Raw genomic sequence first — 119,342 nt, forward strand, 5'->3', positions numbered from 1 at the left:
TCACACCCGCTCCCTGCCCAGGGTCTCAGAGTCCCTTGCTATGTATTGAAGGCTGTGTGTGGCAGTACTATTTGTGCAGAAGAAACATCAAGCCATCAAACACATCCGCTCTTTCCTGCTGCTGTTGCTGCTTCTGCTGTTTGACTTTGGAAGTCAAAGAGTACTTTGGAAGTCTTCCTTGTTCCAGAGTACTTTGGAAGTCTTCCTTGTTCCAGAACATCCATTAACTTAGACAATGGCTGCTGTTGTACTGTCCTTGAAATTCTCCTCACCCTAACAATGCCTGCATTGCATCCCAAAGGAAATCATCAGCAAATCCGGCTGCCTGGCTGCTCACCTCTCATTCTAGGTAATTTACAGGCAGATTAAAAAGCACAGGTCCCAATCCCTGATCCGTTGGGGATGCCACTTTCTACATGGAAGACACTTTCTACATGGAAGACAGTCCATTCATTGCCACTCTCAGACTCCTGTTCCTTAAGCAGGGACTGGCAGAGGGACTGATGCAAAAGGCTTTCTCTTTTGCCCTGACATGTTTTCATAAGTGATGCCTTCTGGTGAGTAGGAGAGAAAACCAAGGCTTCAATATTTTGCACGATGTCCCTTTTGCTTTAACTTTGAAGGGGAATCACAGAATTGTAGAGTTGGAAGAGACCCCCAAGGGTCGTTCTTCCGGTGCGAGCGCCATTCCGAGCAGTCGGGAGCTGTCTCAGCTCCGAGACAGCTCCAGTGTCTTCGGGGATTGGAGCTACCGCAACCGCGCTGCGGGCTCCGTTAAACTGCGGGAAGAGCGTCCCGCAGGCTTGGGTTTCTAGCAGGTGCCAGAAGTCCCAACCCTGCTCTCAAGCAACCCTTGTAAAAGGGAGGCTTGAGCGAGCAGGGCTCCAGGACGGTGCTGAAGAAGCCATCTCTAACCGAAGGCACGAAGCAGCGGGAACTGCCAGATTTTGAGTGCTCCGCTTTTCCTCAATTTGGATCTAAAACAAGGACTCTGTAAGTACAGGGCTTAATTTGAATCTAAAAGGCTGAAATTTGGCTTACGGAGAGAGATTTAAAATGAGGAAGTCCGTCTCTCTCTGACAGCAGCAAGATCAAAGTAACGTCAATGAAGCTGGAGCCGCTTAAGACTTGCTTTAAAGTTTAACGCTGATTTTGTATACTTAAGAAAACCCTGTTTGGGGGTAAGATTGGGAGTTTGATTTATTTCTTCTTGTGGACTATAAATTAAAAGGAGAGATACCGCTAACCCTCTGGTTAAGGAGACTGGGTCAGGCAAGGAATGGCGGTTTTGGTTTGGATTGCGCAGCTGGAAAAATACTGAGACCTCATCTCTTCCTGCCCACTCAAATCCCACGGTGTCCTTGAAGTGTTAGACTCAACAATGACACCACTCCAGGAAAGAATATTGTTCGAACTGCAACTACTTCAACAGAATGTTTTAGACAAGTTTGTCCAGATTGGAGCTACTTTGCATAACTGTTCTATATACCCACTCGATGAAAAAGATGGAAATAATGCTGATCCAGAGGATTTTTCTGAAGGGGAGAATACACAAGGTGGAAAACAAGAAAGGCTTCCTGTTGTAATTTGTCCAGGGAAACGGGAACAACGGGCATGCTCCCTGCTGGCCCAAACACCCCCCCGGCCGAACTGCCGGCCGAACTTCAAAGCCCTGGAACAGCAGCAGAGACCAGAGACCTAGCTTCAGAAAGCCAGGCACTCTTTCTGTCGATACAGCAGCAGAAGATGCACCACAGAGGCTGGCATGAGCATTACAGTTAATCATTTATTAGGCGAACATGAGGACAAAAGAAAGCACACGTGCAGTCACGGAAAACGAAAGAGAAAGTACAGACTGAGGAACGGAAGTTCCCAGCAGCACACTGGAACACTATACAGACATGTGATAAGCTCCCATCCTCAGTCTGTTATTAAGGTGGAATGGGAATTACAACACTTCCTTGGCGTGAGAGGCGGGGAGCCCAAAGTTTGGACAGTACAGAGAACCCCTGGGGTGGCAGCCCAGAGGTTCGAGAACAACAATCATGGAAAATGCAATACGGAGCTGAGAGTGGAGGAAATATACTTTGTGATAAAGTGGCTGCAACTGTTCATCAGGAAGAATGCTACATTCTGGAGAAGTGGAAGCTACAATTGAAGGAAATAACAGAAGGGAAAGAAGTAAAACTGAACATGAAGGAAGAAGAAACTGGACTGGGGGAATGTTGGGGGGGGAGACCGGTGGGGGATGGGAAAGGTAAAGGAAAGGGTGATGATGGACAGGAGGGGGGTGGGGTAAAGTATGAATTAATGGAGATATTATAAGGACTGACCACAGCACTCCGACACCAGAGGGAAAACGGACTATGAGATGGAAGAAACACTTAGGTATTTGTCAATATGTGTTGATTTTTTATATATTTGAAATTGGAATCAGATGAAATATAGGCTACAGCACAACAAAGTTAAGTGAAGAGAGGATAAAAGAAGTGGCGAAGTAGAATTTGATGTTTTATTTGATAAGAATAAGATTTAGGATTTAAAATATGTGGATTATAATTGTAAGACTAAGAATAGATGTAAGAAAGTAGATTTACAATGTTACAAAGTTACTAAAGAAGATTAGAAATGAACGCAAAAGAGAGGATGTGAGGAAGTCCCAAGTTTAGGATTATAAAGAAGATAAGGATGAGTTAATAACTGTTTTGTTTGTGTGTATTTTGTGTGGTTTTGGTAGTGTATGTATTTGTGTTTTGTGTATTTTGGTTATTAAAATCCAATAAATTCTTTTGGGGGGGGAAAGGAAGAGACCCCCAAGGGTCATCTAGTCCAACCCCGCTGCAACGCAGGAGTCGCAGCTCTGTCCCTGGAGGCTCAGGTGGCCTCTGGGGCTAGAAGGGCCTTTGGTTCAACAGCTACGGCCATTCCTGGACTGGAAGAGCCTGGCCAGGCATTAATTGGCTGCAACTGCTGGATTACTGCAATGCGCTCTCTGTGGGGCTGCCTTCATGCATGAGCCAGAAGCTGCAGTCAATGCAGAATGCTGCAGCACAATTGCTGGTGGGAGTGAGGGCCATGCTAGCATTTAACACCTTCACTGCTCAGAGATCCGCCCTGGTTGGTGATCTGCTTACCAGACCAAGTTCAAGGTATTACTTGTAGTTATAACACTCTTAACAACTTGAGACCATTTACCTGTGAGATCACCTGGACCTCCCCCCCTGTCCCCGGCTGATCTAATCACCATTTATAACTAGGTCAGCGTTTGACATTTTAATGTATTTTTAAACTTTGTTGGAAGCTGCCCAGAGTGGCTGGGGTACAAATAAATTATGATTATGATTATGATTATGATTATGATTATTTTGCCAAAAACCTATGGATAGGTTTCCTGTGCTGTAAAAATCCCAGAGATTTATGAGGCCCAATTGTGAATCAGAGAGGAGCACTAAATCATCTGTGTTGTTGTTCAGTCGTTCAGTCGTGTCCGACTCTTCGTGACCCCATGGACCAGAGCACGCCAGGTACGCCTATCTTTCACTGCCTCCTGCAGTTTGGTCAGACTCATGTTGGTAGCTTCGAGAACACTGTCCCACCATCTCATCCTCTGTCGTCCCCTTCTCCTTGTGCCCTCAATCTTTCCCAGCATTAGGGTCTTTTCCACGGAGTCTTCTCTTCTCATGAGGTGGCCAAAGTATTGGAGCCTCAGCTTCAGGATCCGTCCTTCCAGTGAGCACTCAGGCCTGATTTCCTTAAGAATGGATAGGTTTGATCTTTTTGCAGACCATGGGACTCTCAAGAGTCTCCTCCAGCACCATAATTCAAAAGCATCCATTCTTCGGCGATCAGCCTTCTTTATGGTCCAGCTCTCACTTCCATATATCACTACTGGGAAAACCATAGCTTGATCTATACTATACAGACCTTTGTCGGCAAGTTGAGTCTCTGCTTTTTAAGATGCTGTCTAGGTTTGTCATTGCTTTCCTCCCAAGAAGCAGGCGTCTTTTAATTTTGTGCTGCTGCCACCATCTGCAGTCACCATGGAACCCAAGAAAGTAAAATCTCTCACTGCCATTTCTTCCCCTTCTATTTGCCAGGAGGTGATGGGATCATCTGTATATATATCATTAAGGAGATCTTTCTCCCTCACTAATTACCAGAGAGGGAGAGTTTGTGTTGACTAAATATGGCACCAAACCATTAATGTAAAAGTTAAAATGAGCAGGAGCCAGAATACAAACTAACTTCCCTCCTTGTGACATTTTGAAAGCATCAGTCGTCCCAACATTGAAACCTACTCTGACCCTCAGTTCTTGGATCAGTTGCAGAAGTCTGCAGTCAGGGTTGGCAATTTAACATTTCTTCCACAGCTTCAATAGATAGAGTCGAATGCAGGAGAAAGATCAACAAAGGCTACATAAAGATTATTCTTCATGTTCTCAGCATATTTCATTAAATTATGATTCGGAGTAAAACAATAAACAATGGTACTGCTTCCTCCTCTGAATTTCATGTGTTCTTCATAATTAATGTTTTTGTTTTGCAACCAGTCAGATAATTTTTGAAGGAGATATGCATATACAGGTAGCTTTGAGGAGATGTCTAACAAGCTGGTTGGCTGATAGTTTTGTGGATCTTTCCTTTCTTATAAATTGGAGAAATGACACTAGTTTTCCATGCAGAGGGCATTTGGCTTGTCTTGTTTATGGTGGTAAATAAGTCAGACAGGGGGTAAATAAACAGAATGAAACATGCACCACCATTTGTACATGTCTGGGCAGGTGGCAAAAAGAGTTCAGCGAAGCCCCCTGCCTGATGTCAAGAGGCAGGGAGTTCCAAAGAGTAGCTGCTGCACCCTTGAAGCACCAATTTCTTACAAATGTGGAAGGAGTATGATGTGGCGCCTGTAAAAGTGCGAGTTTTTTATTTTGGATCTGGTACTGGGGTCAGGTTGGTGGCAGGAGTGTGGTTCCCTGTGGAAGTTCAGTCTCCAAAAGTGGAAGTTCAGGCAAAGGGGAAACACCTTCCATATGGCGGTCTGTCTCCAAGAGGAGGGGGCAGCCTGCCTTTGTGAGAATCCACCTCACCCTGAACAAGTCAGGGGGGCTCGCATGGACTCCCTCTGCCATCTCAGTCTACGTGGGGAAAGGACTTAGGGGTCTTGGTGGACCACAAGCTGAACATGAGTCAACCGTGTGATGCAGCAGCAAAAAAGGTGAATGTTATTCTAGGCTGCCTCAACAGAAGTCTAGTCTCCAGAGCAAGGGGACTAATAGTAGCCCTCTCTTCTGCCTTGGTCAGACAAACACCTGGAATCCTGTGTCCAGTTCTGGGCGCCATAATTTAAGATGGATGTTGACAAGCTGGAAGGTGACCAAGATGTCCAAGGGTCTGGAAACTAAGCCTTATGAGGAGCAGTTGAAGGAGCTGGGTATGTCAAGCCTGGAAAAGAGGAGGCTGTGAGGAGATATGAGAGCCATCTTCCAATATCTTAAGGGATGTCACATGGAGGAGGGAGCGACACGAACCCATTGCAAGAGAGGAGATTCTGACGAAACATCAGGAAGAACTTTCTGACAGTAAGAGCTGTTGGGAAGTGGAGCAGATTCCCTTGGAAGATTGTGGACTCTCCTTCCCTGGAGATTTGAAAGCACAGGTTGGATGGGCACCTGCCAGGGATTGTTGAGTTGTGATTCTTGCTGCATTGCAGGGGGTTGGACTAGATGACCCTCTGATTCTATGACCCTATAATGACCCTCTGGTGTTCTTATTCCCTGGGGTCTGCCCTTTCCTAGGAGCCCCCTGAGGAAGGGGACCCTCCACCTTCCTGGGCAAGATCCAAACCATGGGAGAGAGGAGACCCAGCTGCCCAGAGAGGCAACCCTCTTGCTGCTGCCGCCGCTGTTGCTGCTGACCCACCTTCAGGGGGTGGGGGTGGGACTCTCCCTTTTCTCCTCGCCCCCCTTTCAGGTCCAAAACATTTTTCCAGGGTGGATGCTGAGCCATGGATCACAGGAGGCATTTAAAATAACTTTTGAGCAGCCTTTTGCCAGGCTTGTGTGTCCGCCCTGCACCCTGCCAGCTCCCCCCCCCTTCCAGGCACCTGCTACTCAGCCCCACCCACTGCCTAGCAGCAGCCAATCGCTGCCTTTCTCGGCCAGCCTTCCCCTCCCCTCCCTCCTTCTCCCAGGTATGATAGCTCAGGGCTGCCCGCAGGAGCATCCAGCCTCAGCAGCCCTGAGAGGAGAGCAGCGCCAAGGAGCTGGGCAGGTAAGGGGCACCTATAGGGAGGGGGCTCCAGGGATCGAAACTCAGAGCCAGGGCTGCACCCCATCTCCAGGGGTGCCTCCCTTAGGCACAGACCCCCCACCCTGGGCAGCACAGAGGGGCAAGAATGGTCAAGGCTCCAGGGAGGGTATTTGTCTGGTTTCCTCAGGAATGAGACCAGGGAACGAGGGCAGCCTGCGCTCCTGCCAAGTCCACGAGGCCCCACATGGCACGGGAGTTTATGGTTTTCTGTCCCAGAGGGGGCTCATTCCTGAGATGCAAGTACTGTAGAGGGGTTTTCTCTAATCTGCTAACGCCGCCCTCTTAACACTGGGATTTGCAGGCCCTTCCAAAACCCAGCTGGGCCTCCCCCTCTAATTTTTGTCCCTCTGCTGTCACCCCGCTTCTCTCCCCCCGCTGTTGCTCTGACCCTGTAGGCATTTGAGGGGGGGCATGGTCTGGGGTTCCCACTTCGGAGCCACGCTTTCTGGTTCAAAGACTTCCAGCTATTACTCAGTGCTGAGAAAAAGGCACTCTGCACATGCTGGGGGGGGGGGAATCCTTCCTGGATATATATATATATTTATTATTTCTATAGCACTTCAGAAAGTTCCTCGAAAAGCGAAGTCAGGCAGGCCCTCCAAAAATATCTCGTGGCCCGTTGCGAAGTGGCGATCCTGCAGTCAGAGCAGATTCTTGGCTGCCGCTCTACGAGGTTGGAAGAGTGAGAGGCGAGGCATTGCGTTGCCGGGGAGGGTGAGCTAGATGGCCCTTGGGGTCCCTTCTGACTTTATGATTCTCTGAGACCCTCCAGACCTCCTCTTCCCATTACGACCCTCCCCAAGAACTCCGTTTCACCCGCCATTAAAGTAAAGCAAGAAAACAAGGGAGATGTTGCAATATCTGAATTCAGATAAGTTGCCTAAAATATGAAAACAAAACCCTCGTTCTGCGCTTTACAGCAGATTGAAGTCCACAGACTTTTACCCCGGAGATTCCGGCAGCAGCGGCTCAGCTCTGATCAGGAAGCGCTGCCAAGCAGTTCAGATTCAGCAAAGCGCAGCAACCGGTCCGGGAGAGGAGGTCTTGCAAAGCCTTGCGCTCGGCTCCATCGGGGTGGGTTGTGGTTGCTAAAAGGGGCGGCCCAAAAGCCGAGCTTCCCTCTGTCAAGCAGAACGCCTGGCCGAACTGCTCAGCTCTTCTCCACGGTGCCACCAATGGGAGATTTTCTCCCACCGCAAGTAGCGGGGCTGGGGCTGATCCAGACTTGGGATGGCAGCATGCAAGGCAGGGAAGGGTTAAAGACTCTCTTCCCCTCCCTCTGTGGACGCTGCCCCCCCCCAAACCCATTCGTACAATAGCTACTTGTAGGGAGGTTTCCATGTCCAAACTGGATCGGAGCATTCACCGTTAATTAAAATCAGAGTTTTCTGCTAGCTCTTGACGACAGCTGCGTGGGACGGTGCACCTGCCTTCCATGCGGAAATAAGATCCCGGGCACCTCCAACTTGGGATGCGCAAGACCCCTTGCTTGATGCGGGGCAGGTTTTAATAGGTAGGAGACGATATACTAATTGCAATTTCTGCCTCCAGGCACCCACATTTGTGGGCTGAGTTGAGCATCCCACCCTCAGCAGCAGAACTGAAGAAGGTTGCGAAGCCTTCGATTAAGTAAGTTCGGCTATGAAGCGAGCTGGCTCTCCCTTTTCATTCATTTACCCGACTTAGCAAAGAAATCAGACAATGGACTGGAAGTAAGCTCAAAATATTATTCTCAGCAATAGCAGCAGCAAAACCTAAGCAGGTAAAATACTTGTATTCACAGTAAAAACAGTCTCAGGCACGTGCACAAGCACAGGGCAGGTCTGCCCTCATCGCTGTCGGAAGAGAAAGAGGGTGGGGGAGGAAAGAGGAAGGGGAAATGACATCACACAGAGCCCTCTCTACCAATTACATTTTCTATGGTCTGAGTCTCTGCCTATCAGCAATGCGACTCGGTGGTCCAGTTGGCACCTAAACTTGCTAACTAGCAAGAAGAACATCCTTGTGGGTCTTGACTGCCATCTCTCACACTTGAGACCCCGGAGAGCAGCTGCGGCTGCCAGTCAGTGTAGCCAACACTAAGGAAGAGTCAGGCTCAATATCAGGCATCTCCCCATCCCCATGTTGCCTTCCTTTCCGCCGCCCTTTCAAGATGCTGAAACTGCTCTGGAGAAAGACGGGGGACCAGGATCCCGCCCCTGAGTCGCAGGGCATTCATTCCCTGACCCCACTTTCTGATGCCTCCCTGTTTCTCCCGCAGGGCGAGATGTGGTCCTCTGCTTTGTCCGTCTTCGGCCTCCTGGCCTGGGCCGCCTCCGGCCTCCCCCCGCAGAGCCCCCAGGAGGTCTCCATCTTCTCCGACTTGACTCCGGCGGAGCTGCGGGCCGTGCGGGACTTTCTGATGGGCCGGCCAGAGCTGGGCCTCCAGGCCGATCCCGCCAAATCCCTGGCCAAGAACAGCCTCTTCTTGGTGGAGCTCTTGGTCCCGAAGAAAGGGCGCGCCTTGCAGTACCTGGAGTCCGGGGGGCGCCGCCCTCGACGCCAGGCTAGAGCCGTGGTCTTCTTCGGGGCCGAGGCGCAGCCCAACGTCACCGAGTACGTGGTGTGGCCCCTGCCTGCGCCCACCTCCTACCGCCCCTGGGGGAAGCCGGCTCCCTTCGCCGCCCGGCCGATGTCGCAGCTGGAGTTCGCGCTGCTCTCGCAGAGGCTGGAGGAGAGCCTGGCTCCGCTGCAGAAGTTCCTCCGGGACGCCTCGGGCTTCGGCTTCGGCGACTGCGGCGACCGGTGCCTGACCCTCACGGAGGTGGCCCCGCGTGGCCTGGCCTCGGGCGAGCGGCGCACGTGGCTGATCCTCCAGCGCTTCGTGGAGGGCTATTTCCTGCACCCGGTGGGCCTGGAGGTCCTCTTCGACCACCGGGCGCTCGAGCCGCGCCTCTGGCACGTGCAGAAGCTCTGGTACAACGGGCGCTACTTCAGCAGCGCCGAGGAGCTGGCCCAGCTGTACGCCTCGGGCGGCGTGCCCGTCGTGCCTCTGCCGCCGCACCCGGAGGAGAGCCTCTTCTCCACCTTCGTGCCGCGGGGGAGCTTCTCGGCGGGGCCCCCGACGGACGCGCACGGCGCCAAGGTGTGCGAGCCGCAGGGCCGCCGCTACTCGGTGCGCGGCAACCTGGTGGAGTACAGCGGCTGGAGCCTGGCTTTCCGCCTGCGCACGTCCACGGGGCTGCAGCTCTTCGACGTGCGCTTCAACGGGGAGCGCGTCGCCTACGAGGTGAGCGTGCAGGAAGCCATCGCCTTCTACGGGGGGAACACGCCGGCCGCCATGCAGACCAAGTACATCGACGTGGGCTGGGGCATGGGCTCCGTGACGCACGAGCTGGCGCCCGGAGTCGACTGCCCCGAGGGCGCCACGTTCCTGGACGCCCACCACCTGTACGACGCCGAGGGCCCCGTGCGCTTCCCGCGCGCAATCTGCATCTTCGAGCTACCCACGGGGGTCCCTCTGCGCCGCCACTTCGACAGCGACTTCCGCGGCGGCTCGCACTTCTACGCGGGCGTGGAGGGCACCGCGCTGGTCTTGCGCACCACGTCCACGGTCTACAACTACGACTACATCTGGGACTTCCTGCTCTACCCCAACGGGGTCCTGGAGACCAAGGTGCACGCCACGGGCTACGTGCACGCCACCTTCTACACGCCCGAGGGGCTCCGCTACGGGAACCGCCTGCAGGAACACGTGCTGGGTAACATCCACACGCACCTGGTGCACTACAAGGTCGACCTGGACGTCGCAGGTGGGGCCCTCGCTCGCTCCCAGAAAGGGGCGCGGGGGGGCGGGAGTCGGGGAGGCCCTAAGCCCAGTCCATCCTCAGTCGCAAGAGCCCCCCTTCCCCTTCCCCGCTACGGAACAGGCCGAGCTCCGAGGAATTGCTTCTGTTTGCAGCTATGGCTGCTTTTATAGCATCGTAGGGGTCGAAGGGACCCCGAGGGTCATGTAGTCCGACCCCTTGCAATGCAAGAATCACAGAACCCTAGGCAGGTGGTGACTCAACGCCCCCCCCCCCCCAAGGAGAGCCCACCGCCTCCCAAGGTTGTCCGTTCTGCTGTCCAGCAGCTCTTGCCATCAGGATGCACGTCCGAAGAAGAGCCAGCCCCGCCCCCCCACTATATTTAAGGGTCTGGTGACTTCCGTTTCAGTGTATCTGAAGAAGTGTGCATGCACACGAAAGCTCATACCAAGAACAAACTTAGTTGGTCTCTAAGGTGCTACTGGAAAGAATTTTTTTTATTTTGTTTTGGAGGGGCGGCTGTGATGTTTTCGCAAGCCGCTCTCCTCGCCCCACGCGCAGGTCCAGAGTCTCGGGGGCAAGAGGCGCCTCGTTCTATCCTCAGGCAACCCCGGGAGATAACGCTGGACTCTCGAAGGCCTAGCGGGGCGGGGCGGGGGCTCCTGTGGCAGAGGTGCTCGAAGGCAGGCAGGCAAGGGGGAGGTCCCAGTCCCTGCCTCCAAGCGCCAGAGGAGCTGCCCCCCCCCCGGCCTCCCAGTCACTCTGGACTAGAGGCTCCATCGCAAGGTCTGCAGAACAGAGGTGGCTCTCCCCACAATCTCTGCTTCTTGAATTTGTAGGGCAGCAGTTACCATTGGGGGGGGGGGGCGGGCGTCCCGCCCCGCCCCGCCCCGCCCCGCCCCGCCCCGCTTGGTTCCATCAACTTATCCCCCGTGCCCCCAACCCTACAAAAAGCATTATATTCAGAATATTGGTCTGTACAACCATCTCAGGAAGATAAGCATAGAATCGGGGAATGATAGAGTTGGAAGGGACCCCAACGGTCATCTAGTCCAACCCCCTGCAAGCCACAACGTAATAAAATTAAAACAGGGACAATTAATTGCACATTCAAGCAAACTCCGATAAATACTGATTAGTTTAACTAATTCAACAAAATTGATGCACTTCATTCAGCGACTGCAGTTTTTCAAAGCCTGGCATTTGCACCTGTAGCCCCCCCCTGCCCCGTAGCGCCCCCAGGGATTCCCCCTTCCCCCTTTGGGAACCCTTGTTGTGAGACGGGAACCTTTTACTGTTAAATTATTGGTCCGCCCTCCCTTCTGCTGGGGCTGCCGCTGCCGGCTCTCCTGGCCCCGCTGCAAGCTGCATGCCCCGCGGGGCAGAGGAGGAACTTTGGGGCTGGCCCCTTTTGCCGTGCCAGGCGCCCTCCTTGGCATTAGCGAGCCCCCACCCGGCCACCCCGCACCCTCAGGGCCCCCTGTCGGTTCTCCTGACCCCCGTCCCTCCTCCTCTCCCCCCTGCAGGCCTGGGGAACAGCTTCGAGACGCTGGACGTGGCTCTGGAGAACATCTCTCTGCCTTGGGAGCCGAGCCGGCCGCTGGTGCAGCCGCGCCTGGAGCCTCAGCCGCGGCTCCGCGAGCGCCAGGCCGCCTTCCCCTTCGGCAAGCCGCTGCCCCGCTACCTGCTCTTCGGCAACCCGGGGAAGCCGAACCGCTGGGGCCACCGGCGCAGCTACCGCCTGCAGCTCAGCTCGCACGCCGACCGCGTCCTGCCCCGCGGATGGCAGGAGGAGCGCGGCATCACCTGGAGCAGGTAGGGCGGGCGGGCGGGGGCGGGCAGATGAGCTGGGACGCCAAGCGGGAGGGCAGCCCCCACCCCACTTCCCAGCCAAAGGGAGCGGCGGGTTGCCCACGCGTGGACCAGACGGTTTCACTCCCGGCTGTTGGGCCAAGGGAGCGGCAGGTGGGACGGAGGCAGGAATTGCTCCCGAGGAGCAGCTGCTGGACAGCCACGTGGGGACGGTACTGCTCTGGCCCTGGGCCCCTGCTTCATAGAATGATGGAATTCTAGCGTTGGAAGGGACCCTGAGGGTCAACTAGTCCAACCTCCAGCAAGGCAGGAATATGCAGCTGTCCCATATCAGGATGGAACCTGCAACCTTGGAATTATCAGCCCCACTCTCTAACCAACGGAGCTATTCAGGCTTGAGCTTCATTAACCTGTAACCCCAAAATTTTGGATCTCCTCCAAACTGGTGCCAAAGTTTTGTGCCCGTTTGGACCGGAAATTCCACATTTTGCACTGCCCCTCAAACTGAGTAATTGACACAGCAAACTGGGGTTCCAGGTTAACACCCCAAAATCCAGCATGGTCTGATCCCCCCCCAAAAAATTCAGGGTTACATTTTATTGAAGCTTGCTGCTTGCCTGTGGGTTTAAGAACCTAAGGAGAGCCTGCTGGATGAGGCCAAGGGGGGCCCATCCGCTCCATCCTCCTGTTGTCACTGTGACCGGCCAGATACCCCAATGGGAAACCTGCAGAGAGCCTCTCTCCCCTCCTGTGGCTTCCAGAAACCGGCATTCAGAATCATCTCTGCCTCTGAGTGTGGAGGGCAGAGGACAGCCATCCTGGCTGGGAGCTGGCGCTAGATCTCTCCTCCATGAGCTCAAGAATCCCTGGTTAAATATCTGCTTAAAATTCTCCGAGGAAGGAGAGTCCCCCACTTTTGAGGGAGCCTGCCCCCCTGTGGAACAGATGGGGAGAAGGGAGCCTCCTTGATCCAGCGGGCAGGAGGTGTTGGGTGGCCTCTCTTTGATGGGGTGGGCTTAGGGGCACCCATGCCCTGGCCCCATGTCCGGGGACTGAGGGGACGTGTCCCTCCGGCAGGTACCCCTTAGCGGTGACCCAGCATCACGACAATGAGGACACCAGCAGCAGCCTCTACATCCAGAACGACCCCTGGAGCCCCACGGTCAGCTTTGAGAACTTCCTCCAGAACGACGAGAGCCTGGAGGACCAGGTGAGGGCAGCCTGGGGGTGGGGGGCAGGAAGAGGAGGAGCAGGGCGGCTCTCTTGGGGTTTTGGGGGAGCACACGTGGAGATCATGCTCAGCGATGCTTCTCCCTCCGGCAGGACCTGGTGGCCTGGGTGACGGTGGGCTTCCTCCACATCCCCCACTCGGAGGACATCCCCAACACGTCCACGCCAGGCAACGTGGTGGGCTTCTACCTGCGACCCTTCAACTTCTTTGACGAAGACCCCTCTGTGGCCTCGCAACGCACCATCATCGTGCGCCCCTCTGAGCCTGGGGACAGGTCTGGGGTGCATGTCCAGCGTTGGACCCCAGCCGACCCCATGCCCTGCGTCTCCGAGGAGCCCTTCAGCTACAATGGCACCTACTGGCAGGTGTAGCCCAGCCCCAGGCAGGATTTGTCCCATCTTCTTCCTCTCCACCCTTCAAACCCCAACCCAAAGTGGCGGCCAGGACATTGACCTCTCCCCCTTGGCACTCCTGGCTTGCACCAAAGCCCACCCCCCAGATCCAACCCCCCCCTACTTCAGGCTTCCTGTGCACCTCAGACACGGGCAGGGGGGCAGCTGGGTGAAAGGGGGCAGCTGCCCCTCCAACATGAGGGAACTGATTTCCTGGGGCACAAAATCAGTTGCATATTAGGAGTTTTTTTTTGGGGGGGGGGTTCATTCTCCCACACCACACACCTGTTTGAGAGTAGACTCAAGACAGCCAACAGGAAGGACTTCTCCAGGTGATAAGAATAGAGGAAGAGCATGTGCTGGATCAGGCCAGAGGCCCATCTAGCCAAGCACCTTCTCCTCACAGGGGCTGACCAGATGCATCCATGCCGTGGAATTTGCTGCCACGGGACGTGGAAAATACCATGTGTGTGTGTCAGTGGCTTGAGTAAATTCATAGAATCCTAGAGTTGGAAGAGACCACAAGGGCCATCCAGTCCAACCCCCTGCCAAGCAGGAAACACCATCAAAGCATTCCTGACAGATGGCTGTCAAGCCTCTGCTTAAAGACCTCCAAAGAAGGAGACTCCACCACACTCCTTGGCAGCAAATTCCACTGTCGAACAGCTCTCACTGTCAGGAAGTTCTTCCTAATGTTTATTGCTAGAGAGGAGGAGGAGGGCAGGTGTGCCAGCAGCTATTACTCACAGGAGCTAAGTAGAACCTCCATGTGCAGAGAGGGTCTACCACTGAGCATTGTCCTCTGGGGACACAGGGCAGGGAGGAGGGCCTGATGGCCACAGGCCTAGCTTGTGGGGCTCCCCAAAGCACTGGACGCTGGACTCAAGTGAGTTTTCCTGCTACAAATCTCCATTTAGTTATATGTAAAGGTCATAAAATAACTAAACAACTAAGAGCATGAGAAGAGCATCTGCTGGATGAGGCCAGTGGCCCATCTGGTCCTGCATCCTGTTCTCCCGGTGGCCAACCAGGTCAATAGGAAGCCCACTATCCGGTTTTGAACTCAAGACCCTCTCCCCTCTTGTGGCTTCCAGTGACTGCTGTTCAGAAGCATTGCTGCCTCTGAGTGTGGACGGCCCTCCGTGAATTTGTCTGACCCCCTTTTAAAGCCATACAGCCCTCACGGTCTCCTGCCGGAGGGAGTCCCACGGTTTAACTATGCATTGTGAGAAAAAGCACTTTATTGGATCCTTCCTGATAACTATTTAATTAAAACTCTTACGGTGACTCCAGTGGTTTTCTTCACCCAGCTTCACACATCTGGAAGAGGTGGAGCGAAATCCCTTTCCTGTCTCCTCCTCGTCCTGTTTGCCAAGTTCACAGAAGAGTCCACCTCGGAGTCTTTCCCAAGCAGAGGATGGATTCTAACTATCAGAAGAGAGTCTTGCAATCCACCTGGGCAGTCCCTACATCAGACACCAGGGGGCGCTCAATAATCTCCCAGAAGAATCCCTATGGGGCAGTGGCTGACCTACATCTGGGGGGCTCTGAAGCTTGAGCTGACTCCCAAACTCTCGGTTTGAGTTGTGTGACTCAAACTGGGTCTTCTTGAATCCAAATGGTCAAGAAACATGGACTCAAGTCACTTCTTGGGCCCTGAAGCTGAAGCTCCACTTGTTTCATAGTAGATTCGCCCCCGGTCTGGGCTCCCCCTTTTAAGGTCGGGGTTTCCTGATATTGCCAAACTATTTGGAGAGCAGCGCAAAACTAAGAGGGTCTGTGAGGAGCTGCCAAGGGACCTCTCCAAACCGATCGAATGGTCACCCAAAGGGCAAATGCAATTCTATGGGGTGTAGTGGTTAGAGTCATGCCAGGACCTGGGAGGACAAGGTTCAAATCCCCCCACTCTGCTATGACACTCAGTGGGGGGCACTGGGGGCCAGTCAGCACCTCTCAGCCTAACCTATTTCATGATGTTGCTGTGGGATAAGATGGGGAGGAGGAAAACTAGGAATGCTCCTTGGAGAAAAAGTGGGGTATAAATGCAACCCATCAATCAAAGAAGTGACAAGTAACGCAGTTTGGCCGCAAAGCCCCTTGGCCCCTTCAGGCGAAGCCTTCTGAGGGGGCTTCTGTCACGGCCTCTTGTGGGAGTGGAATTGTAGAGCTGAAAGGGACCCCAAGGGTCATCTGGCCCAACCCCCGGGAAAGCAGGAATCTCAGTTAAGGGAATCCAACCTCTGCTTAAAAACCCTCAAGGAAGGAGAGTCCACCCCCTGCCAAGGGAGACCATTCTTACTGTCAGAAAGCTCTTCCTGGTGTTGAGTCGGAATCTCCTTTCTTGTAACTTCAAGCCATGGGTTCGAGTCCTGCCCTCTGGAGCAGAAAACAAGCTTGTTCCATCTGCCATGTGGCAGCCCTTGAGATATTTGAAGATGGCTCTCATATCTCCTCACAGCCTCCTCTTCTCCAGGCTAAACATCCCCAGCTCCTTCAACCCTTCCTCATCAGGCTTGCTTTCCAGACCCTCGATCATCTTGGTCTCCCTCTGCCCACCTTCCAGCTTGTCAACATTCTTCTTAAATTGTGGCGCCCAGAACTGGATACAGGATTCCAGGTGTGGTCTGACCAGGGCAGAAGGGGGGGGGGGCTATGACCTCCCTTGACCCAGACACAAGACACAATTCTCCTTTTTCTTTTGTTTTTTGCAAATTTGATGAGCACCCCCTCAATTCCTTCATCCAAATCATTTATAAAGACGTTGAACAACAATGGATCCAGGACAGAACCTTTCACCCCACCCCCCAATTTGTCACTTTTTCCAGGATGGAGGGCAGAGCATTCGGCTAGTAGCCCTCCCTAGCCCCTTCCTCCACAAATTCTCTTTTAACCCTTTCCTAGCGTTCCTGCTTAGCATGAAACAAAAATGGTGTCAAGGGAGTTTGCATTGCATGGCTGGTCCTACCCACCCCCAATCCCATTGCCACTGGCAGAACCCTAGGGCTGCCTCCTCTTAAAGGTAAAGGGACCCCTGACCATTAGGTCCAGTCACGGATGACTCTGGGGTTGCGGCGCTCATCTCGCTTTACAGGCCAAGGGAGCCGGCGTACAGCTTCCGGGTCATGTGGCCAGCATGACTAAGCCACTTCTGGCGAACCAGAGCAGTGCACGGAAACGCCATTTACCTTCCCGCCGGAACGGTACCTATTTATCTACTTGCACTTTGAAATTTTTTCGAACTGTTAGGTTGGCAGGAGCAGGAACCGAGCAACGGGGTGCGTCGCAGGGATTCGAACCGCCGACCTTCTGATCGGCAAGCCCTAGGCTCTGTGGTTTAACCCACAGCGCCACCCAGAGGCTGCCAAATCCCAAGCCCCCCTGCCCCCCCATATGCAGGTGGATCAAACACACAGAAAGCGTGGCAGGGCAGGCATCCAACTGGAAGTTTATTGGGCATCAGTTGCTAATGCTGAGTACAGCATGCAGGTTGGGGGGGGAGATATGGGGGGTGTCACGTGCATGTAGACATAAGGGTCTAGGAGGGCAGGAGGGCGCAGGGCCCTTTGGAGCACCCGTGGCATTCAAGGAAATGGGAGGGGGCCCTCCAGAGCCCCCCGCCCACTGATGGAGAAAGAAATGCCTTTGCCCCCACTTTGGAAGAAAGTGTCTTGTTTGTTGGAAAGAGATGAACTCATCCTTCCACCCCTCGGAGTGGGGCAGGAGAAGCAGCCAGCACAACCTCCTTGCCCCAACTCCTACTTCCAGGGGGCTGTGGATCTTATTGGGGGGCAGAGAGAGAGGTAGGGGTCACTCAGATGGCCTGAGAGGCTGCCCTGAGAGGAAGATCAGGAAGTTTTCCCACAGAGGGGAGGGTGACGAAATCAGCCACGGGGTGGGGGGGTGCGGGGGGAGAAGCCCTTGCAGACAACCAAACCCAGGAATTGTGCACAAGCCTCCACTTGCCTTTAGAGAGGGGCTGCCCCACAGCTTAAGCTTCTCCTGTGGGGATCTCACCTCTGGCAAGGGCACAAGGGGGGACCCACATGGGGGGAGGACCACTCACTTTCCTTTGACTCCTGTCGGGTGGCGGGGGTCACTCTCTCTTCCAGGTACTCCCCCAGCCTCCCTGCTCAGTTTCTCCCTCTTTCCTGCCCCCCCCCCCCCCGTGCCTCATCTCCTTCCTAGCTCTGTGGGCCCCCAGGCAACCCCACACTCACAAAACTTGCCTGCTGTGGCACTCTTCCCCATCGCCCCCCCACAGAAGACATACCCACCGGGATGACTGGTGGGAAACCTGGAGAGACTGGGGTCAATGGGAAGGGCTGGTGTCTGAAATGGGACTTCATGGCCACCCCTGACTCCAGAGGGCTGGCTCTAGGTGTCGTTCCCCCCCCCACACACACACACCAAGGGTCAATAGCTATGAGTGGGCACCTACAGAGGCAGATGGGGGCTGGGAGTGGGGCAGACCCCCCATTGTTGCAAGGGGTTGGACTAGATGACCCTTGGGGATCCCTTCTGACCCTACCATTCTGTGATTCTAAGCTAAGAGAGACCCCAGAAGGACCCACCTGGGCCAGAGGGGGAGCCTCCCTCTTCTTGCACCCCAATGCAGCCCCGCCTTCTCCCTGGACCCCTTGGGTGCCCCCCGGCTTCTTCCCTTTCCCCTCTGGCCCCTTCTTGGACCCACGGGTGGCTCTGCATGTCCTGCTGGTCTGATATGTTTGGGGATCACAAGGGAGGGGATTCTAACCCTTATCAGTATTATTAATAATAGTTGTTATTAGTCATTATTACAACTGCTATTCCTGCAAGCAATCAGTCCGCTCGCTGCCATCCACACCAGCCAATCGTCTGGCGGTCACCATGGCGACTGGCCCACCCCTGTTAGGCCAGCTAACATCACAGCGGGTGGGGGGGGCTGCCCCTGCTCTGGACACGCCCCCTGGGCAGCCAATCACCACCATCCTTGGGGCTCATGGTGCGCCCCCCTCTCCGACCACGACGGGTGGGGGGGCCACTTCCAACTCCCAGAAAGGCCCTCCGATGGGGCCGCTTCCGCAAAGTCCATTAACTGCCGGGGTCCGAGCAGTGTCTGTGCAAGTCTGTGGAGACGTCTGGAGGGGCTGGAGGCCGAGGGGGGGCAGGCAGCTGCCCTGGGAGCGAAAGGCGCCGAGGGGGGGCGGGGGGCAGCGGGTCCACCAGCAGCACCACATCCTGGGGGTGGGCTGAGTCCATGCAGGGTCCCGGGAAATGGGAAACCTGAAAAGGGGGGGTGGGAGAGAGAGAGACAGAGGAGACAGAGTCAGTCCAGGAGGAGGAGGAGGAGGAGAAGGGACCCCCCAAGGGTGCGAGGATCCTCTCTCCCCCTCACCCAATAGCATGTGAGACCCCAGGAACCAAAGTCCCATTTAAGATGGGATCGTCCTGTACTTAATTCCATTTTTATCTCTATTCCCTTATTTTTAACCAGAGTTTATCCTAAAATCCTCCTCCCCCTTAACACATTCCGTGTGTTTTCGGACTCAAGAGCTGCACTGTAAATTTCTGGGAAGTGGGGAATCTAATGAATCCACTTAAAATGTCAGGAGCGCCTTCTGGATCCGGCCAGGGACCCACCTGGTCCAACATCTTGTTCTCCCCGTGGGAGATTAGCAGCCTAACTTAACAAATGCATATTCTTGCTAGTTACCACAAGAAGCGGCTAAGGGTGGATCTACACACAGGAAAACCCCCTGCTATAAATAACTCACAAATTAATTTGTTATAGCAAAAGAAAAAAACACTATGTGAAATTGCATAGAAAAGCTTTGTGCTCTACAGCGCCATCTGGTGTTGCATGTTTATAACGCATTAAAAACACTGGGTTTTTTTTTTTTTACTAATGTAGCTGAGTGAGAAGTCATTTGAGCTGTATTGCTTAGGCAGAGCCCAAGACCATAGAAATGCAATTGGTAGAGAGGGCTTCGCGTGACATCATTTCCCCTCTTTGACCAGCGTTGGAGGCAGACATGCCTCTGCTTGTTCCAGCTTTGGCCAAATCCCTGAAGCTGGTCAGGCTGCAAATACCAGTCTTTTGCCGGCATGGCTCCCTCCCGACCCTCACCTGAGCTGGGGTGTGGAGCGCCTGAGGCCGGGTGGGGCTGATGGGCAGGGGGGGCTCCCCTGGGGCCGGCACGGGGCCCGGGGCCGCTGGAGGCAGCGGAGAGGAGACGGCGCTGTAGGCAGGAGGCACCAACATGGCCTGGCGCTGGAGGAGCTGCAGGATGGCCGACACGTCCGCGGTTAGGCGACTCTCCAGCCTGGAGGGAGAAGAGAACCACAGAATTGTAGAGTTGGAAGGGACCCCCAAGGGTCATCTAGTCTAACCCCTTTGCAGTGTTGGAACCACAGCTGGCAGTGGCTCCTGGCTGGTTGCCCAGGAAAGTACAAAGACAAGGAAAATTTTATTACTGTCCTTTTTTTACTTCAATCTTTACAGAGAGAGGCTACAGAACCCAGCCTCTTGGGTAAAGGCATTGTCCCAAGTGAATCTCCACCCCCCCCCGTCTCTCCCACTTCCTCATTGTCATGATCATCACCTCCTTTATGGGTGCTGCTACGTGCCCTCTGCCTTTGAGCTCTTTGCTCTCCTACTTTTAAGGCCCGCCAGGTTCTGGTGACTGGGAGCAGCTGCCGAGACCACATAACACCGGTCCTGAAAGACCTACATTGGCTCCCAGTACATTTCCAAGCACCATTCAAAGTGTTACTGCTGACCTTTCAAGCCCCAAACCAGGGGCTGGGAAAGTTTTTGTGGCTTGGGCCGGTTCACGGTCCCGCAGATGCCGCTGTGGGCTGGATTGTGCGCGGAGGAGGCATGTACAGCTTCCCATTGGCTGCAGGAGCTTCACGCCGGTTTAGCACGGCACACAGGAGCCGACCGAGCAGGCGGCGGGGGTCCATGGGCCAGTTAAACAACCCCTATGGGCCGCTTGTGGCACATGGGCCTTAGGTTGCTGACCCCTGCCCTAAACGGCCTAAGCCCAGTATACCTGAAGGAATGTCTCCCCCATCATTCTGCCCGGACACTGAGGTCCAGCTCTGAGGGCCTTCTGGCGGTTCCCTCCCTGCGAGAAGTGAGGTTACTGGGAACCAGGCAGAGGGCCTTCTCGGTGGTGGCGCCCTCCCATCAGGCGTCAAGGAAATAAACAATTACCTGATTTTTAGAAGACATCTGAAGGCAGCCCTGTTTAGGGGAGATTTTTAATGTTTGAGCTGGGAGGGTACAGGGCCTCCCCTCGCCCCCCCCCTCCAATACCTGTTGAGCTGCTTCTGGAGCAGGTCCAAGCGAGCCTCCAGCTCACAGCGCTGCCTCCGGCCGAGGGGGACGGTGCTGCCCAGTGGGATGTTGAGGGCGGTGTGGGCAGGCGCAGCGCAGCGGGGCAGCTCTTGGTACTGGTGCTCACGGCTCTCCCCCCAGAAGCTGAAGATATTGGACATGCCTGAAAAGGCCCCTGCGTAGAGGAGGAGGGAGAGAAATCAGAGAGTGGTGGAGCTGGAAGGGACCCCAAAGAGCCATCTAGTCCAGCCCTCTGCAATGCAGAAGAATCCCTGGCAGGGGGCCACCCACAGCCTTCAAAACCGAAATGGCAATTATGTTTGCCGGCTTCCGGTTCCTGTCCTGCGTCACGGCGATGGCTCTCTCAACATCGGAGAAAGACACAGGTTGAAGAAAAGAGGATAGAAGGACCAGTGGTCAGGGATGATGGGAATTGTAGTCCCAAAACATCTGGAGGGCCACATTTGGCCACCACTGGGTTAAACCATCCCCTATAAACCAGCATGGATCAGCAGGGGACGGGTGGAGGCGCTGGGTGCACACACTTCATTTGATGCGAAACCCCCCAAATTGCCATTGGATGCAGAAGTTCTCCTTAGAATCGGGTTTTAATTGGCATTAAGAACAGGCACACAGAACAGAGGAGATGGACATTATAACTGCGAAGAATCTGCTGCAAGAAAGGGAGGTTTGCAGTTGGGAGAAGATTCTGTCTTGTGCTGGAGGCGGATGGAGGGGGGGGGCTCTCTGCTACATTTTATGGAAGTTTTCACATTTTTGATTCGGCAACCCTCTCCTAATATTGAGATTTAAGATATACAAGTGAGGATGGTTTGATGTACGATGTAGAAGAAATATTTAAAAGAAGATGCAGAGCTGCGTGCGGCTTGAAAGGAGTAAAGTGGGGGGGGGCCTGGTTGTTTCGTTTGGAAGAATGTCACTGGGAGTTGGAGCCTACCCCCCCCCCCACCCCCAAAAAAGAGATCATGGAGATGTTGAGATATAACCTATCTTTTTAAAGTTACAGGTAGGTAGCCGTGTTGGTCTGCCATAGTCAAAAAAAAAAAAAAATTCCTTCCATTAGCACCTTAGAGACCAAGGTGGCGCTGTGAGTTAAACCACAGAGCCTAGGGCTTGCTGATCAGAAGGTCGGCGGTTCGAATCCCTGCCACGGGTTGAGCTCCTGTTGCTTGGTCCCAGGTCCTGCCCACCTAGCAGTTTGAAAGCACGTCAAAGTGCAAGTAGATAAATAGGGACCGCTCCAGCGGGAAGGTAAACGGCATTTCCGTGCGCTGCTCTGGTTCGCCAGAAGCAGCTTTGTCATGCTGGCCACATGACCCAGAAGCTGTCTGCGGACAAACGCTGGCTCCCTCAACCTATAGAGTGAGATGAGTGCCGCAACCCCAGAGTCGTCCGTGACTGGACCTGATGGTCAGGGGTCCCTTTACCTTTACCTTTAACAAAATAGAAAATTCCTTCCAGTAGCACCTTAGAGACCAACTGAGTTTGTTCTTGGTATGAGCTTTCATGTGCATGCAAGGTATCTGGAGAAGTGTGCATGCACACGAAAGCTGATACCAAGAACAAACTTAGTTGGTCTCTAAGGTGCTACTAGAAGGAATTATTTTATTTTATATTATTTTGTTTTGACTTTTTGGGTGTTAGAAGAGGAATGGCGCTGCCTTTCCCCTCCCTTCCCAACCAGAGGAGGAAACTGTGAATCTCTGGAACTTGTTGACTTGCCAGTGGAAGGGAATTTGGAACTGCTTGAGTATTATGGGAAGGAGCCGAGCCACAGAAAAAAGAGGGTTCAACCTTGAAGTTGCAGCTCCGCCCCAAGCAGGCTGCAATACAAGAACAGTGGGACTAAGGAGAGGCTCACAACTGACTTTGGGATGTGGCGCATGCAGAATGAAAAGGACAAAGCTTTGGTTCCTCACTTGAAGCCTTTTTTTGGGAAGTCAAATAATATACTAACGCGAAATCACTAAGAGTGCAGCTGTTAACTATGTGCTAATTTTGAAAAATGGAATGTAATAGAAATAAATAAGAATATGTAATGCAGTAATATTAGATCATAAAGATCCATCCAGAATGGTGCACGGGAAGCCTAACAAAATTGTATTAATTTGGAACTAATTTGTGTAATTGGGTTTATACTGGAAAAAATAATTGACAATTATGTTTGCTAAACAGGCACGTGCAGGGGTCAAGACCCACAGAGTCCTTTAATCCCTAGAGGGGATTCTGTGAAGCGACATCCTTTGTTTGCCCAGGCAGGGAAAAGACAAGGGCTCTTAACCTTTTGTACTTCCACCTGAAGAACACTCTCTTTCTCGTCCTGCAGCCCCCAAGCAGAGGCGTCCTCTTTGATCTCAACCATGTATTTTCAGTAACTTAGAAGCAGTTTTGCTGGCTTGTATTCATTATTGCTCCCTGCCGAAGCCTGTGCAAGACTTTCATGTACCTGGTAACTAAACATTATATTTTTCATGCCTTATTTATGTCTATGTCTAGCTCTAGCTAAGATTAGACAGCCTTATTTCCTTAAAAAGGTAAAGGTAAAGGGACCCCTGACCGTTGGGTCCAGTCGTGTCCGACTCTGGGGTTGCGGCGCTCATCTCGCTTTACTGGCCGAGGGAGCCGGCGTACAGTTTCCGGGTCATGCAGGGACCGAGCAACGGGAGCTCACCCCATCGCGGGGATTTGTTTTTTTTTTTTAACAGAATTTATTAGCATTTTCATAATATAACACAAACCCAACCCCACACCTACAGATACAAAAACAAATACAAATACACATAATGTCAGGATTCTTCTTCTTATTTATATACCTTACAAAAAAAAAATTCTAGTTCTAAATCTTGACGTTTGACTTCCCCCGCCTATTCACCTTCGGTTTTAAATCAATATACTATTTCCTTAACAACTTTTCTCTATAAAAAAATTTAACTTTACTTAAAGAAAGAAAAGAAAACATACTTATCTTAATCTTTGCATTATAACCTAAATCATAACCAAATATTCTTATAGCTAAACTTATTTCTTCTATCCTTTATCATGCTGCTTTTAACTTAAGATTCAATATCTCCTTACTTATTTAAAATAAACTTGTAATTAACAGACTTCACACTCCAATTTCAGATACCATGGCAGACCATTTGGGTTATACATTTAGTACTTCAACCCACTCCCCCTCTGTCCATTGTCTTTTCCTGTCTTTCACCGGAACCAAATCTCCAATTATCTTCCTCTGAGTGTCCACAGGTCCAGGCAACATCCACAACAAACCCCGCATCAAGCCTCAGGGTCTTCATCACCTCCATGGGCTCCTCCGTTTCTTTTTCTTCTTCTTCTTGTAGAAATCTTAATTCGATGTCCCTTGCCCCCGAGCTGCCACCTCGGAGTCTGGATATTGTAAATTTTCCCGTTCCAGGGCTGCCACCCCCAGAAATCGGCTCCACCTCCTTTCGGAGTTGCCCAACCATTTCAAACCATCCTTCCAGCGCCCCTCCCAGCTCTTTGCCAAAGTTTGATTCCATTGTGTAAAACTTTTGAAAAGCCTCCTCTGTGGAAAGTAAGTCCTTTTTATTTATAATTCCACTCAAAACTTGTAGTTTTCGATTAAGCAGTTCCAGCTGCAAGACAGTGAGCATTTCCTCATCCTTTAAACCAGAGTTCAATACCAGTGCGAGCACAAAGTCCAGCATTTTAGGAGAGAGGGTGAGTATCAGATTTCAGTTTCTGTCTCTTCCTTCCTTTGTTTCAGTTTTTTCCCACGACAAACCAAGTCGTCGCCATTTCTCCGAAGCCGGAGTATAAAGACCAAAACTTCAAGTGGAGATATTTTTTCCCCAGTTAACCCCCCGAAGGGAAATCTCAACAGTCTCAGTTTTCAAATTCCAAATACTTTCTATTGATTGTTGTAGCAGCAGTCACTTAAAGAGTTAATTTCTTTCACCACCCGAAGGGAGGGAGGCGGGCTGCCTTTCTTCTTTCCCCCAGATCGTTCCAGGAATACAAAGAGTCAATCAATTACTCACAGCCTCTGGGTTCTTATCAGCTCCTTAAAGACAGGTAGAACTTAGACGCTCATCACAGGCTTTGTCGCCGCATTTACATCCCGGTTGGGGCATGTCCCCTATAGCCCGGCTCCGTCGTCCCTTCACCCCCACTCCCCCTTTACAGGGGGAGCGGGGGAAGGGTTCGGAGCCACAACGGGCACAGCCGGGGAGCCCAGGGTGCGGGACGCTCTTCCCGCACCCCAACCGGAGCCCCGCTATGCGGCTGCAGGGCTCCTAACCCCCAGGATGAACTGGGTGCTTCGCAGCCGAAGCATCCCACGACCACCCATAATGGCGTCAGCCGCCGGAAGTCCCCATCGTGGGGATTTGAACTGTTGACCTTCTGATCAGCAAGCCCTAGGCTCAGTGGTCTAGACCTCAGCACCACCCACATCCCTTACTTTCAGTTTAAATGCTGTGAAGGGTGCTATATTTTTAGCTCTGCAAAACCAATACTGTACTTTAAATTTCCTCTCCTACCGAATCAAATCCACGTCGAGGTGTGTGGCATTGCCAGCCTCAGGGTTTTAGGATACCTGTATCAATGCTACTGGGAATTTAGGATCAGAGCTGTGAGAGACCAGCGCCCTCCTCGGGGATCTGGGAGAGATTCAGGGAGCCTGGGCTGCCTTTACACTCAGAGTAACTCATAAGGAAACTGCCTGGGAAAGGTGGGCTGCATTGGTCTCAGAGTTCCTGGGATTAGGAAGTTTAGGGGGGGGGCTCTGCCAGGGAAACAAGCCAGCTGCTTTGATCTCAGGACTAGGATAAGGCAGGTGGGCTTTAGCCCTGCTGCCCCCCAAACTGGGTGCTGGTTGGACTGAGGGCACAGAGTCTCTTTAGAAGCAATTGCTCCCCTCCCACCTGGGCTGCCAGATTCAGTGGGAGGGGGTGGCACAGCGAAGAGTAAGGCTCATGGCCAAAACGGGAGGGGTCTTGTGTTGCAGCTGGACAAGGAAAGGTGTGGGAAAGGCTCTCTTGGGTGTCACCACCGACCAGCCTTCTCTGGCTTCCCAGAATTAGCCAGGTGCCGCTCTTGCATCTACAGGCCCCTTTCTCTGCAGCCGTGAGGGCTGCAAATTTCTTTTCTCAAAGGCACCAAGACTCTCACCATGTTATGTTGCACCATGATTCCCCTCCTCACCCGATGTAGGTGGGAATCGCAGCCTTTGGGCTGCTAATTTGGGGGTTGTGGCAACAGGACTTCCCCTGCCCCCCCCCGGCCTCATCAGGTCCAGGGCTGTGGCTAGGGGGTGGTGAGGTGGGGCCCTGCCAGGGGTTCAGGAAATGGGGGGGGAGTGCTAAATCGGCTAAAAATATGTCCATAAACATAAATATTGATTATTGCCTCATAAGAAAAGGTTTTTAATAGAGGGTGAGTTGAATGGGTGGGGTGGGGGTTGGAGGGGACGCAGAAAGAAGAGCTAATTTGTCCGTGGTTAGGGGGTGCAATCTGGACAGTTCTGCCAGGGGCTCGGATCCTGCCCTACCTGAGAGTGGGTTGCAGACGTCGCTGCGTTTGGGATCCGTGGCTTCAGGGGAGGGGGGCTGGCCGACGGGGTCTATGGGGTGGAAGGGCGACAGCTCTGGGGCACTGGAGACGGGGACGGGGATCTCCTCCTCATCACTGGAGGGCGGGCTGGACGCCACCGAGCTGCTGAGGCAGGGGTCCCATTTAGGGGGTCCGCGGGGAGCCCCCGGAGCTTGGCAGTTCTGGCCGACTTTTGGCTGGGCTTTTCCTTCCCCCGGAATCTCCTCATCTGTGGGGAGAAGGAGAAAAGGTTATTGGCCAGCCAGATCCAGTGAGTGGCAGTGCAGTGCAGTGGCTAGAGTGTTAGGGACTAGGACCTGGGGAAGGCCAGGGTACAAATCCACCTACTTGGCTCTGAAGCTCCCTGGGGGCCAGTCATGGCCTCCTCTCGGCCTAGCCTACCTCGCAGGGTCATTGTGGGGGTTAAATGAGGACAGGGAGAAAGCTCCTTCCAGCTATCCCAGCTGAGAGACCCAGAAGTAGCCGCTGCAGGAGCACCCATGGGAAAGGGAGCACAGTGGGTGTTGGGAGAGCCCTTGAGGTCATCCAATCCAACCCCCACCTCCTCACCTTTCTCGGTGCGGCGGCGGAAGGAGAGCTTGCGGCGCCGCAGGCGGTTGAAGCCGCCGTTCATCTCATCGCTGCTGGGCGACCCCGGGATCATGTTGGTCTGGAAGAGAAGGGGAGGCCATGAGAAGGGTGCCGGGGGTCTCCCAGGACTCCCACCTTCCTGACCCTGAGCTGGCCTGCCACAGAAGCCCACCCCCCCCCTTGGGTCTCCCGGGGGCGACAACTCACATCGCGCAAGTTGAAGGTGATCTCCAGGTTGGACCAGAAGTGGTCAGAGAACTCGGGGTACATGTCCAGCACCTCTAGCAGGTCCTCGCGGTGAATCTTGTGCAGGTCACAGTAGGTCAGGGCGCGCACGTCTGCGTTGGACTTGCCGGGCCGGGCGTACAGGTTGAGGGGCTCCCCAAAGATGTCGTTCTTCCCTGGGAAGGAGGAAGAGGAGGGGGAGAAACTGAGCCCTTGCACAGCAGGGAGAGGCGCCTAGAAGGCCCCGTAACGAGACTGCCCTCTTCGGCACCCTCTTGCACCCAGAGCTGGCTCTGCTGTTCCTCCAGAAACCCCACTCTGCCCCTTCTCCCTCTCGGGATGGGATCCCAGGCTCCTATGGATCTCAAGTATGAAGATCATGCCACACGGATGCAGCCCTGCCAGACGCTGAGCTGAAGCCTCAGTGGCCCGGAGTGCCTTCCATCATCTGCTGGTAGCCCAGCTATGCCCCTATCTGGACAGGGATAGCTTAACTACTAGAGAACCCCCGGGGGTCCCTTCCAACTCTGCAACACGGGGGCAGCTGCGTTTGGGCCTCTTCTCTGCCCATCACCTGCTCCCTGCAAGCTTTCTAGCTGCTAGCGCTGGTTGGTGCCACAGTCCCAGCCTTCCTGTGTCCTGGCGACCACGTGCCTCATGCACGAAAGGAGCCGTTTGGGGTTGGGGAGTTTGCCCAGCAAGTCACGAAATCATAGGACTGTACAGTTGGAAGGGACCCCAAGGGTCATCCAGTCCAACCCTCTGCAAAGTGACAGCTGATTGAGGACCAGAGCGTGTGTCTGGTGATCTCCAACATTCAGCAAGTTCCGAAGGCAGCAGGGACCTCCCTCCTGGCCATCGGGGGCATGCAAAGCTATTTGAAGACGCTGAGGGCCACAGGCAGTTTTGGGTGGTGATGATCTCAGGCAGGTGGGGGGGGGCAGGAACGGGAGGGGGGGAGAAATGGGCAGCTTTGAGCAACGCGGGTTCAGAGAGCTGAGAAGAGCTGCCTATAAATATCCTGGGATGCTCTGATTTGGTCCCAGGTGAGGGAGCTGCGTCTCAGAAGGAACAGCAGAGACTCATTAAGCGGGAGTCCGTCTCCCCAGGGCGAACAGGCGGCCCCAGATTTATTTGAGGATGGCTTCTTCCTCCTGGGCTCCGGCCACCTTGGAAGCTGGAGCCAGAGGAAGGAGAGGTTGCCGGGAGCCCTTGTTTCCTCTGGAAGGGCTGCTGGATCAGGCCAGGGGCCCATCTAGCCCAGCTTCCTGTTCTCACAGGAGCCGCCCAAGCAGGATCTGAGCACAAGAACAACTCTGCCCCCCCCCCCCGCCGTTTCCAGTATTTGGTGCCGCCAACTGTGGAGGCAGAACGCAGCCACCAAGAGCCCTCTCCTTCTTTTGAAGCCATCCAAGTTGGGGGCCAGCCCAGCCTCCTGTGGGAGGGAGTTCCACAGTTTAACTCTGTACTTTTATCCGTCCTGAATCTTCCAGCTTCCAGCTTCCTTGGATGCCCAGGAGTTCTAGTGTTACAAGAGGGGGAGAAAACAGTCTCTGTCCGCTTTCCCCACCCATGCCAGGCATCCTTCCATAAACTTCTATCATTGCAAACTTTCTTTAGGCAGAGGGCCTTCTCGGTGGTGGTGCCCGCCCTGTGGAATGCCCTCCCATCAGATGTCAAGGAGATAATTGAAGGCAACCCTGTTTAGGGGAGTTTTTAATGTCTGAGGTTTTATCGCTTTTATTATTATTATTATTATTATTATTATTATTATTATTATTATTATTATTATTATTATTTCTGTTGGGAGCTGCCCAGAGTGGCTGGGGAAACCCAGACAGATGGGCAGGGTAATAAATAATAACAATAACAATAACAATAACAATAATAAATCATCCATGGAGTTTTCTTGGCAGGGATACTGGAGTGGCTTGCCAGTTCCTCCTCCAGGTGTGCCTGGTGTGCTCTGGTCCATGGGGTCACGAAGAGTCGGACACGACTGAACGACTGAACAACAACAATAAAATAATCACCATCATCATCACCAGGGAGTTTTTAATGTCTGCTCTCTGGCCCCAGGGGAGACCCGTGGTCTCTTTCGCTGAGTGCGGGCTGCACTGACCGGCAGCCATGGCTCTCCAGGGATTCAGAGACGGCCGTCTCTCTGAGCCCTGCCTGGAGATGCCATTGGGAATCAGAGAACCAAAGAATTGCCAAATCACAGAATTGTAAAGAATTCTTCCGTGGAAAAATATTTCGGATGGGGAGAGTCGTTTGACAGTGGAACAGGTGACCTCAGAAGATGGTGGACTCTCCTTCCTTGGAGGTTTCAAGCTGGAGGCCAGGGGTTCCTTAGCTCTCATTCCTGCGTTGAAGGGGGTGGACCAGATGACCCTTGGGGGTCCCCTCCTCCCCTCTGATTCTATGAGCCCCTCACGTTCTGACTCAATGAGGGCCTGAAAAATCATGCTGGAAACATGAGGTGGGGGCATTCTGACTAAAGATAAGCCAAATAAAACACAGCAAAATTCAATGGGTCTTCTGCTCCTGGGGCCTTCCAATCTCTCCTGTCATGTTAAGTACAAGTGTTTAATTGAACATTGAAATGGAAAATAGCTCTGTATGTGTATTGCTAAAGGGAACATGGAAATTTCCATTTGCGCAAAGAAGGAGCTTGCATGGTGCCTAACAAGTTGATAATCAACTGTTGATGTATCTCTGCTAGCTCTTGCAGGAGGTGTTTAACTTCAGATCACCTGGGAGAGTTATTCAGTTACAAATCTCCACTTTGAGGGAGTTGTCATTGTTCTCAAGCCACCATAGAAGAAAGGGAAGCAAATGAGTCTTGCATAGAATCATAGAATTGTAGAGTTGGAAGGGACCCCAAGGGTCATCTAGTCCAACCCCCCTCCAAAGAGAAAGCAGCTCCAGGGGTGAGACAGACCTGCAACTCCTGGTCTGTCTGAAGTAATTTTATATTTGTAAGTTGAGCCTGTGCCTGGAGAAGCACATGCTTTTATGCAACTATTTGCTTGTAGCATCCGTTGTTTCTGTGTCTGTTTGAAGAAAGTTCCGTTAGCAAAGCTTTGGGACCATATTTTGGCCTGGACCATTTTTATTCCAAGCAGAGTTGGTTTTTATTCAAATTGTTGTGTGATATTAATATCTGCCATAGGACCCCCTCTGCCCCCCCTCACCTAGGATGGCCACGACCACGTCTCCCCGCAGAATCTCGATGGAGCCTCGGGAGATGAAGTAGAGGGCGGTGAGGACGTCTCCGGCGTGGACCAGCGTGTCTCCCGGGGGGGCGTGGGTGGTCTTGAACTTCATGGCCAGCGCCCGCAGGCACCCCTTGGTGGCTCCCTTGAAGGGGCGGCAGTTCTGCAGGAGGCTGCGGTTCAGGTGCAGGCAGATGTCCGCCTGCAGGCACTCGGGGAATCCTTTCAGCACCTGCGGGGTGGGGGAGAGAAGCGGGTTCGAATCAGCAGAGGAAGGAGCCTCTCTGTGGAAAACAGCCCTGCGCTCCAGGACGGTGGTGGAGAGGGAGGGACCTTTGCCAGCTGAGGGCCACATTTGCTCGTGGGAAGCAGTCCGGGAGCTCTGTGACTGTGGTGGGTGGGGCTAGAGGCAAAAAGAGGGGCCTATTGGACCTCTGTACCAGGCAAAAGACAAAGGTTTACGCCACACACATATGTCCAGGCCCGGCCCAGCCAGGGCAAAGCACCCGCTGTTCTGTTCCAACTTGGGTCCAGGGAACCTTAGGAACCGCCTGAACCCTTCTAATATCCCAGCTCCATCACTGAAGTCAGTGAGGCTCATTTGAAATGGAGCCTTCAGTACTGCGGGACTCCCTGCCACTGGAGATCCAGCAGGCGCTTCTGTGCCCATTTATAAACTCCTGCTGAAACTTTTTCTATTCTGCCAGACCTATGCAGGCAGTTAAGAAGGCATTCTTCCACAACAGCTGACCAATGCCTGTTTATAACTTTTTATTGTATGGTTAAAAAAAAAAAATTCATTGCAAACCACTTTGATATAATTTTAACGACACAGAGGTGTATAAACATTTTTCGAAATAAATAAGTGCTCGCCCCAAATACTTATTGTTTTACTTATTTAGTAAAACTGATACACCGCTTGATTGTAAAAATAAAATAAAAACCTCCACAAGGTGGTTTGCAAAAAAAAGGATAATAAAATCAAGAAAGCGGACAACAATAGTTTAAAACACACAAAAAGTTAAAAGACTAGGACAGGTTAAAACTCTCACCAGCTTTCTAAGCATCTGTACAGGTTTGTTGAAGCAAGAATGTTTTTAGCAAGTGCCAAAAAGAATACAGGGAAGGCGCCTACCTGATGTCAAGTGGCAGGGAGTTCCCAAGGGCAGGTGCTGCCACACTAAATGATCAAACGCTTACAAATGCAGAAAACAGGTGTTTTGTGGCACCTACAGTGGTGCCCACTCCACTGATGGAAGCGTTCAAGGGGGCACATGTGGGGCAAGGTGATCTGGCAGGTCACTTGTCCCGTAGGGAGGGAGCAGGGAAGCTTGGCTGCTCTGGCGATCCCTCTAAGCCGGTGCTGCGCATGGAGAGGCCCGGCCCACTCACCGCGTTCATGTCGATGCCGTTGGTGTAGGACCAGGCGTGCTGGAAGTATTCCTCCAGGCGCTGGCGAAGGGGGTTGGGGATCTGGTGGAAGCGGATGAACTCTCGCACCCGGAGCATCTGGGTGTGGTAGCGGGCCGTTCCCGAGTAGAGGCGCTGGATGATGGCTGACACGTTCCCAAAGATGCTGGCGTACATCAGGGCTGCGGGGAGGGAGGGACTCTGCATGAGGGTCTGTCTCTGCCCCAACTCTTCCCACATGCAAGGAGGAAATACCTGCTCAGCAATGCCTTCACCCCCTCCCAAAACATTATCTGCCCCTCCCTCAATACCTCAAGGACCACCTCTTCCCATATCAACCAACCCGGACCCTGAGATCATCTTCCGAGGCCCTCCTTCGTGTGCCTCCTCCTTGAGAAGTCTGGAGGGTGGCAACACGAAAACGGGGCCTTCTCTGCACTGGCTCCCCATCTGTGGAATGTTATCCTCAGGGAAGTTCATCTGGCGCCTTCATTATACACCTTTAGGCACCAGGAAACAAAAAGTTCCTTTTTAACCAGGCCTTGGGTTGACCTGATCAACATCAGATACCTTTTTTAAATGTGGCTTTTGGGGGGTGGTGGTATTGGGTTATTGCTTTTGGTTAGATTTTATATGTTGTGGTCATGTTGTGAACTGCCCTGAGACCTCCGGGTATAGGGTGGTGTATAAGTCAAAATAATAATAATAATAATAATAATAATAATAATAATAATAATAATAATAATAATCTCCTCCATCAAAGAGCTTCTCTCTGCTAAGTCCACCAGCCTTGTGTGTCTGATCAGAGGCTGCTTGCAGAGGTGCTTTCTGGCCCAGAATGTCAGGGAACCTCTGGAACTCTCTCCCACTGGACAATCCCAACGACTGGGCGTCTTTTAGTGCGTGTGCCGCGGGGGTCCATTGGGAAGAACTTTCTGATGGCGAGGCCCATTTGATGGTGGAACAGGATCCCTCCAAAGGGGATGGATTCTTGAGTTGAGATTCTATCTCCTTGATTCTGTGATCTGGAAAGGCGCCTGGTTGGGAGAGGCCGATCTCTGCAGGGGACGCTGGGTGTGCTTGGGTGGTGGAGAAGGGCCTTGCCCCCATAGCCTGCCCCCCCCGGCCCCCGCCCCACACTCACATCCGATGAGCATGACGCAGATGGAGAAGATCTTCTCGGGGTTGGTGTTGGGGGAGACGTTTCCGAAGCCCACGCTGGTGAGGCTGCTGAAGGTGAAGTAGAGGGCGGTGATGTACTTGTCCTTGATGGAGGGTCCCTGCTGGGGGGTGGTCTCGTTGTAGGGCTTCCCGATCTGGCTGCCCAGCGAGTGCAGCCAGCCGATGGTCTTGGACTCCATGTTGCCGATGGCGTACCAGATGCAGGCCAGCCAGTGCGCAATGAGGGCGAAGGTGCACATCAGCAGGAAGAGGACGGCCGCCCCGTACTCCGAGTAGCGGTCCAGCTTGCGCGCCACCCGCACCAGGCGCAGCAGGCGCGCCGTCTTCAGCAGCCCAATCAGGGTGGTGGTCTGCAGGGGAGGAGAGGGACTGTGAGGGCAGGAGCCCAGTGGGGAGACAGCACTAACCCTCCCCTCCAAATAGGGTTACTTGGCACAGAACCGTCAAACGATCTCACTGCGATTCCTGCACTGCAGGGGGTTGGAATAGATGGCCTTTGGGGGCCCCTTCCAACCCGACAGTTATGTGAGAAGGGACCCAAGGGGGACGATCTGCATCAAGATTTGGACCCCCTCCCCTGCAAAGAAAAAACCAAAACCCATACGTGGGCTTTGATTCCACCGCCTTCGAAATTTTGGTTTGCAGATTCCTTAATATTGTACTCTGTTGCACATGGGTTGCTCTCATACGCTGGTTTCTTGGGGGTCCAGAAAGCAATATACAAGGGAACCTTGGTTTTCAAACATAATCTGTTCCAGAGGTCCGTTCGACTTCCGAAACGTTCGAAAACCAAGGATCAAAGGGCTCTCAGCAAGTTCAATGGGGAAAAAGAGACACGCGCCTCGGAAGCTGTTCGACTTCTGAGGCACATTCAAAAACAGAAGCATTCACAACCCGGATTTTTGGCGTTTGGCCTCCAAAACATTCGGCAGCTGAGACGTGTGAAAACCAAGGTTTGACTGTATAAATAACTCCCATCCCCACCCCTCTTGTTATCCAAAGATGCCCAAGGGATCTTGCAAACTTCCCTTAGGAGACCTTGGGGCAAAAGAGGCTCCCCATCTCCTATCCATCCATCTCTTCCTCTTCACTTGCTCCTTCAGAGTCATGAGTTCCCATAAGAACCTCAGAAGAGCAGCAGCAGGATGAGGCCCAAGGGGGCCTGCCCAGTCCAGCATCCTGCCCCCCCCCCACAGTGGCCAGCCAAGGGGGAAGCCCAAGCGGGATGGGAGAGCGACAGCCGTCTCCCACTCTTGGTGGCTACTATCCTCAGGTAGACTGACTCTGTCCGTGGAGGCTCCATTTATCCCACTCCATTGGCCCACCTAGTCCAGCATCCCGTTCTCTCCGTGGCCAACAGGATACTCCACGGGGAATCATGTATGGTGATCCACGCTGGGTCCAAATGTGACCTAGCTCCGTTCGGAGGACTCACAGCCCAGGCTGCCCTGGGTCTTCCCACCCCCAGGAGTGGAAAGAGCGGACCACCCAGGTGCGCTTCTGGCTGAGTCTAGAGACCCCACCCATCTCTCAGCCTGCTCTCCGCAGCCAGGAGCAGACGCCCCCCCCACCCCGCTGAGGCTGCCGCATCTTGGCTGGCGCACCTGAGCCTCACAAATTCTCTTCCGCTTCCCCCCTCATGCACCTGGCGCACAGGATGGGGGGCTTCCCTCGGGGCCAGACCCAGTTTCCTCGCCAGCTCCTGCCTCTCCAGCTGCCCTGTGAACATGTGCAGGAGCTGTGGGGGTGGGCGAGAGATGTTCTTTGGGGTGCCAAGATTGCAGCCTCACATCCGAAGCAAAATCCCTCCCGGTCCTGGCTGATGGAGGCCGTGAACTCTCCACACAGACGGTGACGGGGTGGGTGGGGGTTGAGCTGAGAGGCAGGGGGTGAAAAGGACAGACACCCCCCCTCCAGCCACCCCTTCCTTAGGCTCCTGTGGCCGTCACTTCCCTGCCTCCTGGGTCTTCCACTTAGAAGCTGAGACAACTAAATGCCTAGCGGATCAGCTGATCACAGGGCAGCGCAGCAGCAAAAGAGCCGTTTCTTTTGGTGCCACGAGACCCCACAAGCCAGCTGACTGGCACGGCACGGCAGCAGCGCCAGCCAGCCAGGTGGAGATGTTCGTTGCCAAACCCGGTGACCAGACATCTCTCGCAAAAGGCTGGGACTGGCACCCAGTCAGTTTCAAACGCGGAACACCAGGACGGAAGGACATGTCTCAAAACTGCATCCTATCACACAGCCCATCCGGCTGCTCAGGGTCGCCTACACTGACCGGCAGCAATGCCTCTCCAGGGTTTAGGCAGGGGAGACCCCCCCCCCCCAGCCCTGGACGGAGATAATAAGAACCTGAGAAGAGCCTGCTGGATCCGGCCAGCTGCCCATCAGGTCCAGCACCCTGTTCTCACAGTGGTCAGCCAGAAACCCACAAGCAGGATCCGAGCCCCAGAGCCCTCTTCCCTCCGGTGGTTTTCAGCAACCACGATTCAGAAGCATTGCTGCCTGCCTCCAGCCACGATGGCTGGTAGCCAATGATGGCCCTCTCCTCCTCCTCCTCCATGAATTTGACCAATTCTCTTTTAAAGCCACCCACGTTGCTGGCCACCCCTGCCTCCAGTGGGAGAGAGTTCCATAGTTTACAGTGCATGAAGGACTTTCTTTCATCTGCCATGAATCTTGATGCCATTGGGGATGGAGCCTGGGATTTGTCCTTCTCTCCTTCTCCATCCACAGCTACCTGAAAGGGCTACCTGCCATCTGCCCCCCCACCCTCTGCAGCCCCCACTTCCAAACTTTCTATGTAGACAAAGAGTTCAGGACCTTTCCGTGACAGACACGAGATCTGACAGCTGGATGCTTCCTTCTCCTAGGATGTCTAGGGAAAGGCTGCACCTGTTGAATTCCTGCCTGTCATGCAGCCATTGAAGGCAGTGCTTCTGCTGGCAATGAAAGGAGTGCCCATCCTTTTCACAGAAACCAAACCCTCCGCTTTCTATTGCCCTCGCCTTCCCCCGGAGCAGGAAGAGTGTTTGGGGACATTCTGTGACCTCGCGGCAGCCCCAAGGGCCCTTGCAAACAGGAGCAGCGCCGAAACGGCGGGCTTTTTGTGACTCTACCTCCTCGGAGCCGGAGCCAAAGATGAGCAGGTCGAAGGGGATGGCGGCCACCATGTCGATGAGGAACCAGCCCTTGAAGTAGTGGATGGCGATCTTGGCCGGGTGGCTGACCACTTCCTCGTTGCAGTTGACGTAGGTGGTGCGGAAGTTGATGAGGATGTCGATGATGAACATGATGTCCACGATGAGGTCGACCACGTTGAGCGGGCTGCAGTAGTTGTTGCAGAAGCGGTGCGACTGCTCCTCGCGGTGGTCGTGCAGCAGGAAGGCGGCCGAGTAGGGCGTGAAGATGGCCGTGTAGATGACCAGCAGCAGGATCAGCCAATCCCAGACCGCCTTGAAGGGGCTGTAGTGAAGGATGGTCCACTTGTGGATGCGGGGGGCCTGCAGCTTGTACTCCGGGAGGACGTCAGCGCCCAGAGACAGGACCTGGGGTCAGAGGGAAGGGACACGGGGGCCATCAGCACCCAGAGAGAGAGAGAGAGGCAGAATCACCACCCAGTGACCCCCAACAGAGTCAGCTTCCATGCCCACCCGTCAGGAACGCTTCGGCTGCGATTCATGTGCCGCAGGGGGTTGGACTGGATGACCTTTGGGGACCCCTTCCAACCCTACAGTTCTGTGATTCAGTGAGCCTCTCCCACCAGGCCCTGCTCTCCCGATAAGATGTGACAGAGGCCGTGGCCTGCCTGCAGGGGAGGGACCGCAGTGGTGATGGATCCAGGAACCAGGAGGCCGGAGCAGGCCCCCCTCCTCTCCGCACTGAGTCACCAACTCAGTAAAGGGACCATGGCTTGGCTGGCTGGGCGGCCTCGTGCCAGGGATCCTTGCTCTGCACAGGGGTTGGGCTGGATGGCCCCTGGGGTTCCCTCAAAGCTCTACAGTTCTATGGAGGGCCTGTTTTGCCATCCCTTCTGCTCTGGCACCCCCTGCTCCTTCTCCTCACCCCGAGATGGCCTCTGTGGGAAAAGGAGGGGGATCCCCACGCCCCAAACACCCAGCACCCAGGATGTGCCCCCCAAGGAGCAAAGGACCCCCCCCCCCACCTCATGCCCAGTGCAGGGAATATGGAGCCACAACAGTTAATGATCCTGGACTAACAAGGGGAGAAACAGCATCACCTGCTGGAAGGTGAGGGGATGTAATTCCTTTGGTCACCTGGGGGGCATCAAGGGGCCCCATTTCCTCCTGCAGAAGGGGCTGGACCCTGAGCTGCCCTCGCACGCAGGACGGATCCAAGGAGTTAAAGGAAAGAGCTTCTTGCAGGGTTCCCAGTTTGCAGTGGACCCTGACCTTAGTACTGGCTATATAGGTCAGTTGGCTAGAACCTGGTGCTGGTAATGGCACGGTTGCAGGTTCGATCCCCATCTGGGACAACTGCATTGCAGTGGGTTAGAGAGGATGACCCTCAGGGTCCCTCCCAACCCTACAACTCTATGATCCTATAAGGATCTTCCTGCAGGATCAGGCCAATGGCCCACCTGACACAGCATCCTGTCTCCCCTGCAGCCGACCAGATGCCCGTTATAGGAAACCCAGAAGCATCGCCCTTCCTCGTTATTTGGCATTCAGAGGTAGACTGCCCTGGACATGGAGGTTCTGCTATCACATCAGACCTCCGTAAGGAGAGCCCTGCTTCTGGATCAGACCAACGGCCTCTTGTCCTCACAGGGACCAACCAGATGCCCATGAGAGGGAGTCTGTGGGTCCCCATTCAAGGAATGGCAGGGTTTGCCAGGGACCCCCAAGGCTCATCTAGTCCAACCCGGGAGCTGCAACCAAAGCATCGCTGACAGATTCAGTGCCTCTTTCCTACTCCTGCCCATCTTCCTGCCAGCTGTCTCAGGCTAAGGTGGGGAGACACACACCACAAATGGGGGGAGGGGAGAGAGCCAGCTGCTTGCCCCCCCACCCAGGGAGACCCTGAGCTATTTGTTCCCAGCATGCTTTGCTGTGCCCCTCTTCCCTGCTGCTGCTGCCTCCGATTCCCCAGCCGGCTGCCCCAGGAGCACCTTCTATTTATAACCTTCCTGGCCTCGCCATGCCAGGGTGCCCCCCAGATGGGCAGGACAGCTCATTCCTCCTGGCTCTGCAGGCGGGGGGGGGGGGATGTCAGCAGCTGGAGAGGGGGCAGCAGCTGCACAACCACCTCTGGCCCCTCTGCCAAATGTCCCAGGAATGGAGTGTCCTGAAAATGGGCCTCTTGCCTCCACCCCTCAAGCTGGCAATGGGATGAGGGCAGGGAAGAGCTTTTTTCTGCCACCCCGCCCCCCAGGGGCACATCCCCTGACCCTGGCAGACTCCGCCCAAATTGTGATCTGGGGGGGGGGGGGCTAGGTTGAATCTGGCTCTGGTCACAACATGGTGAGCAGGACAATGAAGCACTCTGCACATCCCCAGGGGAACATACAAATTCAGTATGGCTGCCTTCACATGGGTGGTTGTCCTACTCAGAGTAGACCCACTGGAAATAATGAGCAGGAGCCTCTGCCTTTGGGGTCGTTCTCCATGTGCCGCCCAAAATTCAAAGATGGATGCCAGCGCTGCATTCCCCCCACTCTCTTGAACTCTCACGAAATGGGCAGACCCCTTGCCTCCCAGTTCAAACTGGGTCACCGGCACGTGGAGACTGGCTGGGTTCTTGCCCGCAAGGAGCCCCTCCGCAATTTCTACTTTGGGGAGACCCCTTCCCTGTGTTGTTCTGTCACTTCAGATGAACCCAAGACACCCCAAAGACGCCATCATCCTTGCAATGCTCCCAAGTAAAGCCAGCGCAGTCAGAGCTGGAACATGTGACACGGTAAGAGTGCCTCTGAGCACATGCAGAGTGTTTTCCTCTTGTTGCAGTGCAACCCACCACACACAACAGCTAGGAGCAGGGAGACATCAAAGCAGCCCAGAAGCCCCCTAACCTCTCTGCTAAGACCCCAAGGGTCTCTTCAGCAGATCAGCCAGGGACCTCCGTGCTGCTGGGTGCGGATCTGTTGACCAGGCGAGAGGGTGCAGGGAAAAGGGTGGCACTGCCCCCTCTTCCTCCTCCACTGACTCCCCCTCCCACCTGCTCCCCAGCCACAAGGCAACACCTGCTAAAAATAACAAGAAACAGCAAGCAAGCGCCTCTGAGCACACACAGAGTGCCTTTCCCAGAAGACTTATGTAAGCTCAAAGCTGCCTGAAGGATGTGCAACCAAACAGCTTTGCCCCACCTGACCCTCTGCTCCACAAAGCGCCAGAGTGGGTGCCCCCCCAGGCCCCCTTCTGCCCCCCAACCACCAGGAATGAGGAAGGGCTGAAGGTGGGGGGAGGAATCGCTATGTTCCCTTTCATCCTCAGCCCCACGCCCAACCCGAGCATCCAGAAAGAGAGTCCACACAGCAGCCAAGAGTGCCTCTGAGCATATAAAGAGTGAGCATCCCTCTATACAGCCAGAAGAACTACAAAAGAGCCTGCTGGATCAGGCCGGGGGGGGCCATTTAGCCCAGCCAGCCTCTGCCCTCCCAGGGGCCCACCAGGTGCCCCAAGAGGAAATGAAGCCCAGAGCCCCCTCCCCTTCCAGCAACTGGGATGCCGACGCATTGCTGCCTCTGATGGCGGAGACAGAGCCATCCCGGCTAGATCCGTCCAACCCTCTAATCTGCCAGGGATGCTTTAGTTGAGATTCCTGCCTTGCAGGGGGGGTTGGACTAGAGGACCCTCGGGGGTCCCTTCCAACTCAACGGTTCCAAAGCCACCCTTGCCTCTTGTGGGAGGGAGTTCCACCGTTTAAATATTTGCTGCATGAAGAAGTCCTGCCCCATTCACCCCAGTTTAGTGATAACCCCAGCAACTATTACTTCCATAAATAAACCAGAGAGGGAACCGCCCCTCTCCCCCCTCCATGCCCCTTTCCCCCCCCTCCTGCTTCTACCCCACGGAGGGCAAATGGAGACCCTCCCCTCCTCCCACTCCCTGGGGAACAACACCTACCTTTTCTCCCTGCTCGCCATCCTGGGCCCTAGCTCTGGCGTGGGCACCGCCGCCGCTGTCCAGGCACAGGCAGGTGCCGCACAGGGAAGCGCCAGGCATGGGGGGCGCTCCAGGCTGGGGGGCGGCAGCGGCAGCAGGGGGGCCCGAGAAGTCCTGGAGCAGCTGCAGGAGGGAAGCCAGCATCCTCTCGCAAAAGCGCTGCTGCCTGCATGGCGCTCAGCCCCAGCTGCGTGCCCGGTGGGGGGCACCCAGAGGGCAGGGGGCAGGCGACCCTCTGGTGCCTGGGGCCCTGGGCATGCTGCTGGTCTGAGGCGGAGGGGGTGCAGGGGTCGGAGGGAGCGGGCAGAGCAGCCACCCAGAGCGGCTGCCAAGCTCAGATGTTGGGGAGGCGGGCAAGGCGGTGAGAGAGGCAGGCAGGCTGGAAAATTATTGGGGCGGAAATTTTACCCAGCCTGCCCTGCTCTCTGTCTCCCAGCGCCAGAAGGAGCCAGCCTGGTCAGCCTCCCCAACCGTTAACCCTTCGCCGGGGCGGATGCGTTGGTGGATGCCCGCCTGGCACTGCCAAGGCACCTTGGAGGGAGCGGAGAAGCCTTGTCCCCATGGGGGAGGGTGGCAGCCCTGGCAGCTGCGTGGGCATCCTCTCCCCCTTCCCCCCCCCAAAACAAGGCCCCCTTGGCAGGGCAAGAGAAAGCCCTCCCCATCAGGCAAGACATGCCAAGCCTCGCTCCCCACACACCTTCCATGTGTGTGTGCACAGTTATTTTGGTACCAGACAGGCTGGCGTGTGTGTGAAAGAGTTCTAATGCTAAGGTGGGGGGGGGGGACACAAAAAAGATTTTTGAGCAGGGCTTTCAGGAGCAGAGCAGGCCATAAAGAGCCCCCCCCCCCCGCAGAAATGTGATGCCGTTTGATCGCTCAAGCAAGTGAGTCAAGGTATATCCTGCAGGGGAAGGAATTTGCCTCCCCACCTGCACCTGGGCCACTTGGCCTGGGTGAAAAGTCCCTCCTAACTATAGAATCATAAGAGTTGTGGGAAGGGAACCTGGGGGTCATCTAGTCCAACCCCCTGAAGGGCAGGAATCGCAGCGGAAGAATCCCTGACCGGCGGGCAACTGACCTAATGAAGGAGACTCCACCACCTTCTGAAATGAGACACTGATCAAATGATATAACTGTTGACTCGAAAAGTACCCCCAGGGGCCATCTAGCCGCCCCCCCCCCGCCCATGATGCAAGAACTACAGCTAAAGAATCAGACAGACAGACAGACAATCTCCGCTTAATGGAGGAAACTCTCCTCCTTCCCAAGGGAGTCAAACTGCTCTTCCCATCAGAAATGGGACCTGCAGCTGGCCTACCTCGCAGGCTGGATGTACAGAGAAACCTCTCCACCCCAAAGGTACTTTGCACATGCTTGTTGCTGCTGGCATTCCGACTCAACCTCAGGAAGGACTTGCCGGCAGGAAGAGCTGCTCAATGGTGGGGTGGAAAGTGGGGGCTTCTCCTTCCTTGGAGGTTGGATGGTTGCCTGTCAGGGATGCTTTCGATGAGATTCCTGCATTGCGGGGGGTGGGGGTGGAATGGATGGCCACCAGGGGTCCCATCCAACTCTACGATTCTATGATCCATCTGCCTCGAGAGACAATGGAGTACGCTTCCAGGGGTGAAGCCAAACCACTGTGTGAGCAGCCTAGAGTGACCTCCCTGGGGTGCAAGGCTGGGCCGCATGCAAGGGGGTCCCGGGCTGCCCAGACGACAAGCCCCCCTTTCTCAGCCTCGCTGATGTGGCCCAAAGGAAAGCAGAGCCGGACGTAGGGCCCCCGCCTGGCTGCAGGAATTGCCGGAAGGAGGCGTCTTGGGGACTCTGGATTTCTGTAGGGTTTACTCGTGAGCCTTCGCTTCTCCCCCCAGGACAGTGGAGGTTTAGGACCAGAGTTTTCCTTCTCTGAGATGGGCTCCCTTCCCATCTGCTCCTGGTATTTTAACACTTGCGTTTATATGTAGTTAACAGTAGTTTAGTATTGTTACTTTATTCTGCAAAACACTTTGGAATCCTTGGACAGAAAGTGATCCATAAACGGTCTTAAGAAGCAAATAATAAATAGAAGATCTGATGGGTGGAATCCTCCCCCCCCCCCAAGGAACATCGTGGTTCCTGCTTCTGCATGCTCAGGTCAGCTTTCAGCACCAGGGAAACTGAGGCAGGAGGGGCGGCAGGTGCCAAGGAGGGGGATGTGGAAGGGGGGCCTTGTTGTTATTATTATTATTACCCTTTATACACCACCTTTGTCTTTGGAGGATCTCCAGGGGGTCACATGGCTCCCCTCCTCCCCAATTCACCCTCACAACAACCCTGTGAGGTAGGTGAGGCTAAGAGATGGTGACCGACTCCAAGGTCACCCAGTGGGGATTCGAACCCTGCTCTCCCAGGTCCTAGCCCAGCACTCTAACCATTAGGCCCCCCTGGCCTGTGGGCTTGGCCGAGGGGGGGGTCCTGTGGTTCTCAGCCCCCCCTGCCATGCCGCGGACCACGTGGGTTGCTTTCTATACCTATCATTTTTATTAAATCTCCAAAAAATATTCCCAAACATTGTCATGTGCAATTTTTCTTCTTCTTGACTTTCCAGGCCTCCTTTTCTGATGTTTGTTTTAAACTTCTTCTTATTAGCTGTCTTACAGCACATGTTTTTATCATCTAAACTTCACTGTCATTAGTTCTTTTGAAAATCCACTGCTGATATTCCAAATCAAATGGTATTGAGTTCAAATAGTCTTCTGTGGACGTGAACACTGCCCTGATATTTTTCCAAGAGGGCACTTTCAAAAGGCTCCCATGAATAAGTAAGTGTTCCTGAGTGTGCGAGGAATGGCTGACGGAGAAATGGTGAAAATGGCCCATCTGGTCCTGCATCCTCTGCTCATCTGGGCTGACCAGATGCCCATTACGAAGAAACCCACAAGCAGGATCCGAGCCCCAGAGCCACCCTCCCCTCATCCCTGCCCCTGAGAGGTCCTTCTACTTCAGGGAAGGTAAGACTAAGGAGAGCCCTGCTGGCTCAGGCTCATAGCTGGGCCCTTGGCTCAATGCAACAGGCTCTTATAGAATCGTAGAGTTGGGAAGGGACCCCCATGGGTCATCTAGCCCAACCCCCTGCAAGGCTGCTTAAAAACCTCAAGGAAGGAGCGCCCACCCCCGTCCATCCCGCAGTGGAACAGCTCTTGCGGCCTGAAACTTCTTCCCGAGGGTCTTAATGGCTCACCAAGCCCATCATCCTGTTCTCACAGCAGCCAACCAGATGCCCCGTCCGGGAAGCCAGAAAGCACAAGAACAACTCTCCCCTCCTGCGGTTTCCATAAGAGCCTAAGTACCCCCCAAGAACCGGCTGGATCGGGTCAGCAGTGGGTCCTTCGAGTCCAGCATCCTGTTCTCCCAGTGGCCAAGCGGATCCTTTTGAGACGCCTCCAAGCAGGATCCAAGCCTAAGAGCCGTGCCCTCCCCTCCTGCGGTTTCCAGCCACCGCCACCCGGAAGCAGAGCAGAACCATCCTGGGTGGCAGGCCTTGAAAGCCTCCTCCTCGCCCAGGAACTTAAAATCATGGAATTGTAGCGCTGGGAAGGATCCCAAGGGTCATCCAGTCCAACCCCCTGCAATGCAGGAATCTTCTGGAATCCTCTATTCAATCCATCCAGGTTGGTGGCCCTCACTGCCTCCGGTGGCAGGGAGTTCCATAGTTAAACTCAGAGTGAAGAAGGGCTTTCTTTTATTGGTGCTGAATTTTCTCACGCCCAGTTTCATGGGGTGTCCACAAAATGTGGTATTATGAGGGAGGGGGGTGGGCTTGGCACCCCTTCCCCCCCTCCAGTCAGTCTAAAGGATGTAGGAAGAAGGGCAGGCATGGGGTGTGGAGCGAGGCCCCCAATGGCCCTTGGCTCTCCAGGGTTTCATGTGTGTGTGGGGGGGAGTTTCATCAGAGACCCCCTACACACCCAGACCTTTTCTCAGGGGTGTGGGGCGCACCCCCCAGCCCACTTGTAGGATGTAGCTGGGGGGCCCTATTGGTGGGGGTCCTTTCCTGGGCTGAGCTGCCTCTTTAAGGGCTGGCAAAATGTTCCCTGTCTGCTCCAGTTCCATTTTTAGCGAGGGAGGGGGACAGAGGTCCAAGGGGGAGGGGGCCACCCAGGCTGAGAAGCTGAGGAGAGACCAAATGGGTCTGGCGCTAAAATTAACTGGCCTCCTTTGGGCACCAAATTGGGACAAAATATTGGCCTTTGCTGGGAAAGTGAGGCAGAGTTGGACAGAGGGGAATGTGGGGGGGTGAGGAAGGAGGAAGGAGGAAGGAGCAATCTCTCCTCCCCACAAGGGAGAGGAGGTGGAGGGGGGATGATGCCAAGAATGTGTGTGTGTTGCATCTCTTTTACCAGGACTTCCACCTAGCTCATTTTTTGAAACGGGCTTTGTTTGGGGGGGTCCCTCCAGAGCCCCCTCCAAACCAGAAGGCAGCTCAGAGAGGGTCTGCATCTCAAGTCGTCTTAGCAGCGGGCTCTGCTTGGCTACGGCTGGATGCATTTGGGGGGGGGGTCCTTGAAACCAGGTTCTCTGAATCAAACTCACTCACTGAAGGCTTGCAGGACACCCCCCTACCCCCCCAACAACCTGGCAGAGTCCAGTTCACCAGGTCTCTTTCTCCATGGCTTAGAGACCCTCTCTCCCTCTGCAGACTACAGCTGCCCACTCCAGAGCCCCCACCATGCAATCAAAGAAGCACAGGTTTGTAGTGTTGGAAGGGTCCCCTAGGGCTCATTTAGCCCAACCCTCTGCAGCACAGGAATTGCAACTGAAGAATCCCTGACAGGTGGATCTGGCATTCGACAGGATTCAGCAGCCTGAAAAAAAGCACCAGCTGTATTTTATTAAAAATGCAAATTTCCAGACACCAAGGCACCATGGGGCATTATTGCCACAGAATTCCTGATCAATTAATTAGGAATATCTTTATGAGGGTGGAAGCCCTTTGACAGTTCCTGGGAAGGTGGCCGGCTCTCCTTCCTCCGAGGTTTTTGAGCAGAGCTGGGATGGCCATCTCTCTGTCCGGGATTCTTTAGTTGGGATTTCTGAACTGCAGGGGGCTGGGCTAGATGACCCTTGGGGGTCCCTTTACAACTCTACAACTTTATGGTTGGTTTACTGAGTGCCTGAGCCAGGGAGATGGCAGAAAGGGAGGAATGCAGGAGTTGCAAAATGAGTTTGTGGGTGGCGGAGAATTGGCACAAACCCAATCTAGCCCTCCCTGGGAATATGAGGGTTGGAACGCATCCCTCCTCTCGTACCTCTTGAACCTGCAGCCTTGGTCACACTCCCCCTGGAGACACGGGGCAGGTGGCTCCTCTTCCCATTTTAGAGAAGTGGAGACTGAGGGCGACTGCCTTGCCTGGGGGGGGGGGGGGGTTCAAGGGGAGTCCTTGGCATGGCTTGCACCAGGGGGAACGCGCTCCCATGGCAGGTTCTCCAGGGCAGGCCTATCGCCAGTTGACTGTGCTAAAGCCTTCCTGATAGACCCCCTTGATCAGTGGGGCTGGGCTGGGGCCCTGGTTGGTGGCCTGGGAGGGGCCATTCTCTGTGGGATCCCCCCCCCCAGGTGAAGCATTCACTTCCACTGCATTGCTTCCTCTGTGCTAAAGAGGCCCCTCTGTACCCAGTGCTTTTTTTCTTAATAAATGTTTAGAGGGGCTCTCATTTTCCTACTCATATTGAAATACTGCTCCTCAATGAGGCCAAACAGATTCATAAAATGTTTAGGGGTATGCCTACCCTAGCGTCCCCCCAGAAAAAAACCCACAGTCCGTACCTGACCTTTAACACCTGATATATATATAGATAGATAGATAGATATAGATATAGATATATACAACCACCCAATTCACTTGGCCTTGTTTGGAAACTGAGGGCAGTCAAAATGACCCACATTTGGGGGGCGGGAGGCTCCTCTGAACAAGCCCCCTGGCGTCCTCTGCCCTCTTTCTGCCTGCTTCTGTTGCTCCTTGTCTGCTGTGGGCACAGCAAAACTTTATTTCTTGCATTTCACAGGGGGTTGGACTAGATGTCCCCTGGGGGTCCCTTCCAGCTCTACAACTCTTATGATTTTTTTTATATCCTGCCTTTCCTGTAGAGAGCTCAAGGTGGCCAGTGTGTTCCTGCTTCCTCCCTTATCCTTACAACAACCCTGTGAGGTAGGTTAGGCTGAGAGGCAATGACCATCCCCTCCAAGGTCACCCAGTGAGCTTCATGGCCGAGTGGGGCTTTGAGCCTAGTGCTCTAACCACTAGGCGACACTGCCTCTCTGTTGAATTGCCCCACAGCTGGACTTAGGAAGGAAGATGGGGGGCAGGGCAAGTGCAGGGGCACAGAGTGGTCTTTCCCAGAGGACAGTCCCCTCCCACCCACAAGCAATCTGCACCCCATTTCTTGCCCCCCATCCTGTGCCCCTGGCCTCAAAGGGCTGGTCAAGTGGGGCCTTTGCCCTCTTTCTAACGTTGGGGGTGGTGCAGGGCTCAGCCCCAGAACCCGCTTTCCATGCAAGGGCTTGACTCGGGAAGAAAAAGAGTTCCTCTGAGTGCAAGCAGAGTGGATTTATCGCAACACTGAGAAGGCATAGACCTTCATTCACCCCAGTGAGGCCTCTTGAATTAAGCTGCAATGGTTGGTGGAGCATCAGAAGACAAGCAGCAGGGAGAAAGGGAACAGAGGACGGCTTTGACTGCCCATCCCAGGGCACAGAGTTAGACTACGGAACTCCCTGCCACAGGAGGCAGTGATGGCCACGAACCTGGCTGACTTTAAAAGAGGATTGGGCAAAATCCTGGAGGAGGCGAGTATTAAAGGTCACAGTCCACCACACGTTCCTCCTCTTCTCATGTTTCTATGTTCTTACAGGCTTCATTGTGACACGATGCCTGAAGGGGAGTCACCTGTGGGTGCAAACACGTGTGTGTTGGGGTGGGGGGAGGAGATGCCCTTGGGCACAGAGGGTGCTGTGGGCATCTCAGTGACCCCACCCGCTGCTCTGGCCATGCAGAGTGCTTCCGTCTGTTTGCACCTTTCATTCCAGGATTCACAGTTCAGGCAAAGCAGCAGCAGGGGGCGTACTGGAGCCTTTCTTGAACCCAGAGCTTGCGGGTGGCAGAAGGGGGGGGGGTTTCCTAAAGGGGTGGAGGGCTACCTGGCTAGGCTGGAGGGCAGCGCCCCAGAGTCCAAGTGCCCCCCAAGGAGGGCTTTGGCTGCAGGGCTCCTCAGTCCCCAGGGGAGAAGAGTGAGAAAACAGAGGGGAGGCCAAGGGCTGAGACAGTGTGGTGCAGGGGTTAGAGTCATGGATACCAGGGATCGAATCCCACCTCTCAGCCACGAAGACCCCTGGGTGTGACCTGGAGCCAGTCACCATCTCTCAGATGATGATGATGATGATGATGATGATGATATTAGCCTACCCCACAGGGTTTTTGTGCGAAAACGTTGCTCTTCAACCAGACCATTGGCTGATCAACAATGTCCTTTTAAATGTGTTTGTGGGGCGGGGGGGGGGAGTTATGGGTTTGTTTTGTTCTTGTTTTTATCATGTACTTTGTGATTGCATTCTGTATCTTTGTGCTGTGGAGATCTCAGGATGAGGGGAAATATGAAAATTTAATAAATAACATTAATAATAATTGGCCAAACTGCGGGGTGCCTGGCGTGCTCTGGTCCACGGGGTCACGAAGAGTCGGACACGACCGAACGACTGAACAACAACTAATAATAATAATAAATTGCAGGGATTTAAATGGGGAGGGGGGAAGACTACGTACCTTGAACTCCTTGGAGAACAAAGCAGCAGACACAGGCACTGGACATATTTTTTTAAAAGGAAATGAAATCGCTTCTCCGGGAGCCCTTTTGGGACGAGGGTTGCCTTGTGCAATGTGCCAAATCCCGAGGGGGGGCATCTTTAAGAGGTTTGCCTGGACACATGCAAACCTCACAGTAGAAATGGCAGAGCAACAGCTGTGCTCCAGATGTGGACCTGGGCAGGACGGGGAAACTGTTGCCCAAAACATCTGGAAGCCACCAATTTGGGGGCGGCTACCATCAAACCCCCACAGCAAAATGCCTAGACGACTGGCAGCACAGAAATTAAATACATATATTTTTAAAAAAATCTTAGAATTGTAGGTTTGTAGAGGACCCCCAAGGTCCATCTAGCCCAACCCCCTGAGCAGCTAACACCATCAATCTCCCTCCTGCCACAAAATGTATCACAATACAGCAATGTAGATAGAGGGATGGAGGGGGGCACGTTTTTCGGCCCCCTCCCCAGTAATTGCTCCCGCCGTTCCCCACTAAACCAGCTGCTTGCTCATGTCCAAAAGATGAATGTCGGCCTCCCTGCAAGATCGTAGCACAAGGCGCAGTCTGTTGGAGTTGCCCATTAATTGAAGGGGGGCGGACTCTGGAGTCAGCAGAACCAGGGGGGCAGGATCTGATCACAGGCGAAGATCCAGAGAGCCGGGTGGCTGGAAGGGTGACATCAGGGAAAGGAAGAGAGAAACTAAGGAGGAGGGGAACCAAGACTCCCCCCCCCCAAAAAAAATCAGTTTAGCAACACAATTGGACTGCATGGTGATGATGGTAATGTGTGGGGGGATTAACTGCCAGCCATGGGGGGCTAAAAGGAACTTTAATGCACGTTCTCTCTGCTTCCCCTTCCACTAAAGGCGACATTCAGCAAAGCTCTGCTCAGAGTAGACCCATTTAAATTAATGACCATGATGAAGAGAGGTCCGTTAGTTTCAATGCACCTACACTGAGTAAGATGTAGCTGAACAGCATCCAAAGAATCAGGGATGGTCTCGGAAATACATGCCCACACATGCCTCACCCCTGCAACAAAGCAGCGCCAACGTCCCTTCTCTGTTTTTCATGGCGGGGGGGTGGGGGGTGGGGTGCTTTGTGAAGCCCCCTCCCCCACCCTCATGGCATGTCCACTAATAAGACACTAATAATAACAAGATGTAATAAATAATACCAATCAACAATGATGAGGCAGTAATAAGACTCTCTGCTCCAGAGAATGACCTGCCCAGCTGCCCCTGAAAGCCTTCATCCTGAACCCCCCAAACTCTTCATTCCCCCTTTCCTCTGCAACCCCCAAAGCGGTTCTTCTGCCTGGGGGGGCAGCAGGGGTCCCTTTACCCAGCCCCCTCCATGCACATAGGGATCTATGGCTCCCTGTGGCATCTGCTGGCTGGGTCACGCATCACTGAGTGTCCAGCTGGTGTCACATAAATATTTGGGAGCAACAGTTGGATGCAGCTCAGGAGACAAGGTCAGGAAGAGGCAGGCCATGGCCAGGGTGTCTGCAGAAGACCTGGCAGAATTCGCTTCTAGTGCCCTGCAGAGCCACATTCTGGGTGCTCCCCCCCAAAGTGCAGGGGTTAGGGCAGAGAACAGCACAGGGGGCTCCCCTCCCTCCCAACCCAGAACTTGCCAGAACTTCATGAGCCTCACACCTCACCCTGGAGCCACTGAGCGTGTGCAGAGTGCTCTTCCCGCCCTACCCAGATCCTCGGGAGAACCAGAGCCCCTCCCCTTTGGAAAGCCCCCTCGCGGGCTGCCAGTCCTGCCCCCCTCAACCCCCTACCTCCTGCGCCACCAGGCTGGAGATGCGCACCGCCCGGCGCACTCGGGCATTCTTGCCCTCCGGCTGCCCGCCGCCGCCGCTGTCCTTCCTGCCCAGAGACATGCCCGCTGCAGGGACGATCCTGGCTCAGGGCATGGTGCTCAGGAGGAGGGAGTTCCGGGGGGACCCTGGCCGGCGCTGCGCCCCTCCGCGGCCATGGGGGGTGGCGAAGAGGGCGAGAGGGAGGCAGCCAGGCACCGCATCAGCGGCCGCACCGGGGCTGGAGGCTGGGCAGATGGAACAGATGCCAGGGTCTCTCCCTCCCTCCCTCCCTCCCTCCTTGGCCCACCCACGGGGAGGCCCCGGCTGGCCTCCGCCCACTCGCTGCCAGCCTCCCCCCCCCCCCGCTCTCAGAGCATCCTCACACCCAGCCCTGCTCCAAGGAGGAGAGAGTCCATCTGCTCTCCGGCTGGCAATGAGCATTTGGAGAGAGAGAGAGAGAGAGAGAGAGAGAGACCACCCACCGCCACTCCCCACCCCCAAACGGGGGAGATCTGTGCTGAGGAGGGGGATCCTTAATGTATACCCTCCCCATCCCTCCTCTTTATTCCCCGGCTCCAGAATCAGTCCACTCTGCAGCCCTGACTGGTTCCTGGGTTTCTCCTCCTCCCCAGAGTGCAGCCGGGGAAACTGAGGCACAAGGAAGGAGCACACCGCCCAGCCGGAGGGGGCTGTCCCTACCCGCCCTCTTTGCTGTGGGCAACTTCCCCGCAGCCTCCATGGGGAGCTCTCCCCTATTCTCCAGAGGCACCTCCGGCCCTCGAGATCCTTCCCCGCTCCCGCTGCGCGGTCCTGTCCCTGGCTGGGGGGGCGGCACCTCGGCCGGGCCCCCCTCTGCGGCACGGGGGTCACCTTGGAGCGCGCCGGGAGACAGAGGCGCTGCAGGCTTCCGATGCGGCTGCTTGGCGGAGACACCCCCAGCCCCTCGCTCTCCGCCCTCCAGCCGGGACTTATGGGGCCATAAAGTCGGAGACGGCGCGTGCGCAAGCAGCCCCCGCCCCACGGAAGAGGGGCTTCGCTCCAGCCGCGTCGCAAGGACGGCGGACCCTTTGGGCGACCTTTCGGGGTCTTCTCCTGACGAAGGGATGCAGGAAGACCACCCATCCATCATTCGCGGCCTCCGCGGAGCCTCGCCGCATCCCCAGGGTGGGCGCACCAGCAGCCCCACATCTGGCTCCCCACATCTGGGGCCAGGTTCGCCTCACCCCCGGCTGGATTATAGCGCAGCCTCGTCGGAGGAAGCAGCCTCAGAGCACCAAGTTGCTCTGCACTGTCCGCACACAAGGGCCGGCAGCAGCCCGCCGTTCTCCCCCGGGTCTCGGGTAGGGCGTCGCTCTTCCTCAACTCTCTCCGGCTGAATCTGCCCCCTTCGTCCCGCAAAGCAGGGGCTCTGCTGCCGCCAAAGAAATAAAGTAAGGTTCTAGTCCTCGTTCCTGTTTGAAACAGGCGCATCGGAAGCTGCCTCTTCCTGGTCCAACTAAGCCTGTGTTCAGGGGCTCTTAGGGGGAGTCAGAAACAGGACGTCTGAAGATGCCAGTGGGGGCTCTTAGGGGGGACCTTCCACATGTCAAGCTCTACCGCTGAGCTACGGGCTGGCCAGGCCCCGGGATGGCCCCCCCCCAGGTTCCCACCCACCCACCAGATGCCCTTCGCTTAAGCAAAGAGAGAGGGAGTCAAATGCTGTCTGGGGGGGATTAGGAGCCTGGAGAGATGCCCTGGAGCTGGGGAGGCGGGTAGGGGGCTTGTTAAGCCCCTGTCCCCTATAACTTGCTGTCCTCATTGCCACTGCTCCACCCTGAAGTGGCACAAAATCATAGGACACCCCAAAGGCCATCTAGACCAGCCCCCCTGCAATACAGGAGTCACGGGCCACGGCTGAATAATTCCTGACAGAGGGCCACCCAACCTCTGCTTAAAAACCTCCAATGAACCTTCTCATCATAGAATCGGAAGGGGCACCCCATAGGCCATCTAGTCCAACCCCCTGTAAAACAGGCATTGCAGCCACAAGGAATCACCATCTCAGCCTCCCCCCACCTGGAATCAGGCTGGAGACCCTTCCGGCAGTGAGCAGAATCAGGGAAGAGCCTCAAGGCCCAGGCGTGCCTCCGTGGGGCAGAGGGCACATGGAGCGGAAACTCGGCTCTGTCCAGCATCCTCTTCTCACAGGGGCTGAATGCCTCCAAGAATCTAGTAATCCAGATAGACTGCCTCTGGGCCTGGAGGCTGCATAATACCATAAGGAGAGCTGCTGGATCAGGCCAATGGCCTGCCTAGTCCAGCCTTCTCTTGTCACCGGCGCCAAGCAGATGCCCATTATGGGAAACCTTCAAGCAGGATTTGAACACAGGACCATCCTCTCCCTTCCTGTGGCTTCCAGCAACTAACATTCAGAAGCATTGCTGCCTCTGACCGTGGAGGCCGAGCAGAGCCTTTGTGGCCCCCACAGCCCCTTGCAGTGCAGGACTCACAACCAAAGCATCCTTGACAGATTCAGTGCCTTCCACCGCTCCTGTCTCCTGTGGCGGGGAGTTCCACAGTTTAACTCTGCGCTGCATGAAGTAATGCTTCCTTTCTTGGATCTCCTGGCATTCAGCTTCAGAGGATGTTCAGGACTTCTAGCGTTTGGAGAGAGGGAGGGAAACTCTCCTCTCTCTGCTTCCTCCACGCCAGGCACAATCTCAAAACACCTCCATCAAATCCCCCTTAATCACCTTTTCCCAAATGTGCCAACCTTTCTTCCGAGAGGAGTTGCTTTAATTACCAACCTGTTCCTTTCTCTCTGCCCATCCTCATCTGAGTGCAGGTACTCAGGGGAGCTGAGCCCAGGAGGCCCTGGCAGGATGCCACCCTCATCAGGCCAATGTGCACAGAGCTCTTGATGGATCCATCTCTGGCTGCCGCGGGGGGGGGGGGGCGGACAGGGCGGACGTACACTTTTGCAAGCACACCACAGCCCCTCCCCACCACAGTGCGCAAGGAGGTGGCCTCATTCTGTCCTGACAAGTTCTGCGGGGGGGGGGGAGAGCCAGGACCCTGGGAGGGGCCAGAGGAAGGGTGCTGGGGGGCGGCAAGGGGGGGGGAGGAAGAGAGATGGGGATGGAGCTTCTGATGGGATTTTGCCCTCTTATGTGGGGGGGGGCAGCTTCCTCCTCCTCTTTGCCCTTATCAATGTGGAAGTGGTTGGGGCAATCCAGCCAGATGGGTGGGGTATAAAATAATGAAGAAGAAGAAGAGGAGGAGGAGGAGGAGGAGTTAGGTGGGCAACTTCCCCCTAAGTATTTTCATTGTTTATTAATTGTAACTATTATCTATTTATTCATTACCTGCCCTAGGTCCCAGGCCAGGTTCCAGCATTAAAAAGGGTTTCAAATGGCAGGCAGAATTAGGGCAATACAAGCTCCAGGGGTCCGTAGACCAGTGGTTAGAGCGTCTCCTTTCCATGCAAGATCTTGGGTTTGACCCCTTATGTGTTAGGGCAGCGGTTGGCAAGGCTTATCAGCCATGGGCCACATCACTCCCATGGAGATCGTCTGTGGGTCGGACCGGCGCAGCACGATGCTGAAAATCGCGTCTGCGCATGACCAGATGCTGGAAATCGTGCATGCACATAAGTGATTTTCAGTATCTGCGTGTGCGCAGGCACGATTTTCAGCACTGCGCCGGTTTAACACAGTGCGCAGGGACTCGCCGAGCAGCCAGCTCGGTTCAGGGGCAGCTCAGGGGCCTGTAAAACGGTCTTTGTGGGCTGCACGTTGCTGACCTGTGTGTTAGGGAATCATTCTGCAAAGAAACAAATTGAAGTTTCTGAAAGGTTCCAGAGTTTTTTCCTTTACATTTGGCACTGTGACCTTAATTAGTGTCAGCTGGAAGTGCTAATAAAAAGAAGACCACTCTGTTTGCAGACGCCTGATAGCAAAATGTCTGTCCGAAGAGTATTGCCTGTGAATGACAAACGTGCTGGAGATAAGGCTTTTGTCTGATAGTGTACTGCTCATGTTACACAGTTATTGCTAGGAGTGCACAAACAATGTCCAGACCATCATTAAAGTCTGAACTGGAATTGGAGGAGCCACTGTTCACTGTCGGTCGCTATTCTCCCAAAGAGGAGACGGCCAGTAAGGAAGACCTGCGCTTGATATGCAGATCAGAGAGAGCTCCGAAGGGTAAACCAGCCAACAGGTATGCTCAGGAGTTTGCTAACACAGCTGCTGCAAATATAGCTGTGGCTTGCATCTCACACCAGGTTTCAGAAGCTAAGGTCTTGAATGAGGTACAGGGTTTGTCCACACAGGACACGAAACCACGCCCAAAGGTTGCAAGGGTCAACACTGTTTCCTCAGACCAAGGTAGAGCTAGCGCTCTCATCCCATGGAAGAAAGGTAACCAGAGGTATGAACAGTTACAGGTGGGTAGCCGTGTTGGTCTGCCATAGTCAAAACAAAATAGGAAATTCTTTCCAGTAGCACCTTAGAGACCAACTGAGTTTGTTCCTGGTATGAGCTTTCGTGTGCATGCACACTTCTTCAGATACACCTTCAGAGGTATGAACTGGTCAATCCAGTTACAGGGAGTTCCAAAGGTGGAATAGGTACAACAGGAGTATACTATGTGTATGACAACTGTCTGTTTATGTCACTTAATGCTGCTCTTACTTACGCAGCATCAGTTACCTAAAATGGGGGAGGTTGTTGGGATTTCATGCAGCCGATGCTGCTGGTATGGTTAGTATAAACCACATGAGATGTCTGAGAAGAGTGTGGGAATGGAAGACTGTCTTATCTCTTCCGTCTGAGCGTGTTATTGGACTGTTATTGGACCGTCTGAGCGTGTTATTGGACTGAGCGTGTTATTGGACTGTACTTTTGCAGTATGCAACAGTTGTTCTGCCAGAGCTTGGAGAACACAGACGTGATTATGGATTCTCTGTATAGAATGTAAATAAAACGTAGTTTAGATCTACGGGTGTTTCCTTCTTCTTGCTGTGTGATGCCAGAAGACTTGTGTGCACTTTTCATAAGAGAAGCATCGCAGAGAGGCACCCTGGAGTGAAGGGACATGCCATTCCAGAGACATGCTTACTGGGAGACGCTCAGAGGTCCTGGGGGGTTCGCCGTCTCCCCAAGAGCCCATTTCTTTTGCAACCTTAATGCGTGTTTTTACATGAGTAGAAAATGTCCTTTTATTTAAAATGCATCTCTGGGTTATTTGTGGGGCATAGGAATTCATTTATTATTATTTTTCAAAATATAGTCCGGCCCCCCCACAAGGTCTGAGGGACAGTGGACCGGCCCCCTGCTGAAAAGATTTGCTGACCCCTGGTCTATATGGTGCTACTGGACAATTTTTTATCTTTAGTTTAGAAAGAGGTTTACCTAACCACCAGTATCTGCACAGAGAAAGTGTGTGGATGGTAGCCTCTAATATTATGGCATCTTTAGGTAAGGCTGGAAAAGAGGATCCTAACTTTGAGCCTGATTGGGACTAAAGTCCCCGCCCCACCCCCCAGCACAGAAAGTGGCCCCACCTGCTTCCTAGCGCCTCCCATCCAGCCAGGATCCCTGCACAGATCCACATCCCAGAGGAGGAGGAGGCCCTTCCGGCCCTTCCGCAGAGAAGCTTGAGCGAAGCTCCGTCCAAGCGGATTCCTTTTATTTCGGATTGAGCTCCCCGTCACTCCACTAAGACCTGCTCTCCATCCTTCCGCCCTCCTCACGGCCTGGAGATTCTCACGAGGAGCCTGGCAGCTGCACGAAGGACGAAGGACGTGCGGGGAGCGGGAGGGTCATATTTTACAGGGAAGGTTCTTGCAAGCCAGGCAGAGGGAGAAAACAGCTATAAATCCCGCCAAGCATTTTAATATGGTTCCCCCTCTCTGGCCGCAGATCTTTCCTCCATCAATTTCCTGGAAGGAGAGGTGTGCACTTTTTTTGAAGGACACTCTTATTTCCTTCATCCCAAGGAAAAGCAGTGGCAAGAGAGGCACTCTGCACGTGGCCCAGAGACACCCCTGCATTCACCCAGGCTGAGCTCTGGGAAACAGAGCTGTCAACCTTCCTTTTTTTTTTTGCATTGGGAAACGACCATAGCTGTCAACTTTCCCTTTTTTTGCAATGGGAAACTGCGCTGGAATAAGGGAATTTCCCGCAAAAAAAGGAAAAGTTCACAGCTATGGTGAGAGATCGGCCCAGTAGACCTGAAGGAGCGTATCCATCCCCATCATTCAGCTCGGACACTAAGGTCCAGCTCTGAGGGCCTTCTGGCAATTCCCTTCCTGCGAGAAGCGAGGTAACAGGGAACCAGGCAGAGGGCCTTTTTGGTGGTGGCTCCCGCCCTGTGGAACGCCCTCCCATCAGATGTCAAGGAAATAAACAGCTATCTGAGTTTCAGAAGACATCTGAAGGCAGCCCTGTTTAGGGAAGTTTTTAATGTTTGATGTTTTATTGTGTTTAATATTCAGTTGAGAGCCGCCCAGAGTGGCTGGGGAAACCCAGCAAGATCAGCGGGGTATGTATGTATGTATGAAATAAATAAATAAATAAATAAAATTAGCCGCCGTATCTTTGCCTGGCCATCTCAAATGGAGGAGAATCCGCCCCCTTGTGAGGGAGTCTGCTCCCCTCTTCAATGGCTCTTGCTCTTCCTGAGGTTTAGTCAGAATCTCCTTTCTTGCAACTTGGAGCCATGTGTTCAGATCCTGCCCTCTGGAAAGGGCAGCAGAAAAGAAGCTTGCTCTGCCCTTCAGATATCTGAAGGTGGCTCTTAGGTAAAGGTAAAGGGACCCCTGGCCTATTCTGACCGTTTCCCGAATGGTGACACGGACTATTCATAGCGTGGGGATCCAATTGTGCAGATTAAATATAATGGATAGAATTATACAGGTTGTGGTCTTAGTGAAAACAGTCCAGATCCAAGGATCCCCAGATGGTGGCGATGTCTGGGCCCATCCTGGCACCTGGGAATCTTCACTTGGTCACTAGTGGCCAATAAAGGTGAAGGACCCCTGACTGTTAGGTCCAGTCACAGACAACTGTGGGGTTGGGGCGCTCATCTCGATCTATAGGTCGAGGGAGCCGGCGTTTGTCTGCAGACGGTTTTTCCGGGTCATGTGGCCAGCATGACTAAGCCACTTCTGGCGAACCAGAGCAGCGCACGGAAGCACCGTTTACCTTCCCACCAGAGTGGTACCTATTTATCTACTTGCACTTTGATGTGCTTTTGAACTGCTAGGTGGGCAGGAGCTGGAACCGAGCAACGGGAGCTCACCCCATCGCGGGGATTCGAACCGCCAACCTTCTGATTGGCAAGCCCTAGGCTCTGTGGTTTAACCCACAGCGCCACCCGCGTCCCAGACTAAACTTATCCAGACTAAACTTTGCCAAATCCTCTGGCGGCCAGACTTTTTCTCCCAGCTGCAAAGGAAGCCCCCTGGCTGCTCTCCACATTGTGCCTAATCCAGACCGCCAGAGCATGTCCCGCAAGGGCAGAGGAGGCACCCAGAGATCTCGGGGGGGGGAGGACCCCCTCATCACGGGCACACACAACACCCCCGCCCGCAGCCAAGCCAACTCTGACACCCCCAATACGGCCATGAAAGAGAGGCAGCAGAAGAGAAGGATGCAGAGGGAGGCGCAGGTGGGCTTGCAGAAGTCAGGGGAAACTGGGAGGGAGGGAGAAGCAGAGGGGCATTTTGTGTCCCCCCCCCTCCTATTTCCCAGCTAAGAAGAGCCTGCCGGATCATTGGCTCACCCAGTCCAGGATCCTGTTCTCACAGTGGTCAAATACTCCTAAGAACCTCAGAGTCTAGATAGACTGTCTCTGGGTCTGGAGGTTCCACAAGAACATCGAATGAGCCTGGCTGAAGGCAAAGGGGGTCCATCTAGTCCTGTTTTCACAGTGGCCAACCAGAAGCTCCAGCTGGAAAACCGCAAGCGGGATTCAAGCACAAGAGCAACTCTCCCCTCCTGTGGTTTCTAGCAGTGGAGGCAGAGCAGAGCCATCCTGACTAGGAGCCCTCCATAGCCCTCTCCACCTCCATGGATTTATCTAATGCTCTTTCCAAGTCGTCCAGGTTGGTGGCAATCGCTGCCTCATGTGGCAGGGAGTTCCACAGTTTAACACTCAAGACACAGAAAGGAAGAGCAGAGCCTGGGAGAGAAATCCTCCAATGCTTGGAACGCCTTTTCTCGCAGAGAATACCCAAGCACATGCCATCTCCCTTCCAAACACCCAAGGATTACTTTGAGGCAGAGGGAAGTGTCAACACTTGGGACGCAGGGGCCCAATCCAGGCAGAGGGCCTTTCGCTGAGGGCCCCTTTGTGTTGTGATTATTGCGAGCTCAATGGTTGTTGCTGGAAAAGCAGAATACAAATCGTAGAATCGTAGAATAGCAGAGTTGGAAGGGATCCCAAGGGTCATCTAGGGCAACCCCCAGGAATGCAGCAATATTAAATCAAGATAAAATGTAATAAAGACTAATGATCCCTTCATCTCTTCCTCTGCAGCCTCTATGGGGAGAGGCCCAAACTTGGCTACAGAATCAAAAATCGTAGAGAGACCCCCAAGGGTCATCAAGTCCAACTGCCTGCAATGCAGAACTATTAAATCAAAATCAAATGTAATAAATAGCTGGAAGGGGTCCCTGTCCCTTCTCGGAGACAGCTGCTGGGGCCTCTGGGCACCTCTGCCAGGCCACCCCTGACTACCATCTCCAGGTCTTTGCGGCCCCCTTGGCCTCCCCCCGCTGCACCCAGAGGGTCCCGCTCGGCCAGCCTACCTGGGTGACCTTCTCGGTGACGTTGTGGGTGCGATCCTTGAGCTTGCTGGAAGCAATGATCTCCTTCTCATTGGAGGGCGACGTCAGGAAGGCCTCCGCCTTGAAGTCCACAAAGTTGAGGGTGATCTGGGGGATCTTGCTGATGGCCCGGTAGCGGATCAGGTCCGAGTCGGAGGTGGAGTTCAGCAGGTGGCTGCGGACGTTGTTCATTGCGCCTGCCGGGGACACAGAGGCGAGGTGGGAAACCCCCCAAAGAGCTTGCCGGCCTCCTCCTCCATCTCTCCGGACCCCCCCCCCCCCCCCGTGCCCCCTAACACACTCCGGAGCCTCTTCAACTAGCCTGCCTCAGCTGAGCCTCCAGGGAGACAGCCAGGGACTCTCCTGCAATGCTCCCCCTAGAAGGGACTGTCCCCTAAGGACTGGATCAGACCCAAGGGGACCCACCGAGTGCGGCCTCCTGCTCTCAAAGGGGTCACTCAGTTGCCCCCATGGGAAACCCACAAGCAGGATTTGAGCACATGAGCTACACTCCGTGGTTTCCAGGGTCTAACCATCCTGGATAGGAGCCACCAACAGCCCTCTCCTCCTCTGCCCAATCCTCTTTCAAAGCCATCCCAGCTGGTGGCCATCACTGCCTCCTGTGGGAGGGAGTTCCAGAGGTTAACCCATGGCCCACAATGCCTTTTTTGGCCCTTGGCAACATTTGAGAAAAACATCTTAAACCCTTTGCAATTTGCTCTTTGTGCCATGCATTGCTAGCAAAAGCACAAACAACTGTTTGTGCATTAAATCTGCTTAATATATACCTAAAGGAGGGTCTCCACCCCCATCGTTCAACCCGGACACTGAGGTCCAGCTCCAAGGGCCTTCAAGGAACCAGGCAGAGGGCCTTCTTGGTGGTGGCGCCTGCCCTGTGGAACGCCCTCCCATCAGATGCCAAGGAGATAACTATACCACTTTTAGAAGACATCTGAAGGCAGCCCTGTTTAGGGAAGTTTTTAATGTTTGAAGTTTTATTCTGTTTTTAGTGTTCTGTTGGGAGCCGCCTACAGTGGCTGGGGAAACCCAGCCAGATGGGCGGGGTATTATTAATAATAATAATAATAATAATAATAATAATAATAATAATAATAAAATGTTCAATCTAAATTCCTGCCTTGTAGGGAGGTGGATTAGATGACCTTCCAACGCTACAGTTCTAGGATTCTACTACTTGTGCATTTAACTATATATATTTCATTAAATATATTGATTATGTTGGGGCACCACCTTGGGCCCCAGATCATGGGTGCCCAGTGATGCTGACACCATGTGACCTCATGGCCCCCGGAAGTGGGGGCCCTGCGAGGCCTCAGACGCTGCTTCCAAGGCCCCCCCCCCCCGAGGCCTCAGACAGGAAGTCATGCCCAAGGCCCCGAGGATGGGTGCTGAGCACCCACAACAACATTTTTGTGGGTTCCCGGGCCCCCAGGGCCCCCTGGAATTGGCACCAGTGGATTGTGCATGTTGAACATATTGTGAGCGCTTTGATTTGCGCTCTGGAGATTCCATGCCGAGGGTGTCAAAGGACTCTGGGGGCTCCCATAGGCGGAGAGACTGGACCGGTGTGACTCTGCCGTGGGACCCGAAGGGCAGACAAGGCCTTGAGCCCCCCCCCAGCCCCTCTTCTCCCTACCTGTGCTGGCGTGGCGGCTGTGGCCCCGGCCCTTCTCTCCCTCGCCCTTCATGGCCTCGATGTCGTCCACGGAGGAGGCTCTGCGCACGCTGTAGAAGCTCTCCCGGGAGCGGGTGCGAGTCAGGCTGCAGTTGGAGAAGGAGGCGTCCAGGTTGAGGCGGGTCTTCTCGGCTCGGGGGGAGGAATGGGTGATGGGTGGCTCCGAGGCCCTGCCCCCCTCGCGCTCCATCAGCGCCTGCCGGTCCTCCGGCTCCCCACACCCCAGGCAGTTGTTGTCCAGGGAGGAGGTGACCTCGTCCAGCGCCACCGACTCGCTGCTCTGCTTGCAGAAGTCCACCACCACCACCGCCTCGTCCGGGTCATCCTGCGGGAGAGACTGCTTGCTGCCCGCCAGAGCCAGCAGCGCCGGGAGCTTCAGGCGGAAGGACTTGCCCCGACCTGGAAAGGGTTAAAAGTTGGGGGGGAGGTGTTAGGGGCTGCCCCCTCCCAACTCACCCTGGATGAGGCCCCATTGCAACCCTTCCCAGAGGGAGCCTGAGGAATTCCCCATCAAGACATTCAGCTGGGATTCAGGCATTGCCCTGGGTTGGACTAGATGTTCACTGGGGGTCCCTTCCAACTCAACCATTCTAGATTCTAGTCCTTACCGCTGAACACTCTTTGTCCTCTGTAGGGTTCTGAGATTTCGATCATATGTGGTGGATGTGTAAGGTAACAAAATCATTTTGGGAAATGATATATAATGAAATGAAAAAAATGTTAACATTTGTTTAAAAACCAGAAGCTTTCCTATTAGGAATTATAGGTACCGAGATTCCAAAAGACCAGAAAAGACTGAACAAAATAAAAATAAAAAAAATTCCTTCCAGTAGCACCTTAGAGACCACCTAAGTTTGTTCTTGGCATGAGCTTTCGTGTGCATGTATCTGAAGAAGTGTGCATGCACACGAAAGCTCATACCAAGAACAAACTTAGTTGGTCTCTAAGGTGCTGCTGGAAGGAATTTTTTATTTTATTTTGTTTTGACTATGGCAGACCAACACGGCTACCTACCTGTAACCAGAAAAGACTGTTTATGTATGCGACAAAAGCTGCACGGATGCTACTAGCTCAAAGATGGAAGGAAGGAATAATCCCGACTAGGGAAGAATGGCAAGCCAAACAGCTGGACTATGCGGAAATGACTTAACTGGGAGACTCAGGAATCAAGAAGGACTTTGAAAAAGAATGGAACAAATATATAATTTACTTAGGAGACCATTGTAAGCAAATCAAAAGTTTAGTTGGACTCTAAGAAGCACTTGTAAGGTGACGGAGATTATGAATAATTTGGAAAATGAAAATTGTGGAGAACGTACGGATATGTAGATTTCAGCTCTGTTACAAGGACCAATGTAGGGGATGGGGGGAAGTCACGAGATTCAGATAATCTCATGAAACAATTATATCAATTGTTTGAGTGTAAATTTGTAATGATAAAAACAAAAATATTTCAAAAAGAAAGAAAGAGAAATTTGCTCTTTGTGAAGCTTTGTGGGCAGTTCGAGCTCTCAGGGCTGCTTTTCAGAGAACTCCAGAGAAACCAGCTCTGCCCATTTGCAGGAGGAACCGGCTGGGCACAGGACGGATTGGCCGGTCCTGAGAAGTCACTAACCCTTCCCCTCCCCAGAGCTCCACCTCTGCTTTTTTCCCACTTGACCAAATACCCCGTATATACTTGAGTATAAGCCGACCCAAATATAAGCCGAGGCACCTAATCCGCTCACAAGAGCAGGCATAGGAGCCGCAGTTGGGAGAGGCGCAGCGCAGCACCTTTCTTAACCGCAGCTCCTGTGCCTGCCCTTGCGAGAGGCTGGCGGCGGCGGCGGCGGGACCAGCGGCCGCTTGTCCCTCCGCTGCCGCCCACCTCACTCGAGTATAAACCGAGGGGGTTTTTTTCAGCACAGAAAATGTGCTGGGAAAGTCGGCTTATACTCAAGTAAATATGGTATATGTCCCTTTCCAGCAGAGAAGCCGCCAAGGGTGGGCAGCCCCACTGCAGCCGAGGGCGAGGAAGGGGGCAGGCAGGTTGAGACAGCATCCTTGGAGGAATTGGGCAGCCCAGGGTGGGCAAGAGGCCCAGCGGGAGGGTGGGTGCAGTGGGTGGCTGGCTCCTCCAGACCACCCAGGGCTGGATTTACGTATAAGGTATACAAGCCCTAGCTTAGGGCCCCACTCTCTTGGGGGCCCCAAAAAATTTTAAAGGGAAAAAACCACTGGATGTACATTTCAAAAAATTTAAAATAAAAAAACAAATAAAATAAAACCTACATACAGCAACCATGTTTTGTGTTGTGTTGTGTAGGCTCCTATGATGTAAGTTATGGGCCCCGCCTGCTAGCCTGCTCCCCAAAATATCCATGGTAATTATTTCACTATTAATATACTTCTTCTTATTGTATTCCAGTTCAACAATTGCTTTGATAAAATACATATTTTGTGATGTGCAAATGGCTTTAGATACCTATTAGGCCGATAAATTACCATATAGCAGGGGTCAGCAACCTTTTTCAGCCGTGGGCCAGTCCACCGCCCCTCAGACCATGTGGGGGGCCAGACTGTATTTGGGGGGGCAGAAATGAACACATTCCTATGCCCCACAAATAACCCAGAGATGCATTTTAAATAAAAAGACACATTCTACTCATGTAAAAACACGCTGAACGGATTGAGAAGGTGATTGGGCCGCATCCGGGCCCCGGGCCTTAGGTTGCCTACCCCTGCCATATAGCATATATTCAACACAAAAAACAGTGGCAATTTGTTGTTGACAATGGACAGGTGGACATAGAAAGGGCCCCATTCCCTTCAGGAGCTTAGGGCCTCCTCAAACCTCAGTCTGGCCCTGAGACCACCCCATGTTCCACCTGCGTACAGGTTGTCTTAGAGCCTTCCGGGGGTGGGAGGGGAGAGGGGGTTGCAGGAGGGTCACACACACACACACAGCCCCCCCCCTACCTGTGGGTAGCCAGGCGGCTGGGGAGACCCAGTGGTTGGTGTTCTTGACGGGGCTGGTCAGAAGGTCCCTCTCCATCACGACCTCAAAGTTGAGGATGAACATGATGACGGCGCCATCCTCGTTCTTGACTGGCACCACGTCCACCAGGCACAGGAAGCAGCTCCCTGCAGGGTGGGGGGGTGGGGCGCAAAGGAGCAGAAGAGAAGAGGGAGGGGTTAGGTTTCAGGAAAGAGGAAGGAAGTTGGTAAAATGCTGGGCAGCACCAAGAAAGCAGAGGGAGAGAGAGAGCAGCTCTCTTGAGACCAGAAGCAGAGGCAGACCTAGGGCTCCCTGGCATCCTTGGCAAGGAGTTGCATTTGTGCCCCCACCGCGCCCCCGGTCCCTTATGTCCCTGAAGCAACATTCAAACCTAACTGGGCGCCAGTCACATTGATTTTGCAACAGACAACCAGCCTTTTGCGAGGAAGCAGAGATGTCTGGTTGCCGGGTTTGGCGACTACCATCTCCACCTGGCTGGCTGGCTGGCTGGCGATGCCGCTGTGCCAGTCAGCTGGCTTGCGGGGCAGCATGGCACCCAAGAAACCCCTCTATGGGCGCTGCGCTGCTTGGTGAATCAACTGGTCCGCAGGGTGCCTGGGCATTCATTTGGAGCAACTGAAACCCAAGTTTCAGGTGCCGTTTGGCTCCTAGTTTTTATAGCTCAGCTTCTAACACTGCCTTGGAGAAGCCATTAAGAGACTGAGATCATCGGAATGGTCACCAACCTTGAAGGCTTGAAAAGGGGATTGGGCAAATTCAGGAAGAAGCAGAAAGCTCTGCCGGGGAATAGCTGCATACAAGACTTAACATCCGTACACCTACGCTTGGTAATTGTTTCGGAAAATTTCAAATAAGTTTGTAATAACAAAACACACCCCAACAGATAATAATAATAATAATAATAATAATAATAATAATAATAATAATAATAATAGTTAAATTGTGGATAGTTAAATCGTGGAACTCACTTCCCCAGGAGGCAGGAATGGCCCCCAAGCTGGAGAACTTTAAACAGGGTTGGGCAGATTCGTGGAGAAGAGGGCCATGGAGGGGTTTCTGGGGGCCAGTTGCCTTCAGAAATCACAGGGTGGGAGGGAGCTCCCGGGGTCAAATCCTGCTTGCAAGTTTCTCATTTGGCTTGTCCACTGTGAGAACGGGAGGCTGAACTTAATGGGCCACTGGCCTGATCCAGGAGGACTCGTCTTAGGAGGAAATGAGCAGCCCCACACAGCAATGGTCGGGGAGGAAGAGAGGCTGGAGGGGGGGAGGAAGGCCTGGGGCAAGACATTGAAAGAGGGGCAGCCCCCCCTCCCCAGTGGACCTCCCCCTCCTGATCCCATGGTTGGTTTGCTTCTAGGTGAAGGAGCATACACACACACACACACACACACACACACCCGCAAAAGGTATACAGTGGTACCTTGGTTCTCAAACAGAATCTGTTCTGGAAGTTCGTTCAACTTCCGAAAACATTTGACAACCAAGGCGCAGCTTCTGATTGGCTGCTGGAGATTCCTGCACTCAATCAGAAGCCGAGTCGGATGTTTGGCTTCCAAAAAACGTTCACAAACCGGAACACTCACTTCCAGGTTTGCGGTGTTTGGGAGCCAAAATGTTTGAGTCACAAGGCGTTTGAGAACCAAGGTACAACTGTATTCTTAAATATTTGCATTACTCCAATTCTTTCCTGAGTTAATTCTGAAAGCAGGACTGGGGACAGCCTCCAGGTTGCTGAAGAGGAAGCTAAACTCTTCATTGTGTGAGGAGTTCGTCTACACACAGCCTTCTGTTTCTCTTGCATCATGAAAGATGTCACAAGAACCTCAGGAGAGCCCTGCCATAGCAGCAGGATCAGGCCCCAGGAGCCCAGCCAAGTCCAGTCTCCTGCCCACACCACAGCCAACCCTGTGGGAAGAAGCCCACTGGCAGGACCTGAGTCTTCCTCACTTTCCGGGGCTCAGCCGCCTTGCGGAGGAGCTATGTTGCAAAGGGTTCTGCTTCCAGCATGCTCTGTTCTTGCAACGCTCCCCCTAATATTGTCGTGGCAAATAATCGGGGTGAATATCAGCAGAGGAAGGAGTCACGCTTGAAATTCAGCCCCAGGGGAAAGTGATAGACTGAACAGAGGTTTCCCCAACAGGACAGATAAAGCACATTTTCCCACCCAAAGATTCCTAGGAACTGTAGAGTGCTGGGAACTGTAGTTCTCCGGGGGTTCCCAAGATTCTTGGGTGGGTGTGCCTTAAATGCAACTTTCCCTTTCTTCCAATTTACCTGTTTATCCAGATTATTCGTCTGCAATCAGCCCTTTGTCACAGGGTGCTTGACAAGGGATTAAGAATCCACAAAAACCCACAAAATCCATTAAAACAACAAGACTCAATTGCCACAATCAGGTCTTTCCTCCAAACACCCTCCCAAATAGACATGTGTTTGTTGTTGTTGTTTTGGAAAAAAAGATTAAAAGTTAAATATTTATAGTAATTGTTTGAAATGTAATGAAACCATTTTTTATTTTTTTAAAAGGAACAATAAAAGCAGCCAGCTACTAGAGGATAAGGGAGAGGAAATACAGAGAACAAAGAAATATCTTGAACACATTGGAAAATAATTGCAGAGAATATTAAATAACTGACTGATGATCCTTATTTCCTTCTCTCGGGGGACAGAACGGATCCCACTGGCTGATGCTGGCAGCCTGGTCCAGCCTCTCATGTCTTGTGTAGAGGAAGATGGAGAAAACTTCCTTTGCGTTGCTCTGGAGGGGAGGACCCAAGGGACAAGAAAGGAGAGCTTTTGCTGTGATTTCTGCATTTCAGGGGGTTGGGCTAGATGATCCCTGAAGGCCCCTTCCAACCCTACAAGCCAGTGATTCTGTGATTCGCTGGAGATCCTTTAGCAGAGCCTGTCTGTCTACGATTCCAAGCTGATGCCCACAAGCCATCCGCTCTTGGCCCCAAACCTCACTGCAGGAGGAAGAGGGGCCACCACCGACTTGGCAGCGTCAGAGGCGAGGAATGTGCCCGCGGTGGCAATGCCAGGAACCCAGCGAGTGGGCAGGGCCAGCCCTAATCCAGGCAGCGCTCTTAGCAGCTGCAGCACTAATCCTGCAGGCGTGAGCTTCTGGGCGCTGGGAGCCCCCTCCCCATTCCTCCGCTGGCTGCAGGGGGGATTATCTCACACTCTCGTCACCCAGCGGCTGGGGAAAGTGGGCAGAGGCGGTGCCAGGCCCTCCCCAAGGCCCTGGTCTTGCCACCCAGAAACCCTTCCCTGCCCGTTAAGTGGCAGCGGACTTGCGACGTTCCTGCCGCAAAACATGGTCCCGAGCGGAGAGGAAAGGTGGGGTGCCCCTTCTGTGGGGGTGGGAGAATGCAGGGCTCAATCCTGGTCTCCCCAGGGGAGGGCAGAGGCCTCCACAGGCATGGCAGGAAGGGGGGGGGGAGGACAGTTGTACTGACCTCATTTTCAAGGGATTTGGAATCTTGCAATCTTCTGGGAATCTGCTTAAAGACACTCTGAGGCCAACCCTCCCTCCCCACCCAAGGAGACAGCAGAGCGGAGAAGCCCAGGCAGAGCAGCTCAGCCCCAGAGTCAGAACTGCAGAGCTGGAAGGGACCCCAAGGGTCATCCAAACCAACCCCTGGCAATATAATATTATTATATTATATCTGGGCGGCTCCCAACAGAATATATAAAATGTGATGCAGCTGTATTTTCCATGGGTTTGCCCAATGCTCTTTTAAAAGCATCACAGTTGGTGGCCGTCCCTCATGGCCTATTGGGACATGACATATAACGAAATGAAGGGGGGGGGGAATTAAGTGCCTTTTCCCAAGAGGTCAGGCGCCTTCCTGCTGGGGATACTGGGCAGTGAAATCCCAAAGAAAGCGCTGACTCTATTTATGTATGTAACTGCAGCAGGTAGGAATCTGTGCAGAAGGGGAAGGATGAGAGAACACCCCCAAAGGGAGAAGGGCTGGTGGAAATCATGGAAGACGGAGAGGGCTAAACTGAAACACGATTAAATCAAGACTCTGTCAAGGAGAATTGGGAACCTTTCCTGGTCTGTACTTAAAAAGTAACTTTTCACATGCAAAGTCCACAGCAGCGTTTGAAGTCTAAGATTTCTACCCCGGTGGGAAGTTTCCCTTCAACAATGTGTAGGATTGTGGCGATGAAAAGAATAAATAGATTTTTGGATGGGTTTTTGGAAGATGCCTGTGCGTGCATTTGCTTTATGTATGGAGATCCGTGCGCGCTGACCAACGCAGTCTTTGCAGTAAGGCTCTGTTCCGATGGCACAAGTATCACAACGACCTTCACAGCTGTTGTAACATACCGCTTGTTATCATCCGCCTGTTCTGCCATTGAGGACGCCTTGGATCATTCTTTGTCTTTGACCTCCCCTTTTGACCTTACCGCCTTGGGTGACCTGCTGGGAGTACAAGACTCCCCATCTCAGGACTATTTAATTGCTCATCTTCTAACATTGTGTATGCAATCAAATGCCAACAGTGCCCTTCAGCTCCCTATATTGGACAAACAGGCCAAACCCTACGCCAAAGGATAAATGGACATAAATCTGCTATCAGGAATAATAATAATAATAATAATAATAATAATAATAAATTTTTTTATTTATACCCCGCCCTTCCCCGCCAAACCGGGCTCACAAGACAGAGAAACCAGTAGGAGAACACTTCAATTTCCCAGGACATTCTATACAAGATCTCAAAGTAGCTGTCTTAATACAAAGGAATTTCAGAAATAGACTGGAAAGAGAAGTTGCTGAATTGCAACTCATTACCAAACTCAAAACCACGGAGAGACCTGGTCTGAACAAAGACATTGGATTCTTATCTCATTCTACATGACAAAGCTATCTTTAGCCAACTCACCCCTTGCTTTTTCCTTTAGGACTAATTGCAGTCGTTAACAGTCCTCAACAGGTTTTCCACACCCATCAGCCAATCACCCATTCCGATTCCCACCACCCTTCTGAGTAATACCCCTCCCCACTCCCTCACTATATTTAAGGGTCTGGTGACTTCTGTTTCAGTGTATCTGAAGATGTGTGCATGCACACGAAAGCTCATAGCAAGAACAAACTTAGTTGGTCTCTAAGGTGCTACTGGAAGGAATTTTTTATTTTGTTTTGATGGGGGTGGAGACGTTCCTTCAGGTATACAGTGCTGAGGCCATTTAGGGCTTGAAAGGTCAGCACCAACACTTTGAATTGTGCTCAGAAAAGTGCTAGGAGCCAATGTAGTTCTTTCAGGACCAGTGTTATATGCAAAACAAAATCGAAAATTCTTTCTAGTGATAGGGAAACCGGCAGGGGGAGCGCTCTTCCCCGGAGACCTGCTGACAAGGCGGCCAGCCGGGACTCACCGGATCGCCTTTAGGACACTTCCCCTGGGCCCCCGAAACCCCTCCACATGTTTCCCCACACGGTCTCACAAGCAGCACCCTGATTTTCCCCCAAAACCCCTTCAAAAGGCTGTACATAAAGCCTAAAAAACCCGTACCGCTTCGCCTGTCAGAAGCGCTTCGCTACACACCATTTTCTCAATGAGCGGCAGGCCCGCCAATCAGGAGCATGCATTCAGCTCAGCCTGCAAAATGGAACGTTCAGCTCAGCTACTATGATTCAATCATCACCTTCACGCTTGACTGAACGCTAAGTGGGTATTGACAGGCTCCCTGCTGGGAGAACAATGGAATCGAAACCAAAATGTATCCAGTTGGGGAAACTATTAATTATAACTTGCAACAATGTATCAAATGGACAATTTAGATGCTGGGTGGCCTGTTTTGACAGCTCGAAATGTTTATTATTGTAAAATCCATAACTCCTGAACGCAGTGTCCAATCTGCTCAGTTCGAGTGTCTATCTTCTCCTCAGGAGATGGACTCTCCATCCCCTCGGTTCCCGCCATCCTCCGACCATCAGAAGTACACTTTCTTGAACATATATAATTTTTGGACTTTGTGTCGATGACCTTCATAATCCTTTCAGCGGGCAGTCACGTCCTCATCCAGGTGTAAGAGGAAATGCACCCCTCCCAATAATCCACTCAAGCTCCATCCATCAGTTACCATAGTAGCAGACATCCTCCCAAGGATCCCCTATTGTTCTTCCCCGGTGGAAACTCTCCATGTGTATTGTACCCACCCTTAAACCATTTACCTGTTCCTGCCACCTTGATCGTTATGCTAAACTTGTTTTCCCCATATGCAGATCCTGAAAACCCCCCTTCCTCCTGTCAATCATCTGACGTTTTTCCCCATGTGATGATGACGTTCCTGAAGTGTATTCTGGGATGTTTTGTGAAGTTTTAAAAGTCCATGTCACCCCTTTCCCCGTTGAACAGTCTTGGCTGCTCCTGTTGCGCAATAAAGCTTCCTTGCTTTACTTTGCTCCTGGCTGGCTTCCTCCTTGATCTCCGCAGAACCCGTGGGCTTCTCTCATAGGGCCAGGTGGACAAGCACACTTGGGATTTTTCCGTAACACTAGTAGCACCTTAGAGACCAACTGAGTTTGTTCCTGGTATGAGCTTTCGTGTGCGAAGTGTTATATGGTCCTTGGCAGCCTCCCAGTCACCAGTCTAGCTTCTGCATGCTGGATTAGTTGCAGTTTCTGGGTCACCTTCAAAGGCAGCCCCATGTAGAGTGCATTGCAGTAGTCCAAATGGGAGATAACTAGAGCATGCACCACTCTGGCGAGACAGTCTATGGCAGGGAGGGTCTCATCCTGCGTACCAGATGGAGCTGGTAGACAGCTGCCCTGGACACAGAATTGACTTATGCCTCCATGGAGAGCTGTGAGTTCAAAATGACTCCCAGGCTGCACACCTGGTCCTTCAGGGGCACAGTTACCCCATTCAGGACCAGGGAGTCCCCCCCCGCCCCCTGTCCCCCCAAAACAGTCCTTCTGTCTTGCCAGGATTCAGCCTCAATCTAGGTGGTGATGATCCCTCAAGTGAGCCGACTGGTAGCCACAGATAGCATAGAAAACCCGTCCTGCACTGTGGCCACAAGGTGGCGCCCCTGCCTTAGTGTTGCCAATGAGAGCTCAGGGCACAGAAATGCAGGATTGTTGAATCCCTGAATTTTGGAGGTGGGGGGGGGGGACTTCAAGGGTCATCTAGTCCAGAAAATCACAGCTAATCACAGTTTCATCAACTAATTGGTCAACTGGTTGAAAACTTTTAATCATCAGAAAAGATGTTCCTTCCCCCCTCTACCATTAACCAGGCAGCAGACTTAAGAAGTGTTTATTTTAGGAAAAGACACCCCAATAGAGTTTACAAAAGTACCCCACAGTGCAGGGCGTGGGAAATGTTTGGTCCCCCAGAAGAGCCTCCTGGATCAGCCTAAAGGGGGGCCCCACTGAATCCAGCCTCCTGTTCTCACAATGTCCAACCAGGTGCCCAAATGGGAAACTCACAAACAGGATCTGAGCCCCAGAGCAACTCTCCTCTCCTGAGGTTCCCAGAAACAGGGATTCAGAAGCCTCAGACTGTGCAGGCAGAGCTCGGCCATCCTGGCTAGGAGACATCCTTCGCCTTCTTCAGCGCTAGCTCAACACAGGCAGTCTTGGCCTGCTCTTCCAACAGCCTACAAGGCTGTCGCCCTCCATGGATTTTTCTAATTTGCCAAGGGCAGCAACAGTCACAGAGTAGAATGGGGGGGGCAGTTGCCAGGGATGATGGGAGTTGTAGTTCAGGATGACCTGGAAGGCCCCCCCCCCGGCCTCCTCTAGGGCAAACATCTCTGGTCTTCTCTGGGGATGCCAGCCTGCCACTCTGCCCAGGGCATCATCTGTGCACCAACACCTTGGGCTTCTTGCTTCTGAATGCATCTCCCTTGATGCAGATTTACTCAAATGATGGGTTGACTTTGCAATAAATGAACTTCCTGCCCCCCCCTTTATCGCCCCTATCTGGGTGGGTGGAAGAGACACTTGCTCCAGCCTGGGAGCCCTTCTCTGCCGCCAGGTCTCCTCTGGGCTCACATCCAGGGAAGCACCTGGAACCTGGGAGGTTCTGGGCTCCCTCTTTCTTCTTCCCCTCTGGAGTCTGGGCCCAGAGGCTCCCGGCTTCTCTCTCCAAGCCGCCCTCTGTCACTCTGCTCCACCTCAAAGTGCGCAGAGGCTGGTAGTATTTTAGGACTTGGAAGGAGTGCTGGATCCCGAGAGCCACCCAGGGCAAAATGTCAGAAGTGCTTACAACAAGCAAGCCAGAGAAGAGAACAGGAGGATGTTCCCTCCTCAGCCCCAGCGGTGAGTCCAGGTGAGGGGGGCCTGGCAGGTGCTCCAAGGTCCTGCTTGCCTGCCAGCATTTCTGCCCCTCCTGACCTTGCAATGGAGCCCAGCAGCAGCTCCAAATATCTGCAGCGTGCAGAGCCTGGAATCAGAATGAAAACTCCAAACGCAGCCCAGCAGGGGAAACAACAGCTGAGCAGCAGGCAGGCAGGCAGGCAGGCAGGCCACCTCCCTGGGTGACTCTCCCACCTCTTTAGGACTGAGCTTATCTGGTGGCAACTGGGAACCGGTAGCTGACCGGGGAGTTCCCTCCATCACCTCAAGGCTTTGGCTGTAGCCAGAAATCCAGACTTCATGTTGTAAACAGAGCCAATCTCAGAAGTGAAACACAAGTAGATTATCCAGCCAGTCTCAGCTGACCTTCCTTCCAGGGCGTAAGAAGAGTCTGGCTGCTGGATCAGGCCCAGGCCCATCTGGTCCAGCATCCTTTTCTCACAGGGTCCAACCAGACACCAACAAACAGGATCTGAGCACAAGAGCAGCTCTCCCCTCCTGAGGTCGCCACCAACTGGCATTCAGAAGCAGCACTGCCCCATCCGCGGAGGCAGAGTCGAGCCCCAGGTCTAGTTGGAAGGGGCCATAGCTGTCAACTTTTCCCTTATCTTGCGAGGAATCCTATTCAGAATAAGGGAATTTCCCTTTAAAAAAAGGGGGAAAGTTGACAGCTATGGAAGGGGCAGGTGAGCACCCAGCCTCCATTCCCCCCACCTCCAATAGAGGAGAGTCTGCCACCTCCCCAGGGAATCTGTTCCACGGTCTAACAGCTCTTGCCCTCGGAAAATTCTTCCTAATGTTGCGTCAGAATCTCCTTTCTTGTCATTTGAATCCATAATTTAACCATGCATTATGCACCTAAGAAGAGCCTGCAGAATGAGGCCTGCGCCCAGCCAGATTCCCATTTGGGGAACCCCACATGCAAGATTTGGGTGCGGCAGCAACAATCCCCTCCAATGGTTTCCAGCAACTGGTATTTGGAAGCAAGACTTCTTCCTCCAGCTAGGAGCCCCTCACAGCACCATCCCTTTGTGTAATCCATAGTTTTACTCTGGGCAGCATAAAGGAGGACTTTGGGTTCTGCCCTGATTCTTCCAACCTTCTTTTTTTTTTAAAAAAAATCAATTTTCAACAAAACCAACAAACCAACAGCAACAACCACAAACAAAGAAAAAATACACAAAAACAATATCAAATCCATAAAATGGGATTCTCTGAATCCTGTGACTCCCCCGCCTTCCTTAAATTTTCTTTTCAACTGCATATAATTTGTACTCCAAATTATTATTATTTTACCTCAAATTTCCTGTGCTATTTCTAAAATTACAAGTGTTCTTAAAACCCTGCCGATGTATTAGCCTGTTTACTTTTGCAAATAAATATTAAACATTTTCCATTCTTTTTTAAATTTCTTGTCATCTTGATTTCTGAGCTTCCCCTGATTCTTCCAACCTCCAAGCCTCCACTCAGGCTGCAAGTCTGTCTCCTCTCCCCCCCCCCCCCCCGGCCCATCTCATATCAGCTTATCTGGCTGCCTTCTGTTATCTGAGAGACAATTAAGTGTGGGCCTTTGAAGTGAGCTGTGGATAAGTAGAACCCAGGAGTCCCGACTCTGAGCACCCCAGACCCTTGGAAGAGGTGCAACACACACACACACACACACACACACAGCCCCCAAGCTGGCCACCCCCTGCAGCCAGCACATTGGCAAGCTGGTGGCACAGCAGTCCTGCATGTGCCACCAGGGGGCACCCCAATTGACCAGGCCTCTGAGGAGCATCAGTTGCAGACAGAACAGCTGGGGGGGGGGGCTTTTGCTCGTCTCCCAGAAAGCAATTAACATATGCCACTTAATTAGAGGAGAGGAGTTAATGAAGTTCCTGTATTCCTTTCTGCAAGGAAGATGGGATATGCTGGGCAACTCTTGTCCCTAAGCAGGGAAAGCCTAAGTGGGAAAGAGCTGGCGCTTTCTGGCCTTCTTCAGGGGGCTTCACAGAACTGTATGGTTGGAAGGGACTCTGAGGGTCATCTAGTCCAACCCCCTGCAAGGCAGGAATCTTTTTGGTCAAAGTGGGGCTCAGGACCTTAGACTAAGGGTCTCATGATGATCTACCAACCAAGCTATCCCTGCCAGAAGACAACAGGCAATAGGATGCCTGGGGAATAGGATGTTTGTGTAGGGTGGTCTTGCCATACGGGGCCCTTGTGCTCTCTTCCAACTCTTCTATGATTCTATGATTCTATGGTGTGTGAAAATCTTATCTATGAACATGAGTCCACAGTGTGATGCAGCAGCAAAAAAAGCTTAGGCTGCATCAACAGAAGTCTAGTCTCCTGAGCAAGGGAACTAATAGTCTGGCTCCCTTCTGCCTTGGCCAGACCACACCTGGAATACTGTGTCCAATTCTGGGCGCCATAATTTAAGGAGGATGTTGACAAGCTGGAAGGTGTGCAGGGCAAGGCAACCAAGATGATCAAGGATCTGGAAACCAAGCCTGATGAGGAACGGTTGAAGGAGCAGAGTTTTTAAGCAGAGGTTGGGTGGCCATCTGTCAGGAATGCTTGAGCTGAGATGCCTGCATCGCAGGGGGTGGACTAGAGGACCCTTGGGGGTCCCTTCCAGCTCTACATTTCTATCATTCCATGCAGTCTAAAAGCTAGCAGAGCAAGGGAAGGGGGGGCAGAGAGAGCCTCTGAAAATGGGGCGGGGAGGTGGCAGGGGGCTGTGTCCCCTCCCAGCTGCCAACCCAAGCCACTCCCCCCCCCATCTCCTGCTCCTCTCCATCACACCCCACAGCACTGCTACTGCTGCTCCCCCCATGGCTGCCGGAAAAGGAGTGCTGTCCCTGCTCCCTATCGCAGGCCCTCTTGACACTATAAATATCCCTGTTGGAGAAGTGAGCCAGCTGCTCTGGAGGACTGGGGAGGGGAAGGTCAGAAGATGAGGGGGGGGGGCTGACAAAATGCAGGCCCTCCAGGTGGTACTGAAAGGGTTGGCAGTTTCCCATGCCAGAATTGAGTCCCCAAACAGCACAAAGGGCTCCTCCCAGCACCCTCTTCACTCATCATTATTTCTCTTCATTAAATTTACACACTGCTTGAATGTTTAAGAAAAGCCTCAAAGCCGTTTGCAAAAAAAATTAAACTATAAGATTATCAGTAGGAAGAGCGTTGCAATAGCAATAGATTTAAAAAGATTCAAACTTGTGTCAGCTTTTTTTTTATTTCACAAAACCTATGCTTTTTCCTGTTCTGTTCCTGCCTCTGAGGACGCATTGCAAAACAACGCATTGCATTCCATGGTTGTGTCAGAAATGTATTGCAGAATAACTTGTCTGGAGGGGCCCAAGGTAGTATTGAGGAAGAGGGGGCATTGAGCAGACGTGGAGTGCCTTTTGGTTGGTTGTCAGTCCCTTCCCAAATGCCAGGAATCAGGCAGCAGTGCCCCTGAGCGCATGCAGAGTGCCACTCCCCCTGCAGCTGCAACCACATCTCTGAAACAAAGCGGAAGGCGGCAGAATGTCCCAAGAAGGACCAAGGCCAGGAACCTCTCATAAGAGGTGGTGTCTGGGTCAGGCCCATGGATGGGCCATTGGCTGGTCCAGCAGGTTCTTCTCCAAATCTTAAAGCCCAGCCTCTTGCTCTCCCAGGGGCCAACCAGCTGCCCATCAGGGGAAACCCACAAGCAGAGGCCTAGCGCAAGAGCCCCGTCCCTCTTGCACTTCCTGGCCTACTGCCCCTGACAGGGGAGGCAGAGCACACCTCTCAGGTTAGCCTAATGCAGAAGAAGAGCCAGCTGGACGTTAACGGAGAAATCTGAGGGCTCCCTTGGACAAAAAAAACAAAGACACCAACCAGGAATGCCAGAGCAAAACGGCAGCCAGTAGGCTTGGTCTTTATTGAAGACTGTTGCAACAGGACTCCCACTCACCACAAGACGAAGCAAAATGGGAGACCCCAACTTTTATTAGTTCCTAATCCCCATGGTTATAGTTACAGGCAGGTAGCCGTGTTGGTCTGCCATAGTTGAAACAAAATAAAAAAATTCCTTCCAGTAGCACCTTAGAGACCAACTAAGTTTGTTTTTGGTATGAGCTTTCGAGAAGAAGTGTGGTCTCTAAGGTGCTACTGGAAGGAATTTTTTTATTTTGTTACATCATGAAAGGGAAGGTCTGGTGGCAGTAATCTGAGCACCCTGGATCCTGCCCCATGCCTCCTCTTGCCGTCCACCAAACACCTATCAAGTGAAACAAAAAAGATATTTCCATTTCCCTGTTTCCCAGCCAAGTTAATCACACCCTTTTGTCTTCATCTGGGTTTGCTATTTCTGGAATGGCTACCTTTCTGGCACTCAGGTACAGTGGTACCTCGGGTTACAGATGCTTCAGGTTACAGACCCCGCTAACCCAGAAATAGTACCTCGGGTTAAAAACTTTGATTCAGGATGAGAACAGAAACCGCGTGGCAGCGGGAGGCCCCATTAGCTAAAGTGGTACCTCAGGTTAAGAACAGTTTCAGGTTAAGAACAGACCTCCGGAACAAATTAAGTTCTTAACCAGAGGTACCACTGTATCAGGATGCCAGGGATTATCACTCAGGCAGAGGGGCTGCTGGGTAGCTGAGCTCACATGTCCATATGAATTTCTGAAGTTTTCCCAGTCAGCCCATGCATAGATACATTTATCAGTGAATACATTTGGTATTGTGCAGCAGAGGCCCTTTGAACAGATAGGAAGAAACACCGATGAAGTGTTTTGTGGGGAGAAATCACAAAAGTCACAAAAGTGATTGTGCTGATTTTGGCAGTGGGCTGCATGTGCATGATATCTGCTGGAGGGCAACCCCCCCCCCCCCCAACCTATACATAAATTCCTGCAACATGGATCCGGCCAGAGCCCGCTCTAGACCAGCCTCCTCTTCTCACAGATGCCCCAATGGGGATCCTGCAAGCAGGATCTGAGCCCCAGAGCCCTCTCCCCCCCACCCCCGGGCTTCCAGCAACTGGGATTCAGTACAGTGTATGAAATTAGTGGCTATTGGCCACTTGCGACCAAGAGAAGATGCCTGACATCTCCGCCATCTGGAGGTGCGCGCCTGAGGATCCTTGGATCTGGGCTGCTTTCACTCACTGAAGCTCCATTCTGTACTATTCTATCAGTTATCTGCACAACCGGAATGAATTTCTGGAACCAAAATTGCTTTTTCTGCACAGGCTGAGCAGGAGCAGGGAACAATGCTACAGTTAATTGCTGGCACTCATCTTCGCATCCCACACCGCCCTGCCCTGCTCACAGTTGTGGAGAATATTCCTACGTTATGAATGGTCTGTGTCACCATTCAGAAAAATAGGCAGGAAGAGGCCAACATATATATATATAGACTATCCCCTGATCAAGGAATTTTTCTTCTTCAAGTTCTCAGTGTTCTTAACTGAGCTCAAGGTGGTCCTCTGAACTCGCCAGATGCTTAACCGAGAATCCATCCCAGTCAGTCCATCATTTGAAAAATAAGACTTCAGAGGAGTCTTGCCCCAAAATGGCAACTTTCCATTCTCTTTGGGCGACTGCTGCAACCTTGGTTTAAGGGGCTGATCTCTCTGAGTTTCTATCCCTGATTCAGAAGCATTTCTGCCTCTGAGGCAGAGCAGAGTCATCCTGGCTGGGAGCCATCGATAGCCCTCTCCTCTCAACCCGGGTGGCTCTTCTGCCCAAACAGGGGACCCCTCTGGAGGCCTCCGCTCCCCACCTTTGGAAACTGGCAACCCCTGAATGCGTGCGCATGGCAGCTCAGCTCCAGAGCACCTGCGCTGCATGCAGAAGGTCTCAGGTCTGATCTCCAATGGCTGGGCAATGTCTCCCTTCCTGAGCTCATGGCTGCCAGTCCGGGCAGGCAGCATTGTGCTGCAGACATAGACCCCAAAGATGCCGCCGCCTATGGTGCTTCCACAACAGCTGGGGCCTGTTGGCACCCCCAAAAAGTGGCTCTCCGCCCCCGCTAAATCTCAGCTGCCACCGCCCTCCCGCCCTAGCGAGGCCGCCTCTTTCCTCCTGCCGGCCTCCCCAGCCCTGACGCAGCCCAGACGCTGCTCCGGAGACACAAAACATACACAGCTGTCAGCAGGGTGGCCTGGCTGCCAAAAGCCCTTCAAGGAGCAGGAGGAGGAGGAGCACCCAGCCAAGGCAGCTCCGGCACAAGCCTGGAAGGAACCCGGGGGCAAGCAGGCCTGGGGGGGGGGGCTTACAAGCAGTCCTAAAAGAAGCGCCAAGCACTCCCCTGCCCACCCCAAACACCCAGCAGCAGCCAACCATTGGTCCTCGCCGCCCACCCACCTGCTATGGCCCCGGCAGACCTTGAGCTGGATGTGAGGGAGCCGAATTGGAGTCCTAGCCTCTGCGGAGGGGAAGAGCCGGTCTGGAAGGGGCTCGGGACCGCAAGAGAATGGCCGCAATGAGGGAGGGGCTCCTGTGCCCTCCTTGCCCCCTCCCACATGGCAGAGCCCTGACCAGCTGCTCTTTGACCCCTGCTATCAGCTGCCAGGAATAGCCTGATGATAAAATGCTTCCCCCCCCTTCCCGGCAACCCCCCCCCCACTTTCCAAAGTGCTTGAAAATAGCGCATCGCTGCAAAATGCCACGGGTGGCAAGGGTGCCAGTGCTGGTGGGGGCTCTCCCCTCCCACAACAGAACTGTTCACACACTGAGGGCCTCCGTTGTACAGTATTAGCTGAGAAGGCCAGGGCAAAAGTGCCCCCCCCATCCAAGAACAGCACCCGTCCCCAGAGAGACACAGCAGTATTTTCCATTCTCCCCCCCCCCTCCAATGCAGGATCCTGCTCCGCTGGCAACCCAACCACCACAGCTGCCACCCTCAAGTCATTTTGGGCTTGGCACCCTCTTGCAATTAACTCCTAATTAGCCCCTTTGCCAGCAAGCGAAGCGGGAGATGATGTGAGGAGGAGGAGGAGGAGGAGGAGGAGGAGGAGGAGGAGGAGGGTGCCATTTGAATGCACCGCAAGCCCCTCAAACTCACTTTCCGGAAGACGGGAGAGGCTGGGTCTGCCCCCCCCCAACCGCCTTTCTTAGCCAAGGGACCCGAGGTCTCCTTCCATTTTCATTTTAATGCAAAATCTGTTGTAATGGATTTCGAAGTAATGCTTTAATGCACCGGAATGCTTTTGGGGCAGCACGTTCAGCCGCTGCTGAGATCGGCACTTGGAGCCTCTAATGAATAAATGAGCAGCTGAGACTTGGCTGAGCAGAGCCAGGCTCCGGGGGGGGGGGGGGGCGAGAATAGGCCCCACAGCCAGCCTTTTGCAAAGTTCTCTGGATCAATGCAAACTGCTTCTGCCTTCTTCTTTTTCCAGCATGGGTGTGTGTGTGTGTGTGTGTGTTCATACAGAGGCCTGAAGATGGGGGTGTGTGTGTGAGGGCACCCTGTCCTCAATCTTTTTGGGGGGCCAGATTGAATGATAGAATCGTGGAGTTGGAAGGGACCTCCAGGGTTCAGCTGCTCCAAACCCCTGCAAGGCACACACAGAGACCAGTTTGGGAATTGTCTTGATTCTGGGTGGGTTGCCAGAGAGCTTCTGTTTCCAAAGGAAAGTTTTCTTCTTTAAAATCATGAATGCAGTTAACATGTTTAGAAAGTTAACGAGTGGAGGGAGGGGCTTTTCCCTCTGGAGCTGCGGGATCCATCTGCCTGGCACCCTGCAAGCAGGGGAAATTGCACCAGGAGAGATAACATCCTATGCCTTTTTAAAATGGGGGGGGGGGTTGAGGTGGGGGCTATTGGGCTGTTGTTTTTATTTTGATTGTGTATTTTGTGGTTTTAGATTTTGATTTTGTTCCCCGAGACCCTCCAGGTACAGGGCGGTATATAAATTCAATAAATTAATAAATTAAAACAAAATAAAAATAAAAAAATCCTTCCAGTAGCACCTTAGACACCAACTAAGTTTGTTCTTGGTATGAGCTTTCGCGTGCAGGCACACTTCTTCTCGGAAGCTCATACCAAGAACAAACTTAGTTGGTCTCTTATATGCAGAATTCATCATGCGAAAGGCAGGACTGGATGAATCCCCAACCGGAATTAAGATTGCCGGAAAAAATATCAACAACCTCAGATATGCTGATGATACTACCTTGATGGCAGAAAGTGAGGAAGAATTAAAGAACCTTTTAATGAGGGTGAAAGAGGAGAGCGCAAAATATGGTCTGAAGCTCAACATCAAAAAAACAAAGATCATGGCCACTGGTCCCATCACCTCCTGGCAAATAGAAGGGGAAGAAATGGAGGCAGTGAGAGATTTCACTTTCTTGAGTTCCATGATCACTGCAGATGGTGACAGCAGTCACGAAATTAGAAGATGCCTGCTTCATGGGAGAAAAGCAATGACAAACCTAGACAGCATCTTAAAAAGCAAAGACATCACCTTGCCGACAAAGGTCCGTATAGTTAAAGCTATGGTTTTCCCAGTAGTAATGTACGGAAGTGAGAGCTGGACCATAAAGAAGGCTGATCGCCGTAGAATTGATGGTTTTGAATTATGGTGCTGGAGGAGACTCTTGAGAGTCCCATGGACTGCAAGAAGATCAAACCTCTCCATTCTCAAAGAAATCAGCCCTGAGTGCTCACTAGAAGGACAGATCCTGAAGTTGAGGCTCCAGTACTTTGGCCACCTCATGAGAAGAGAAGACTCCCTGGAAAAGACCCTGATGTTGGGAAAGATGGAGGGCACAAGGAGAAGGGGACGACAGAGGATGAGATGGTTGGACAGTGTTCGCGAAGCTACTAACATGAGTTTGGCCAAACTGCGAGAGGCAGTGAAGGATAGGCGTGCCTGGCGTGCTCTGGTCCATGGGGTCACGAAGAGTCGGACAGACTGAACGACTGAACAACAACAACAACAAGGTGCTACTGGAAGGATTTTTTTTCCCAACTATGCAGACCAACACAGCTACCTACCTGTTAATAAATTAAACAAACAAACAACAGGTCAGAGATAAGCAAGGCCTGGCTCCAGCCAGACAATGGAGAGCAGGACCCCCCCTGACACTCACAGCAGGAGCAAAGCAGGAAGGAGGGGAGGTCAAAGGGGGCAGGGCTGGGGGAGGGGGGAAAGGATCGGGTCCTCTCCTGGTGCAAATCAGGAGTAGACATTTCTGACTGCCGACCTGGCAGGGTTCTCCAGATCAAGAAGAATGAAGGGCTGGCATCTTTAGGGAGAGGAGGAGAGGGGGGCAAGGACCTGCCGGGGTGGGGAGGAGAACAGAACAGAAGGCAAGTCCTGCTGGATCAGGACAATGGGGGCCCATCTGGTCCAGCCTCCTGCTTTCACAGCAGCCACCCAGATGCCCCAAAGGGAAGGCCACAAGCAGGATTTGAACCCGAGCCCTCTCCCCTCCGGGAGTTGCCAGCCTTCAGCTGAATTGCCGCCATGGACTTTGTAGGGTGGGACATAGCCACCCTGGCTAGTAGCTCTTGCTAGCCTTATCCCTGCCTCCTGGGGGAGAAGGGAAGAGCTCCTGCCTTCTGTTCCCCTCAACCCTCAAGGGAGGTTCATTGCCCTGCTGAGGCTCCTTGAGGACTTTTCTGCTCCTCCCCCAAACAGCTGGACCTTCTCTCTGGTCCCAAACCCCAAAGAACAGGGCCGAGATGCTCCTCCCCAAATCCCCTTCTGCACTCCATCTTTAAACCCAACAAACTCCAATATTCTTCCCCAGGTCAGCACTCTGACATGCTGTGGCAGACCGTAAAGGGACGCCCTGATTCTTGGGGGGCTGGGGGGGGCAGGATCCTGGAAGCCGCTTTACAGAGAGTCAGGCCCCTTGGTCCATCCAGCTCAGCGTTGTCTCTTGGCAGCAGTGGCTCTCCAGGATTCTCCCAACCCTACCTGGAAATGGCAGTGGGACTTGAATCCGGGACCTTCTGCTGGCAAGGCTCTGCCTCTTAGCTATGGCCTTTCCTTGAGAGAGAAGGGGGCTCTCCCTAGAGCAGGCAAGGTATCCTTCCTTTGCCTTTGTTGGAAAATTCAGGACAGAGGAAAGAAAGTCCTTCTTCACGCAACACAGTTAACCTGTGGAACTCACTGCCTCAGGACGAAGGGATGGCCACCATGCTAGATAGCTAGCTATACGAGAGGATGAGACACATTCATGGAGGAGGAGAGGGCTTTGGAGAGTTCCTAGCCAGGACGGCTCTGCTCTGCCTCCCCTCCAGGTTGCTTACAAAGTCCGAGAGGAAGGAAGAGGGAGCATCTCCCCACCACCTTGCAGGGGGGGGGAGGGAAAGGGGGAGAGGCAGCTCTCTCTGCAGCTGGGAGACAGCGCTGGCGGCTCCGTGTTTGTTTACCCGGCTTGCCGGAACTGGGCTGTCTGACGTGAGCCGGAGGCAGACGCCTCGGGAGAGAAGAGACACCTGGCACAGGGGCGGGGTGGGGGGGTGGGGGGGTGGCCGAGGCGGAACTTGGGCGCTCCCTGCGCCTGGCGCTTCTGCTCAGCCCCACACGACTGGCACTGCCAAGGAGCTGCAGAGTGGCAGTTTAGAAGGCAAACCAGCCTGGAATATATTATTATTATTATTATTATTATTATTATTATTATTATTATTTGCTACTACTACTACCCCACCCATCCAGACCCCAACCAGTTGACCCCCTTCTTCAACCCCACCTGCCCCACTGACTGGCTCCCCAAGGCTCCACTGTCCTCCCCCCAACCCCCTGCTCAATGCCTGGGGTCAGCCTGGAAGGATTCTGATGGAGGAGCAGCAAAGAGAATGAGAGTGCCTCTGAGCAGACGCAGAGTATACCTCCCCCCCCTCCATGCAAGCCTCTCCCTCCCCGGGGCAAATTCATTTTCTGCGGCATGAGTGACCTTGGGGTGGGTCCTGAAGGGCACCCCCTCCCCTTTGAAGCTGCGGATCTGCCGCCTGCTGAGGCAAACAATGCTTTTGAGACGTTTTCCGCCGCACAGCGCTTTCTAAAATTGTTATTGCCATTATGCCTAAAAATACACTTATCGATTTGCAAAATAATTAACCAGGCAGGTCCCCGACCAGAATGACGGTTGGAGTCCTATAAGACAGCTGCTGTCCCCCCCCCCCAGGGCAAGTAACTCTGGAAAAGAGGAGCAGCAGAAGCAGAGATGTTCTGCAGAGTTCAGCACTTGGCTAAGGAGGGGGGTAAGAAAAGGAGGGAGAACTTTTAGGACACAGAATCAGAGAACTGTAGGGCCTGAAGGGACCCCCAGGGGTCATCAAGTCCAGCCCCCTCCAGTGCAGGAATTGCAGCTAAAGGATCCCTAATGGGTGGCCGTCCAACCTCTGTTCAAAACTTTGTTGCCATAACAGATTATCTATTTGCCAGAGGGTTGGACTAGATGACCATCGGGGTCCCTTCCAATTCTATTCTTTGATCCCAACTGCATTGCTTGAGTGCACTTTGCTCAACCTCCCAGTATGCAAGAAGGAAAAACAGACAAGGTGGAAATGGATAGGGAATAAACTATGGACAAAGGCAGAGGTTTTTAAATTATGGTCACCAACCTGGTGCCCAGAAATCTGCATCTTGCTACAGTCGGACCGGCACCAGTAGCAAAATGCACCTGGGGAATTTGGAACGTGGGCCTTGGGGGGGACCAGAAGATCAGGTAGGAGGCAGCTGCTGCAGTCCAGGCCAGAGATGGGGCCAGCCCTGACCTCAGGCAGAGGGGGGAAGCTGCCTCAGGCAACAGATTTGGGGTGTCATGAAAGGGGTGCCCATGGCTGGCTATTAAATGTTTTGCTGCTGCATTTTGACTGTGGGATTTTCCATACCAAGTGTTAAAATAATTTTACCAGCCTTGGAGTATTAGGTGCCCCTTGGCTGGTGGGGGGGGAGAGGGGGCTCCTTTGCCTTTGGCAGCAAAATGATTTGGGGAGTGACCCTGGCAAGGAATGGCACCCAAGGCAAGGACCAGGGTTTGGGCCAAGGGGACAGAGAGGAAGAAGGCTGAATACAGGGGGGGGGAGCAAAGTGGGGGGAGCCAGAGGTAAAGCCAGATGTGGAGGGTGAAGGATTATCAGCTGGAAATGGGAGCAGGCAGGGAGAGGAGCCTGCCTGGATCTGTCTTGGGGAGTTTGAGATGCTGACGATGCAGCCAGGAGGACACATCAACAGCAGAGCCCCTTCTTCCCTCCCTCCCCCCCCGGCCTGGGACTCTGGCGGCCATGTTGCAGGAGCTGCAGCTTGGGATGAGATGCAGCTCCCCTGGGGAAGATGTAAACAAAAGCAGCAGTTGGGCCAGGCTGGGGAGTTTTTTGGGTGGGGGGTGGAACTGCTGCAGGAAGTGGGAGCCACACACAGAGTGTGCAGGCAGGTGCTGAAGGTCACGGGGCCAGGCTGGCCGCTGTCCCTACGAAGGAGCCCTGGGCAGATGCTGGAAGAACGTCGCACTGCAAGAAGAGTCCGACCTCACCCAGCCTCCTGTTCTCACAGTGGCCCCCCAGCTGTGTTCGAATTTCACCAGCCACATTTTGCGCTGTGGTCTAAGCCACTGAGCCTCTTGGGCTTGCAGATCATAAGGTTGGCAGTTCGAATCCCCGCGAAGGGGGGAACTCCCATTGCTCAGTCCCTGCTCCTGCCAACCTAACAGTTCGAAAACACATCAAAGTGCAAGTAGATAAATAGGTACCGCTCCGGGGAAGGTAAACAGCGTTTCCATGCGCTGCTCTGGTTCGCCAGAAGTGGCTTAGTCATGCTGGCCACATGACCCAGAAAAACCGTCTGCAGACAAGTGCCGGCTCCCTCGGCCTATAGATCGAGATGAGCACCCCAACCCCACAGTCGTCTGTGACTGGAGCTAACAGTCAGGGGTCCTTTACCTTTATTGGCCACTTGTGACCAAGTGTAGATTCCCAGGTGCCAGGATGGGCCCAGACATCTCCACCATCTGGGGATCCTTGGATCTGGACTGTTTTCACTAGGACCACAACCTGCATAATTCTATCCATTATATTTAATCTGCACAATCGGATCGAACTCCAGGAACCAAAACACTTTTTCTGCGCAGCAGGAGCAGAGAACAACGTCATAGTTAATTGTGGTCTTCGCTTCTGCCACCCGACTTCCCTGCTCACAGTTGTCAAGAATATCCCTACACTATGAATAGTCCGTGTCACCATTCGGAAAACGGTCGGAATAGGCCAGTATAGATGTGGACTGTCCTTGGATCAAGGGACTTTTCTTCTTTAAGTTCTCAAAGTTCTTAACCAAGCTCAAGGTGGTCCTCTGATCTAGCCAGATGTTTAACGGATAACCCATCAGTCAGCCCATTGATTGAAAAGTAAGACTTTAGAGCAGTCTTGCCCCCAAATGGCAACTAGACATTCTGTTTTGACGACTGTTTTGACAGTTGTTTTGACAACTGTGCGCTGCTCTGGTTAGCCAGAAGTGGCTTAGTCATGCTGGCCACAGGACCTGGAAGATGTCTGCGGACAAACGCCGGCTCCCTCGGCCTATAGAGCGAGATGAGCACCGCAACCCCAGAGTCGTCCGCCACTGTCAGGGGTCCCTTGACCTTTACCTTTAATCCTGCTTTAAGGAGTCATTTGGCACCTAGCTTCTACACCTGCGTTTCTAACACTGCCAGATACATGTGGGAAACCCACAAGCAGGACCTGAGCCTGAGCTGCTCTCCCCTGCTGTGGCTTCCAGCAACTGGTACTCAGCATTGCTGGATGCAGCCCAAGGGAGCCCATCTAGTCCAGCATCCTGTTCTTGCAGCAGCCAAATGCCCCAAGCAACCTAGGGACACAGATAGATTGCCTCTGGGCTTGGAGGCTCCATAAGAGCATCCCAAGAGCCTGGCTGCTGGATCAGACCAGTGGCCCATTGAGTCCAAGATCCTGTTCTCCTGGTGGCTACCCAGATGCTCATAATGGGAAACCATATCCCTCCTGTGGACAACTCTCTCCTCAGAGCAGCAGCACCCCCAGCACTCAAGGGCCAGAGCACCTTCAGGCTCCCATCTCCAGGGGAGGTGGGAAAGAGCCCCCCCCCCGTTGAAACCCTAGCGTCAACGGCAGATGCGCCCAGGTGCTCCTGCCTGGGGAACAGGCAGCCGTCTCTGGTGCATAAGCACCTGCTCTGGATGAGACCCCTGCCAAGGCAGGTTCCATGTGCCAGCCAGTTTGCTGCCCGCCTGCCAGCTGAGGGCCAAGATATACCCAAGCGACGTGATCCCCCCCCCCCACCTCCAGGCCTCTCCACTCAAGAGCCTGCTTCCCTGTGATGGATGCCCCCTTCCCCACAGGCACAAATAGACATAAACCTCACAGCCGCCTGCTTCCTGGGAGGGCTGTGCACGCCCAGGCGGGGGCTGCGGGTGCCCCTGGCGTCTCCACGGGGACTGCCAAAACATTAAACAAGCCGTTCCATTAAGCCAGAGGATGTGGGGGGGGGGGGAGTTTTGACACAAGGGATCCCTTTTCCAGCCTGGGTTTCCCCAGTGATGGACGGGCACAGCTGTATTGAGGCAGCACTGGGCATTGGAATTTTGCACCCCTAATAATTTTAGGTTGGCCACTGAGTACAATACGCTGAACTGGATGGGCCGTTGGCCTGATCCTGCAGGCGATTCCTCTGTTAGTATCTCCAAAGCCAACTGCTCGTCTTGCAAGCAACTCCCTGACTTCCCATCTCCAAAACGTCTACAGGCATCATTTGGGTGTCTGACGTGGAGAAAACCCATTTACCACCACGGCTAGTATTAACCCGGACAAAGATCCCAGGACATTGGGCTTCCTACTTGATTTATTCTGCTTCCTAGATGTTCTGAGCCTCCCAAGGACCAGAGGCTGAACAGGCCGTTCCACTTCCCAAATTCCCTGAGGACGTACCAAGTGAGACGCTTGGCCCACCTGGCCCTCCAACAGGGAAGAGCACCCCCTCCGAGGTCTCAGGCAGGCAGGCAGGCAGGCAGGCAAGAAGGAGCCCTTTCCAGCCGGCCTCCCCACAGTCCTGGCCACAGATGCCGCCCAGGAACCCAGGCATGCGGAGCCTGAGCTCTGAGCTGCCCCAAATGGCGGCACAGAAGAATTTGAAATATTTTTTTCTAGCTGGGAAGGAGACTCACGGGGCACCAGGGACAGGGCCTCCTTGATGAGTTCTGGTCGCATGCCAAGTCCCAGGAATTTTGTATCTCCTATCTCTGCCGAGCAAACGCCTTTGCACATTTCCTGGGCCACAGAGACTCTGGATGTTTTCCCCATCACTCCTCAGAGGGCAGGCTCTGGAAAGGGGTTTGAGGCTTTGCTGATGCCCGCCCCCCCCCCGAGATCCTCTCTGCAGCCCCGCCAGCCTCCCTGCACACAAATTGCCCAAGAAGTGAGAGGCAGCGTCTCTCCCCTCCACCCACCCCAAACTCAGGGGCTAGCTTTAGCTTTTGTTTTTACTATACATTGTGGTTTCTTAATATTGTCACTTTGTGTTGTGGACCACCCTGAGATCTACAGATACGGGGCAGGTACAGATTAAACAAATAAATAAACAATAAACAAAAATCTGAACTAAAAGGGCCCAGGGCAGAGTGGGTGGGCAAGAGTGTCAAAGTCCCAGAGGCAACACCATTGTCCCCACCCTTTCAAAATGCCCCTCTTCTATTTTAGCCAAGCCAGAGCAGGGCAACTGGCAGAAAAACAAATGCTTTTTTTGTACAGCTAACTCTCAACTTGTGCAGGGCTTATGTTACGGGGGTTGCGTGTAAAGCCAAAATCATGTATATTCAAAACACACTCCCTGCCCCTTGGAATGCTCCCCCAAAGTGAGTACAATGGCAGGTGGGATTGCAGACCGAGCCCCTGGACGCCTGCCCCCCCTTTACTTTTTCCAGCCAAAATCTCACATGTTAATGCACACAAGTTGTGAATTTACTGCATACAGACTTCATGCACACACGTAAAATGTGGTCAGGAACAGGCCACAAAATATACCAAGGACCCTCCATGCACCCGCCATGACGCCAAGCAAGCACAGGATTCACAACATTAGCCTCTGGATCTGCAGCTTGCTTGTTTTGCAAAGAGGACTTCAAGGCTGCAAAACACTTGGGAGAATCTCCGAAATCAGAGTGATGGACCAGGACTGCCCTGTGGTCAAGAGAAGGAGCTTGTGTGGCCCCCACGCAGCCCCACGTGCCCCCGCCGTGGCTTCCAGGGCAGGATACATTATGCAGAAATCAGCAAACACTGCGTCCTTCTGCATAATTCATCAGGGTTACAAACCAAGACTCCTCTGCACAGGCGCTGGGGAAACATTAATGCAGAATCTAATGTTCCTTGACAAGACGAAGAGGGCATGTTAAGGAGGCACAGTTGGCAGCTCAGGGCTGTGGGGAACAGATTCACCCCTTGGTCTGGCCTCCTCCATCGACCCCCTCTTCCCCCGCAAGCAGGGTCCCTACCGTCTTTCCGGTAGAAGCAGATCTCCACCTTGCGCTCTTCGGAGCCCAGGAGGGCCTGCGCAATCTGCGCCACTGAGGTCTTCTGCGTGCGCGGCCCATAGAGGAAGTCACAGGTGCACGGCTTCTGCATGACCTCAGCGCGAGTGTAGCCACAAAGGTCGCAGAAGCCATCGTTGCAGTAGATGATGGCGCAGTTCTCCACCCGGGCATTGGCGATGATGAACTTGCGGCCTGCAGGTGGGGAAAGAGACACGGAATCAGCTTCGGCTGGTGGCCCAGCTGCGCCCCTCTCTGGACAGGGACGGACTAACTACCATTGTCTATGTTCTGGTAACCTCTAAATTAGATTACCGCAACACGTTATACGTGAGGCTTGTGGGATGTGAAACACAAGAGCAGTCAAGTACAACATCCCTAGAGTGGACATAGAAGGGGATGTCTGGTCCAGCCAGTCAGAACTTCCTGTTTCTCCTGGGCTGGGACAGACTTCCTCTACGTGTGGCTGGAGGTGGGTGTGGCCTCACCTGTGTGCAGGTAACAAAAACAAAGGGCCAGACGCCATCTCTCTCTCTTTTGACTTCATTCTTCAAGGAAGTAACATCTTCTTAACCAAAGATGCTAAGGAACTATCTCCCTTATGGGATAGTCTCCAAATATATTACTTTTACTAAGCTAAGTCTGCCTTCCGGGGTCCAATTGTGAACAGATGTCTGTAAGTAAACTTCTTATACTTTTATAGAAGACTGTGTCGTGTCTTAACTTTTAGGAGGGAATAAATGGGAAAATACCAGGACAATATTATTATAGAGGTTTTAGCGAACCTGAGCAAGCATCCGCTGTGTGACTTTAAAAGGGGAATGTAACTCTGCTAAGTTGTGAAACTTGTTAACACAAGGTGGAATAGGATATAATCAAATAATATATCCTCTCCTGCATCCCTGAACATTCCCACAGGGCTGCCTTTAAGAAGGTGCAGAATTCAGCTGGTGCAGAATTCAGCGGCCAGGTTGCTCACTGGGACAAGACAGTTTGAGCATATTACACCGATCTTGGCCCAACAGCACCAATTACACTGATCCTGGGCCCCTTAGTTTCTGGGCCCAATCCAATTTTGAGCTATAAACCCTTAAGTGGCTCAGGATTGCAATACCTCAAGGACCGCCTTTTCCCAAATGAAGTGCCCCAGGAACTGCACCTGAAACAGCCCTTTGATTCAGGCCCCATAGCTTTTCAGAATGGGGCATCCCATTTTGCTGCAGCTAATGCTCCAGAGGGAGGGAAGGACCCCCCCCCCCCCCGCTATGCCAACAAGGAGAGGAGGAACAGACTCCACTGGGGGGGGCATGAAGCACTCCTAGGAAGCCACCCCCTCCTACACCAGAGCCCTCCTGGGCCCACTTGGCTCAGCCATAGTCTACACAGCAACTTGCAGCAAGGGCTCCCAGCAGCAGCATAGCTGGGGTGGGGGTGGGGGGGCACACTGGGCACCCCTTACACTCAAGGTCCAAACAGAGGAGTCTAGCCTCTTATTTCAAATCGCACTGGACAAGCTATTTATGTGTTTATTACATTTACACACACACCCCTTTTTTCTCCAAGGAGCTCAGGGCCGTGTGCATGGTTCTCCCTCTTCTAATCTCCACAACAACCCTGCAAGGCAGGTTAGGCTGAAAGGCAGGGACCCAAGGCCACCCAGTGAGCTTCACAGTGGAGCAGGGGATTTGAACCCTGGTCTCCCAGGTCCTAGCTTGGCACTGTAACCACTACGCTGCACTCCCTGGCTCTCACATCTCACATGGGCTCTCGTCTCCTGTGTTTGACCCACTGCACATACAAACAAAAAGCACCCCAGATCCGCTTAGCTGGCATGCTGATGACCCAGGCTGTCTGTCTGACTCGAGAAAAGGCCAATTAAAAATGAGTTCAGGGATGACTAATCTGTGCCAAGTGATATTCGGTATTCTTTGCACACACGACAACGCCTTCTCCTAAGGCGCCCGTTATCTGTCCCTTCCACAGACAGCAGCCTCCTCTTTCCCCACTGCCAAGGCTGCCCCTCTTCTCATGTGGTACCTGTCATAGAATCATAGATTCAGAAGGGGCTCCCAAGGTGTCATCTAGTCTAACTCCCTGCAGGAGTCGCAGCTAAAGCTTTCCTGACAGATCCAACCTACGCTTAAAAACCTCCAACAGAGGAGAGTCCACCACCTTAATGTTTAATTGGAATCTCCTTTCCTGTAACTCGAATCCGCTCTTTCGGGTCCTCCCCTTTGGAGCAGAAGACAAGCTTCTTTCACCTTCCATGTGGCAGCTCTTGGATCACTGGCAGTCATCCCACCTGCTCCCGGAGATCCCCAACCTCAGCTGCCAGATCCTGCACAAATGAAGAGCTATCCTCACAGACACAAGCAAACAACAAAACCAGCAAAACAATCCCAGCCCAGATCTCTCCCCAAACGATCCCTCCAGGCACCTTTTAAAGGGACCCAGCATGTGGCAGCCACCAGAATGGCAAACTCCATGCTAGGGAATGTTAGGAAATAAATAGAAAATAAAATGGCCAATCTCATAATGCCCTTATAAAAAAAAATCTACTGTGCAACCACATTTGAAATTATGTGTACAGTTCTGGTGGCTTCACCTCAAGAAGGATGTTTGTACAGTTGGAAAATTTTCAGAAAAGGCCACTGAAATGACCAAGGGGGTGGAGGGACACCCTTATGAAGAAGGGTTGAAGCATCTGCATGGGCTTGGCCAGGATTTTTGTTAGGGGGGACAGACGTGATTGGTCAGTTAATTAAGTATTTCTATTGTTTTACTTGATCTGAGGACGCAGCTAGCCCTCCCCCCCCCCCCCGCTATCCCCATGGCACTGGGGACTTTCACATGTGCTGCTAGTAAGCCAGGTGTCCCCCACCCTATATTTCTGCATGTGGTTCTTCCTGCCTAAGGGCAGAACCTGACATTTGTCCTATTGAAATTCATTTTGTTAGCTTGTGCCCAATTCTCCAATCTGTTACGGTCATTTTGAATTCTGTCTTCTGCGGCATTAGCTACTACCAGTTTGGTGTCATCTGCAAATTTGTTGAGCATATCCTCAATTCCTTCATCCAAGTCGTTTATAAACATGTTGAACAACAACAGGCCCAGGACGGAACCCTGCGGCACCCCACTTGTCACTTTTTTCCAGGAGCCATTCATGAGTCCTCTTTGGGGGACTTTGTCAAAAGCCTTACTGAAATCAAGATACACTATGTCCACAGCATTCCTCTGATCTATCAAGCTTGTAACTCCATTTAAAAAATGAGGTTTGTCTGGCATGACTTATTTTTGAGAAGTCCATGCTGGGTCTTAGAAATCACAGCATCCTTTTCTAAGTACTCACAGACTGACTGTTGAATTACCTGTTCTAGGATCTTTCCTGTTATCAATGTCAAGCTCACTGGACAGCGTTCCCCGCTCCTTTTGAAGATGGGGACAGCATTTGCCTGTCTCCAATCTGTAGGGACCTCACCTGTTCTCCAATAATTCTCAATGGAGATATGAATTCATTTAAAGTAGCTAGTTGTTCCCTGACCACCTCTATTCCTATCTTGGGCTGCAGCTCCCTCCTTGCATTGTTTATTCTGTTATCACCAGGTTGGGCATTGGTTTCCTTCTGGGTGAAGACAGAGGCAAAGTAGGAGTTGAGTAATTCTGCCTTCTGTCGCCCAATAGCATTTCTCCATCTTCTCCAGAGGACCTACCACTTGCTTGTTCTTTCCCTTTCCTCTGTATCCTGAAACCCAGGAGGACATAATCACTTCCTCCCAAGTTTCCCAGTACTTCCACTTCATCTATCAGTTCCTCCCCTGTTGGTGAGGACCAGGTCCAAGATAGATGGTCCCCTTGTTACTTCTTCCACCTTCTGGGAAATGAAACTGTCAGCGAGGCAATGGAGGAATTTGTTGGACCTTACATTCTTGGCAGAGTTTGAGTTCCAACAGATATCGGAGAAGTTGAAGTCTCCCACGATGACTATATACCTCCTTTCTGAATGTGTGCTAATCCACTCTAGGAAGGCGTCATCCAAGCCTTCAGTCTGACTTGGCGGTCTATAGCAGACCCCCACAGTAAGGTCACTGTTGCTTCTCTCTCCTACAATTTTTACCCATATACTCTCATTCTGGTTTCCATGCTCCAGGCCATGGATTTCTTCACAAATGTATACATCCTTTACATATAATGCTACTCCTCCCCCCTTCCTGTTTGGTCTATTCATTTTGCACAGGTCATACCCCTCAGTTTCTACATCCCAGTCATGAGTCTCATCCCACCAGGTTTCAGTAATGTCTAACAGCTCATATTTGCCATCCTGTACTAAAAGCTCCAGTTCGTCTTGCTTGTTCCTATACTCTGTGCATTTGTATAGAGACAACCGAAACCACGAGTCATTCTTCTGCACGCTGCTGCCTCTGTCCCCCTTAGTAAGGAGTCACCTATCACCACTACACGTCTCTTCCTTCTCTGGGGAGTGGCAGGAATTGTTCTGCACACTGTCCCTTCCATTGCCGCCTCGGTACATTCTGAAGTCTGCAACCACTGTGCTTGCTCCTCTGGCTGAGAATCAGTGTCCGAGGTGAGGGTCTGGAATTGATTTTGTAGCTGCAGAGATACAGCATGGCTCCTGACTGTCCTGCTTTTTTGTGTCTTGTTTCTCCAAGGGTTTTTCTCCTCCTCCTCCTCCTCCTCTTCCCTGGGGGCAGCCTCCCAGCATCTTTGTTCCGGGGAAGCCCACTCTGGTACACCAAAGCTTCTGGCCCCAAGTTAGTAAGTTAGCGCAGGTAATCCAGTTTGTGTAATTCAAATATACCGTTGCAAAGAAGCCAGATTCTTGCAGCTCATGTTATATTCTTGAGTAATGTCGAAAGAGGCCAGGTGGTAGCCGGCCAGCTGCAAATCCATCTCTGCTCCAGGTTAGCTTGCTTGACTGCAGGCCAAGTGACCACAGATCCCAGGCCACCTGGCAGCCAGCCCTCCCTAAATGGGGCATTAACAAGCCCAGCTCCGCCAGCAAGGGAGCCGCCTCTCCCAACTGGCAGCCTGGACGGGCAGCGCTCCAGGCGCAGGTGGCTGCCCTGAAGAGAGTGGAGGCAGGCCAGAATCATAGCCATCTTGTCTGCAGAGAAACAGGTGTGGGAAATTTGCCACAGCCTCCAAGCTGAAGCAAGATCCTGGCTCTCCCAGACCATCTGCCACCAAGCAGAGCCCCACTGGGCAGGAGAGACAGAGGCTTCCTGAGCTTCTCCTTCTGCTGCGATGGCTGAGCCTTCCCGAGAGGATCCAGGTGGCCATGGTGGCTGGGTCCTAGATCCTGTGCAAGCTGGCTATGGCCCTGTCTCTCTCTCTCTCTCTCTGCAGAACCCAGGGATCAAGTCTCAGAGCTCAGCCAAAGCCCAGGCTGCTTAGCAGCACCAGCTGGGACAACATTCCTCTCCAGCCCAGGGTTTTGCAAGAAAGAGAGGCAAGCTCTTGAATAAATGTTCAAGAGATCTCTCTTCTTCACATGCTCTAGGGCTGAAAATAGGCTATATGCCTGAGACCCCGAGGCCTCCAACCTGGCTTGGGGAAGGGAGTAGCCCCAACCCTTGAACCCCCAAATTTGCTAGCTTTAATTTCCATCTGCCCTTTGCCATTTTCGTTCAGTAATCTGTCTCCCCCGCCTGCAAATCTCAAAATCCCCCTTTGATGTCCCAGGCCAGCTTTTTCCTTCCACACTGCGATGTTTATCCAGCTTTTCCACAACCCAAACTATTCCGAGATGCTTATCAAGCTCCTGGTTGCTCAAGGCAAAGCAGCCCCAGTGCCCGAACTGTTTAACCTTCCCTCACGCAACGTGCTTTCCAGTGCCTTATCTCTCCCTCCCTGAATCCTCTCCAATTTGTCTGCCTTGGCCTTGAAAGGCAGCTGAGGCCTAAGCGGAGGAGAGCAGGCCGTCCTCCGCTGCCACCGCTTGCAAGGAGGAGGACGGCAGTAACAGCAGCGGCGGTGGCAGCTGGCCCCCAAGAAACAAAACAGGCTGCAGCGCAGCAGCCTTTGCAGAGATGCCACACGGAGAGCCAAGAGGCAGCGGGGTTAAATTACCAGGGGAGAGGGAGGGAAGCAAGGCTGTCCAGGGAAGCCAAAGAACCTCCTCTGGAGGTTTGCAAAGAGCAGGCAGCCAGGCATCTGCCAGGAGGGTTGAGATCTGGGGAAGTCCTGCCCTGGGCACAGGTGGGGGGGGGAGACCCTCCTAAGCCCAGGAGGAGACTCTCTTTCATTTCTTAAAGGAATGGCAGGTCTAGATGTTGTTTTATTGTTGGGCACAAATAGAAAAACAAGCACCGAGCAAAATGTGGATGGGCGGGTAGGATCCAACTCCGTCAGTGCAAGGAGTTTTTGCTTGCACAATGGAATTGCTTTCTTCTTCTTCTTCCTCCCCCAAGGAAAAAAGCCTGGGAGGAAAAGACTGTGAAGCACCTCTGAGCCTACCCACAACGCCGCCCTCTCCAGCCCAGGCCACGGGTCTCTTTCGCTCTGCTCAGCTCAGCATGATGGGTGCAAAAGGAGAGGCGAGTCTCACATAGTTTTCTTCACCCTGAAATGTTCAGAGTTGCCTTAACTCTGGGGAGGTGATTCTTCACAACCCAGGCAGCTCAAGGTTTCAGAACACCATGAAAATAGCCACACACAGAGAGAGAAAGAGAGCGCATTCTGAGAGGTCACAGGATCACCTCCATCTTCTATCGGGTTCCACCCCCCCCCACCCCCCACTGAACCCCTGTCCTCCTTAAGATAGCCAGCAGAGGGAAGGAGGGGGAAAGGTTGTGATGGTTCTCTTCCACTCCCTTGGCATCAGCCCAGTGGCTCCCCACCAGCAGACACAAACACACACCCCAGGTTATCAACACTGCACAACTGCGTGTGTGTGTGCCTGCACGTGCACACAGCCCCTTTCCAGATACACAAACACCATGAGGCATGCACACATCCAGGCACCCGAACCCTACACAAACGCCCACACCTTGCCATATGCTCCACGCTGCTGTGCAAAATCCCGATGGCCAGAGATGGAAATATGGGCACCTGCAGTGGCGCTCTGGATGCCGGCACTTGCTCACTGATGGGTGGGTCCCCCAACAAGGAGGAAGAGGGACCCCACAGTGGAAAGCTGCCTCTTCCTCTTCCTCCTCCTGCCCTGGGGCCCAGGGACATGCACCCACCACCCCAACCACAGCGGAAAGAGGGGGGTCCCGGGAAGGAGAGCAGACCACTAGGCCTGAGCCCAGGAGCATCTCCAAGGCAGGCAGGCCCCACTCCAAGAGGGGCAGCCGGTCCCTCGCCAGTCCAGGTAGCCAAGCACAGGCCACCCAGTCACCCAGCTGGCATGCGTCCTGCTGCAAACCTGGAGCTGCCCACGTCCCCAGGGCAGGTGGACACCCCCAGTAGCAAGGCCCCCATTCCCTGGGCAGTTTGGGAACACAAGGGAGCACTGGCCCAGCCTTCACCTGCAAGCACCACCAACCCTCTCCCACCAGCCCCAGCGTGTCAGCCTGACCCACCTCGCAGGGTTGTTGTGAGGATAACAAAGAGGTGGGGGGACAGAGGTGCAAAATAAATAAATGCAACAATAAACAAATGTACAACCCACTTCTGACTCCAGAGCACCCAACACACAGGGCTGCCAAAGACCTGCCTTGAGCTCCCCACACGACCCCCATAATGCGGGAGCATTGAGCTTCCCCTTGACCCCCCCCAGGCCTCTCTACACCCCCACCCCCCAACCGAGCAGCCCCCAACTCCCACCCCCACTTACTCTGCCCCTCGAACTTGCGGATGATGGTGTCGAGGAAGGTGTTCTGGGGGGCCACGTGCCCGCGCCGGACAGGCATGCTGTCAGCCCATGGGGGTGCCCGGCCTCCCCCGCCCCACGCGCAGCCGGGGCCGTCCGCGGAGTGCGAGGGGCGGCCCAGCGCTGGGGCCCGTCAAGCCGCCAGCCGTCCGGCGGGGAGGGGAGGGTGCTCTCCGGCCTCTGCTGCCCCCCGAAGCCGCTCCCAGGGGTCGAATGGGCGTGCTGGGGCGAAGTGGGCCCTTCTGCGCTGCCGACGCGCAGTCCGGCTCCTGGGCGTCTTCGGCGCGGCCAGGCGCTGCTCCCCCGCAGGTGCCGGGGCAGAGCAGCCCTTTGCCCTCCGGCTTACGCGGCGGAGGCGTCGGGCAGGGGGCGTCTCCGGGCGGCGCCCAGCCCCATGGGGGCGCCCCGACAGCAACTGGCCCGGGAGGCCCGCCGGGCGGCTCTCAGGGGCCGAGGGAAGCCGCCGGCCGGCCCGGCGCCCCGCGCGCCTCTCCTGCTCGACGGGACGGGCCCGGCTTGGCTCGGCGGCTGCGGAGGCAGCAGGAGCGCCCTTATTTAGGCAAAGGCGAAGGCAGCGGCGGGAGGGACCGGCAGGAGAGGAGGGGGGAGGCGTCGGGGCGCCCGCTCGTCTCTCCGGCTCGCTTGCTGCTTCACCCCGGGCGCGCGTCTCCGCCTTCTGGTCCGCGCAGGCGAGGCTCCGAGCGCGGCGGCGGTGGCGGCGAGGCCGGGCGAGAGATGCGCGGCGGGTCGGCGGCGGCGGAGGGAGAGCCCGGCGGAGGCGGAGCCAGACGCGCCGCGCAGCCAATGAAGGCGCCCAGCGCCGCGACGGATGGACCGGGGAGGGTGGAGAGAGAGAGAGAGAGAGAGAGAGAGAGAGAGAGAGAGAGAGAGAGAGAGAGGCGGCTGGGTGAGAGTGGGAAGCGGTGCTGCTGCGCGAGAGCAGCTCCTGCGGGCGCGCAGCCCCGGAACCTATTGGGAACCTCGAGACGCGGGGAGGGGGGCGAGGGCGCAGAGTGCCCGGCGAGATGCGAGATGCGAGATCGGCGTGGAGCGGACAGCTCGTCCTCGGAGTGCCCGCTCCCTCGGAGCACCCCCTCTTAAAGAAGGTGCTTCTGCGCTTGGAGAGGGGGCGTCCCCCGACCTGAGTCCTAGTGGGGGGGGGTCTCCCGACCTCAGTCCCAGCCCGAGCGGTGCTAGGGAGAAGGCGGGCTCCCCAGAAGCAAGTCGATGAAGCAGCGCCCCCGGAGCTCGAAGGCCAAGGTCAGGGTGAGGCGAGTCGGGGCCCGTGGTCACTCCGGGAGCTGTCCTCGCTCGGGAGCCGGGTCAACTCTTTGTTCCTCACCAGTTTGTGTGTTTGCATGTTTGGGGCGGGGGGAATTCACGCCCCACTTTGTAACCTCCATCATTCGGAAGGGCATTTCCTTCAGGGCTGCAGCGTTTGACAGGATCCTAGCATTGTAGAGTTGGAAGGGACCCCAAGGGTCATCTAGTCCAACTGCTTGCGAGGCAGGAAATCACATCTAATCACCGTTTCATCAACTAACAGACTGAAATTTTTTAATCAACGAAAAATATTCTCTCCCCCGCCCCCATACGCACAAACACCAGCCAGCAGACATAAGAAATATTTACAGTAGGAAAAAGCACCCCCATTTAGTTTAGAAAATGTGCCCCACAGATCAGAGTGTTTAAGAACCTCAGAAGGGGGGACTGGATCAGGCCCAAGGGGTCCTACCTAGTCCAGCATCCTGTCCTCACAGGGACCAGCCAGATACCCTAAGGAAAACCCACATCAGGATCTGAACTCCCCTCCTGCTACTGGAAGGAATTTTTTTATTTTTTTATTTTGTTCCTACTACTGTTGAGGCAGGGCATAGCTGGCAGCCACCGATAGCCTTCTCCTGCTCCATTCATTTGTCTAATCCTCTTTTAAAACAATCCAAGTTGGGGGCCATCACTGCCTCCTGTGGAGGGAAGTTCCACAGTTCAGCATCACTGGACGGTCCAGTCTCATGAAAGAGGGAGAAAAACTTTTCTCCAGCCACTTTCTACAAATGTTGCCTAATTTTGTACACCTCTGTCATGTCTCTTCTTCCTCCCCTTTTCTCTAAGCTGAAAAGTCCCAAACACTGCAACCTTTTTTCATAGGAAGCTGACCGGGGAGCTCCCTCCATCACCTCAAGGCTTTGGCTGTAGCCAGAAATCCAGACTTCATGTTGTAAACAGAGGCAATCTCAGAAGTGAAACACAAGTAGATTATCCAGCCAGTCTCAGCTGACCTTCCTTCCAGGGCGTAAGAAGAGTCTGGCTGCTGGATCAGGCCCAGGCCCATCTGGTCCAGCATCCTTTTCTCACAGGGTCCAACCAGACACCAACAAACAGGATCTGAGCACAAGAGCAGCTCTCCCCTCCTGAGGTCACCACCAACTGGTATTCAGAAGCAGCACTGCCCCATCCGCGGAGGCAGAGTCGAGCCCCAGGTCTAGTTGGAAGGGACCATAGCTGTCAACTTTTCCCTTATCTTGCGAGGAATCCTATTCAGAATAAGGGAATTTCCCTTTAAAAAAAGGGAAAAGTTGACAGCTATGGAAGGGGCAGGTGAGCACCCAGCCTCCATTCCCCCCACCTCCAATAGAGGAGAGTCTGCCACCTCCCAAGGGAATCTGTTCCATAGTCTAACAGCTCTTGCTCCCTCCATCACCTCAAGGCTTTGGCTGTAGCCAGAAATCCAGAGTTCAGAAATAAGACTCCATGGATGGGATGGGGGGAAGCCTCGAGATTCAGAGAATCTGCACATACACTATGATTTTATCGATTTGTGTTTAATTGTATTCTTTATCTGTAAAAAGCAATAAAATGTCTTGGGTGGAAAAAATCCAGAGTTCATGTTTGTAAACCGAGCCAACCTCAGGAGTGAAACACAAGTAGATTATCCAGCCAGTCTCAGCTGACCTTCCTTCCAGAGCGTAAGAAGAGCAGCCCAGGCCCATCTGGTCCAGCATCCTCTTCTCGCAGGGGCCAACCAGATGCCAACAGACAGGATCCGAGCACAAGAGCAACTCTCCCCTCCTGCCGTTTCCAGCAACTGGTATTTTCCAAAGGCATTTTGCCTCTGACAGTGGAGCCATCGACAGCCAGCCCTCTCCTCTCCTCTCCTCTCTCTTAGCCTCGTCTGAATTCGCGTGGATTCACTTTCCCAGCCCTGCCCTCGGCCTCCTTTTCAGCCAGGGATGCCAGCAGGGACTGGCTCTTGCCTTGGCCACCTGCAGGCCTGGCTACACTTCCTCTAATACAAAGAGGAACATTGCAATCAAGGGAACCTCAGGTTTTTCCAGGGGCAGCTCCTGTGAGATGGTGAGATTAGTATGAGTCACTTCCCAGGAGGCATCCCAAACAGACAGACAACATATAGAAGCACCTGCACATATTAAACAGTTAAAAGAGTTGCATGAATAGATATTGACAGAGACATGATACAGTTATGCACACACACATTTCATAATAAAATCCAATCCATTCTGCATATCAGCCAAAATTCTAATCTCTCATACAGAGCTTGTCTTCAGCCAGGCCTCAGACATAAAACCTGAAATAATAATAAAGAATAGACTTCCCCTGTGCATGTGAAGAGTTCATTTCCTTCCATGGGGGTGAACTCTGGAGGAATACCTATGTGAGTCCATTGCACCAACTGTAATTGCCCTGAGGCACCTTAAAGACGGACAGATTTATGGCATTGTGAATGTATCTGGGCAAGAGCTATTTCATAAGATGCTGCCCTTGCTTCTGTAAGCTCACAGGGCCCCCCATAAATCTGCTCTTCTCTAAGGCGCCACTTAGTTCATTTTCCCTCCCACATTGCGGTGTGTGTGTGTGTGTGTGTGTGTGTGTCTCCACACATCTGAGATGGGAGTCAAGAACTGTTTGCAGAATCCTAGTCTGCCCTGGGAGCAGCAGAGCCACACAGCCAGTTTGCTACGGGAGCAAAAGTAGGAGAGAGCCTTTCCTGTGGCTGCTGTGTGCCCAGGTGTCTCTGGGAGGTGTTGGGGTTCAGAACAAGGGGGTATCCTGCAAAGCCACTCAGGCATGCTCCATGGAAATGGTATTCTGAGCTAGAAGAGGGCTGGACAGAGGCTGGTTGGAGTAGCTGGACATTGGAAGGGGCTAATTTCCTTCATGAACATCAATCACCCCCTGGGTGAGGTAATCACAGGTGCCAGGTCAAGTGCTCCAGTTGCTGTGATTGATGGATGTCCGTTGTGTTGTGTTCTTTTTTTGGTTAGTTGGTGTTTGTTAGAGCAACAGTGATACTCTATATCTCTAAATATCTGTATCAGAAAAGCCTACATGCTGGAACTTGTTTTTTTGTGTACAACTTCATCCCGAGCTGCTTGCCCAGCCTGTTACTTCTACAGCAGCAAAAGATTTGGACCTCACTCTGCTTCTGTGTGGTGACTGGTACTGCAAACAGGATCTGCACTTGCATGGCATGTATATCAGAGCCCCAACACTTCTGCTGGAGTGACACCACTTACCAGAGCAGACGGACTTGGCAGCAAGTTCTGCTTAATTCATCAGGACTTCATAAAATGAAAAAATTGTAGAGCTGGAAGGGACCCCAAGGGTCATCTAGTCCAACCCCCTGCAATGTGGGAATCACAGATTTGCTCCTGAATAAACACAGATAAGGTGAGTCTGTTAGAACCAAGTTGTTCTTTCTCAGACCCATTTTTCATCTGTCCAGAAGGTTGTTCCTGTGCAGCAGATACAGAGGGTTCCAGTTGCACCCAGTGGTTTCCTCCAGGGGGGTATTAGGTGCCCACTGCCATTGCAGCCACTTCTTGAAGTGGGCATCATGGCTGCCCCTGTGCCCAGCTACCCTCAGACCCCAGCTCTCAAGCCTCCTCCTCTACTTTGCAGTCCTGCCGCCTTCTCACCATTGATAGGGACACAAGAAGAATATCGACAATCTGAAATGTGTGCAGAGGAAGGAGACCAAGATTATCATGGGTCTGGAAAGCCAGCCTTATGAGGAATGGTTGAAGGAGCTGGATATGCTTAGTCTGCTCCAGAGAGTAGGACTTGAACCAATGGACTCAAGTTACAAGAAAGGAGACATCAGGAAGGACTTTCTGACAGTAGGAGCCATTCAACCATGGAATTGATTCTCTCGGAAAGTAGAGGACTCTATTTCCTTGGAGGTTTTTAAGCAGAGGCTGGATGGCCATCGGTCATGGATGCTTGAGCTGAGATCCCTGCAATGCAGGCAGATGGACTAGATGACCCTTGGGATCCCTTCCAACTCTACAATTCTAGGATTCTAAGTGCCATAAGACCTGCTTCTCCTCTGTGTTTACCCCATGTTCTTAGTGGTCCATATGGTCCAGCACTGTCTCCTCCTCGCAGGAGTCTTGGGTGGTCCTTGAATTTGAGGTCTGGAAAGGCAGGTGCCTTCCCCAAGCCCGGCCATCACTGCCTCCTTTGCACCCTTCCTAGATGCTGTTGGGTTCCTGAGAAGCATCTGGGGGGGGGGGGGAGATGCTGACTCACCTTGGAAAGCAATCAAAGGAAGTTTGCTGAGCTGCCTGGATGGATCAGCAATCCCTAATGGAAGGAGTTTGCTGACTGACACGCTTGGCTGAGAGAGAGGACTTGTGCAGCTGATCCAGAACGCTGGAAAGCGGGAAAGGCAGAGGAGGGGGGAGGCTTGGAAAGGCAGAAGAAGTTCAGACCAACAAAACCTCCTGCAAATGAAGATTCACTTTGCACAGGGAGTCAGCTGCTCTTCTGCTGCTGCCCCAGAAGGGAAGCCCCAAACGAAGAAAAGAGATTCCAACTAAACATTAGGAGGAACTTTCTGGTGGCAAGAGCTGTTTGACCGTGGAATGAACTCTCTCAGAAGGTGGTAGTCTCCCCTTCCTTGGAGGTCTTTAAGCAGAGGTTGGGTGGGCATCTGTTGAAGATGCCTGCATTGCAGGAGGTTGAATTCAATTACCCTTTCTCTAGGATTCCATAATGCTCTGGGCCCCATATTATCACACCTGAAGTCCTCGCTTTCCATAGGGGTCCAGCACTGTGTAAACAGCTCAGATTTAAATACACCTGATAGGGGATTTGCTTTTGACACGTAGTTCTCTGTACCCAGCTCTCCCTTTCATTCAGGTTATATAACACTGGTATTTACTTTCAGCTGGGATACTGTCAGGCCCTGCCTGCCCTTAGATATTTTCAGTCTCCTTTGAAATCTTGCCTGATGCACAATGTCCAGTGCTGTGGAGACTCTCCTGCATGTGTCCTGGGCTCCCTAGCTGCCTTCTGCTGGCTGAGATAGTTGCTGATAAGGCAACGCTCTGCAAAGAGAATCAAGCTCTGCCTCTCTGCCCTCTAGAGACCAACTGAGTTTGTTCTTGGTATGAGCTTTCGTGTGCATGCACACTTCTTCAGAAACACACGCGAAAGCTCAGACCAAGAACAAACTCAGTTGGTCTCTAAGGTGCTACTGGAAAGAATTTTCTATTTTGTTTCGACTATGGCAGACCAACACGGCTACCCACCTGTCTCTGCCCTCTCTCTCTCTCTCTAGCAACCTTTCCTAGAGGACCCTGGTGTCCTTCTTTCAACCTTCACCCAATCCAAACAGCAGCACAAAGCTTCTCTTTTCCAAGAAAAGATCTGTTGCCGTCCATTTCCTGAGAACCTGGTCAGCGCTTTTGGTTTCTATGCTGCTGGGTTACTTTGGGTTTCTATTCTTAGCTGCCACCATCCTGCTTTCGCACCCACCTCAAAAGCAGGTCAAGACCAACAGCACCCCCAAGCTCTTCACCTCATCACAGGAAGGCACCATACCGACATCATTCTCTTTGTATTCCTCCTTTCCATAGAAAAAGCCACGCTCAAGGCGGCTTACAACATGAAAGAAATTGCATAATTCAAAGCATAACATAAGTGGTCATAAACAATAAATAAATCATCCAAAAGGCACACAATCAAATTGAACAATTTCAGCATAAATCATAATAAATATATAACAAACTTGATATCAATAACAGCAGCAGCACCCCCTCACCAACCCCACCCCACCCCCAGCAATACCCCAGCCCAAGCGTCTCTTCAGCAGCCTCAGCCTTTGCAGCTGGAGTCAGTCCTTCAGTCTGGGCCCTGCCTCCCAGGCCAGGTAGGAAGGTGCTTGCAAGGCAGGGAGCAGGTCTTTCAGGACTCACAGCCAAGGTGCTATCTGGTCTCCTTGGATTGTATCATTGTTCTACTACATTATTGTTCTATCATTGCCTTTCTAGGATTTCAAAGCCTTGTAACATTTGCAGAAGCACCACCATCAAATCAGTAAGAGGGGGCTCAGGCAGCTCTCTAAGCCTCATGTGGACTAGCTGGATGTGCAGACAATGGAGGAGGGCACCTTCAGGGTGAAGTCAAACTGTTGGGAAGATACAGCTCCTGCTGTGGCTGTAGAGACTGATGCAAGAGAGACGTGTTTTAAATACATAAATTTGGGATGGAGGAACACAGGAATATAAAAACAAAAGAAGAGACTGCTGGATCCAGTCACTGACCCATCAGGTCCAGCATCCTGTTCTCACAGTGGCCAACCAGGTGCCTGTGGGAAACCAGCAAGCAGGGTCGGAGCTCAAGAGCCCTCTCCCCTCCTGAGGTTTCCAGCAACTGGGACTCAGAAGCATTTCTGCCTCTGACTGTGGAGGACAGAGCACAGGCGCCTGGCGAGGAGCTGCCAACAGCCCATGAATTTGCCTCTTTTAAAGCCATCCAAGTTGATGGCCACCCTTGCCTCTTGTGGGAGGGAGTTCCACAGTTTAACTGCACTGCAGGAAGAAGGACTTTCTTTTATCCACCCTCAGTCTTCCAAATGCAGTTTCATTGGAGGTCCTTGAGTTCTGGGAGAAGGAGAGAAACTCTTCTCTGTCCACTTTCTTTATGTTAGGCACAATTTTATAAAGTCTATCATGCCACCTCTTGGGTGCTTAAGCTGAGATTCCTGTATTGCAGGGGTTGGACCCCTGGGGTCCCTTCCAACTCTCTGGTTCTATGATTCTATTATTTCTCCCCTTTCCTCTGAACTAAAAAGTCCCGAAGGCTGCAACCTTTCTTCATAGGGGAGTCGCTGCACCCCCTATGAACTTTCTGAACTTTTCCCAACTCTGCAATGTCCTGTTTGAGGTGAGTCCCGCCCTTGTCCCCCTAGAGCTGGGGCTCAGCCTCTCCCAGCGATCGCCCCCTTCCCCTCGCCTCAAGCCCCTCTTCTCCTCCTGCCTTGCCTGCTTTGTCTACCAGCCCCGGAGTGGCTCTCACAGTCCAGTCGGGCTGGCTCTTGCCTTCGCCTTTGGCGCAGGGCGCCTGGTAGCCACTAGCCCCGCCGGCTGCCAGGACCAGCCCAGGGCGGCCTCCCGGGTGACGGGCTCTGCTGAGCTCGGAGCTGCCTCTCGGGACCATCCCCAGATTGGCCAGGTGGCGTCCGGGGGTCCTCAAGCAAGGAGGCCCGGGACGCCCAGGGTCGAAGCCCGTGGAAAGCTCGACTCTGGAGAGCGCCTTGAGGAGAGAGCGCCTCTGAGCACGCGAAGAGTGCCTTCCGCCCAGGTGCCGGCGAGCCGAAGTGGCGCCTGGATCCCGGCCCCGCGCCTCTCTCCAAGGTGCTGAAAGGCGGCCGGGCCGGGCCGGGTGAGCCGGATCGCGGGGTGCGGAGGCCGGGCGCAGCGCCTTCTGCCCGGGGCCTGGAGTCCCGCCGGCGTCGGAAAGGGTCCCAGCTCCGGCATGAAGCCTCCACTCGGGACCCGGAGGGCTGGTGGGTCAGGGTGTCCCTTTCCTCTGAGCTCGGCTGACCGAACCACGGATTTAGAGATGCCCTCTCGAAATGGAGAGACTCTCAGTCCCGCTCCATGGACAGCCACCGACCTACCCCGCAGGGTTGCTGTGAGGATGCGGGGGAGAGAAGCATGTGAACCGCCATGAGTTCCTTGGTGGAAAAAGGTAGCATATAAATGGAATGGGATTTTTTTTTTTTTAAAAAAAAAAACCATAACTCAGGCCCCACCCTAAATAAAAGAGCAGCCAGGTGCTTCTCAGGTTTCTCGTCTCTGCAGTCAAGGGTGGGTTTGGCCAGGTGGGAATCTTCAGTGGGGTCAGGGGCCTGGTAGCCCCCAGGACAGAAGTAGGGACTGTGATCGGCCCCAACTGGAGGAGGCTGCTGTGTGCTTTGTGGGTTTGAGAGGCAGGTGGGGGCATGAAAACCGTCTCTGTGCTCAGGTGAGTAGAGGAAGGCAGGTAAAGCAAAGGCAAGGACTTGTGTGTGCGCAGAGGGCTGCCAGTGATTCCCAGGAAGCAAGGTGTAGTGGTTAGGGTGTTGGACTAAGACCTGGGAGAGGCCAGGGTTCAAATCCCCACTAGGTCAGGAAACTCACTCGGTGACCTTGGGCCAGTCACTGCATCTCTCAGCCTAACCTCCTTCACAGGGTTGTCGTGGGGATTGAAAGAGGAAGGAGAAGAACCATGTATGTTACCTTGAGCTCTTTGGAGGAAAAGGTGTGGTAGAAACACAATCAATAAATGATGGGTAGTTTTTATTATTTCAGAATGCAAAGCTTCCACTTGTAAAATGCATGGAGCTTTAAGAAGGGATCTTCAGCCAACTGAAATGCTAAGGTCACTTTTAATTAAAAGCATAAGCAACCGTGGAACTCCTAACATGAGTTAGAAACCCCATCAAAGGAAAATAAATAACTTTGCATCCTCTGCGTAATTATTTCCTACCTTCTTTTCTGTGCCAATTCTACATGCTAAACTCAGAAGGCCACCTCCTTGTCACTTCAAGCCTTATGAGGAACAGTTGAGGGACAGGGAGCCTGGAGAAGACAAGACTGAGAAGAGACAGGGGAGCCATCTTCAAATATCCCACGGGGAAGAGGGAGCAATTCTGTGTTTCTCATTCCCTTCCCAGAGCCAGGAGGGTCCATTTGCTGCCCTGATTGCCTGGCAGGTGATGTCCTCACTCACTCCGGCTCTGAAACATCTCTCCTGCCTGCCTCCCCTTGAGCCCAGGACTTTGCATCCTGCTCACAGGAAGCCTTTGCCTCGTGGTGAGACGTCAGGCCAAATGTTCCTCTGGATTTAGGCCAGCCGTGGCAGGGAGGGGGACTGTGCAGAGCCCATCTCTTGAAAGAGAAGACGGGGCTTTTGAAAGAGGGAGACAAGCGGCTTTGTGCTAAATTTACTACCAGAAAAAGGGACTGCAAGTGGCGCCGAAAGCAACCAAAATAATGTGAAACAGAGACGGAGAGATTAAAACAATACTTCAGCTGGAAGGAAAATTAAAACTGTTCAGAGTCCCTTCCTCCTCCCGAAAATGTCGGCTATTTTTGCTTAAGTTATGTCACAAGGTTCAAATGTTTATTGGGTAAATCTTTCTTTATCTCATAGCAGCCAGTTTTATAATACGGTATTTAGCTGTGCCTACAAAGAAAGTTCCTTTTATTTGGCTTCTTATTGTCTTTCCAGCTTTTAGCCAGTATTTAGACACACATGATTAGTTTGATGCTTAGTCAGAATCCAGTTCTTTAATTAATTAATTAAACAAACAAACAAACAAACAGACAGAAGAAGGGATCTAGCAGAATATCATGTTGGTACATTTCACCAATTTGGGTGGCTACTGTGGCCCAAGACCTCCCCTCCCCTCCCTTTCTTGCATCATAGGTGAACAAAATCTCCCTTGTCCACACAAAGAACCTCAGAGGAGTCCTGGTGGATGAGACCAGTGTCCCAAATGGTCCAGCATCCTGCTCTCACAATGGCCAGCCTGAAGCCCCAAAGGGAAACTTGCAAGCAGGATCTGAGCACAAGAGCCCTCTCCTCTCCTCTCTCCTATGCCTAGGGTAAAACAGAACCATTCTGGCTAGCAGCCATGAATCTGTCCAATCCTCTTTTACAGCCATCCAAGTGGGAAGCCATCCCTGCCTCCTGTGGGAGGGAGTTCCACAGTTTAACTGTGCACTGTGTGAACAAGTCCTTCCTTTTGTCTGTCCTGACTCTTCATTGGATGCCCAAAAATTCCAGCATTATGAGAAGAAGAGGAAAACTACCGTCCCAGCATCTGACTGCTGCCACCCCTTTTCCCAGTGCAGTAGGATTTCCAAGTAGTCCAAAGCTGCTGATAAATCACCTGGAAGCAATTCTTTTTTAATTAGTAGCTTTTGAGGAGGTGGTTCCTCTGCCGGTTAAAAAGAGTGTGTTATTTTGCAGTTTGGTCCCAGAACATCCAGTATCTTGTGAGCGTTGTAAATTAGAATTTGCAACCATTAGTATCCCAATATATTTTCACAAACATCCTTGGCTTTTCCTCCCACTAATATTTTTTTAATCCATTTGTTCTCTATTTATTGTTTGCCTTTGACCCAGCCTACTTTAAAAACATCCTTATGAGTACAAACTGGAAGGAAGGGAGCAGGCTTTGTGTTCTCCTAATTGCTGGCTCATTTGCACCCAGCCCCTGAAAAGTCCCAAACCCTTGATTATGTTCCAAATTTCGAGTGTCCCCAACTGACCTGCTGGATTAAATTTCTCATCTCCCACAACAGATGCAATTGGGAACATTCCAGGTGCTGATCTCCTTTTATATACTGTACTGCCAGGCATGTATTTCTTACATGACTGTGTTATATAAATATATACAAATACATATATATTTCTGCTTGTTTGGGGTACCCAAAGTGTGTTTTTAAAAATTAATCTTTATTGATATTTCTTTTAAAGGTCTAAAATATTTATTTCCTTTTTTCAGCTCGAGACATTCCTTGTGGAGCACCTGGATTCATGTCAGGGATGTGCAACCGCCCCCCTGCATAATAACGAATTTATAGGGGAGAGGGCTCCAAGCCGCAATGGCTCTGCTCTGCCTCCACAGTTGGGGCAGCCATGCTTCTGAATCCCAGTTTCTGGAAGCCACGAGAGGAGATCGGGCTCTTGTGCTTGAATCCTGCTTGGCCTCTGTGAGAAAAGGATGCTGGACTAGATGGGCTCCTTGGATGTGTTGATGTTCCCTCCCTGTTTCCAGCAGTTAAAATGCAGCTTTGTTTTAGCAGGCCCATTTCCCACCACAGCCACAGAGAAAGAGGCCCGCCTGCCTGCATACCCGTGTTAATTATAGAAAGCATGATTTGTCCTGTTTGCTGTTACAAGATAAATGACAGCCAGCCGTGTCAATGAAAGGAGAAAAGAGGGTCAGGGAAGGAGAGAGAGACCAGCAAAGCAAAAATGTAGCCCAGAAGCTAATTAACCACCTTCCTTTGTCTGTGATCTCTTTCCTTTTGTGAAAACTCCTGCAGGCTAATCTGTATTTGTCAAACGTTGACCAATTCTTCTCTAAGCAGAACAGAAGCTCTGACTGCCTGGTGGGAGTTTCAGCTTCCTGCTGTGAGAACTCTGCAGCTCCTGTTTCCAGAGTTGAGTCATCAGGTAGCTTATCTCTTTCTAATGGAAAAATAACAGCCTTCTGTGACGCTTTTGCCAGAGTGCAACCTTTTTTGCCTTTAGCAAACTTCCTATTGTAGCATTTTAAATACAAGGTATTCAATCTCAGCATTTTATATACATTAAACCAGCATAGGCAAACTTGGCCCTCCAGATGTTTTGGGACTACAATTCTCATCATCCCTAGCTAACAGGACCAGTGGTCAGGGATGATGGGAGTTGCAGTCTCAAAACATCTGGAGGGCCGAGTTTGCCTATGCCTGCATTAAACTTATAACTTTAACAATCATGCCCTGGAGATTGGAATTCATTCAAAGAAGCTAGGTGTTCCCTTACCACCTGCGTCGTTCATTCTGTGATCACCATGTTGGGCATTGCTTTCCCTTTGGGTGAAGACAGAGGCAAAGTAGGTGTTCAGCAGTTTCACCTTCTCTCTGTCAGAAGTAGGAAGCCTGGCCTGGAAGTCTCTCTCACGTGTTAGGGCATGGGTAGGCAAACTAAGGCCCAGGGGCTGAGAGAGAGAGAGAGAGATGGATGTGATGTTGTGGGTTGGGGTGGGCAGTCTGGGTGATGCCCTGATTCTCTTCCAATTTGGGGGAGTCCTGTGCCCAGTGAGGGTTAGCATCTAACAGGGGAGGTTGTTGAGCTGGTCAGAGAAGCCTCTTGGTAAGACAGGGACCTCATCCGGTCACTTAGGTCATCCTCGCCAGCATCCCTTGGGCTGGAGGATTGATGGGAGGGGTTTTTTGCTGCGCTTCTTGATATTACATTTTTGTATCTTTATTTTTAGATCTTATTATTATTCATTATTTAGGTTGGAATTGTTCGATTAGGTTGTGTGTTTGTTGATGTGTTTTTCATTTTTCGTTTATGACTACTTATGTTGTGTTTGTAGCTATGTAAATCTTGTTGTGTTGTTAGCTGCCTTGAGCAGGGCTTTAACGATGGGAAGGTGCATGCAAATTAGAGGATGGTGGTGGTGATCACTAAAGAATGAGCCAGGTTGCAAGAGCTACAGCCAAGTGATGGGGCTCGCTAGGCTAATGTGTGGGTTTTTCCTGCACCCCCTCACCTATCTGTTAGATAGGAGATCAAGGGCCGATGTGTTGTGTGTGAGGTGAGCTGGAAGCAGCCTGGGAGCCAGAGACACAGAGACCTGCTTGCTCTGAGCTGGAGCCATAGCTGCAACAAGGGTCTTCTCAGTGGTGGCTCCTCCCAGACTTTGGAGCTCCCTCCCTGGAGAAGTCAGACTGGCTCCCTCCTTGCTGTCCTTCTGCTGGCAGGCAAAGACTTTCCTGTTCCAACAGGCTTTGGGGAGCCAACAGCTTTTAATGAGAGGGCTGGTGCCGTGCTGTTTTTATTGTAATTGTATGGAGTGTGTGAGCGTATCTCCAACCACAGCAGGCGATGCAACCTTCCAACAGTTTGACTTCACCCCCAAAGATGAACCCCCTCCATGGTTTCCTGAGACAGACAGGTGGTAACAACCACAATATCTAGTTTTAATTCTATAGATGGTTCATTGTTTTTTAATTATGTTTTTCCCTGTGTTTTCAGCAGTTCTTATTTTTCTCTGTAAGCCACTTCCAGTCCCTGTCAGGGAAAAGGGTGGGGTATAAATATAGAGGAAGAGGGGGGAGGAGGAGGAGAAGCAAGATTTGTTTGGGTGTCAATGCCGTGAACCCCTCCACCCTATGCTTAGGTTGTAAAAAAAAGGTAAAGGACCCCTGACAGTTAAGTCCTGTCGCAAACAACTCTGGGGTTGCAGCGCTCATCTAGCTTTACTGGCCGAGGGAGCTGGCGTTTGTCCGCAGACAGTTTTTTTGGGTTATGTGGCCAGCATGACTAAGCCGCTTCTGGCAAACCAGAGCAGCGCACGGAAACGCCGTTTACCTTCCCGCCAGAGCAGTACCTATTTATCTACTTGCACTTTGACGTGCTTTTGAACTGCTAGGTGGGCAGGAGCTGGGACTGAACAACGGGAGCTCACCCCATTGCGGGGATTCGAACTGCTGACCTTCCGATCAGGAAGCCCTAGGCTCAGTGGTTTAGACCACAGTGCCACCCACGTCCCTTTGCTCAGGTTGTATGTATGTGTAAATAAAACCAGATATCCTAAAAGTACCACAGTCTCCGCTGACCTTCCTTCCAAGGAATCCAAAGCTGGATCGGCCCCTGGAAAACCCAGAGTCTCTCTCCGCTGCGTAACAATATCTCCAGAGAGCCCTGAAAGATTTGCGCCTAAGCTCCGGCTTCTGGGAGATCCCTTTTCAAAAAGTGTAGCTAGGAAGCTGGCTGCATTTTGGAAGAGAAAAATCAGAATTACAAGCTGTGGGCAATAGTGCCTGGGAATAGCTGGGCTGGTTTAACAAATGCTTTCATTAGAGGAACAGGCAGAGAAAGGAGAAATCTCCACAAGCCGTGATTTGCCTTGTCTCACTTGCTGCTCTGCTCCTTGTCAGGTTGCAGGAATAGCTTTCTCTCTCTCTCTCTCTCTCTCTCTCTCTCCTCTCCTCTCCTCTCCTCTCCTCTCCTCTCCTCTCCTCTCCTCTCCTCCTGTCTCAGCACATTCTCATCACCAGCAGCAATGGCCTTGATACTTTTGAGGGTACCAGATAAATGGCGGGCGGAGGGAGGAAGGATGCCAGGCCAGCAGGCTGGAGGATGCTCTGCCCAGGACAGGGAAGTGGCCATGGTGAGCTCTGGATGCGAATGGCGTGCCAAGGCAATTCAGCATTCAAATATGGTTTCCAGAGGCTAGATCACCTTGGTCGCCCTCCTCTGCACACGTTCCAGCTTGTCAATATCCTTTAGGTATTCAAGATGGCTCCTATACATAATGGCTCCCATCTTTGCCGGACTCCAAGAAGATCTTAGAAGACATTCCAGTCTGTGTTTGGTTAATTTTAATGTGCTGTACTTTTTTGCAGCTGCTTTTAAATTTGATGAGGTGTTTTATTGGTTTAAATCAAGCCTGGGGAACTTAAAGTCTGGGGGTCACATGCAGCCCTCTCCGGTGCTCGGGAATCTCACTCGCCCACCTCCCTCCCTGGCCCTCTTTGGACTGTCCTTGGGTGGCCTTGCCTGGGGAGAATTCTGCCCTTCCTCTGAGGATACTTCTTCCTTGCTGGAGGGGTGACAGAGGGCGAGCTCAAGTGGGCAGAGAAACCTTTGCTTCTGGCCTCACAAACACCCACCCACCCACCCGCTTGTGGGCCCAGAACAGAAGGCCACCTTCAGGGGGCAAGTGGTCACCCACCCCCATCTTGTGTGAGGGCAGCAGGACACCCTGGGTTGCGGACTGGAAATCCTCTGCATTAACCCCTTCAATTCTATGAATCTAGCCTAGAGGACTTTTGTTTTTGCTACCCCTCTCTTCACTGGAAGGTCCCTGGGAGGAGGACTCCAGCAATTTTAAAACACAATATTAAAAAAAAAACCATTAAAAACAAAATCTCCATCTTCCCAGAGCCACCCTCAGTCACGGCTGCGTTAAAAGAGATACTGTGGTGCTGCCTATTGTGTATTAAATAAATGCACACTTCTCTTACAAGATGGATTCCTAGATCATTCAAGTGGGTTGTTATTTACGGATACAGATCTGGGGAAGATTTGCACCGTGTCCCTTCACATTGCAGGGGGTTGGACTAGATGATCCTCGGGGTCCATTCTATGAGAACATCAGAAGATCATTTGCTGGATCAGGCCAATGGCCCACCTAGCCCAGCCTCCTGTTCTCACAGTGGCAGACCAGATGCCTCTATTGGGAAACCAGCAAGCAGTATTCGAAAACACAAGAGCAACTCTCCCCTCCTGAGTTTTCCAGCAACGGGAGTCAGAAGCATCACTGCCTCCAACTGTTTTTGCGCACTAAAGACGCACAGCTGTGAATGCATTATACCTGTGTGTGCCTGTTCACACATGCTGCACTCCTGCCTCCCTCAGCATGGCGAGGCGTGGACATTTCCCTGCTGAGCCTCTGCCAGCTGCTTGGCCCTCCTTTGCCCCCACCCCTTGTCAGAATCCGTCCCCTGCCATCTCTCTCTCTCCTTCTGCCTTAATTGGTCTCCTTGCGGCCCACTTTGGATGTAGCGATTGGAGGACAGGCAGAGCGGCTTAGCAGGTCTTCATTACAGCCGCTGCTGCCAGAGCAGCTGGCAGGAGGGCGGCAGAGCGGAGCTGGGGGAGCCAGGCTGTGAGGGGGCTGGCAGGAGGCAGATGGCCAAGCAAGCTGGGCTCTGGCTGCGGGACAGGAGCTGCAAGGAGTCCTGGCAGGCACGCAGGCAGGCAGGCAGGCAGGCAAGAAGGCGCTCCCGTCCGATCTGGCAGACCCAGCCCGGCCTGTCGCTGGTCTTCCACCATCATCCCTGTCAAAGGCAGGACCCAATCCCAGACACAGGTGGGAATCTGGGCGCAGGGCAAACAAAGGACCCCAGCTGGCTCCCTCCAGGTTTCCCTGCCCACTGCCCACCCAGGCTTCCTGGGAGCCAAGAGGTGCTTCCAGCACCAGAATTGGATCCTAGAATCGTGGAGCTGGAAGGGACTCCCAAAGGTCATTTAGTCCAACTCCCTGCAATATAGGAATCGTTACTGAAGAGCGAGATCCAACCTCTGCTCTAAAATGTAGGAGAACCCGGCACCTTCCACGGTCACAGAACCAGGTTTTTCAGCAGAGGTAGGACAGCTGTGATTCCTGTGTTGCAGGTGGGTTGGCCTAGATGACCCTTGGAGGTCCCTCCCAACTCTATTATTTCTGCTCAGCCATGCTGCTCCCTGACAACTCCCAGACTCCTCCTGATCCAGCAGGAATCATTTTATTTTTACTTCATTTCACTTTTAATTGGTATACTGCCTTTCTCTTTTACTATAAATGAGGCGGTTTAAAAGCTGAAGAAACAACAGAATAAACAGCATAGATCACAAGCTTAATAACAATCTGATCCAATAGAAAAAAGTCACAATAACTTTAAAATGAACAACATATCAAATAAACCAATATTCAACAATCCATTAGAATATAACAGTAAACAATAAAATTAAATACAGTATCAGCAAACAATAAACAATTTACACTTATCAATTTACAATAAAGAATTACTAAAACATAATCAGTAAAAACAACAGCAAGTCACAATACATAAAATCCCACAAAATATACAAAACCATGTAAAATTGAGAAACGAGGGCACACATTAAAAAAATATGTAAGTATCCCTGAACTTCTCTTTTCTCTTCCCAACTGCTTCTGCTGTACTCAAAGTCATGGTCTTGGAGAGGCTCCCAGGGCGGGGGGGGGGGGCAAGGCAGGTGAGAAAAGCCATTGCCTGATGAACAGCAGAGGCTGCAGAGCCTCTCTCCCCCTTCTTGCTCTCCTTTGTGCCTCCAGGACAGGGTGCAGGGGCAACTGATCTAAATAAAAAAAAATGTCCAGTAGCACCTTAGAGACTAAGTAAGTTTGTTCTGGATTTATTTATTTCGACTGCATCAGACCAACACGCCTACCTACCTGAATCTGGGCAATCGACCATTGGGCTGGGTTGGGCTGGGCTAGACTGAGCTGGGTCCATGAACTGAGGATGAAAAGAAGCTCTGGGAAGCCTGGCTCCCCCCCCACCTCCCCCTGCCTCCTGGACAAGCCCCCCCCCCCCAGCCTCCTGAGCACTTCTGTTTGGGGAAGAGCAGGTGATGGGCTTATCGAAGGCAGACAGTTGCTAAGGGAAAGCTTTGCCTGTGGCTGTGTGTTGGCAGCAGCAGCAGCAGCAGCTGGGAGAGCAGGGCAGGTGCCCTTCACAGGAGAGCCCGCTGGCACCTGCCCTCTTGCACCATCTGACTGGCATCCGTCTGTCTCCGGAGACAAGGGGGGAGGGCGGCATCTGGTGGGGCGGAAAAAGGGGAATGTGCTGGCCCCAAGGGTTTGTCCATGAAGCGAGATCCAAATCCAGTCCTGGGTCTAGGGGTCCAAAGGAGGTCAATCCGGCAGGGAGCGAGGCAGGGAGCAGATCAAGGTCCAAGGCAGGTTCAGGCACAAGGTTGCAGGTTGAGCACACGCTTGCAACTAAGTTGCTCACGCAACTTGGGCTGGGTCTGGCTGGCTTTTATCTGGCCCTATGCTTAGGGCGGTCCCGATCCTCCGGAGACTCGCCTCTCCTCCGGGCCTGGAGGCGAGCACTCCTCCTGCAGACACTTAACTCCCTTCGCCTCTCTGCCCTGAGCCTCTGTAGCTCAGGAGAGGATGGTGGGTTACTGGACCCAGGGGATGCCTCAGCTTCCTCTGAAGAGGCTGGGAGTGGAGCACCTGCAGGCAATGGGTCCTCCCTCCCATCAGGAGCCAGAGCAGACTCTGCTGATGCCTGCACCTGGGGATCCAGCACAGGTGGGGATCCTTCAGGCTCAAGCCCTGGCCCCGGCTCAGCTGGTTCTGGAGGCGGGGAATCCCGTGCAGGCTGGGATCCCTCAGGTTCAGCATCAGAGTCTGACTCCCAGGCCATCACACCATCCCCCCTCCCAGGCCCCCCCCTCAACCGAGGGGCCGGACCAGGCTTGCTGGGGTAAGCTGCATGGAAATCACGGAGGCAGGCAGGTGCGTGGACGTTTTCCGCTGGTTCCCATGAACGATCCTCAGGCCCATACCCCTTCCAGTCGATGAGGTATTGGAGCTTCCCCCTGCGGTATCGTGAGTCGAGAATGCGCTCCACCTCGTACTCAGGCTCCCCCTCAACCAAAACTGGCTGCGGTCGTGGATTGTCTGGGTGGAACTCGTCGGGCGGGGCGACTGGACTAAGTAGGGACCGGTGGAACACTGGGTGAACCTTGAGCGATGGAGGTAACTGGAGGCGAAACGCCACCGGCGACACCTGCGCAGTGATGGTGAATGGGCCGGCAAACCGTGCATCCAGCTTTCGTGAGGGCCGAGAAGGATGCAGGTGACGGGTAGAGAGCCACACCCGATCGCCAACATGGAGTTCTGGCCCCTCCTGACGATGTCGGTCAGCCTGGGCCTTGTATGCGTCCTTGGCCTGGCGCAGTTGCTCCATCAATAATTGTTGCTGGGACTGAAGCTCCTGAAGCCAGTCTGTCACTGCGGGGACCGCGGAAGCTGGCAGCACGTCCGGGAACAAACGAGGATGGTAGCCGTAGGAGGCCTGGAACGGGGTCTGCTGGGTGGAGGCGTTCACTGCATTGTTGTAGGCGAACTCCGCCAATGGCAAGTGATCGACCCAGTCATCCTGCTGGAAACTGCAGTAACACCGGAGGTACTGCTCCAGCACCGCATTTGCCCGTTCCGTCTGGCCATCGGTCTGCGGGTGGTGGGCCGAAGATAGACAGACCTCCGTCCCAAGGGTCTGGTGCAGGGCTCGCCAGAAGTGGGATGTGAACTGGACGCCGCGGTCAGAAACCACACGCTCGGGCAGGCCATGCAGGCGGAAGATGTGCTGCAAGTACAGTTGAGCCGTTTCCTTAGCTGTGGGTATGGACGGGCAGGGGGCACAGTGCACCATCTTAGTGAAATGGTCCGTGAAAACCAGGAGGCAGGTACAGTGACGAGATGGGGGCAAGTCCACCACAAAGTCCAGCGAGACCGTGTGCCAGGGACGCGGTGGGACTGGTAATGGCTGGAGCAGACCGGGGGGTCGCCCGGTAGGACCCTTGGCCCGCCGGCAGACATCGCAACCAGCAACATAGCGTGCCACATCAGCCTTCAGGCGGGGCCACCAGAACTCCCGGCTTACCAGATGGGTGGTCCGGTACCGCCCAAAGTGCCCTGCTGCTGGGGCATCGTGGGACATCTGGAGAACCTCAGCCCGCAATGGTCCTGGTGGGATGTATAGACGACCCTGGTGCAGCAGTAGGCCCTGGTGCAGGGCCAGCCCCGGATATCGAGGGCATGACCCGTCAGACAGTTCCCGGAGCCGTTCCTGTGCCCAAGCGTCGACCCGTTGCTGTTCTCGCACCCGAGCCTGCAGCGGCTTGGCCTCCTGAGTGGCCAGGAATGCGGCTGGTGGTAAGATAGTCGTCGGTACTGCCTGCTGTACAGTGTCTGCGATGTCCTCAGGTTTCCGGGACAGGGCATCCGCTTTCCGGTTTTGGGAGCTAGGGATGTAGCGGATCCGGAACTGGAACCGGGAGAAAAACAGCGCCCACCGGATCTGCCTTTGGTTCAACTTGCGGGTGGTCTGGAGGTACTCCAGATTCCGGTGGTCCGTTCTCACTTCCACCGGGTGTCGTGCCCCCTCAAGATGATGGCGCCAGACCTCAAAGGCCACCTTGATGGCCAGTAGTTCCCGCTCCCACACGGTATAGTTACGCTCCGCCGGAAGGAGCTGCCGGGAGTAGTAAGCGCAGGGTAACAGTGGCGCATCGGGTCCGTGTTGCTGAGACAGGATGGCACCGAGAGCCGTACTGGAGGCATCAGTCTCCACCACGAAGGGACGAGAGGGATCAGGATGCTGTAAAATCGGCGCCCTCTGGAAACAGGCTTTCAACCCCTGAAATGCCACTTCCGCCTCCTCATCCCAGGAGAAGGGCGTCTTGGGGCGCAGCAGTCAGGTTAATGGGGTGGTGCGATGAGCATAATCTGCAATGAAGGTCCGGTAATAGTTGGCGAACCCTAGGAACCGCTGTAAGTCCTTGCGGTTCCGGGGCGCTGCCCACTCTCGAACCGCAGCCACCTTCCCAGGGTCCATCTGCACCCCGTCAGGGGAGAGTCGGTGTCCAAGGAAGTCTACTGACCGCTGGTGGAACTCGCACTTGCTGAGCTTGGCGTACAGTCGGTGCTCCCGCAAGCGCTGCAACACGGACCGAACATGACTCTCGTGACGGGCTGGGTCACGGGAATAAACCAGAATATCATCTAGGTACACCACCACGTATTTGTCTAGCAAGTCCTGGAACACGTGGTTGATGTACCGTTGAAACACGGCGGGCCCGTTGCATAATCCGAACGGCATAACCAGGTATTCAAACTGCCCATACCGGGTCCCGAATGCCATCTTCCACTCGTCCCCGGCACGGATCCGAATCAGGTTGTAGGCCCCTCGGAGGTCCAGTTTGGTGAACATCTGCGCCCCCTGCACCCGCTCCAGCAATTCTGCAATAAGGGGCAAGGGGTACCGGTCTGGGATGGTGATCTTATTCAGGGCCCGGTAGTCATGGCAGAGGCGAAGCTCCCCACACTTCTTCTTAACGAAGAGTACAGGAGCGGCAGTGGGTGAGGTAGAGGGTCTAATGAACCCGCGTTCCAGGTTCTTGCGAAGGAAGTCCTGCAAGGCTTCACGCTCTGGCTCCGAAAGAGAATATAAGCGGCTCACAGGCAGGGGCGCCCCAGGCTGTAGGTCTATGCCGCAGTCGAAGGACCGATGAGGCGGCAGCTTGTCTGCTCCCTGTTCCTCGAACACATCTAAATAGTCCTGGTACACAGCAGGGAGCGTTGACAAAGCCTGACCCATGGGGGCAGCTGCTACTAACTCGGACTGAGCATGGGAACCCGGGTCTGGGAAGCGTACAGTCCGATTGACCCAGTCGATCTGAACATTGTGCGACTCCAGCCAGTCCATCCCAAGCACCAGGGGAAACCGGGGCATGGTGGCAATGTCCAGGGTTCGCACCTCCCGGTGCTGCTGGTAGCACAGGACCAAGGGCTGGGTCTCCCGAGTAACAGCGCCCGAGCGTAGGAGCCGTCCGTCAATTGCCTCCACCTGTACTGGTTCCGGCTTGTTCTGAAGCGGCACCTGATGCTGAGTGGCGAAGGCAGAGTCCATATAGGAGTGGGTTGCCCCCGAATCCACCAGAGCGTGGGTGAGAATCCAGGGCCCACCGGGGGGGTATAGACGCACCGGTATCATGAGGTGTTGCAATTCCACTGGTGAGGGCCCATCATGCGATGCTTGGGACCCCAGGTAGCCTGGGCCATCGGCTACTGGGGTTGGCCGTTTTCCCTGCGGCTGGCGTTTCTCAGGGCAGGTTCGGGCGTAGTGTCCACTCCCACCGCAGTAGAGACACAGGTTCCCCTCCTGACGCCGAGTCTTTTCCGAGGGGGAGAGGCGAGGCCGCGCTGCCCCGAGCTGCATCGGCTCCTCCAATGACTCAGCTCTGGCCACGGAACTGCAGGGAAGCGCCGGCGCCGGGAGGCCGGAGTGCCGGCGGCCCCGGGCCTGGCGACGGTCCTCCAACCGATCGTCTATCTGCAGACTCCGTTGGATGAGGGCATCCAGTGTGGCAGGGCGATCCAACGTGGCCAGCTGATCCAGTATCTCGTCTGAAAGTCCCTCGAGATACTGGTCCCGCAGGGCAGAGTCGTTCCAGGTCAAGTCCTGCGCCAGCAGCCGAAATTCCGTGGCATAGGTGGCCACTGTGGACTTGCCCTGTTTCAACCGCCGAATTGCCCGATTGGCTTGACTCCCCTTCTGAGGGTTGGCGAACGTGGTTTCCAGATGATTGCAAAACCCCGTATAGTCTGTCAGCAAGGGGGAGTCTTGCCGGAGCAGCGGCAACGCCCACTTGGCCGCCTGGTCCTTCAGCAAGCTGATCAGGAAGTGCACCTTAGTGCGATCGTCAGGGAAATCCCGAGCTCGCCCCTGAATATACAGCTTGGCCTGGGCGAGAAACATGGGAAAGCTGGCTGGGGACCCATCAAATTTCTCTGGCAGGGCCACTGGGTACTTGCCAGGAGCTGGGGCGGCGGCTCCAGGAGCCAGTAAGGCATCCAAACGCTGCTGAAGCGCCGTAACCACATTGCTTAGCTGCTGCACGGTGTGGGTCAAGGCCTGGTTCTCCTGGGCCAATGCCACCAGCGCAGCCGCCTGGTCAGCCATGGCTACTAGTTCCTCCCGAACGCACCCCAGCGAAGGGGGAGTGCGGGTGTGGCGTG

The 119,342-nt window shown here is 53.3% G+C and overlaps 2 protein-coding genes across 3 annotated transcripts; one reads left to right on the forward strand and one right to left on the reverse strand.

The window, feature by feature from the left end:
• Positions 1-6,192: 6,192 nt before the first annotated feature.
• AOC1 (amine oxidase copper containing 1) lies at positions 6,193-13,561 on the forward strand. The gene is made up of 5 exons (XM_033165023.1): positions 6,193-6,270; positions 8,570-10,100; positions 11,621-11,909; positions 12,984-13,116; positions 13,230-13,561. Exons 1-5 carry the CDS (start codon positions 6,193-6,195, stop codon positions 13,506-13,508), a joined length of 2,310 nt encoding a protein of 769 aa, XP_033020914.1. The 3' UTR covers positions 13,509-13,561.
• A 4,382-nt stretch (positions 13,562-17,943) lies between these two features.
• Positions 17,944-96,165, reverse strand: KCNH2 (potassium voltage-gated channel subfamily H member 2). Of its 2 annotated transcripts, XM_033165563.1 has the most exons (15): positions 95,948-96,165; positions 88,114-88,344; positions 63,315-63,479; positions 60,318-60,755; positions 58,643-58,857; positions 36,191-36,619; positions 33,034-33,421; positions 31,872-32,071; positions 30,459-30,711; positions 27,244-27,437; positions 27,016-27,115; positions 26,405-26,674; positions 20,830-21,025; positions 19,636-19,831; positions 17,944-18,791 (listed from the first exon to the last, which is right to left on the reverse strand). In XM_033165563.1, the coding sequence occupies exons 1-15, from the start codon at positions 96,021-96,023 to the stop codon at positions 18,600-18,602; spliced, it is 3,543 nt and encodes a 1,180-aa protein (XP_033021454.1). In that variant the 5' UTR covers positions 96,024-96,165; the 3' UTR covers positions 17,944-18,599. The 2 variants fall into 2 exon arrangements, with proteins under 2 accessions (XP_033021454.1, XP_033021455.1); XM_033165564.1 differs by lacking the exons at positions 88,114-88,344; positions 95,948-96,165 and adding an exon at positions 78,024-78,056.
• Positions 96,166-119,342: the final 23,177 nt, after the last annotated feature.

This window comes from Lacerta agilis, chromosome 12 (assembly GCF_009819535.1).
Source record: "Lacerta agilis isolate rLacAgi1 chromosome 12, rLacAgi1.pri, whole genome shotgun sequence".
NCBI lineage: Eukaryota > Metazoa > Chordata > Lepidosauria > Squamata > Lacertidae > Lacerta > Lacerta agilis.

Coding starts and splice junctions, on each gene's coding strand:
- AOC1 (XM_033165023.1), top strand. CDS start 6,193: ATGATAGCTCAGGGCTGCCCGCAGGAGCATCCAGCCTCAGCAGCCCTG. Junction 10,101..11,620: donor GGTCGACCTGGACGTCGCAG/GTGGGGCCCTCG, acceptor TCCCCCCTGCAG/GCCTGGGGAACAGCTTCGAG. Junction 13,117..13,229: donor ACGAGAGCCTGGAGGACCAG/GTGAGGGCAGCC, acceptor TCCCTCCGGCAG/GACCTGGTGGCCTGGGTGAC.
- KCNH2 (XM_033165563.1), bottom strand. CDS start 96,023: ATGCCTGTCCGGCGCGGGCACGTGGCCCCCCAGAACACCTTCCTCGAC. Junction 30,712..31,871: donor ACGGCATCGACATGAACGCG/GTGAGTGGGCCG, acceptor CCCACCCCGCAG/GTGCTGAAAGGATTCCCCGA. Junction 26,675..27,015: donor CCGCCGCCGCACCGAGAAAG/GTGAGGAGGTGG, acceptor TTCTCCCCACAG/ATGAGGAGATTCCGGGGGAA.